The sequence below is a fragment of the Urocitellus parryii genome, chromosome 5, assembly GCF_045843805.1.
Source record: "Urocitellus parryii isolate mUroPar1 chromosome 5, mUroPar1.hap1, whole genome shotgun sequence".
Classification (NCBI taxonomy): domain Eukaryota; kingdom Metazoa; phylum Chordata; class Mammalia; order Rodentia; family Sciuridae; genus Urocitellus; species Urocitellus parryii.
This window is the reverse complement of record NC_135535.1, coordinates 179,320,723-179,427,616: the sequence shown is the minus strand read 5'-3', so window position 1 is coordinate 179,427,616 and position 106,894 is coordinate 179,320,723. Positions and strand designations below refer to the sequence as shown.

The window sequence follows — 106,894 nt, the reverse complement described above, 5'->3', positions numbered from 1 at the left end:
GGTGGACTGCAAATTGATGCAACCAATCTGGAAAACAGTATGGAGATTCCTTAAAAAAAAAAAAAAAAACTTAGAATGGAACCATCTTTTGATCTTTTTATACCACTCCTTGGTCTACACCCAAAGGGCTTAAAATCAGCATATTATAGTAACACAGCTCCACCAATATTTTTAGCAGCTCAATTCAGAGTAGCAAAACTGTGGAAGCAACCTAGATGCCCTTCAATAGATGAATGGATAAATAAACTGTGGTATATATACACAATGGAATATTACTCAGCATTAAAAGAAAAAAATCATGGCATTTGCAGGTAAATGGATGAATGGATGGAGTTGGAGAATATCGTGCTAAGCAAAGTAAGCTATACTAAAAAACCAAAGGCCAAATGCTCTTGCTGATAAATGAATGCTGATCCATAATGGGGCGGGGAGGGGGAAATGGGAAAAATGGAGGAAATTTGATGGGACGAAGGGGAGGGAGGAGTCTGGAGGGGGAATGGGGGGAGGAAGGATGGTGGAATGCGATGGACATAATTATCCTAGGTACATGTAAGACTGTACATGCGGTATGAGGGCATGTACAACCACAGAAATGAAAAGTTGTGGTGCAATTGTATACAATAAATTAAAATGCATTCTGAGGTCATATATACCTAATTAAAATTAATTCATTAATAAATAAAAACATTAAAGTAATTTACAAAAATTTAAAAAATAAAAGGGAGTTGAGGGCTACCTCAACAGCTTCAGTTTTAGGGCACTCCATCTGGTAGATCAGTAAGAAACACAAAAAGCAACACAAAAAATTCTCTCCCTTTCTCTCTACGTGGTCTGGAAGCCTAGAGCCCATCTCTCACCTCTTAGGACCAACTTTTAATATTCTCTGAGATTTTTCCCTTTGACCAACATACTATAGTATGTGCTTGCTTTCAGCTTCTCCTTTGTCTCGTTTTTCTCTCATGTTTATAAGAACACCCTTCTCAAAAAAATAAAGTGCAAAGGAAATGTAATTAACTTTAGACTTCCACTTGACTGGATTAAGTGATAACCAATAGCATAATTTCTGGGTATCTCTGTGAAGGTGTTTTCAAATGAGCATTAATACATGTTCAATGCCTAGCTGCTATGGCAAAGTCCTTTGTGAGGAGGCTCTGTGTTAGGATCTTATCAGCCTTGAGTTTAATCTCAGACATTCAGATCTGGGAATAAAGGAACTCTTTTAGACAACAGCAATGTGTCACTGTGCCTAAACCTGCCCATATAACAATAACTTTATACAATGAACAATATGTACTAATGATGCCAATGACCTAATGAAATCTATGGATACAAGTAAATCTGGCAGCTCATACAAACAGCCCTTTTACTTTGCCTCTGCACTGTAAATCTGTCTCTTCTTGCTTTTCTATAGATTTTGTCCCTCTTATTGCCTCTTCATCACTCTTTTCTCCCAATAACTGTTCAATTTTCCAGTTCCCTCTTCCTCTTTTCAATTTGTAAACTACTTACAGTTAAGTTTTTATTCCTCTTTCTTTAGAGTCTACATTTGTGATCTATCTTCTGCCTCTCCTGTCTTCAATTTTTAAAACATTTAAAACTTTCTCTTGCCTTTATACATTATTTTCTCTGCATATAAGAAATTGTAATTTCATTAAATAAAGAATAATGCAGTTTATGCAAATTGTACCTCATTCAGGTTGTAATGACTATTAACACAGCTGGCAATAGAGGCCCCTGCAGTCTAATAAGTGATTTGAACATTTGACTTAAGGCTGTACATCTGTTGATAACAATAGTGCTATTCCTGGCTCACCACTTCCTCAAAGTGTGGTTGGAAAGTGAGTGGATCACTTTAGGTTCACAGACATCTTGCTCCCAAGCAATACTCACAACAACTCAGTAACAGTGAATCTTGCCAAACACATATTGTAGCCCCACCTCATCCTTAATATTACTTCAACACATAGACTTCAGGAGACATGAACCTCAAACCAGCAACCAGGCTCCAAGGTGGATCAACCAGGGGGGGACCTCAGGTCATACTCCTGGACCTACTCATATATCAAAAAAACAGAGAGATCCCAAAACAAAGGAGATAACTACACACAAAAAGAGCATAGGTAAAAAACAGAAAGGGGAATCCATCTCAGTTGATGTGCAAGATAAAGACCTCTGAAAATGAGGAAACAAATCTTTCTCCCAAATTCACACTCCCCCAACAAAGAATCCCACTGATATGAAAGTGGGTGAAATTCCAGAGAAAAATTATTAAAAAATACTTTCGATTAAAATGTTCAATAAAGTTAAAGAGGACCTAAGAATGAATTAAGAGAGAAAACTGAGGTGTTAAAAGACTATTTCAATTAAGAATTAGCGATATTGAAAAGAAGCTAGTCAGAACTTCTAGAAATGAAAGACACACTGAAACAAACAAACAAAAATTCACTCAAAGCATCACAAACAGATTAGATTGTGCAGAAAACAGAAAATAAAAGCAAATTACCATGAAGCAATAAAGGGCAGGGGTACTCCAGATTTTTTTATTTTTTTTTTTTAAATTGTGACAAATATTAAACTTAAATATTTCTTTTATCCCAGGTGAATGTCTTGTTACACAACTTCTAACAATGAAAAACTATAAAATACAATAGAAACATCAAAATTCACCTATTTTCTGTTTAATAATCTTAATAATTTGCCTCATTCGTAAATTTAATTAAAAATTAATGATTAATATATTTAGCCTTACAAGCCACCATCAATTTATTAACCCTTAGCAAGCCATGAGCATTGACATACTCACATTAGTTAAGGATTTGCTGATGTTTTGAACATTTTCAAGAATTTTTGGAGAGGCATTGTGGAGTTTCCCTCTCCCAGATCTCTTTTCCCATAATAAGAGGAGAAATGTACAGGAGAGACTGATCACCAGGACCACAACTGGATCCACTGAAGCCTCTTTTTTTTTTTAATGAGATAACTATGAGCTTGGCAATCAATGAAAACTTTTATGGCATTCCCTGCTAGTTCAGAATGTGTCCTATCAATATTAAGTGCGAAGCCAATCAACTAGATAAATTCCAACAACCTTGAAGTGTACATTGGTCACCTGGTAAGGATAAAATTAAACTATGGTTTAGTGTTTTGCTCCTTTTCAAACCATTATCCATAACAATCTATTTCAGCCACTCTGGGATAGATTAAAGGAGTAGACATTCTAAAACAAATAAACAAACAAACAAATAAACAAGCATATGACCTCTAATGGTACTGAAGTGGCACCCCCTTTCTCCACAGAAAAGCCCTCTTCACCATGGCTGATTTTAGGACTGTCAGCAAAAGAGTCTTTGTGAAAGAGTCCAATGAAGATAAACTTTCTATTTTCGTGTTGCCCTGTTTACTTGGCCACTGGCCGAGAAGATACCAGCACTCCAGGTGCTGGACATCCCCTTACTAGTTTTTTACAAACCTATCCAGTATAGTACTTTGAAGAAATGTGCAAACAAGGCCTCTGGCCTAGAGCTGGGGCTTCACAGAGATGTCTACATTTTTAAGATAAGTTACATGGGGATGGATTAGTGCTGAGTCACAGCTGTTTGTCTGCGGGAAGCAGGTGAACGGGAGCTTGAATTCAGCCTATCCAGGCTCAGTGTGTGTTCTGAGAGGCCCAGACTGTTCGCCCCCAGATCCACATCAGCTCAGCATTGCCTAGTGATCCTGAGCAAACAGAATTTAGACTGTTTATGACTCCCTATGCCCGCACAGCTGAAGAGGTCAGAGACCCTAAGATACCATCTCACTCCAGTAAGATTGGCAGCCACTATGAAGTCAAACAACAACAAGTGCTGGCGAGGATGTGGGGAAAAGGGTACACTTGTACATTGCTGGTGGGACTGCAAATTGGTGCGGCCAATTTGGAAAGCAGTATGGAGATTCCTGGGAAAGCTGGGAATGGAACCACCATTTGACCCAGCTATTGCCTTCTTGGACTATTCCCTGAAGACCTTAAAAGAGCGTACTACAGGGATACTGCCACATCGATGTTCATAGCAGCACAATTCACAATTGCTAGACTGTGGAACCAACCCAGATGCCCTTCAATAGATGAATGGATAAAAAAATGTGGCATTTATACACCATGGAGTATTGCCCAGCACTAAAAAATGACAAAATCATCGAATTTGCAGGGAAATGGATGGCACTAGAGCAGATTATGCTTAGTGAAGCTAGCCAATCCCTAAAAAACAAATACCAAATGTCTTCTTTGATATAATGAGAGCAACTAAGAACAGAGCAGGGAGGAAGAGCAGGAAGAAAAGATTAACATTAAACAGAGACATTCGATGGGAGGGAAAGGGAGAGTAAAGGGAAATTGTATGGAAATGAAGGGAGACCCTCATTGCTATACAAAATTACATATAAGAGGTTGTGGGGGGAATGGGAAAATAAACAAGGAGAGAAATGAATTACAGTAGATGGGGTAGAGAGAGAAGATGGGAGGGAAGGGGAGGGGGATAGTAGAGGATAGGAAAGGTATCAGAATACAACAGTTAATAATAGGGCATTATGTAAAATTGTGGATGTGTAACCAACATGATTCTGCAATCTGCATTTGGGGTAAAAATTGGGAGTTCATAACCCACTTGAATCCAATGTATGAAATATGATATGTCAAGAGCTTTGTAATGTTGTGAACAACCAATAAAAAAAAAGATTCAAAAAAAATAAATAAATATAAGTTACAAATGGGCTCCATGGTAACAGCTGGCAGGGGGAGAAAAGAAAGGGGAGAAGAAGCTCTCCCCTTCTCAGGTGCTGTCCTTTAAGGGTTAAGTTGCACAGAACAGTGAAAGAAAAAGCTGCTTTTATGTGAACTTCTGCAGACTGTGAACTTCTGAGCCCCTCCCCTTACACGCTGGGTATACAACTCTGAAACTCCCTGAACTTGGGGTTCAGGGGATTAATTGATTACAGCAAAAGCTGTGCCCTCTGAACCTGGCTGCAGCCAAATAAAACTGTTTCCTTCTATCTTTGGTGCCTTGCCTCCTTTGTCCCTACAACAGTACCAGAGTGTAGTTAGAATTAAGAAAAAAATGAAGCCTTTGGTCCAAAACATTGTTCAACATGCTGGATTCTCAGATTGAGACTGGTTGGAAATTTATGAGTTGGGGGAAATCAGTGTATTTTGAGTTTTATATAAAAATATTGAACTTGTGATACTTCATCAAACAATAAAATAGTTTGTTTTTGAATATCAAAACTTTCAAATATTTTAAAATGCTGACCTAACATCACAAGTAGCTAAGCATAAACTAGGCAGTACAACTTTACAACTTAAACATTTCGAAATAAAAAACATACATCTTCATGTAACTAAGTAAATGTACATAGAATTTGCTACTTAGCACCCCAACCCCCAAATCCTGGAAAGTAGAGGGAAGAGATTCTTATTTTTTATTTGACAAATGGGAAACAGAGATTCTGTGAGCATGGGAGACCATCATTCACAGGAGTCAGAACTGGAATTTGAATGAGCTCCAATGCCCATAATGGTGTGCTATGGCTTACATCAGAGCTGCCTCCAAAGCCACCTTAGAAGAGTAAAGCAAACACCACACTGACTCTGTTCCTAGACCAACAAGCTTCTCCTCTAATCAGTACCCATTATTTCCCTGCAAGGATAACTAGGTCATAGATTCTTCAAAAGGAAGAGGCACAGAAGATCTTCTCCCTCTTCATTAGTACAGAAGTGAAACTTATTCAGCAGAACTGAGTAAGAGACAACTTCAGAATATTGAAGGAGGCTTGAGAAACAATGGCTCTACAAACCTCACACCTCTTCCAGATGGGACTTCTTCTTTTGCTGTTTAATATATCCTTGTCAGATGTAATAGAATGAAAAATATTGAACCACAAACAATGATATCATGGACAGAAACACAGGCCTGCACTTTAGGGGTAGTTGGGAGGCAGGGACTACACCAGAGTCCCAGCACAGAAGAAACAATATATGTCCAAATTGGAATATGAGACTTTATCTTTCACTCATGAATTAGAATGTCATTGGATTGATGTACACTAGTAGATCACTAAGGTAATGCTGTACAAAGACGTGCCCTGTAAAGATACCATTTTATTTATTATTAATTGGCAAGCATTGTTATTTGCAATCTATTTTGTGAGAAAATTACTGTCAAGACCACAGTTACATAATGTTTAATGCTCACGTGTACAGGTATTCTCAAAATCAACATGCAATTTCTCACATATTATATCATTTTTGATTTTCTTAATTACATTTAGCTAAAGTGAAATAATTCTCATTTTAGAAATGAGGAAGTTGGGTCTCAGAGGTCAAATGCCTTGTCCAAGAGCATACACACTGTACCTGGTAGAGGTGAGACTGGAAAACATATGCCCTAGTATCACAGAATTTCCTTAAAGTAGAAACACAGTTTAAACAAGTTCAGTGTTTCCTGAAGGTGCCCTATTTTGCAGTACTGCCTGATTACACTTATCATTGGTTTTTGAAACAGTCATTGACAATAATTGCAACATTCATTGCTTAAAAGGGGGTCAGAAGAGTTTGAGTTTTTTATCTTTAGAATTAGCCTTACCTCAGGTCTTGATGAACTTTTTATCCATGTGAAGGTGAAGCATTAATTTGCTGCATGACTAACAGAACTACGACCTCTAAACTAAACTTCTTGGGCCCTAAAAACTGAGAAAACCACATTTTAAAAATTTTTGATAAAATAAACTTGATGACTCTCTTTAGATCATTAGCTTCATTTTCTATGAGATCAGTTTCTCTCCTCTCCTTAATTCCATGAAACTCCTGCGTTACCCCTTCTCTTTTTATAGAGATAATTACATACCATATCAAAATTATGGGACATAGCAAAAGCAGTACTGAGAAGGAAGGTTATAGCAATGAGTGCCTCCATAAAGAAATCAGTTTCAAATATATAACTTAATGATGAATCTCAGGGACCTAATAAAGCAAGATGAAACTAAACTCAAAATTAATTGAAGGAAACAAACAACAAAGATCAGAGTAGAAATAAATGAAGTAGAGATACAAAAATACAAAAAGTTCAATGAAAAATGTTGAAGATAAAAATCAACAAACCCTTAGCTAGACGAATAATAAAAAGGAGAAGATATGAATAGATAAAGTTAAACATGAAAAATGTAGACATTACAATTTATATCATAGAAATACAAAGCTCATTCGAGAGTGTTATAAACAGTATAAGATGATAAATGGAAAACTCAATGGAAATGGTTAAATTTCTGAACATATATTGACTACACAAATTGAACTATGAGCCATTAAAAACACAAACAGATCAATAATTGGCAGTGAACTTCAAGTAATAAAACATTTCCCAATAAATAGAAGTCCAAGCTAAGTCTCCCATGCTCACAGTCTCTGTTTCACATTTGTGAAATAAAAATTTTCTTCAGAATTCTATTAGACTCTCACAGAAGAACTAAAAACTTTTTTTTTTGTCAAGCAATTTAAAGTGATGGTAATCATTAAAGTCATTCTACAAGGCCAAAATCATACTAGTTAAAATAGGGGTCAGAAAAGTTTGATTTTTTTAACCTTTAGAATTTGCATAAACAAGGACAGAATGAACTCTTTTTCCAGGACAAGCAGAAACTAACTTGCTTCCTGAATCACTGACATCTGAAGTTCAAATCAACCAAGTCAGGCTCTTATCTCTGATAGATCCACATTGACTTATTTTAAATTAAAAAAATCTGATTGATCTCTTTGCATCATTCGTTTTATTCTATATAAGATGAGTGTTTCTACTTCCCCTCCACTGAGGTCCTTGCCTGAACTTTTTTCTTTTTCTAGGAAGAAATAATCGCACAACCTATCAAAAGTTATGGAATAAAAGGTAACACTAAGAAGGAGTAACAATAAATGCTTGCCATCAAAAAATTAAAGAATCAATTAAATAACCTAAAGATGCATCTCAAAGACATAGTAAAGCATTAGAAAATTAATTTTTTTTCATTGGAAGAAGATGAAACAATAAGAAAAATCAATGAAACAAAGTTAATTTTTGAAAAAATAGTCAAAATTAACAAACCTTTAGCTAGACTAAGAAAAAAAGAAAGAAAACAAATAAGTAAAATTAGAGATAATACAAAATACATTACAACTGATACTAGAAGAGCAAAATAGAATGTTAGAAATTTTTAGAGAGACTATGTCTTAAAATAGGTGAAAACTTAGAAGAAATACATAAGTTTTGTACATATAAACTACCAAGATTGACATATATGAAGAAAAAAAATACAAACAGACCTTAGTGGATAGGAAAATTGAAAAAGTAATCAAATATTTCCCAACAAACAAAGGTCCAGGATAGAATGGCTTCACTGTTAAATTCTACTAAACGCACAGAAGAACTAACAATATTATGTTTTGTCAAACAATTCCAAACAATTGTAAGGGAGGAAACTCAGACTCATTCTTCCAAATCCAGCATCATTTTGATACAAAAACCATAGAAGAACACAACAAAAAACTATAGATCAATATCTGATATATAGCAAAAATTTTCCCGAAGTATAGCAAATAAAATCCAATACTACATCCATAAGATCATTCACCATGATGAAGTTGGATTTTTCCAAGGGATGGCTTGACGTAGGCAAATCAATTAACATAACACATCACATCAACACAGTGAAGGAGAAAGAAACATTTCATAAAATTCAACTTCACTTCATGATAAAAACCCTGAACAAAATCGCTATTGAAGGATTGTACCCTAACATAATTAAAGCTATGCATGGCAAAAACACACTCAACATAAAATAAAGGGGGGAAACCCTAAAACATTTCCCCTAAATCTAGAATAAGACAAAGGTAGACACTATCACAGCTTTTATTAAATATAGAAATAGAAGTCTTAGCCAGAGCAATAAATTAGAGAAAGAAATAAAAGTTGTAAATAGGAAAAAGAGACTTCACATTTCTCCAGTTTGCAGATTACATGATTCTCAAACTCAAAAAATTTAAAGACTCCTCCAAAAGACTACAAGAATTGATTAAGAAATTTGCAGAATACCCCATCAATGCTAAAATCAGGAGAAATTTACATACTAATAACAGGATTTCCGAGAAAGAAATCAGAAAATGAATCCCATTCATAAAAGTTAAACAACAAAAAATTAAATATCTAGGAAAAAAATTTAACCAAGAAAGTGAAAGATCTCTACATCTTTACAAAGCATTGATTAAAGAAATAAAGAACACACACACACATACACACACATACACACAAACACACACAGATGCCACAGAGAACAGTGTGTGTAAAAGAGAGAAAATGTAAAGATCCCTGTATCATGTTCATTCATTGGGAGAATTACTACTGTTTGAAGGGTTATACAATTCAAAGAAATTTACATATTAAATAATATCTCCATGAAAACACAATTTTTTATATTATGGAGAAGAATAGTCCTAAAATTTATATGGAAGCATAAAAAATACCAAATAGCCAATATCATCTTGAACAAAAAGAACAAAACTGAAAGCATCCTGATGCCTAATTTCCAGATACATGACAGAGGCATAGTGAGCACATTAGCATGGTGCTGGCATAAAAACAGACACATTGACCAATGGAAAAAATATTGGTCCCCAAAATGAACTAATGAATCTTTGGAAAATTGTTCTGAAAATGGAACCAAAAACATACATGGGAGGGAAATTGCATGAAAATGAAGGGAGACCCTCATTGCTATACAAAATTACATATAAGAGGTTGTGAGGGGAATGGGAAAATAAACAAGGAGAGAAATGAATTACAGTAGATGGGGTAGAGAGAGAAGATGGGAGGGGAGGGGAGGGGGGATAGTAGAGGATAGGAAAGGTAGCAGAATACAACAGTCACTAATATGGCAGTATGTAAAAATGTGGATGTGTAACCAACATGATTCTGCAATCTGCATTTGGGGTAAAAATTGGGAGTTCATAACCCACTTGAATCTAATGAATGAAATATGATATGTCAAGAGCTTTGTAATGTTGTGAACAACCAATAAAAAAATAAAAAAAAATGTAAACGGATAGCAATTATAAAACATAGTTTTATTGTAAAAGTGATTTATAAATTCTGTTTATGTTTTCTATATAATTTAAGAATCTTAAATATTAAAAATTAGTCAAAACCCAGTATTGTTTTAATTTTGGTTTATTATTCTACATTTTGTCTTTACATAATTTAGGAGACTAATGTTTTCTAAAAATTATTAGTTTATGTTGAACACATAATATGTAAAAATGTTATTTTGTGACATCAGTAACTGAAAGGAGGGGTACAAAACTGTTACAGGAGCAGAGTGTTGCATGTTTTTAAAATTAAACTGATATAAATTCCAATTTAAAAAAAACATACATGGGAGAAAGTCACCCTTTTTAGTACAGCTCTGAGAATTATAAATCCACATGCAAAGGATCGAAAGTTGACTCTCTCTCTCTTCTGCACAGAATTAATTCAATTTTTTTTTGTGTCAAAGATATAAAACTAAGACAGGAAGCTTAAAACTGCTGGAAGAAAATACAAGGAAAATTCTGCATGAAACTGATAGAGGCAATGCCATTTTTTTTTTTTGCATATGATCCCAAAGCACAGAAAAAAAGGCAAAAAAATCACAAATGTATTACATTATAATGATCTACACAGTAAAGGAAACAATCAATAGAGTGAAGAGTCAGCATATAGGTTGGGATAAAACATTTGTCATATATCCATGTGACAAAAGTTTAACATCCAAAATATATAAAACTCAAAAATAAAATTCTAAAAAGCAAAGTGATCCAATTAAAGAATGGTCAAATGATCTTTAAAATATTTTCTGATTTTTTTCATATTTTATTGGTGTTTTATAGTTGTACATAATGTGAAATTTGTTACATATGTGTACATGCACACAATAGAACAGTATAATTTTGCCAATATCATTCATTAGATTTTCCTCTTTCCACCATCTTCTCCTTCTCCCTAGTCCCTTTTCTCTACTGATCTACCTTTGATTTTCATGATATTCCTCCCAATTTCCTTTGCCTTTTTCCTCTCTGGCTTCCACATATGAGAGAAAACAGGTAATCATTGATCTTCTGAGTTTGGCTTAATTTACTAACATAGTGTTTTCAAGTTCCATCCATTTTCCTGCAAGTGACTTAATTTCACTTTTCTTTATGGCTGAATAAAACTCCATGTGTATATACAACATATATATTTTATTTATTGATTGATCCACCTATGCTTGGAAAAGTGTGTGATGAAGGGAAGATGCTCCTTTCATGGTAGCAATAAAGGAAGAGGGTGGGGGAGGGAGGATTAAATAGAGAGATGCCACAGAGAACAGATACCCTTCCAAGGCACACACCCAGTGAAGCATCTCCTCCATCCATGCCCCAGCTGCCTACACCTGCCTACAGTTACTACCCAGTTCATTTAAACTCGATGGACCAATTAAATTAAAACTCTTTTGATCTAATCATTTCACATGCTGATATTAATACAGGAACTTTTAGAGGGAGAACATCCCATATTCAAACCATAACAACAGGTATCGGTTCTCTCTCTATATATAGCCAAAGGAAATTATACCAGCATACCAAAAAAATTCCTGCATTCTCATGTTTATTATTCTCAACAGCTAGGATACGGAATCAATTTAGGTGCACATAAACAAATGAGTGGATAGAGACAATATGGTATATGTACACAATAGAATACTATTCATTCTTAAAGAGAAATGAAATTCTTTGATTACAGCAAAATGGATGTGACCACAAGACATTGTTTTAAGTGAAATAAGCCAAACACAGAAAAATAAGTACTATCATATGTTGAATCTAAAAAAAGTCAATTTGAATTTACAATAGTGACTACTAAAGGTTGAGTTACAGTGGGAAGGAAAAAATAGTAATAAATGAAAGTTAGATTTGATTAATATATGATATATACAAGTGATGAAATATCACCTGAGCCATGCTAATATGTAGAATGCATGCTAAAATTTATAAACAGAATTTAAACAGACACAGAACTAATTTCAGAGATCCACTGGACTAATATCTTAATTTATGATTAGTAATAGGATATTGGTAACATAGCAAAGTCAAATGTCACCAAGGATTCAGTACAAAATCTTTTTTAGAATCCAGGTCTCATGGATTTTAAAGTTCCACTTCAGTTATTCTCACATCAAAAGGACTTCTCATTGGGCTGGGGTTGTGGCTCAGTAGGAAAGTGCTTGCCTTGCACATATGAGGCACTGTGTTCAATCCTCAGCACCACATAAAATAAGTAAACAAAATAAATATATTGTGCCCATGTATAACTAAAAAATTTAAAAAAGCGATTTCTCATCACTGTCCAAATGAATGGATAGGAGGCTTTTACACGAAGCTCCTCACAGATATAGATGCATCTATCTCTATTGACTATAGCTGTTTCCTTTTATGTAAACATTTTCATTACATAACAATTTCAAAATAACTACTAGGAAAAGTCTAAATGTTTCCAACACATGGATGTAATAAGTGTTTGACAAAGAGGAAATGATAATCACTGTGATGATCATTATATATTTTACTTGTATTGAATTATCATAGTGCACCTTATAAATATTAAAATACATTATGTACCAATTCAAAATAAATTTAAAGAAAGAAAAAGGAAGCAGTGGGCATACTACTTCTCAGCAAGTTCAGGGACTGAAGGAATTCACTGAAATTTAATATTAGGCTTTTAGAGATTCCAAAATTCTGGTGTTTTGAATAGAGGAAAAGAAAGGGTACATTGGGCCCAAATTACTGGCAGTAGCAGTATTGGGTCACCACAGAGGGGAGAGTTTGCACAAACAGAAAGGAAGAAAAACACATGGAAAATTTTGGCACAAGAACATTGGTAAAACAGAAAGGAAGTCTGAACTTAGCTAAATCAGAGGTGGCATAGTGAGCTGGTGTTTGAAAGTGTTCATGTTTCTTTAAGCAGAGAGCTGTGGTGGGGAGCCCTCATTAACAGTTCACATTGAAGCTTGCTATTACAGGAACATGGGAGATCATAGTGAATATTGCCACATACTAGTGAGCACATACCATGTGTCCTAGGTACTCCTGACAGAACACAATTGAAATAGGCACAGAGAAAAAATTGTACCCAGGAGGATGAAGTCAGAGATATGGAGGTGAGTGGAACTCACTTTCCCTTTGTCTGCTGGCTCCTGTGACCAGCTGAAGAAGAGGAGTAAACCAAACAGAAAGGCATGATTGCATTTGGGGACTGTGCCTTGGAAGGCCATATCTGTGGATGGTGGAGTGTGTGAGACCTGCCATGCCCCATCCACTCAATGCTGTTGGTTACCTTGCCCTGGGAGTAGAATTCTCAAGAGACCCCTGAAAGTCAGATGCCCAGCAGAGATCAGTATATGCCTAACCCTACGGATGTGTTAATCTAATCTTTACAAAGTATATACCACCTGAATAAATTTCTGTGTTTAGATAATAACTAGACTCAGGCCACATTAACATTCAATTCACAACTCTGCATCATCCCTGCCCTGGGTGTGCATTAACCTTGTCTCTCTAAACAAAAGTTCAATACACAGTACTTTCCACTAGTTCCTACCTTGCACTGGTGAGCAGAGAAGTTGAAGACAATTTCAACCAGGTTTTTTTTTTTTTTTTTTTTTTTTTTTTCAGGCCTTTCCAGTAGGTAGTTTGGTAAGCAACACAAAAGGAGAGAGTTTAATAACCCCCAGCCCTTGGTCATTCCTATTGCCAGACTGTACTTTTTTCCATTTCTTTTTGGTATATGTACCCCTTCCAGTGGAGATAATTCTTTCATTTTTTATTAAGAAGTTTTGGTTGTTCTGGTTATATTTGCTAGTTGGTACCTGTATATACATATATCCATACATATTTGTTCCTTTTTTCTTTTTGTTTACTTTTTTCTTTAAATTATCATTCTGTTATTTTGCTTTGTTTTGTTTTTATAGGATTAGTGGGTTTATTGTTTTGTTTTTGTTTCTCTTGGTACACTCTGTCTTCTTTCTCACTCCTCTAATAAGCAGATTCTCTTGATGTTTTTATACCTTTCTACTTTGTTTCTTTAATGTATTTTTTTCTCATTCTTTATGGATTTCACTTGCTGTGTGGGCTCTCAGGTCTAGCAAGGAGGACCACGGAATAGGTTAGAGGAGAGTGTGGCAGCGGAGTTGCTAATCAAGACCTCCAGAGGTCAAGCAGGAAACAGGTCTGATTTTATTGCATAGTTACCATGTAACTATTGCATAGTTACTCAGGCAGTAGCTAAGCAGATTACAGGCAGCCACCAATACAATTTCTGCTAACTGTCCCTGCAGTGACTAATCAAGGAGTGGGCCGTGGTGCAAGCACAGGGACTGCTGCACATGGCCTCACTCCCAGGGCTATGCCTACAGGGTAAGCGGTTTGCCGCTCACATGTCTAGCACGAGGGGAGTGGCCTGCCACTCAGACGCCCTTAACATATGCCATGTATGCAGTACTCCATGCACTTGTTCCCACATTTTCCCCCTCTGACTGTGCTGCAAGGATTTCAGCCAGCATTGCCTTTTTTATTTTTTGTTCAGTGGCCTTTACATGGTTTCATAAGCATCTCACAACATAAGAAAATATTATCACTATTATAAACAGTAGGGCTAGGGTAATAGCATTATACAGATTAGTTAATTTGACTATCAGGTTTTTCCAACGTTCAGTCAATCCCTAGAAGAAAGAAGAGGTTGTCAAGATAGACATCTTTGTGTCCCTTATTTTGACAATTGCCTTAGTAAGATTATGCATAGTCATAACATAGTCAGCATCCCAAGCGCTCTTAATATAATGAGAAAAATTGGAGAAGGGTAAGTTTATATTTTCAGGTACAGCATATTGGGTGACACAAATACTATGAAATTCAGGGTCACAAGTGAGCCTCTGCAACATAAACAGAATATCTAGTTGTTCCTGGTGGAGGTGAAGTTCTTGCTGAATGACTAAAATAGTGGCTCAGGATAGTTTATTTAAGTCATTTTGAACAGCAAAGGCTTCTGCCATGGTGGTAGACAAATTGTTTACAGTCTGAGCAGTCTGTATACTCTGAATGAGCGAAGCAGCAGCAGTGACTGAGGCAGTGATGGTGGCTACTAGGGGAATAATTCCAGCGACAATGAGGCTAATTGCATGCCTTGTCTGGTGTAGGATCTCATTCAGAGATCCATGTCCCCTGGACTCTTCCACTCTCTGGACAGGTTCACTGGAAGCCAGATTGCTGGGAGCACTCTGAGGATAAATATAAGTTTAGCTTTCATAGCAGGGGTTAGAGAATTTGTGAGCCAGCAGGATGTGTTGACTGCACAAGGGATCTCTGTATGAGTGATATTTATGCCATCAGTATCATTGATTATTAGCATGGCAAAGGGTGGCATAACGCAAGCTTGTGCATAGTGGGTATGGGTCTAAGATGTCACAAAGGCAAAGCCACGGTCAGGGTCTGGATTCAATATAGACTCATTCATCCAGCTGGCTGCTGCCCATTTGATGGGTCTAGCAGCCAGCAATATTGGTGTGATATCCATCATGCCATACTGATTTCCTGCATAGGGGTTGGTAATGACTTGTCCCATGTAGCAGTTACTGCAGTAGTAGGTTTTGGGGCACATAAGTTACATTCCAGGGAGCTGTGCCCGTCCAGATGCATAGATGTTGTTCTTCCCCAGAGAATTTCCTCTCATCAAGGAGATAAGATATGGCAGTGACACCTTAATTCCATGGGATGCTATCATTTTCTGAGGGGGACTTGCCAAAAGCATTGCTGGGCATGTTGGCAGCAAAGGTTTCTTGCATTTGCCATGGGGGAGTCTATGGCTATAGGTAGCATTAACTATAACTCTAAGGTCGGTGAGAAATAGCCCAACATATGACTTATTATAGTTATCTACAATAGTTTCATTGGCAAGAGCAAAACAGAGAGGACTGCCTGGATTATGGGTTTCATTATCTACTATGGAGAAACAAATGGGCAGAGTAGGTATAGAAATGCTGGTATTCCAGGGTACGGTTACCTCCTGAATGGATAACTCAGGATCAATAAGGTTGGAATTATTGGAGAAGAGCTTGGGTAAAGCCCCTTCCCAATCAGCCACTGCCTAGTGACCAAAGCTCAATTTAACTCTTTGTAGGCTTCACTGTTAGCAGTGAGCACTGCACATACTAGGACCATTGTCATAGGCCCAAGGAAGGGATTGCCATGAGGCAAAGGAGCCAGTCTGGTGGCTCAATTAACAAGACCTTTAATATCATCCCAGGTTACTTTACATGAGGTCCATTTGTGTTGTTGAGTCCTTTGCTTGTGAGGTTTCTTCTCCAGAGTTAGTTCTTCATCTTCTTGGTGGTTTTGAATGTCCAGGGCTTGACTTTCAAACAGGCACCTAGATGGGGTGAAGCTCCTGTTAATGTATGTAAACCCTCGACCCATGGTTAGGAGGGGCTCTGGGGCCATCCCAAGCATTTGTTATGGGATCCTTTTATGAGACCACAGGTAGATGGAAGGGCCCTGAGAGGGGGCCCAATGCTTATGGGCTGCATTTATGTAGAAAATTTTGAAATGGAAAGACAAATGTAATGCAAATAAGATTCTTTGCAAGGCATCATGAGGGCACTTGGTATACTTTCCCCCCTCTGTTTTGTAGCATGGCCTTTAATTCCTTGTGTGCTCTTTCTATGATGTCTTGAGTCTAAGGGTTCTAGGGGATCCCAGTTAAGTGCTATATATGCCAATCATTGCAATCTGCTTAAAATGTCTTGTTAGTATAGGCTGGCCCATTGTCAGTTTTCATAGACATGGGGACATCCATAACTCCAAAACATTTAAGCAGATGGGAGATAGTTTTCTGTGGTTTCTCCTGTGGAGGCTGTGGCCAATACACAGCCTGAATAGACATCAATAATTACATGAATATATGTTAAATTTCCAAAAGGAGCAAAATGAATGACATCCATTTTTCATAAAGCATTACATCTTAACTCCTGGGGATTCACTTCAGCAGATTTTAAAGGGCCAATGGGAAGAAAAGGTGCACATTTTTTGCAGTCTCTGACTAGCTGTCTGCAAGCATCCTTAGGCCTGCTTTTTTGCAACTGCCCATGGCTGAGGCCAGCAGAGAGGCTTGAGCTGCTTGTGTCCCTGTATCCTGGGTGGCCAAAACCAGTCATCCAGTGTGCCATTTTGTACTGGCACCACTGCTGCTTTATGTTCCTTATTTAGTCCATCCCAGATCAATTCATTGATCAAGGCCGTCCTAGCTCCTTCATGAGACCCCTTCCCTTCTACTGCCTTGTTTACTCTGTAATAAATGTTGGCAAGCCCTCAGTGGCTTTCTAGAAACTGTGTCTCCCCCAGCTGGCACCTTCCTCCAGACCCTCAGAGCACAGAGTTGCTCGCACCTGATCAATTTGGTGGGCCTGTAGCCTGTACTGCAGGGGAACTGTAGATTTCCTCTCCCTGCAAGCATTCAGCTGGGAGGTTAACATTCATGATGTGGTTGTGCTCCCCCTGCTGTTCACATTCATCATAGAAGAATGCCTTCCACTTCAAAAATGTTGCAAGCTCCAGAGCTGCTCTGGCTAGGTCCTTCCAGTCTTGAGGGCAATTAAGTTCAAGACTGAGTGATTTGAGTATTTGCTCTGCAAATGCCCCCCCCCCCCCAGGGCCCATCCTCTTTTGCTGCCTTCTTTAACTCCTTCAGGGTACCCAATGCATGTGGATACCAAGTGGCAGGGCACTGTGGTGTGGGGCCCGTTTTGACTGGAAAGGCTTGTATTCCCTTAACCCACTTCTCATCTCTTATCTTATATAGATCTTCAAAAAGATCTCTGGCCTCCTGGAGTGGGTTTCTGGGAGACCATGGCTTGGGCCTGTCTGGTAGCCTGGTCATTTCCAAATTGTCATAGTCCTTTGCTGGCTTTGCATTGCCTCATAAGTAGGCAGTTGCCATTGACTCAATGAGGGTTATAATCTTTGCCTCTCAGTAGAAGGCACACCTGCACCATTTGTGGTCACCCCTTCCTGCACCATAAAGGCTAGAGGTACCATTTTCTGTCTGTCTCCCTCTTGCAGCTGTTGTGGTTGCTTGCTTTGAAGTAGGTAGATTCTCACCCCCACTTTCCTGTGCCTGCTGCAGTTGCTTGCTTTGAGGTAGGATGCTGCCCTTGCCTCCGCCATCCCCCCCCCCGTATGTCTTTCACAGCCTCATCTTCCCTCTGGGCCATCATTATGTGACAAGGGTCCATAGCAGGGCCCCCTATACTTTGCTGAATGGCTGTCACAATAGGAAAAAGAATGTAGTGGTAAAGTATACCCCTGTCTCACTTCAGCTTGTTGCGCATTTGCCATTATCTTGTCCCGTATCCTAGGATCAAAAACATCAGCAGCACTTATCCATGGACTGGTATCAATTGCCACGTCCCAGAACCTCTGGGCTTCTCTCTTATTCAGAGTTAAATAAATCTCTAGTTTCTAAGAGAGTGTGCAGCACTTGCAGCTGCCGAGTATTTGGTGGAACTTGATAGGTTCCCCATTTCCCCTTCCTCACTGCTCTGTGGGGGGGCTACACCCTGTATTATAGGCTTACCTCAGACCCCTGCTTGGGTGCCAGCTGCATGGGCTCTTTCCTGTCCAGCGAGGAGGTCCATGAAATAGGGTAGAGGAGGGTGTGGCTGTGAGTCGCTAATCAAGACCTCCAGAGACCAAGCAGGAAGCAGGTCTGATTTTATTGCACAGTTACCATGTATATATACTCAGGCAGTAGCTAAGCTGATTACAGGCAGCCACCAATACAATTTCTGGCCAACTATCCCTGCAGTGACCAATCGAGGAGTGGGCCCTGGAGTAAGCACAGGGACTGCAACACGCAGCCTCACACCCAAGGCTGTGCCTACAGGATAAGCGGTTTGCCGCTCACATGCTTTGCAAGGGGGAGTGGTTTGCCACTCAGATGCCCTTAATGTATGCCATGTATGCAGTACTCCATGAACTTGTCCCCACATTTTCCCCCTTTGAGTGTGCTGCCCAGTTTCTGTCTTCTTGTGGGAACAATATGCTGTGTAATTCTTTCTTTCTATGAAAGAGAAAAGTTCATGCAAGAGCCTCTACAAAAGGAGAGTAGAAACACTCATGTCATAAGGAATAAAGTTCATGATGCAAAGATTTCTTTTATTAGGGTTTCTTTTATTTGAAATAAGCCAGTGTGGTTCTCTCAGAGATTAGAGCCTGACTTGATTAATTTGGACTTCAGATCTCTGTGAGTCAGAAAACAAGTTAGTTTCTGCTTGCCCTGGAAAAAGAGTTCATTGTGTCCTGGGTTTATGCAAATTCTAAAGGTTAAAAAATCAAACTTTTCTGACCCGCATTTTAACCGCTATGATGCTGGTCTTTTAGAATGAGTTTGGAAAAGTACCTTCCCATTCAATTATTTGTAATTGTTTGTCCAAAAAATGTTGTCAGCTATTCTATGATAGTTTGACAGAACTCAGCTGTGAAGCCATTCTATACTTAGCATATTTATTTAAAAATTATTTTATTACTGATTTAATATTGCTACCCATTGTTCTGTTTATGGTTTTCATATCTCATAGATCCTTTTTGTATATTATATGTGTTCATAAACTTAACCATTTCTATTAGTTTTCCATTGATTGATTTATAATTTTTTTATAATATTAATAATCTTTGTATTTCTGTGATATCACTTACAATGTCTATTTTTATCTCTAATTTTATTTACTTGTGTTTTCTTTATTTTATTTATAGCCTAGCTAGTGATTTTTAAATTTCTTTTCTTAAAAATCTTTCATTTATCTTTGTAGTTTTTAAATCTTGGATTTATTTCTGCTCTGATCTTTGATATTTCTTTTTTCCTATTAATTTTGAGTCTATTTACCTATTGATTTTCTTGGTCCCTTAGGTAAATCATTAGATAGACATTTGAAATTGATTGTTTTTAGCATAGAAATTCATTGCTATGATCTTCATTCTTAGTATTGTTTTTGCTATATCCCATAATTTTGATATGTTGTGTGATTCTTTCTTTCTACAAAAATTGAAAAGGTCAGGCAGGAAAATTATGGAATGAAGAAAGAGAATAGAAAAGTTTATCTCATAGACAATAAAGCTAATGATCTGAAAAAACTCATCAAATTAACTTTGTCCAAAATAAGTAGGTGTGGTTCTATCAGTATTTAGAACCTGACAGCCATGTTGGATTACATGTCACATCACTGTGAGTCACACAATAAATTGCTGCTTCCCTTTTCCATGGATAATGAGTTCATCAAAACTTGAGTTAAAAAATAAAAAGTTTTATGACTGACTACTTTAGCCAATGAATGTTGCAATTATTAAGTCAGTCACTATTTCACATGTCACTGGTTAGTATAATCATGGAAGACTGTTAAATAATATACTCAAAAAATATTGCACTTGCTTGGACTGTATGTTTTGATTTAGGGAAAAATTTGAGACTCAATGCATATGAGTTTCAGCCGCAGTTTTACCTCATACCATCTGTGTGCCCTCGACTAAGGCATTGCCTCTCTAAGACCCAGATTCCTCATTTTTAAAATGGGAATAATTTTACTTTAACTAAAGATAATTAAAAAAATAAAAAGTAATATATGTAGGAAATTGCATGTTAATTTTAAGAATACCAGTACACATGAGCATTAAACATTTTGTAAGTGGGGTCTTGACAGCAATTTTCTTACTAAATTGATTGTAAACAACAATGCTTGCCAATTTAAAACAAATACAATGTATCTTTATAGGTTGCACCTTTGTACAGCACTACCATTAGTGAACATCAATCCAGTAATGTTCAATTCCATACTACCAAATAAAGTCTCATATTCCAATTTGCATATTGTTCTTCTGTGCTGGGAATCTGTTTGGTATACTTGCTGTGTTCTATTTACCTCTAAATCATATGCCTATTTTCTGTTACTAATATTATTGCTTAAGGTCCAATATTTTTCATTCCATTACCTCTGACAAGGACATGCTAAAGAGCAATAGATGTAGTCCCATCTAGAAGAGGTGAGAGATTGGCAGAGCCATAGTTTACAATTCTCTGAGATTGTCTCTTCCACAGTTCTGCTGAATAAGTTTCACCTCTATACTTGATGGAGTGGGGAGAAGGCCTTTTGTCCCTCTTCCTTTTGTAGAATCAATGAATGACCCAGTTATCCTTGCAGTGAAATAATGGGTATTGATTTGAGGGGAAATTTGATGGTCTATGAACCGAGACAGTGTAGTATTTGCTTTACTTTTCTAAGGTGGCTTCGGAGGCCTCTTTGTTATAATTCATAGCACACCGTTATGGGCATCAGAGCTCATTCAAGTTCCAGTTCTAATGAAGGTCTCCCATGCTCAGAGAATCTCTGTTTCCTCATTTTCAAATAAAAAATAACAATATCTGCCCTCTGCTCTGCAGGATTTGGGGATTTGGGGGTACTAAATAGCAAATGCTTTGTACATTTACTTAGTTACATGTTGATATATGTTTGGTATTTTAAAATGTTTAAGTTGTACTTCCTAATTTATGCATAGGCACTTGTGATGTTAGTCCAGCCCTTTAAAATGTTGAAAAGACTTGATTTTCAAAGACAAACTATCATATTTTTTAATGAAGTATTACATGTTCAATATTTCAATATAAAAGTCAGAGATACACTGATCAGTCTGAGAATCCAGCATGTTGAGTAATGTTGGGGATCAAATGCTTCATTTTTTTTTTCTTATTCTTAGCTGCACATTGGTACCAGCAGAGGATGTGTGCTTGTGTGTTTGTTTGTTTGCTTCTTTGTTTTAAAATATCTATTCCTGTGATCTCAGAGTGCCTGAACTAGATTGTCATGGACAGAGATTTGGAAAGGAGAGCAAGATTAAATAACAGTTTGTTTAACCTCATCAGGTGATTAAAGTACACTCAGAAGGAATTAGAACTTACCTAGTTGATTGGCTCGGCACTTTATGTCAATAGGACACAATCTGATAGTGCACTATAACAGAATGAACTATAAAAGCTTTACATTGATTGCAAGTTCACAGTTGACTAAGTAAAAGAGGAAGGCTTCAATGGATCCAGTTGTAGTCCTGGTGATCAGTCTCTCCTGTATTCTTCTCCTCTCACTATGGAGACAGAGATCTGGGAAGGGAAGACTCCCACCAGGACCCATGCCTCTCCCAATTCTTGGGAATATCCTGCAGATAGATGCTAAAAACATCAGCAAATCCTTAACTAATGTAAGTCTGTTGATGCTCCTCCAGTGGTGAATATATTAATCCTTTATTTTATTTTATTTATTTAGTGAATATATTAATCCTTTATTTTATTTAATTTATTTATATTAATTCTTTATTTTTAATTAAATATATGCACAAGGCAAATTATTAAAAGAGATTGTTTCACAGAAAATACTCTTTGGACATTGAGGTTTTCATTTTTTAATAGTCTTTCATTGTTACAGGTAGTGTAATGAAACAATGCATCTGGGATTAAAAAAATTATATTTAATATTTTGATGGCAATATTTAAATGGCAAAAGTCTGGAGTAGCCCTGCTCTTCATTTTTTCATCATTATTTGCTATGATTTTCTGTTTTCTGCACAATCTAATCTGCTTGTGATTCTTTGAGTGAAGTTTTATTACTTTCAGGGTGTCTTTCATTTCCAGCAGTTTTGACTAGTTTCTTTTCAATATTGCTATTTCTTTATCAAAATTGTCTCTTTTAATTCATTCCTTAGGTCTTCCTTTAGTTTACTGAACATTTTAATAATCAATTTTCTATCACTTTTCTCTAGAATTTCACACACTTTTCAATCTGTGAAATCTTTTACAGGGGCGATGGTGAATTACGAGGGAAGATTTATTCATTTGGTTTCTCAATTTTTCAGAATTCATGAAATTGCACTTCAATGGAAATGGATTCTACTTTCTATTTTACACCTACGTCCTTTTGTGTGTGTAGTTATCTCTTTTGTTTTGGGGTTATTTTTTCTGTTTTTGATATATGAGTAGGTCCAGAGGTGTGACCTGAGGTCCCCCTTTGGTTGATTCTCCTTTGACCTGGTTGTAAGTTTGAGATTTTTTCTCCTTAATTTTATGTTTTGAAGTAATGTTGAGACGGAGGTGGGACTACAAGTGTGGGGTGAGATCCATTGTTACGGGGCTGAGTTGTGTGTATTGCTTGGGAGCAGGATGTCTACTCTGTGAACCTGATATGACCCACTCACTTTTCAACCCCACTTAGAGGAAGTAGTCAGCCAGGAATTGCACTATTGTTACCAATAAATGTACAGCCTCAAGACGAATGTGCAGTATCTATTTTGATATCTGTAACACTAATTGCCACCTATAGAGGATTGGAGGGATCAACAATAAAAAGTGTGAACAAGGGTCTGGGGCTGGGGCTCAGTGGTAAAGCACTTGCAGCACATGTGTGAGGCACTGGGTTCAATTCTCAGGACCGCATAAAAATAAATATAGTGTCTGTTCATCTACAATTAAAAAATATATTTTTTTAAAAATGTGAACAACATCAGTCATTATCACTTTTCTCTGGAAAAATGTGTTGCCAGCTGTGTTGATAATCTTGACAAGATGCATGAGGTACAAACTACATTAACTATATAATTCTATATTTAATGAAATTACAATTTGTTATGTCAAGAGAAAATAGAGTAGAAAGGCAAGAAAAAGTTTGAAATGTTTTAAAAAGTGAAGACAGGAGATGCAGAAGATGGATCACAAGTGTTGATTATAAAGAAAGATAAATAAAAAAATTAAGTATAAGTAGTTTACAATTAAAAAAAGAGGAAGCTGGAATAGGAAATATTTTGGGAAAGGGCTTTTGGGAGAAAAGAGTGAAGAAGGGGCATTAAGAGGGACAAAAACTAAGGTATAGCAAACAAGCAAATGTAAGATCAAAACAGTTCAAACTCATGTAAGAATATATCCCTCCTATGTGAAACCAAGGCTATTTAATAAACAGATGCAGAAGAAAGCAGTTAAAGAGACAGCAAAATATATGAATATATACATATATTGAACCTATTTTTGCTGCGAGAACACACATGTCTACACAAACACACATACCCAAATTTTACAAAATGAAAAGAAGTAAAAAAAAATAATAAAATAAAATGAAATGAAATTTGAAAAAAAAATTTAAGTCCTTTTTTTTTAAATACACATGACTTTCTATATATACATGGAATGTATCCCATCATTCCAATTAGGATTCTATTTTTATGGTTGTACATTATGTGGAGTTACACTGATTGTGTATTAATTTTTAAAATTTTTTATTTATTTTATTCATTATTTTTATTGACACATTAAAATTATACACAACAGTTGAATTTGTTATAATATATTCATATGTGCACATAATAAAATGGTATTTTTTTAAAGAGAGAGAGAGAATTTTAACATTTAATTTTTAGTTTTCGGTGGACACAACATCTTTGTTTGTATGTGGTGCTGAGGATCGAACCTGGGCTGCACACATGCCAGGTGAGCACGCTACCACTTGGGCCACATCCCCAGCCCCAATAAAATGGTATTTTTGATTAATTTTATTCCAATTACCTCCCCTTTTCCTCCCCTCCCTACCCCTGATGCTTTTATTTTATTCCACTGGTCTCCCTTCCATTTTACAAAATTTGTTCTAATTAGTAATACACGACAGTAGAATGTATTTTGACATATTGTACACAGATGGAGCACAAATTCTCGTCTATCTGGTTATACATAGTGCACAGTCACACCAATAGCATAATCATGAATGTTTATAGGGTAATAATGTCTGTCTCATTCTACTATTCTTCCCATCCCCGAAGCCCCACTCACTCCTCTCTGTGCAATCCAAATTTCTTAATTTTTCCCTCCTCCTTAGCCCCCACTGTGGATCAGCATCTGCTTATCAGAGAAAACATTTGACCTTTGATAATTTGGGATTGGCTTACTTTGCTTAGCATGATGTTCTATACTTCCATCCCATTTACCTGCAAATGCCATAATTTCCTTTTTCTTTAAGGTAGAGTAATATTCTATTGTGTATATGTACCATATTTTTTTTTATCTATTCATCTGTTGGTGGGCATCAAGTCAGATCCTAAGCCGACATGAAGATTTGGGCCTGCTTTTTCTTCTATTAGGTGCAGGGTCTCTATTCTAGTGCCTAAGTTTTTGACCCATTTTGACTTGGTTTTTATTAGAGTGAGAATAAGAGGTTTAATTTTATTTTGCTACATATGCATTTCCAGGTTTCCAAGTACTGTTTGTTTATCTTTTCTCCAATGTATGTTTTTGGTGCCCTTGTCTAGTATGAGATAACTGAGTGTATATGGGTGTTTCTGTATGTTTTCTTTTTTGTGTCATTGGGTGGGTGAACGGCAAACCGCTTATATCGTAGGCACAGCCCTGGGCATGAGGCTGTGTGTTGCAGTCCCTGTGCTTGCTCCATGGCCCACTCCTCGATTGGTTGCTACAAGGACAGTTAGCAAGAAATTGTATTGGTGGCTGCCTGTAATCAGCTTAGCTACTGCCTGAGTATATATACATGGTAACTGTGCAATAAAATCAGACCTGCTTCCTGCTTGGTCTCCCGAGGCCTGGATCAGTGACTCCACAGCCACACTCTCCTCTACCTTGTTCCATGGACCTCCTCGCTGGAGCCCACGCACCAAGTCCACTTTGTCTGATATGAGGATGGAAATCCCTCCTTGTTTACGAAGTCCATGTGAGTTATATGTTTTTCCCATCCTGTCACCTTCAGTCTGATGTCTTTTCCTAGGAGGCGAGTCTCTTGAAGACAACATATTCTTTGGTCTTTTTAAAAAGCTCAATCTGCCAGTCTATGTCTTTTGATGGATAACTTTAGGCCATTAACATTCAGGGTTATTACTGAGATATGATTTGTAATCCATGTCATTTTGGCTTATTTTTGTTTTTAAAACTCGACCTAGTTTCTCCTTTGATCTTTCCTTTAGTGCAGCTCCTCCCTTTGCTGGTTTTCATTTCCTCTTTGTGCAATATTTTGCCAAGAATGTTCTATAGTGCAGGCTTTTTAGTTGTAAAGTGTTTTAACTTTTGCTTATCACGAAAGGTTTTTATTTCATCTTCAAGTCTGAAGTTTAATTTTGCTAGATATAAAATTCTTGGTTGGCATCATTTTATTTTAGAAATTGGTACATGTTATTCCAGGACCTTGCATTGAGGCTCTGGGTTGAGGAATCAGCTGAAATATGAATTGTTTCCCCCCATATGCAATTAAACCTTTTTTTCTCTTGCAGCCTTTAAAATTCTCTCCTTATTCTGTATGCTAGTCAGTCTCATTATAATGGGCCTTGGTGTGGGTCTATGTAATTTTGTACATTTGGGGTCCATTTCATTCTTTAGACTTGGAAAATTTTCTGATATTATGTCTTTGAATAAATTGTGCATTCCTTTTGTTTGTATCTCCATGTCTTCATCTATTGTGATAGATCTTAAATTTGATCTTTTCATTATTATCCCATATTTCTTGGAAGTTGTGTTTATGGTTTCTTACCATCTTCTCTGTGTGGTTGATTTTATTTTCAAGAGTGTATATTTTGTCTTTTTTTGCCTGAGGTTCTGTCTTCTAAGTGGTCTAGTCTGTCAGTAATACTTTTCATTGAAATATTAATTTGCTTTTTTTCTTTATTTTGAGGATTTCTGCTTTTTTTCCAATCTCTTTTGTTGAATGAATCTTTCACTTCCTGTGTTTTGTCTTTGATTTCACTTCTTATACTATCCTTTACTTCATTGATCAGCTTAACTATATACATTCTAAATTCCTTCTCGGAATTTTCTGTGTTGTCTACAGATTCTATTGTTGGAACATCTTGGTTTGTTTGTTTTCCATGTTGTTTGTGTGTCTTCCCACCTAGTTGTATACACCTGAGGCAGCACAGTTTTGTAGTCTTATAGTGCCCCTGAAGGTTTCCAGTACCTCACTTTACAGGGGGAGATGAATATTAACAACACCCAATGCAAATAAGATATACCTTTAAACCAAATAGCTCCTATTAAGGCATCTACATTTTGTCACAATAAGCAGAAATGATTTGTTAAATTATTGTCTACAATATAAACAGTAAGTTTTGTTTCTAATGATGGACAATGAGGGAACAGAAGTAGTGCAAGATGTGATATTTATGATGGAGAAGGAAAGAAGTTAAAAGCAAAAATTTATAGTAAGATTGAGGAAGGAATTAATAGTGATGGGCTGTTTGTATGAGAGAAGTGTGACAGAGAATCCAGGGAGACAGAGAGAAAAAATATATACAGATTTTCTAAAACTGTAAAAATATAAGGATCACAAAAAAACTGTAATATACAATTTAGATATCCCATTCCTCAATATATTGATGCATGAATAATATTTGGATTCAAAGATGGTAGAGATGTGAGAGAGGAGGCAAAAGGAAAAAAAAAGAGGTCTCAATAGAAAGTTGAACGATCGTTTCCATGGGCTTTCAAAAATTTTATCAGCTTCCCTCCTCTGCTGACACGTGGAGTTGTCTGAAGTTTGATGGTAGCTCCAGTCTGGTGAGTACCAGACTTGTTGGGTGGGTGAGCTGATAGCAAGATGCCCTCACATCCTCTTCCAGTCTTCCCACCCATTGTAGCTGACCCACTCTGTCCCCATGCACCTCAGGACTCCCGGAGATGTAGAGAGCCTTGTTGTCTCTAATTTCTTCAACCTGAGATTTCCCTGGGGCACTGCCCCTAGTCTCTGGCATTCCACAGGCTTGCTAGATCCAGCCTGACCCAAGCAAGCCCAGCTACAATTTGATAGACCTGGGCTTCAGTTTACCCAGGCCCAGATTGTTGCAGTCACAAGATCTCAATGCCATTTCAACCCGCAGGGAGACCACCAGGGAGGTAGCCACACAAAGGAGAAACCCCCGCAGAGAGGCAGCCAGATGGTGGCCACTAGCATTCCCAGCAGAAAGATCTCAGGTACAACCAGACCTGCAGATACCCTGACAATGTATCTCCAGGCCCTGTCTGGTGTCCCCATTCTGAGGTGGATGCGACCTGAGATGGCAACTTGTGTATACATTTATGAGCAAAGGAAAGTCATGTCTGATTCATTCTACAGTCTCTTCTACTTCCCTACCCCCTCCTTTCCCTTCATTCCTTTTTGTCTAATCCAGTGAACTTCTATTCTTCCCCTCCCTGCCTGTTTTAGTAAGCGTTTTCACTGCTGTGACTAAAGGATCTGACCAGAGCGACTGTATTTAGGAAGAGTTTATTTGAGGGCTCACGGCTTCAGAGGTCTTAGTCCATACAAGTCTGGCTCCTTTCCTCAGGGCATGAGGTGAAGCTGAACATCATGATGGGAGAGTGCAGCAGAGGGAAGCAGCTCATATTAAGAAGCAGAGAGAGAGACTCCAGCTCCATATACAAAGTATATACCCCATAGCTATACCCCGGATGAACACCTCCTCCAGCCACACCCCACCTGCCTCTAGTTATCACTCAGTTAATTCCATCAGGGATTAATCCACTCATTGGGTTAAATCATTATTAAATAATTTCTCCTCTGAACCTTCTTGCATTATTTCACTTGGGGGAGATGCCATATTCAAAGCATAACACTACCCTTTCTTGTTGTGGTTTAGCATCCACATAGCAGAGAGAACATTTGGCCTTTGGTTTTTTGGAACTGGCTGATTTCACTTAGCATGATATTTTCCAGTTCCAGCCATTTAGTGGCATATGCCATAATGTCATTCTTCTTTATGGATGATTAATATTCTAATCATTCTATATACATTGTGGTGAGCCGTTTCTGTGAACTGTGGCCGCCATTACAAGATGGCGCTGGTTTCCCCTGTAGTCTGTGACAAACAACTCCTTATCAGAATGAGTTGGCACGCTGTGACTTGGCACCCTGTGAGAAAAGTCCACGTGGCAGCTTCGCATTGGGGCTTGAGGTGATTTATTAAGGCTGGGAGGGGCATCCGGGGGAGAGAAGAAAAAGTATCAGGGACCTGAATAAACTGCTGAGAGAAGATTCCCGAGTTGCGTCTTCCTTGCGGGCAAGGGGTCGCGACAAGTGGTGCCGAGACCCGGGGACCAGAACTTTCAGTCAGTCAGGGGTGGTGCACCGGTTAGTCCCAGGTGAGTGGGATCTGCTATGAAAGCAGGGATAGTCCCAATACGTGGGATCCGCGTCCAAAGCGGGGTCAGCTCCTCTACAAAGAAAGAGAGAGCCTCATGTTTATTGCAGCTGCACTGTGTACTTTCACTTTTGTTTTCTGTGTTTCTTTTGTTGTGTCATCTCGTTTTTGTTTTTTGTGATATCGCTTGTTGTTTTTTGTGCGTCTTTTGTTGTTGTGTCATGGGTGCCGCGCCTTCAAGTCCGCTCCTCCTGGCCCTAGATGACCTGTTACGTTCCAAGGGCCTGGAAGTGAAACGTAGTACTTTAGAGAGATTTTTACAGAAGACAGATATTGCTGCGCCGTGGTTTGCATTCTCGGGCAGCCTTACTATACCTAGCTGGGATAAATTAGGCAAAGACCTTGACTTTGCTTCTGAGCAGGGCATGTTAGAGGGTGGGGTGATACCCCTTTGGAAGATGGTCCGTAGTTGCCTCACAGATGGCAGATGTCAGGACGCACTTACTAAAGGACAGGAAGTTTTAGAGCAATTACATGAGGAGAAGTCAGAAACGGCAGAAAGTGAGGTATTTCAGGAGGATGGGAGTGTGCGGAGTATGAAACAGGGGAGGAGGCGGCTGTCTCCGGCAAGAAGTGAGATATCTCAGAAGGATGGGAATGTACGGAATGTGAAACAGGGGAGGAGACGATTGTATCCAGATCTCAGTGCGCTGCGCACACCCCCATGCGAAAGTGGGTCAGAGAAAGAGGAGGATGAGGAGGAGGAGCTTGGGAGGCTGTCTTGTCAGCTAGGGAGTGTAGGCATGGGAGAAGGGAACAGAAATAAACAGGGGCTCAAGAAAAATGATCCTCCCGATCCACCGCCGTATGGTGGGGGTGTTTCGGGGAGAGCTTTCCATGCCCAAACATGGAGGGCAGTTAATGCTGAGATGGGTCTTGCTTATCCAGTTTTTCAGGATGACAATAGGGGAAGATTCCATGAACCCTTAGATTTCAAAATTGTGAAGACCCTGGCGGAGTCCGTGCGCACTTATGGGGTGGATGCCGCCTTCACACTAACTCAGGTGGAGGGTTTGTCTAGATACTGCATGACTCCCTCTGACTGGGCTAGCCTTGTTCGGGCTTGTGTTTCCCCGGGTAAATATTTGGACTGGAGAGCATTTATGCTAGAGGGCGCAATAGAGCAGGCCGCCCAAAACCATGCGGCGGGACACCCCGCTTGGGATAAGGACATGCTTTTGGGGCAGGGGAGATTTGCTAATCAACAGACAGGATTTCCTCTTGAGGTATATGACCAAATTAACAGCATTTGCATTCGGGCATGGAAATCACTTCCAAATAGAGGAGAGGTATCTGGTAATTTGACTAAGATTCTACAAGGCCCTACAGAACCCTTTTCAGATTTTGTTGCTAGGATGGTAGATGCCGCTGAAAAGATTTTTGGGGATCCTGATAGAGCCATGCCCCTTATCAAGCAATTGGTTTTTGAGCAATGCACCAAGGAATGTAAAGCAGCAATCACTCCTTATAAAAACAAGGGCATAGAAGCATGGATGAAGGTGTGTAGAGAGATTGGAGGACCTTTAACTAATTCAGGCCTTGCAGCTGCTATCCTTCGGATTGCCAAAGGGGGCGGTCCTGGTGCCAGAACATGCTTCCATTGTGGTCAATCTGGTCATTTCAGACGGGAATGTCCCAAAAAAGACAGTTTTACTGGACCTCCTTACGGTGGCCCTTCCAATGGCCTTCGTCTACCGGGGTTGTGTCCAAGATGCAAAAAGGGGAAACATTGGGCAAGAGAGTGTCAATCAGTGAGAGACATCCATGGACAGCCTGTTTCAGCTGGGCCAAAAAACGGCCAACGGGGCCCCCGACCCCAGGGCCCACAAATATATGGGGCAATGGAGAATGTCACACCCGCACCCGAGACATGGCCGTCTCTACGCCATCCCATGAAACGCGGAGAGCCACTACAGGCGCCGCAGGATTGGACCTCTGTTCCACCTCCAGACTCGTATTAACACCTAAGATGGGAGTCCAATTGGTGGAAACTGAGTTTAAAGGGCCTTTACCACCTGGCACTGTAGGTTTGCTAATTGGACGTGCATCCTCTATCTTGCAAGGTCTTCATGTTTTCCCTGGAGTCATCAGCCCTGATGCTGTAGGGACAGTAAAGGTTATGGTGGAAGCTCCAAGGGGCATTGTGTCTATCTCTCCAGGGGATCGGATTGCTCAATTACTAATTTTGCCTAGCTTGCATACCCACTTCCCTTCTGACTCAAGGTCACGGACGGGAGATGAGATTGGTGCCACCGGAGGAAATTGTGCCTATTTGTCACTGAATATGAGCAATCGCCCCACTTTGGAGTTAAGCATAGAAGGTAAATCTATTGTGGGATTGCTGGACACAGGGGCGGTACCATTCCGCTTTGGAAATTAGTGAGGGGGTGTATAATGGATGGTAAATGCCAGAAAGCTGTGAGCGAGGGCCAGGCTGTTCTTGAGCAATTGCATGAAGAAAAATCAGAGGGGTCACATAGCGAGGTAGCAGAAAGTCTTAGGAGTAAGAGTGGTGAACAGATAAGGGAGTCTAATGTTAAACAGAGGAGAAGGCTCTATCCGGACTTGACTGAGTTAAAAACTCCCAAGGACACAAGTAGCTCGGACAGTTCTGAGGAATTAGATCCACCCTAGCCGCTCTCAACCCCGCCTTCTCATCTTCCCCCTCCCTATCAGGCCCACAGAAAAATCTTAATTGACCTTCTCCAGAATATTCACCATGGCTTATTTTAGGACTTTCAGCAAAAGAATCTCTACAAAAAAGTTCAATATAGATAAAACTTCCTATTTTCATGTTGCCCTGTTTTATTTGGCTACTGTCTGAAAAAATCAGCATTCCAGGCACGGGACACTCCCTTACTAGTTTTTCACAAAAATATGTAACAAGGCCTCTGGCCTTGAGCTGGGCTTCACAGTGCTGACTACATTTCTAAGATAAGGGAGTTACTAACTGGGCTCCATGGTAACAGCTGGCAGGAGGAAGAATTGGAAAGGGAGATAGAGGAACTGGAGGGTCGATTGTAAAAGTCAAGATTTAAAGCACCTACAGCCCCGATCGCTGTCACGCTCCCTCCTTATAACCCCGATTGGGACAAGGACAACCCCAGAAGGCTGGGGGGTGTTCAGTGGCAGCCTAAGACGGCCCAAACTTCCCAGTAATTGAAAACTTGGATGCCGATGGACAGCCGGCCAGAATACATGTTCCTTTAGCCTTTAAGGATATTAAACAACTAAAGGAGGCAGTTACTAATTACAGACCCCTGCCAATCAGCCGACACCTAGTGACTGGCAACAGCTTTGCATGGCTGTGTTGTCCGGAGGGGATTTTTTGTTGTGGAAAAGTGAAAATCAAGAGAGGTGTCGCGAGCTAGCCCGAGTCAATCAGGACGCCGGCTTCCCACGGCATAACCTTGAAATGTTAACAGGCTTGGGACTATATGCTATCATAAATCAACAAATTAATTATAATCCTGGGGTCTATGCTCAGATAGCTACAGCAGCCATTCAGGCTCGGAAGGCTCTACCTATTTCAAATGCTAAAACAAAAATTTCAAAAATTGCTCAAGGACCCTCTGAGCCTTATTCTGACTTCCTTGCCTGATTGATACAGGTAGCAGAAAAAATATTCCCTAACTTGGAACAAGCCATGCCGGTCATTAAGCAATTGGCTCTTAAATATGCAAATTCCTATTGCCAAAATGCCATTAAATCTACCAGAGCAAAGAGTGTTGATGACATGATTCGAGCTTGTAAGGATATTGATGGAGCTCATATTACAGGACAGGTTCTGGCCGCTGCCCTCAAAACGGAAACAGGGGCCCGGCCCGGGCCCCAGAAGCCTAGGTGTATGGGGCAATCCAGGGACGGAATGGTACCCCGGGGAGTGGGCGACTTCGTCACCTCCCACGGACCAACCCCTTTCTATCTGTAGACTCCCTAGGGGAATGCCAGGAAGTACAGGATGTACAACTGCAACCGCAGGTCGCAGAGACAGAACAAGCTGCTACCGCAGTAAGATCTTGGCCAGGCGGGGGAAAACGCAGACAAAATCAAACAAAATACAATCGGCTAAGAAAACTTGGAGAACTTTTGCCCTGAAAATGGGCACCAGACTCCATGTTGTTTGCATCACCATGGTAACCATGGGGTGCCTGGCCGGCATAGCTGCTTCCTGGTCCCACCTCCCACACTTTTGCGGGCTTCTGATTGGTTCTTCCACAGTCACTCAGACAGGACTTCTGGTCCCGCTTTCCAGCCACTAACCTGTACTGCTGTGTTTCAGGTTTCTACCGGAGCTGCTCAGAGCCTGTATTTTTTTTTACAACAAAATGCCTACCTGTAAATGCTAATGAAAGATATCTTTTTCAGACAAAATTTAATTCCACAGGTTTCTATGTTACAGTCCTAAATTTAAGCTAGTTCTAAGTTAAATAACCTGACTTTTTCTCTATAGTTGTGTTACTAAATAATGATCTATTGATGAGAGATATCAAATATGCTTCTTTATATTTTACTTTTAATTTTGAAGGTTATGAGGATGCATTTGCTCGCCACAGGAACAAGCCGGCAAAGTTCCTGTGATGACCAAAAAATCCTTATTTTCATTGCTAACTATAAAAATAAAAATGTATACTCAAGGATCTTATTTCAGTTACATCAAGTGACGTCACATAGAAGAGTGCACTCCTAGCTAAAAATAAATTTAAATGGATCCAAATATTTTAAGACCACGTGGTTACATAAAGTTAATACAATTATAAGTTATGTTCTTATTCTTTATATATATATTTTAGATATTTAGATAACCTATATTTGTTAATCTATAAATTAATTAGCACATGCCTAATTGATTAGTTAATATATATTTGCCTAATTGTTTTTCTTCAACAGAAAACCTATAATTTAAGTTTTATATTTACATTTATCAGATACTCTGTTTTTTCAGTTACAGATATTTGAGATAAATGTGTTTAGTATAAATTTGCTTTTAAGTAAAAATACAATCAAGTAATTTCTAAATCTCAAAGTAGAATTAATCAACACATTTTATCTGGGATTTTGGCTGCTAATCAAAGGATAGATCTGCTTCAAGCTCAAGTTGAGGAATTGTCTGACCTAGTACATTTGGCTTGTATTGATCAACGAGCACATTTATGTATAACCTCTGTCAGATTTTATGATTCCAGAAATGCCTCATGCATCATCGGAGAGTATCTATCCAGAACCTGGTCCATGGAAGCAGAAAACTTGATCCAGTCTCAACTAACTCAGATAGCTGTTTTGAACAACACCCTTGTCGTACCAGTGACTTTGGGACAATTCACCTGTTGGATTTCTTCTGCTTTTTCCTTTTTTAAGGAGTGGGTGGGAATAGGCATTTTTGGTGCAATGTGTTGCTTTGGTATGTTTCTCTGTTTATGGTTTCTCTGTCGCCTCAAGGCCCGCAATGCTCACCATAAGGCTATGATCATACAAGCTCTTGCAGCTTTAGAAAATGGCAATTCACCTCAAGTCTGGCTTGCGCATCTTAAACAGTAAATCTTTGACATGGTCGTTGCACCCCAAGTTATTATAACATTGCACTGGGATCGACATGTCTTTCCTCGCTATTCTCTTAGTGTTGGAAAGCCCTTGCACTCTGCCGGTCTTGCTGCCATTGCACGCAGATGGGTTTCCACACTAGTGCTTCTCTATCGCTTTAAAGTCCGTGCCTTTCTTTCAGGGTGCTGTCAACTTGTTTGTCATTGTACACAGCCACAGTTCAGCCTCAGCTATCCCCCTCCATCCACCATCGTCACGGTACAGGATGCGAGGCAAGGCACTGCACTTGAGTGATCCTTGAAGTGGACCTCAAGGAGAGCATGTCCTATTGCATGCGGGTTTGACGTCCTTCCTTACCCCACCTTATCCACGCCCCGCCCCACGAAAAAAGGCGTCGGCTGATATGGCCTCGGATCTGGGGAAGGGCCCTCCTTAGGGCTGGGCCATACTATGCAGCCACTTCTGCACAGTGGGATAGGACCTCTACTCTCGCCTGTATTGTCATACAAAAACAAAAAAGGGGGAACTGTGGTGAGCCGTTTCTGTGAACTGTGGCCGCCATTACAAGATGGCGCTGGTTTCCCCTGTAGTCTGTGACAAACAACTCCTTATCAGAATGAGTTGGCACGCTGTGACTTGGCACCCTGTGAGAAAAGTCCACGTGGCAGCTTCGCATTGGGGCTTGAGGTGATTTATTAAGGCTGGGAGGGGCATCCGGGGGAGAGAAGAAAAAGTATCAGGGACCTGAATAAACTGCTGAGAGAAGATTCCCGAGTTGCGTCTTCCTTGCGGGCAAGGGGTCGCGACAATACATACCACATTTTCTTTATTTAGTGATCTGTTAAAGGACACCTAGGTTGGTTCCATAGCTTGACTATGTGAAGTGAGCTACTATAAACATTGATGTGGCTGTGTCACTACAGCATGTTTATTTTAAGTGTTTTAGGTATAAACTGAGGAGCAGGATACCTGGGTTAAATGGTGAATCCATTCCAAGTTTTCTAAGGAAAACTGCTTTCCAGAGTGGTTGTACCAATTTGCTGTACATACACCAACATATGAGGGAAACATTTCCCCCACATTCTCATCAACACTTATTGTTACTTGTGTTCTTACTAATTGCCATTCTGACTGGAGTGATAAGGAATATCAGTATAGTTTTAATTTGAATTTCTCTAATGGCTGGAGAGGTTGAATATTTTTTCACATGTTTGTTGAGCATTTGTATTTCTTCTGTGAAGTACCTGTCAGTTCCTTTGCACATTTATTAATGAGGTAATTGTTTTTTTTTTTTAGTGTTGAGTTTTCTAGAGTTCTTTAATTTTAAGAAAAAGCAAACAATATATTTTCAATGGGGTATACATGGAGTAAACAAAGGAAAAATACTCATGAGAAGTAAAGGTTTCCCCCCTCCCTAACTTCTCATGAGTATGGTCTAAATTGTTGGTAGGAACGGATTTTCATTTTTCATGTTTATGTTTTGCTTTGTAACCCTAGGGTCAAGGTTTGGGCATTGTGAAGCAAGCACATTTGCATTCCTCACTAGCTAGCTGCCAGATAATGTGGCTAGGAGCCCATTTGTTGTAGTAGTGCTCAGCTTCCATTCTTCCAGTATAGGGTGGGATCCTCTGAGGAGCGCTGACAGATTGTAAATTCTTGCCGTGGAAGTGGTGCAGAGTTCTAAATTCGAACTCCTACTACTGATAATATCCTGGAACGAGCCTGGAGGACTTTATGATGAGGGAAATAGCCACACAAAAAGACCTTCACTCCATGACCTCACTTACCTGTGGAATCTTACAAAGCAAAGCAAAAAGCCTCAAACTCATAGTAATAGAAACTAGAATGATGGCTATTGAGAGCTGTGATGTGAGAGAAAAGGTGAGATGTTGGTCCCAGGGTATAAACATTCAGTTACTTGGTGAATATTCACTGGAGACCTAAGACACAGCATGGTGATGAGAGTAAATAAAGTGTCTTACACCTGAAGTTTACTAATGTGTATTCATCACACACACATGACAATGTTAACACTGAGGTGATGTATATTAATGAACTTGGCTGTGGTAATCAATTTGCAATGTCTACATCAATCAAAATAGCACGTTTTATACTCTAAGTATATATATATATATATATATATATATATATATATATATATATATATATATTTATTATTTTTCAATTGTACCTCAATAAAGTATTTAATAAAAAGAAGACTATGGGCTGAGAACCAGCATAAGAAAATGAAGGAAAGAAATTAACCATTTAGGGTCCACTGGATGGTAACAGAATCCTTGTGGGTTTTGCATAAAACTTCAGTCTGTACCCTGTGAATTAATGCTGGTTGAGAGAAATTGTTCTTCCATGAGATGCTACATGGCCTGATGCTGCCTCCTCCCTGGTACTCACTCTTTTGCTGTGTTAGTGATATCTGTGGCCTCAACCTATGAGTGTTAAGATCATCTGGGGGCACTTTAAAAAATAAAGAAAAAATTTTCTGGGTGTTGGTGCAAAGGTGCATAAGCACTGGGTACTAACAAATTGTTCAAATTTGAGAAGTTAACAAAATAAAGGTTCACATTTGGGTCTTCTGTTTATTATACATGGTTCACTGCAAATGAGTTTGTAACTTTCTGACTTTGTTTCCTTTGAATGTAAAACAGAACAAGTAAGTCCCCTAAATTCATTGATATGAGAATTAATCATAACACAGATATCCATTGCCTGAGCCAGGTATAGCACATTGCAGCCCATCCATATGTGACAGCTTAATGGCCATCACATTATATGAGAAAAATTGAGAAATATTTGAAGATTCTATGGCACAATAAAATATAAAAAATACCCATAATCTGTAACAGTCTGAATCATTCCAAACATGTAGATCAAATGCTGATCTTCCTCAGCTAATTTTTGCATTTTTCTTTTCCATTTCCAGTTGTCAAAAGCCTATGGCCCTGTGTTCACTGTGTATTTGGGTACGAGGCCCACTGTGGTGTTGCATGGCTATGAAGCCGTGAAGGAAGCCCTGGTTGATCATGGAGAAGTATTTTCTGGAAGAGGCAGTTTCCCAGCGAGTGACAAAAGTAGGAAAGGGCTTGGTAAGTGGGCATGCATGTGAGGTAGGTGAGCAGTGGTCATGGGAAAGAGGAGCATGAAAAAGAGAAAGCCAGGTCAAGCTTGGCCATCTCTGTTGCTGCCAATCGTCAACTTCCTGTACCTTACCAGGGATATATATCCCTTCTAGATTCTGCTCCCTTTCATTTAGGACTCATTTTAACTACTGGAAACAGATGGAAAGTGATGAGACGCTTCTCAGTCATGACTCTGAGGAATTTTGGGATGGGGAAGAGGAGCATTGAGGACCGAGTTCAAGAAGAAGCCCGCTGCCTTGTGCAGGAGTTGAGGAAAACCAACTGTGAGTGTGTTGTGGTATCACTGTTCTTAACAGACTGCTCTTTTCTGGGTCTAGTGAATACATTTCAGCAACAGCCAGGCCTTTATAATCATAGGTTCTGTCAAGACTCATGTAGAGGAGTGATGGTATTAAGCAGAGAGTCAGAGTTTGTTTATCTTTGCTGGCCTGTGCACAGACATGAGTGGGCATGCATGGTAGATGTAAAAGGTCGTATAATCCTACTCTGACCAGCTTTATTGATGTTTTCAAATCATTGCATCATGAAGAGACAAAGTTTAGAGATGCATTTTTCTTAAAGAGTTAAAAAGCAGGGTTTCTCCATGGCACATTTGTGAGTTTCCCACTCCACAGCCTTCACTGTGGTCCATTGGACACAGCCATAGACCCTGTGGAGCTGAAGCAAAAGTGATATGTTCTTTCACTGAATTGGACAGTGGTTGTACAGTCACTTTCGATTTCTGACTTCTCTCAGGGTTTCTTTCAAGGCCAGTGCCTACAATATGCAGTGATTATATAATCAATGGGTTTACATTCATTTGCATATCTCCTGGAAATTCTCATTAATCTTGCATATGGTAATCACTTACCTCTCCTTGTCTTCTCTACTAACCCATGCAGTGTTTTTACGGTGTCTCTGATTTTCAGCTTGGATTTCAACTGCTCTGTTTTTCAATTTCTCTTCCAATTAATAAAAGAGGAAAGAGTGAGAATTAGACTTTACTAGTGAATGACACACACAAAGAAATTCACAGGCTTCCCTAATTACCTTCTAACTCCATAGCTAAAATATACCTTTGTTCTCAAAGCTTAGACCACTGGAACATTCACAGAGCCTGGTGAAGTGGATAATTTGAAAGCATTGCTCTTACCCAATGCTCTACACTTTCTTTGCATCATTTTTTCATTTGTTGATTTTACAATTTTTCTCTTGTATTTTTTATTGACATGTAATCAGTTCATATTAATGATGTCCTGTGAATGTCTAGAGCGTTCGGGTCCCTGGGTAAGGGTTGCGAAATAACCAGGACACAGAGGATGCAGAGCCAAGGCAGCAATTGCAACTGCATGTTGACGTTTATTTGCAAGTTCCTTTTACATTTTTCTTCTAACAAAGCAAGCAATTCTTCAGTAACACTTCACCCACGTTGCCCAAATATCATGCCTCAGCGGGTACACAGAGCTAAATTTAGATTGTTCCTGTTCATTTGATAAGTACCCTCCCAAAGTTCTTTGTAGACATTATCTAATCCCCTGAGGATGTATTTGCTTCTTTAGAATGTACTGTTCCCAGATCAAGTATGCAGGAAGCTTCTTCCTCTTGTCCAAACCATGCAGAACTTGTGACTTGCGATAAGGGGAAGAGAACTTTTCCTCCTCCTAGCTGAGGTTTGCCTCAGCTAACCTAAATCACAGCCACAGCTCTTGCAATATGTCAGGCCTGAGGGAGCTAAACTCTGCACACTCAAACCCCAACAATGTCCCTATGATATCTATACATATATGTGAAGCATATGCTGTTTAAAATTCATCTGCTGCATCTCTCTACCCTCTTCACCACCCTATCTCCAGTAATCACTCTTTTACCTTCAGGCTCGCATTCGTTTTGACGCCATGTAATACTTGACTTTCTGTTTCTGATATCTTACCATAAGTTCCCCCAGTTCTCTCTTCTTTGCAGCAAATGACAAGATTTCCTTTTTGTTATGACTAAATACAAATACATAATGTTGTATTTATAACAGATTTTCTTTATCCACTCATCTGATGATAAGCACATAAATATGATATCTTAGCTATTGTGAATAGTGTTGTAGTTATCCTGAACATGCAGGAATCTATGTTGTATGTTGATTTCATTTCTTTCATCTATGTGTCAAGAAACAGGACACTTAGATCATATGGAAGATCTCTTTATGTTTCAGGGAACTGCATACTTTTTTACATAATGACTATCTGAATGCACATTCCCACCAACAGTTATAAGGTGTACTTTTTTGTCACACCTCTCCAATATTTGTTAATTGTGGTGGTGGTAATATGTGTTTCTTATTTTTGTTTTCATGTTTTTATGATAGCCATTTTAACCTGAGCAAAATGATATCTCTTGGTCGTTTTGATTTGCATTTGCCTGATACCTAATGGTATTGAGAATTTTTAAAAAGTACTTATTGATCATTATATTTCTTCTTTTGAGAAGTACCTATTAAGATTATTTGCCCATTTTTAATTGTATTACTGTGGTTTGTTGTTAAGTTTTTAATTTTTTGTTCTTTATGTATTGTTGATTTTAATCCTCTGTGAGACGAATAATTGGCAAATATTATCGCTCCTTCTGTAGAATGTCTCTTCTATTGACTGTTGTGTAAGAGCTTTTCAACTCGATGTTATCTATTTGCCTATTTTTGCTTTTAGGGTCATATAGAAAAAAAATCATCACTGGTATTCATCTTGAGGTATTCCCCCTATGTTTTCTTCTGGTTCATTTAGTGTTTCACAACCTACCGTCAGGTCTCTGAGCCATTTTTGAGTTGGATTCTGTACAGGGTGAGAGAGGAGGTTCAAGTCACAATCTTCTGTCTGCTCCATTTATTGAAGAGGGTCTCCTTTTTCCACCATAAGTTTTAGTAACTTTGTTTAGAATCAGTGGACTGTAGATGCATTTTTCCCTCCTCCAGGATATTCTTTCTCTTTGATTATTATATTTTCCTGTTTTTATGCCAATGCCATGCTGTTTTGTTTACTGTGGCTGTGTTGTATGGCTTAAAGTCAGGAATTGTCTTGCCTCCAGCTTTGCCCTTTTGCTCAAGACTGTGTTGACTATATAAATATATTTTCAAGTCTCTCTCTATATGAAATACCTATGTTTCTTTCTCTCTCTCTCTCTCTCTCTGTGCTTCCACATGAATTTTAGGGTTTTTTTTATAGTTCTGTGAAGAATGTCTTTGGTGTTATCATGGGAATTAAATTGAGCCTAAAAATTGATTTGGATAGTATGATACTTTTAACAATGTTAATCCTCCATTTATTTGTATATTCTTCAATTTCTTTCATCAACATTTTGTAATTTTTATTGTAGATACCTTACCTTTTTGGTATTTTTTTTTATCAAGTAAAGTTTAATTAAATATAAAATCTACTTGTTTTATCAAGTAAACTGTAATTAAAAAATATAGTTGTGACTTTGGATACTTTTTTTTAACAAATGATATTTATTGATCACCTAATTGTTATTTCACTTTTATACATTCCTACAAAAGTGAAAACCTTATTGTATGTTAATTTATCTACCTACACTATGACAGTATTGACTATAGGGATGACCAGCATTTGTCGCCATCTGTCCTAGCTGGCGACCTAGTGCTGGGTTCAGAAAATCTGACTATTCCAATAATTCAAGAAAATGACAAAGAAAGCACACAATCACACAGAAATATCTTTTCAGCAATCCAGAGATGGCTCTGCAACCTTAAGTGTCCTTGTAAAGAGAAACAGCCATTGGACTTCTTTATTCTTATACAGGAAACACACAAGGAGTTTCCATGGAACATTCTATCCCCAAAGAAGAAAAGGGGTAGGATTACAAAGGAACAGGTGAGTGTAGCTGAACCCCCTTGGGTGATGCCTACACCTGGAGCCACACCTTGCTCCCCAGCTGGGACAACACCCAAGTCACTAGAAAATGTAGTCATTGGTCAGAGCCCCCAGGGCATGGGGACTTGAAGGCCTGTTCATTCAAAGCAGCTCCCAACAAGCATTCATATTTACTAAAATATACTTGTGACTACACGATTCAGAGAAATGTTCCAGAATTTCACAACAAGGCAGAATTGCCAAATAGATTAAATAATGAGGTATTTGAAGATGATGGGCTCTATTTCCTAAAGCAAAAAATTTTCCCTTAGTCAGTCTCTCTCTTCTCTCTCTTACTCTCTCTCTTTTTGTCTAATAAATAAACAGATTCCATTTATGAACTAAACCTTTGTGTTACCTTGAATTTACTTTAAAATAAATTTTTGTTACCTTTATTTTTGTCAACAAATGTCATTATTTATGTGTTTGCCTTTCTTCCTCATAAAACATGAATGTTTTCTGCTTATATTCATTTGTTCCACAAGTATACAAATCTGTACATAGTTACACTCAATTTATTCTTTACCTCTGCAGTTTTTACACACAAATATTTCAGTGATATAAAACGAATGTCCTTTAACTTTTTTCTCTTTCTACCTAATTCCTAATTTTCTACAGGTTTGATGACAACTATGATTCAGCATGGAAATTGAATTAACAAGTGTTTTTAAAGTGATCTTTTAAAATGTTTTCCAAAATAAATGTGACTTTCGGTTAGAATGGCTTAAAAAGGCAGTAGATTTGAATGGAGCAGTAGGAAAATCACTATGAAACTGGCTACAAGGTTAAACTCAATTTGAGTTTAAGGTAAAAGTGGTACTGATTTTTAGCATGCTGAACATTTTTCATGTGAAAGAAATTTCTAGATAGATATTGCTTAGAGTTTCTTTTTTTTATTTTTTTATTTTATTTTTATTTTTTTATTGTTGGTCGTTCAAAACATTACATAGTTCTTAATACATCATATTTCACAGTTTGATTCAGGTGGGTTATGAACTCCCAATTTTACCCCGTATACAGATTGCTGTATCACATCAGTTACCCTTCCATTGATAGACATATTGCCTTTCTCGTGTCTTATGTATTCTGCTGTCTGTCCTATTCTCTACTATCCCCCTCCCCTCCCCTCCCCTCCCCTCCCCTTTTCTCTCTCTACCCCTTCTACTGTAAATCATTTCTTCCCTTTGTATTATCTTGTCTTACCCCTCCATTCCTCTTATATGTCATTTTGTATAACCCTGAGGATTGCCTTCTATTTCCATGCGATTTCCCTTCTCACTCCCTTTCCCACCCACCTCTCATCCCTGTTTAATGTACATCTTCTTCTCAAGCTCTTTGTCCCTACCCTGTCCTTGTTTACTCCCCTTATATCAAAGGAGTCATTTGGTATTTGTTTTTTAAAGATTGACTAGCTTCACTTAGCATAATCTGCTCTAATGCCATCCATTTCCCTCCAAATTCTATGATTTTGTCATTTTTTACTGCAGAATAATAGTCCATTGTGTATAAATGCCACATTTTTTTTATCCACTCATCTATTGAAGCTGATTCCACAGTCTTGCTATGGTGAATTGTGCTGCTATGAACATCAATGTAGCAGTGTCCCTGTAGCATGCTCTTTTTAGGTCTTTTGGGAATAGACCGAGAAGGGGAATAGCTGGGTCGAATGGTGGATCCATTCCCAGCTTTCCAAGAAATCTCCATACTGCTTTCCAAATTGGCTGCACAAATTTGCAGTCCCACCAGCAATGAACAAGAGTGCCCTTTTCCCCGCATCCTCTCCAGCACTTATTGTTGTCTGACTTCCTACTGGCTGCCAATCTTACTGGAGTGAGATGGTATCTTAGGGTAGTTTTGATTTGCATTTCTCTGACTGCTAGTGATGGTGAGCATTTTTTCATGTACTTATTGATTGATTGTATGTCCTCCTCTGAGAAGTGTCTGTTCAGGTCCTTGGCCCATTTATTGATTGGGTTATTTGTTATCTTATTGTCTAATTTTTTGAGTTCTTTGTATATTCTGGTTATTAGGGCTCTATCTGAAGTGTGCGGAGTAAAGATTTGTTCCCAGGATGTAGGCTCCCTGTTTATCTCTCTTATTGTTTCTTTTGCTGAGAAAAAACTTTTTAGTTTGAGTAAGTCCCATTTGTTGATTCTAGTTGTTAACTCTTGCGCTATGGGTGTCCTATTGAGGAATTTGGAGCCTGATCCCACAGTATGTAGATCATAACCAACTTTTTCTTCTATCAGATGCCGTGTCTCTGATTTAATATCAAGCTCCTTGATCCATTTTGAGTTAACTTTTGTGGATGGTGAGAGATAGGGATTCAGATTCATTTTGATGCAAATGGATTTCCAGTTTTCCCAGCACCATTTGTTGAAGATGCTATCCTTCCTCCATTGCATGCTTTTAGCCCCTTTATCAAATATAAGATAGTTGTAGTTTTGTGGATTGGTTACTGTATCCTCTATTCTGTACCATTGGTCCACCCACCTGTTTTGGTACCAGTACCATGCTGTTTTTGTTACTATTGCTCTGTAGTATAGTTTGAAGTCTGGTATCGCTATACCGCCTGATTCACACTTCCTGCTTAGTATTGTTTTTGCTATTCTGGGTCTTTTATTATTCCATATGAATTTCATGATTCTGTTTTCTATTTCTGCAAGAAATGCTGTTGGGATTTTGATTGGCATTGCATTGAACTTATAGAGAACTTTTGGTAATATTGCCATTTTGATGATGTTAGTTCTGCCTATCCATGAGCAGGGTATATTTTTCCATCTTCTAAGGTCTTCTTCTATATCTTTCTTTAGGGTTCTGTAATTTTCATTGTATAAATCTTTCACCTCTTTTGTTAGGTTGATTCCCAAGTATTTTATTTTTTGGGGGGATATTGTGAATGGAGTAGTTGTCCTCATTTCCCTTTCAGAGGATTTGTCGCTGATATACAGGAATGCCTTTGATTTATGCGTGTTGATCTTATATCTGGCCACTTTGCTGAATTCATTTATTAGCTCTAATAGCTTCTTTGTAGACCCTTTTAGGTCTGCTAGATATAGAATCATATCATCTGCAAACAGTGATAATTTAAGTTCTTCTTTTCCTATTTTTATGCCTTTAATTTCTTTCGTCTGTCTAATTGCTCTGGCCAGTGTTTCAAGGACTATGTTGAACAGAAGTGGTGAGAGAGGGCATCCCTGTCTTGTACCCGATCTTAGTGGGAATGCCTTCAATTTTTCTCCATTCAGAGTGATGCTGGCCTGTGGCTTATCATAAATGGCTTTTACAATGTTGAGGTATGATCCAGTTATCCCTAATTTTTCTAGAGTTTTGAACATAAAGGGATGCTGTACTTTGTCGAATGCTTTTTCTGCATCTATCGAGATGATCATATGGTTCTTATTTTTAAGTCTATTGATGTGGTGAATAACATTTATTGATTTCCGTATATTGATCCAGCCTTGCCTCCCAGGGATGAATCCTACTTGATCATGGTGTATAATTTTTTTGATATGTATTTGAATCCGATTCGCCAGAATTTTGTTGAGGATTTTTGCGTCAAGGTTCATTAGAGATATTGGTCTGTAGTTTTCTTTCTTTGAAGTGTCTTTGTCTGGTTTCGGAATCAGGGTGATGTTGGCCTCGTAGAACGAATTTGGAAGTTCTCCCTCTTTTTCTATTTCCTGAAATAGCTTGAAAAGTATTGGTGTTAGTTCCTCTTTAAAGGTTTTGTAAAACTCTGCTGTATACCCATCCGGTCCTGGGCTTTTCTTAGTTGGTAATCTTTTGATGGTTTCTTCTATTTCCTCTATTGTTATTGGTCTGTTTAGGTTGTCTATGTCTTCCTGCCTCAATCTGGGCAGATCATAAGACTTAAGGAATTTATCTATGCCTTCACTATCTTCTATTTTATTGGAGTATAAGGATTCAAAATAATTTCTGATTATCTTCTGTATTTCTGAAGTGTCTGTTGTGATATTGCCTTTTTCATCCCATATGCTAGTAATTTGGGTTCTCTCTCTTCTTCTCTTCGTTAGCATGGCTAAGGGTCTGTCAATTTTATTTATTTTTTCAAAAAACCAACTTTTAGTTTTGTCGATTTTTTCAATTGTTTCTTTTGTTTCAGTTTCATTAATTTCAGCTCTGATTTTAATTATTTCTTGCCTTCTACTTCTTTTGCTGTTGTTTTGCTCTTCTTTTTCTAGGATTTTGAGATGAAGTATGAGATCATTTATTTGTTGGTTTTTTCTATTTTTGAGGAATGAACTCCAAGCAATGAATTTTCCTCTTAGAACTGCTTTCAATGTGTCCCATAGATTCCGATATGTTGTGTCTGTGTTTTCATTTGACTCTAGGAAGTTTTTAATTTCCTCCTTAATGTCTTCTAGAACCCATTGATCATTAAGCAACCTATTGTTCATTCTCCAGGTGATGCTTGATTTTTCCTTCCTTCTTTTATCATTGATTTTCAGTTTCATTCCATTATGATCAGATAAGATGCATGGTATTATCTCTACCCCTTTATATTGTCTAAGAGTTGCCCTGTGACATAATATATGGTCTATTTTTGAGAAGGTTCCATGTGCTGCTGAGAAAAAAGTGTAATTACTTGATGTTGGGTGGTATAGTCTATATATGTCAATTAAGTCTAGGTTATTAATTATGTTATTGAGTTCTATAGTTTCCTTATTTAACTTTTGTTTGGAAGATCTGTCCAGTGGTGAGAGAGGTGTATTAAAGTCTCCCATGATTATTGTATGGTGGTCTATTAGACTCTTGAACTTGAGGAGCGTTTGCTTGATGAACATAGCAGCACCGTTGTTTGGGGCATATATATTTATGATTGTTATGTCTTGTTGGTGTATGGTTCCCTTGAGCAGTATGAAGTGTCCTTCTTTATCCCTTTTGATTAACTTTGGCTTGAAATCTATTTTATTAGATATGAGTATGGACACTCCTGCTTGTTTCCGAAGTCCATATGAGTGGTATGATTTTTCCCACCCTTTCACCTTCAGTCTATGAATATCTTTTCCTATCAGATGCGTCTCCTGTAGGCAGCATATTGTTGGGTCTTGTATTGTGATCCATTCTACTAGCCTGTGTCTCTTAATTGGTGAGTTTAAGCCATTAACATTTAAGGTTATTATTGAGATATGATTTGTTCTTCCAGCCATATTTGTTTATTGATGTTACTAAACCTGATTTGTTATCCTCTTTGACTACTTTCCCCCCTTTACTGTCCTACCTCCCATTGTTGGTTTTCAATGTTATTTTCCATTTCCTCTTCCTGTATTGTTTTGCCAAGGATTTTTTGAAGAGATGGTTTTCTAGCTGCGAATTCTTTTAACTTTTGTTTATCATGGAAGGTTTTAATTTCATCTTCTATCCTGAAGCTTAATTTCGCCGGATACACGATTCTTGGTTGGAACCCATTTTCTTTCAGTGTTTGAAATATGTTATTCCAGGATCTTCTAGCTTTCAGAGTCTGTGTTGAGAGATCAGCTGTTATCCTGACTGGTTTACCCCTAAATGTAATCTGCTTTCTTTCTCTTGCAGCTTTTAAAATTCTCTCCTTATTCTGTATGTTGGACATCTTCATTATAATGTGTCTAGGTGTTGATCTCTTATGATTCTGCACCATCGGCGTCCTGTAGGCTTCTAGGATTTGGGATTCTGTCACATTCTTCATGTCTGGGAAGTTGTCTTGTATTATTTCACTGAATAGATTGCTTAATCCTTTGGTTTGGAGCTCTGTGCCTTCCTGTATCCCAATGACTCTTAAGTTTGGTCTTTTGATATTATCCCATAGCTCTTGAATGTTCTGCTCATGGTTTCTTAGTAGACTTGCTGAGCTATCTATGTTTTTTTCAAGTTGAAATACTCTGTCTTCATTGTCTGATGTTCTATCTTCTAAGTGATCCACTCTGCTGGTAGTATTCTCAATTGAGTTTTTAAGTTGGTTTATTGTTTCCTGCATTTCTAGTATTTCTATTTGTTTGTTTTTTATTACCTCTATCTCCCTGTGAAATTGATCTTTTACTTCCTGGATTTGTTTGTCAATGTGATCTTTCATTGTCTGATTTTGCTGTCTCATGTCTTCCTTGAGACTCCAGATCATCTGAAGCATATATATCCTGAACTCTTTATCTGATATTCCATCTGTTGCAGCTATTACCTCTTCTAAAGTTGAGTTGACCTGCATTGCTTGTGATCCTTTCTTTCCTTGTCTTTTCATACTGCACGCGCTTCTTTCTGCTTGGTGCAACTGTTGTGTTTTTGAAATTTACTAGCCTGAAATCACCTCTTCCGTAGCTGAATGAGCTGTGATCAGTAGAACATGGGGATGATTACATCATCTCTCTGAAATGGCGGCTGCTGTCCTCCTCTGTGGTCCGACCAGTGTCTGGAACCAAACTGGACCGCTTCTCTCCTCTGTCTCAAAGCTGAAACTCAGCCCTAAGCGCTGCCAAAGTCCTAGCGCCAAACCGCTAGAGGCCGTTCACAGACTCAGGCCTGTGGGGCCCAGTCCAGCCGCCTCCGTGGCTGGCGGGATTGTGTCCCTGATCCGCGTTGCTCCGAACCGGCTGGAGGGGGGTGGGGTGGTAGGAGTGTGGATCCTAGCACTGAACCGCCTGAGGCCGATCCCAGACTCAGCCCTGCAGGGCCCAGATCAGCCGTCGCCGTGACCGGTGGGATTGTGTCCCTGATCCGCGTTGCCGAGATTCAGTCGCCTGGGACAAACTGACCCCTCACACAGACTTACTAGTTATCGGCAGGTCTCTTTTCAGTGGAATATTGTTAGAAGATCTTCAGCAGGTCCCATGCATGTGTATTTATGTGTCTCTCTGATCCTGTTACTGCGGAGGTATAGAAAATGCTGCTTGCTCGCCGGCCGCCATGTTGGATCCCTGCTTAGAGTTTCTACAATTACCTTTTCCTGTTATCTCAAAGATAAGTACATTTGTATGAATTTTTAAATATTTAATGTGGATTTTTAATGTTTCTACTTCTTTAGCCTCACCCTGTGATCCTACTTTTCTCCTGGAATGTGCTCCCTGCAATGTGATCTGCTCTGTTATCTTCCATAATCGTTTTGATTATAAAGATCAGCATTTTCTATACTTTATGGGAAAATTGAATGAAAATGTGAAGATTCTGAGTTCCCCATGGATCCAGGTGAGACAAAAATCCCATCCCCCTTTCCTGAGAAAACACACCATCTTTACTATGACATGTAAGACCTTCTAGTGATCCAAGCAGTCCAGTGAGTCTAAACACCACAGTCTGGAAACTGGAAATCTGTATGTGATGGAATGAAATTGAACCCCTATCTCTCATCCTTCACAAAACTCAACTCAAGGTGGATCCAAGACCTAGGAATTAGACCAGAAAATATACCTGCTAGAAGAAAATGTAGGCCCACACTCCAACATATTAGCTCAGGAACTGACTTCTTCAACAAGACTCTTAAAATGCCAGTGAGAACATTAAAACTTATAATAACAAATGGGATGATATCTCGTTAAAAATCTTCTTCACAGCAAAGGAAACAGTCAAGAATGTAAAGAGAGAGCCTACAGAGTGGTAGAAAATCTTTGCCACTTGTTCTTCAGATAAGGCATCTATATTCAGGATATGCAAAGAACTCATAAAATTTAACACCCCAAACCCATATGACCCAATCAATAAATGGTAAAGGAACTAAGGAGACACTTCTCAAAGGAAAAAATACGAATGGCCAATAAATATGTGGAAGAAATGTTCAACATCTCTAGCATTTACAGAAAGGTAAATTGAAACTACATTGAGATTCCATCTCACTGCAGTCAGAATAGCAATTATCAAGAATACAAGTCACAATACATTTTAGTCAGAATGAGGGGAAAATGTGTACATTGTTTGTGGGACTGCAAATTAGTGCAATTACGTTGGAAAGCAGTATGGACATTCCTCAAAAACTATGAATGGAACCACAATTTGTCCCACTTATTTTACTCGTTAGTATACATCCAAAGGATTTAAAATCAGCATACTGCAATGATGCAGGCACTTCAACATTTATAACAGCACAAGTTACAATAATTAAGCTATGGAGACATACTAGGTGCCCTTCAAAGGATGAATGGATAAAGAAAGTATGACATATATACACAGTGGAGTATTACTCAGCCATAAAGAAGAATGACATTATGTCATTTTCCAGTAAATGGATGCATTTGAAGAATATCATGCTAAGTCAAATAAGCTAGTCCCACAAAATCAAAGTTTGAATGTTTTCTCTGATATGCAGAAACTAATCCAAAATAAGGTGGCACACATAAAAAAAAGAATAGAAGAAAGATCAGTGAAATAGTCAAAGCGGAATGAAGAAAAGTGAGGAGAGAAGGGATATTGAAAGACAATGGATTGAATCTGTCTGTTTGTTCAGGGTTGTACACACTGAAATGCAATCAGGGTTAGGCTAATGAAATGATTGCATTTCAGTGTGTACAACCCTGAACAGTTTTACCCTATGTTTAGCTGGCAGGTTCTGCATTCTTCATGAAAGTCAGATTTTCAGAAATCTCCTAACTATTTTTGTGCACAGTTACTTCTCCATAGAATGCCCAACTGCATTTCATGTACTTTGAAAATCTCCCCTGTAGTAACTTTTATCTATGAGGCTGCTTCTTGTAAGAAAAAGCAGCAAACAGCATTGTGCTCTTTTTTCAACTAAAAAATGTTATTAGTTATTTTTAGTTATACATAAAAATAAATTCATTTTGAAATAATTATACAAGCATGGAATATAATATGTTCTATTTCAGTCCCGACCACTCCCCCTTTCCCTCTCCTCTTTCCTCCTCCTCTTCCTTCTACTCTACTGAGCATAATTCACTATTACCAAGCATTGTACTCTTTCCCTGGTGACCCAAACTCCCTTAAACTCTGTTCTCATCTACAGAGCATCAGTCATGCTAATTCATACCAATCTGTATTTCCAGATTGTAGGGAAAAATTGGTTTGAAAAAGAAGAGAACTTAAATAAACTTATTTTTATCTCTAAAGATGACATATGAGTATAGAAAATGATTATCATTTCTGATAACCTCTGGTCATAATTCTCTCCCACAAATCTTTCTATAAGCTTGGGAATTATTATATATGTACAGTAAAAATTTCTCTATCAAGAGAAACATCAACTTTTTAAATTTTTACATCTCTATTTATCAGAAGGACTACACATAATATTCATGTCTTTATTATCTGTTTCTAGTTAATAAATATTTTTTATTTTGTAGATCTGCAACAATTTTCCTGCTCTCATTGATTATTTCCCAGGGAGTCATAAAAAACTTTTAAAGAATAATGCCTATATGAAACAGTATGTTTTGGAGAAAGTACAAGAACACCAAGAATCCTTGGATATGGACAATCCTCGGGACTTCATCGACTGCTTCCTGATCAAAATGAATGAGGTAGGATGTGACCAACAGCTCAGTTATCTGATTGCCTCTAGATTTTGTGATTCACTGGTTAGCTCTATGGTTCCTAGTGAGTCACTGATTAATCCTATGGTTCCTAGTGATGATTAAGTAGTCGGGCAAGAAATTTTTGACAGGCATTTCAAACACATCTTTTCTTTATGGATCTGTAAGAATTATCATAGAAGAAATAAAATCCAATTACTAAATAGACAGAATATCTGGATCCTTTTCTATAAATACTAATAATCTACCTGAGGAAAGACAAAATTCACACCTCAGATGTTTTATCTCATATGTAGTAGTGAGAGAGAAATGAAAAAATAAAGGGATCTCATCAAAATGGAAAAAAGACAAGAACAGTAGAGAAAGAGAAATGGGGGAAAAAGGAAAAGAAGGAAAGAGGAAGAACGGGAAAGAAATTGACAAATTTGTGCTATGTGCATATATAATTTGTGTCTCGTCTCTTAGTTTGGTTAAGGTTTACCAGTCTAGTTTAAACTTTTCAAAGAACAGAGTCTTTGTTTCACTGATCTTTAGTACTTTTTTATTCTCTCATTATTTTCAGCTTGCATCTTAATTATTTCCTTCTTTCTACAATATTTGGGATTGTTCCTAATTTTCTAAGGCCTGGAGATGCATTATTAAGGATTGTTATCTGGGATTGTTCTGAATTTTAAGGTATCCATTCCTAGCTTATAAACTCTTGTCTTAGAACTGCCTTCCTAGTATTTCAGAGATTCTGGCACATTGAATCTCTATTGTTTTTTTGATTCTAGAAATTTTAATTTAAAATTTTAATTAAAATTGTAATTAAAATTTCCTCCCCTCATTCCCTCAATGATCCAGTCATTGTTCAAAAGTGTATTATTGAATCTCTATGTCCTTATGTAATTTCTATGGTTATTTTGTTGCTGTTGACCTGATAAGATGTAAGCAAGGGGTTATACTAATTTTAAAAGAATATTTTCTAAGACTTACTACTTTGTGTCCTAAAATATAGTCAATTTGGAGACAGTTGAATGGTCAGCTGATAAGAAGTTGAATTTAGTTATTGTTCAATGAAATATTCTATTAATGCGTGCTAAGTCCATTTGATCTATAATACTTTAAAATCTGAAAAGTCTTTAGTGATTTTTTGTTTGGATGACCTGTCTCAAAGGGAAAGAGTTCTATTTAAACTAGCCAGTATTATTTTATTGTAGCCTATTTGAATCTCTACATTGAATAGCAGCTGCTTGATGTAATTAGGTGCACTGATGGTTAGGGATATAAACACTATCACTACTTTTTGGCCGAATTGTTTTCTACCAGTATGAATTGCCTTTTTCTTGCCTCTTCTGATTAATTTTGGCTTGAAATCAGCTTTGTTTGTTCTGAGAGGACCTACTCCTGCTTGTTTTGGTTCTCTATTTTCATGAAATATATTTTTCCATCCTTTCTCTTTTAGACATTTTATGAATGTCTTTACCTGTAAGATGAGTCTCTTGCAAACCGTATATAGTTTGTGTCTTTATTTTTAAATCCAATCTGCCAGCCTATGAATTTTAATGTGAGAGTTGAGACTATTTTCACTCATGTATTTTGGCCAGATATTTTTGTTGTTGTGATCAAAAACCTGATAAGAACAACATAGAAGAGGAAATGCCCATGTTGGCCCAAGGTTTTAGAGGGTTAGTCCATATGTGGTTGAATCCAAAGCTCTGGGCCCAAGATAAGGCAGAATATCATGGCAGAAGTGCATACTGGCAGAAACTAGATCAGGACATGTCAAGCAGGAAGCAGAGAGTGCTCTGCTCACCAAGGACAAAATATAAATCCCAAAAGCATGCCCCCAATAACCTATTTCCTCCAGCCATACCTTGCTGCCTAGTTATTGCTCAGTCAATCCACATCAGTGATTAATGAACTGATTATGTTATTCCTCTCATAATTGAATCATTTCATCTCTGAAAATTCTTGCATTGTCACATACATGACCTTTTGGGGAGTCCCTCAGCTGTAAATCAAAACATTCCAGTACTGTCCCCCCAAATCTCATGCCCTTTGACAGTACAAAATATGTAGACTTTAATTCCAAGAATTCCACAATTTTACAACTTAACTTCAGTATTGTCTAAAAGTCAAAGTCCAACATCTCTTCTGAGACTCAAGGGCCAACATGTGGAGTGAGCCCCTAAAAAATAAAAAGGAAGTTATATATATACAATATGTATTGGAACAGAATAAATATTTCCATTGCACAAGGCAGAAATAGAGGCGCAGAAACAGAGGCCCAGAAAGAAGGAACGGGATGAAAAGAAAACAAAATCCATCTGGGCAAATAAGTCCTATAGCTTCATGTCTAACTTCTAGGGCATGTGGCATCATGCTGTTATCTCTAAAGGGCTTTTGCAGCTTCACCCCTCTGGTTTTGCTGATTATAGTCCATATGGCTTCTCTCTTGGTTTGTTTCTGCTTAACTCCTATGGTGTTCCTTGGCAGATGTTTCATGTTATTAGCGTTTCTTAAGCCCTGGGCTTTCCACTATAACTTCAGCTTTCTGCTCACATTTTCATGCATTGCATTTTCAGGGGCTGTCTGCACAAAATCTGATTCTGCTCCACTTTGCCTGGCCTACAAGACCTTCCTTTAAAATCTTGGTGGAGGCCTCCATGACCCCCTAATTGTACCATCTGGCATTAATACAGTACCAGCACTAGATGGTGGACACCAAGATTTGCCACCATCTGGAGCAGCAACCAAGCCTCTATGGACTATGGTTGCAGCCATCTCTGTGTCTGTACTATCCTGTACATTGAAATATCTTCCAAGACCCTTGTGCAAGTAGGGTGTTCCCATGGTTCTTTCTCAAAGGAATTTTTACTTTTACACCCTTAAGCCCGAGAAGAGTGTAGTCTTGCCAATTACTGAGAAGCCCTCAAGCCAACTTTCTTATTGTCCTTTTTTAAAGGACTTAGCATCTATTTAGTGGCTGTAATCTGTCTAACAACCACAAATTCCGTAGCCCCAGTTTTACTTGGATTTTTCTGGTAAAAATTCAAATTTTCATATCTTTCTGCTTTCTGCTTCTGATTGTCACAGTGACCTTCACTAAAGGTCACTAGCAATATCCTTGACACAGCATGAATGCTGAATTGTCTTGAAATTTCTTCTGCCAGATTAATTAGTTTAGCACTGTTAAATTCGGCCTCACAGAAAATCTCAGGACATGGACAAAATGTAGAAAATTTCTTTGCTTAAAAATAACATGAACATCCTCCAGTTTAATTTCCAAAAGTTCCATCCTTCAAAACCTGATGAGCCCTGTATTAACTGTCCACAGTCCTATCAGCATTATAGTCTTCCAAGTTCCCACCAGAATCACCCATTAAGCTCCATTTACAACATTCTAAAGCTTTTTCATCTTGCACATCTAAACTTCAAAAATTTTCCTCCATCAAACCAATTCCAAAGACTTCTGAACCACATGGAATGGTTAGTCACATCAATGGCCCCACTTTCAATACCAATTTCTCTTTTAGTCAACTTTTTCTTTGTTGTGACCACAGACCTGACAAGAACATAGAGGAGAAAACATTTATTTTGGCTCATGGTTTCAGAGGTTCAGTCTATGGTTGGATGACTGCATACCTCTGGATCTGAGGTGAGGCAAAACATGGCAGAAGGGCAAGTTGGAGTAAAAGAGTTCAAAAGATGACAATTGGGAAGCAGAGAGAGAGTTCCACTCACCAAAACAAAATATAAACCCAATGGCACATTCCCTAGTAACCTACTTCATCCAGCCATAGCCTGCTTGCATACAGTTACTACCCATGTGAACCATATCAATGGATTAATTTATAGTCTAGTCTATATCTCTCATAATATAGTTATTTTACTTCTGAGAATTATTGCACTTTCTCACATGTGATCTTTGCGAGGACATCTCATATTTAAACTATAACAATTATTATAAATAAGTATTTATTAATTACTTTAATTTTTATTTGTTTCTAATATTTAATTTGTTCCTGTTTCTCATTTGGTGATCTAGTCTTTTAATGAGATTTATCTATTTGCTGGTTCTGAAGTTGGTTTTTAACTTCTGTATATAGAATTTTTTTTCTTTATTCTTTGTAGTTGATGACATAGTAGTCATGGATTCTTTTAGTTTCTGCTCATCTGGAAAGGTCTTTATTTCCCATCAATTATGAAGAATAGTTTTACTTGATATGGTAATCTTGATAGGCAATTATTTTCTTTCAAGGCTCTGAATACATCATTCCAATTCCTCCTATCTTTTAGAGTCTCAACTAAGAAATCAGATGTAATTCTGGCTGGATTACCAGTAAATGAGACATAGTGTTATCTCTTGAGGTCTTGAGGTCTCTAGAATTATTTTTTTTCTGTATGTTAGGTATTTAAGTATGATGTGTCCTGGATAGTTTTTTTAAAGATCCTGATTATTTGGAGTTCTGAATGTCTCCTATTGGGAGTCCTTTTCACTCCAAATGTGTGGAAATATCTCTGAAATATTTCACTGAAAAGGTTATCTATGCCTTTAGCTTTTATATCAATTCCCTCTTTAATCCCAATGATTCTTAAGTCTGATCTCTTAAAATTGTCTCAGATTTCTTTATATTTTGATTATGGTTTCTTCTTTTCTTTTCTTTATTGCTCACTGAGTTTTAATGTACACATACCTTGTCCTAAAGCCCTGGAATTCTGTCTTCTATGTGATTTAATTTATTGGTGAGACTTTTAACTGAATATTCATTTGATTTACTTAATCTTTCATTTTCATAATTTTTGTATATTCTTTTTTTCAGAATCTCTCTTTCTTGAAAATTACTTTCACTTCTTATATTTTTTCTCCCTTTTCATTCCTTAGATCTTCTTTTTAGTTCATTTATCATTTTAACCATTAAAGTTTTAATTCTTTGACATTCTACCTGCATCTAAATCTATGGATGCAGTTATTGGTAAGTTAAATATTTTTGTAGATGTTTGGTTGGACTGTTTGCTCATGTTATCTGAGGACCTGTTTTGTGTATCTGTTGAGATGGATTTCTGTTTTATATGTGGGGTCCTTTGTAAGTATTTCTCTCTTAGTAATAAAACCTTGACTAGGGATATACCTTAGTTTCAGCACATCCTATTAGAATTTAAAAACTTTAATTCAAATAGGGGAACCCCTTTGAAAAGATAGAGTACCAATCATACAAAAGTAATTGAAAAGCAAACTTATATTAACATAATATTTACAGAAGTTATTATTAGTGACCACTATGTCTCTATTGATCAAAGAGGATTGGTTTATAATATCTGAGAAGAATAAGTGTTAATAGTAGTATATTACATTTCATTGGAAAAGGGATAAAATAGAAAGATTATGAAGAAAGTAGAATAACAATGAAAAAGAAAAAAAGAGGATGGTAGAGAGAATGGAGACACAACTAAAATGAGGTGAATATAAAAAATGAAGGACATGGGATGGGAATGGACATCAAGGAGAAAAAAAATTAAGAGGTGATCCAATTAATTGAGAAAATACATAAAATTAGAGATAATTCTGAAAAAAACACAAAATTTTAGCAGACACTGGAAACAGTATCAAGTGGTTGATTCAATATCGGCCTTATTGAAAAAAAGTTTTCCATGCTTGGATTTTTGAAATAGAAACCATTTCCTCCCAGATGGAAATTCCAACATCTTCTAAGAGGAAGATTGTTTTTCCCATTCTGTTTTAGTGTCCATTCTATGTCCAGACTGATTCACAGGATGGGCACTAAACAACTGAGTTAAAATAAAATAGTGCAATAAGAAAGACATAGGTAAATTGCAGGGATTTCTAGTTTGAAACCTTTTAAGAAGTTCCAACAGCTTTTCTAAGCTTCATGGTTTATGGTTTCTCTACTTCAACTCTTTCCATTGGTGGATGCTTGGAATTTCTCCCATTCTAGTTCAGCTTGCTGATTTTTTTTTTTTGTGTGTGTGTGTATGTATAATGCTATGTCCATGTATTACACACTACATTGTGTCCTGCACATACATGTACAAATATATGCATATATGTATATATAGGCATAATTTGGTAGATTTTGAGCTCCAGTAATTCCCATGTGCCCTCCCCTCTTTTCTCCCTCTGATCACCTTCCTCCGTTATATGGTTTTCCCTCCTATTTCTTCTCTCTCTTTTCTCTACAAAAACACTCAACTTTTGACTTTCTGATTCTGGCTACTTTTAGCATGATGTTCTTCAGTTTCATCCACTGACCAGCAAGTGACAAAATCTCATTCTTCTTATGATAGATTGAAACTTTATTGTGTATATTCATCATATTTGCTTTCTCCATTGAGGGACATCTAGGATGTTTCCGTAACTTGGTAATTGTAAATTCATTGTTATAAACCTGGGTATGCATATATCACTACAGTATACTTTATTTTAGTTCTTTTGAGTAAATACCAAAGAGTGGAAGTGCTGTGTCATAGATGGTTGCATTCCTGGTTTTTGCAGATCTCCACATTGCTTTCCAAAGTGGTCGTACCAATTTTTACCTACCAAGAATGTATGAGTGTACTTTTCCCAGGATATCCTCCAAAGCAATTATTGTTATTTGTATTTTTGATGGGTGACATACTAACTGGAGTGTGATGATATTTCAGTTTAATTTTGGTGTGCTTGATCACAGGGGATACTGGACATGTTTTAATATATTTGTTGGCCATTTACATTTCTTCTTTTGATAAATGTCTGTTTAGTTTATTTGCCCATTTACTTATCGGGTTATTCATTTGTTTGGTGTTAAGATTGTATCTTCTAAGTTTTTATATTCTGGATATTAATTCCCTCTCAGAAGAGTACCTGGAAAAGGTTTTCTCCAATTCTGTGGGTTTTTCATGCTCCTGTTCTCTTTGTTGTGAAGAAGCTTTTTAATTTGCTGCCATCCCATTTATTGATTCTTGGTTGAGCTTTAGGTATTCAGGAAGTTGAAGCCTGTGCCAGTTTGTTAGATTCCTGACTTAGGTTTTCTTCTAGCCATTCTAGATTTTCTGATCTAATTCCTACATCATTGATCCACTTTGAGTTTACTTTTGTGGAGGGTGAGTGATAGCAATCAAGTTTCAGACTTCTATATATGGATATCCAGTTTTATCAGCATCATTTGTTAAAAATAATATATTTTCTCCAACATATGTTATTGGCAGTTTTGTCAAGTACCAGATGACTGCATCTATGTAGATGTCTCTGTGTCTTTTGTACTGTATCATTGGTCTTAATGTCTTCTTTTTAAACTTGTTATAGTTAGTTATACATGACAGCAGAATGCATTTTGGTTCATTGTACACAAATGGAGCACAATTTTTCATTTTTCTGGTTGTACATGATGTAGAGTCACATCACATGTGCAGTCATCATACATGTACCTAAGGTAACAATGTTCATCTAATTTCACCATCTTTCCTGCTCCCATGCCCCCTCCTCTTCCCTCCCCTTCCCCACTTTGCCCAATCACAGTTCCTCCATTTTCCCCATGCTCCCCCTCCATTATGGATCAGCATCCACTTATCAGAGAGAGCATTTGGCCTTTGATTTTTTTGAGATTGGTTTACTTTGCTTAGCATAATATTCTCCAACTCCATCCATTTATCTGCAAATGACATACTTTCATTCTCTTTTAATGCTGAGTAAAATTTCATTGTGTAAATATACCAACGTTTCTTTATTCATTCATCTGTTGAAGGGCATCTAGGTTAGTTCCACAGTTTAGCTATTGTGAATTGAGCTGCCATGATGTGGCCGTGTCACTATAGTATTCTGACTTTAAGTCCTTTATGTATAGAGCGAAGAGTGGGATAGCTGGGTCAAATGATGGTTCCATTCCAAGTTTTCTAAGGAATCTTTATACTGCTTTCCATAGTGGTTACACCAATTTGCAAAGCCAGCAGCAATGTATGAGTGTACCTTTTTCTTCACATCCTCGCCAACACTTATTATTGCTTGTATGTTTGATAATTGCTGTTCTGACTGGAGTGAGATGAAATCTTAGAATAGTTTTGATTTGCATTTCTCTAATTATGAGAGAAGTTGAACATTTTTTCCTATATTTGTTGATCAATTGTGTATCTTCTTTTGAGAAATGTCTATTCAGTTCCTTATCCCATTTATTGATTGGGTTATTATTATTATTATTATTATTATTTTGGTGTTAAGTTTTTTGAGATCTTTGTGTATCCTTGAGATTAGTGCTCTGTCTAAGGTGCATGAAGTAAAGATGTTCTCCCAATCTATGTGCACTCTCTTCACGTTCTTGATTGTTTCCTTTGCTGAGAAGAAGTTTTTTAGTTTAAATCCATCCCATTTATTAATTCTTGATATTATTTCTTGCACTTTAGAGGTCTGGTTAAGGAAGTCAGGACCTAATATGATGTGATCTGAGCTCATTTTCTGCTCACAATGTGACTTGTTGGACAATGATGTCTATCTTTCTTAAACTTGATAGGAAAGATTCATTTGTTTCATGGAAGGAGAGCTTCCTCTCCCTCCCTGAGTCACCACACACTGGATGCTGCTCATTTCTGTTGCTTTTATTAATTCCCTTTCTGCTGAAGAACCTGATGTTTTTGATATTCACCTCTCTGCTACCTCTGTGAAAAAATTTTACAGTTTTTTACCTCAGTTTATCTCTGTGGAACTAATGTTTTAATTCATGCTTGGGAGCTGCTACAATATTGTGGGTTCCTCTGGTCTTTCACTTTCCTTATTTTTAGTACTTCCATCTTAAGTTTACTAAATGTTTTCCTCTATATCATGGAATATGCTCCCATTTGGGTCTCTTTGAAATGCTGATTGGACAATCTTAGAAAACTGTCAGATCAGGCAAGGCAGGCAGCGACCAAAGGAGGCAGATTTATTGAGATATCACTCCCAGGTGGAACTTGATCAGACCCACCAAGTGGACAGGGGAAGGGCCTGAGGAGAAACCACGAGGAATCTTGACCCGACTGGACTTTTATGGGGCTTACAACAGGAAGGGAAGGGCTTGGGACAGGAAATGGTGTTTTTAGGGCCCTTTATCCCATTGGAGTTGGTCAGGGGAGTTGGCTGAACTCCAGGATTGGCCAGGGCGTCCTGCTGATTGACAGGTGTTAGTCAGGAGATCTCATTGATTGACAGGGGTTTCTGCTGGTGCTTGATTGATGTTCCTTTCCCCTGCGGGCTGCTTTGTCCTAAGTCGCCACCAAGTCGCCACCACCAACCTAACAAAAACTAGGTAAAGTCAATGTTGCTTTGTCCAGGAAATATGTCTATTGAGATAGCTGTGTCTAAATATTGATTACTTTTTATTGGCGAGCCTATAGTCCACCTGGAGATTATGCAAGCCCCATAAAATAAATTCTTGTTATGGATTAGTTATAAAATTACCTAATTTATATGTAATTCATGTGTTAGGTTTATTTTATATTTTCAAATCTTCTCTAGTCAATATTTAAAATTAACCTTTGTTGATGTCAAGTCTGTATCAAATAATTCCCTCAGTCCTAACACAACATTAGTTGTTTTTTTTTATCAAGTACCTTCTTAATTACCAATGTATGAAAGCTCTTTTGAGTCAGCCCCTTATCCTCAGAAGCTGCATTATCCCTACTCTGTCATTTAAATGAACAGTTAAGTCCTAAACCCTCTATCTTCATGTTTGCGGTGTCTTTTTCCATTTGTGTCTTAAGCAGGGTGAATTTCATGGTGAATTTATTCTTGTAATTTTTTCCTAAGTTATTTGTTGTCTCTCATCTGGAATACGTTCTGTCTTTACAATTCATTCACTTTTTGTTTACTCTATTTTAGACAGTGCTGTCCAGTTCCTAATGAGTATAGAAATACATAGGAAATCTTATGTCCAAGTAAATTCTTTATTGGAAGAAGAAAACTGCATATTCTTGATTTAAGTTTTTTTTATCTTCCATGATATGGTCCTATTTTACCCATTTTTTTTATCAGTTAAAACATATTTTTCTTCAAATAAGAGAAAAACCCAATGACCAGACCTTAAAATAATGGATTTAGTCATCTTACATACAAGGAAAACTTGTGGTGGGCTAGACTAGGTTTAGTACAATAACCCAGAAATATCAAAGACTCAGGTGCCTTCCATTTTCCTTTACCATATGTTATGGGTTGCATGCGGTGTGTCCCCTCAAAAATTTATGTTGAAAGTTCTCCAATGTAACAGTGTTGAGAGTTCCTGGGACAACTATTCTTTACGAATCTGGTTGTGGTGTTATAGCAACAGAAAATGAACTAAAAAAATTGTACTTAATATACTAGCTTTTATCTTCATGATTAAATTTTGCAACCTTAAAACAATTTCTGTCTTACCTACACTGTGTGTCTATATTTTGAGTAGACAGAAGGAAAGAGAAGTGGAACCAACAGACTTTCCCTTGTATTTTATTGATAAGTAATATATTCCTTGTCCTTTCTAGGTACAAAAAGGATGGTGAACACAAAATTTAGGTGACAAGGGCTAAGAAAGTAGGAAATGAAGATTTGATCAATTAATCTGTAGTTTACCATACCACACAATAACTATTTATGATACTATATTCTTTTATTTCTATGTTAGCTTAACTTTATAACCATCTGATTTCTTTTGAAATTATTATAATTAAATACTAAATTAATTGTGAAATAAGTACATTGATTTATTCCTAGGAAAAGGGCAATCAGCAGACTGAGTTTACCACAGAAGCCTTAATAAACATTGTGACTGATCTTTTTGGAGCTGGGACAGAGACAACAAGCACTACTCTGAGATATGGTCTCCTGCTCCTGTTGAAGCACCCTGAGGTCACAGGTATGACTTCAAATGGTGAGCGGGGTGAATTTCACAACAGAAACTTGGCAAGACACTGCTGGTGTCCTCCATCTTATTTCTCTTGAGGATAAACTTTATTGAAATTTCTGTGTTGCCAGTTATAATTTGTCCACAATAAATTAAGGAATAAAAATAAGGAAACTTTGCACAGTAGGGAACAGTGACTGAGAGAAGTGAAGGACAGAATGGGCAGGAGCAAAGCAGTAGAGCTCTGGTCATGTCTGGATTCTACTGGGAAGTGACTTGTAGCATGCAACAGCTAGCATGAGTTGGCCTAAGACTGCACGTTGCACTTCCTAAGGAGAAGATACTTGGATTATTTGGTGTTTTCTTGCAAGATTTCTGTGGAAATCTCTCCTTATTCTGAAAATTTCATGCTCTAATGCTAGATAGGAAAAATAAAAACTCTTAATTGGAGTGTAAATAAAAGCTTTAGAAATGTAATGAGGTGGCAGGGATATTACTAGCGTCTGAGAAGTTTTCTAAAAGGTTATAGTCAAAAGGAAGGTATTGCTACATAGAAGAATTGCCTAAAGGAATATTGTTATTCCAGAAGTATGTTTCCATTGATTTTATCTTTTATGAACAACTCTATTTAGAAATGTCCCTTTAAAGAGTTTCAGTAATGCAACTCTGATTAGAAGCAAACACCACCTTTTCCTGTTTCAGAACCCCTTCAAAACTATCATAAAGTAATCCCAAATGAGAATTATTTCTTTTGAACTCGGAGAATATGAGTACAGGAAACAGCCAACAAACTTTCAACAAATTTCAGAAACACAGAGAGCTGAAGGAAGGGACATAACTCAGCAGAGAGGATCAAGCTGTGGCTTATCTGAGCTTATATGTCAGAAGAAATATTAGTGTGAGAAAGCCAAAGTGTGTCCCTAAAAATATTCTAAATGGTCAGCATTTAGAAGCACCAAATGTCAAACAAGTTGGGGGAAACTGAGGCAAAAATAGGGGTCCCTCTATGCTCAGGTGCCCTCTACAACCTCTTTGAGCAGTTAAGTGTTTTCATCTCATAGGAAGAGAAGTTTACTCTCTAGACAAATTGAGAGGTGCTGTGATCAATTTTAAAACATCAAAGCAAAGTTAAAAATCACATAAACTTTCAGAAATAAACCAGGTCTTTTATAAAGAATTACGAAGCAGAAGGGCATCAGAATTCTATAGAGCAACTGTTATTGTGTGGGTGATAGAAAATGTAAGAGTCAGGTTGGTGGCATAAACCTATAATGCCAGCTATTCTGAGATTAAAGCAGGAAGTTCAGGCAAATTCAAGGCTAGCCTGCGCCAGCCTGTCTCAAAATAAAACAAAAGGGCTGTGGATGTGGCTCAGAGGTCGACTGTTTCTGGGTCAATCTCAGGACAAACAAAACAAAACAAAATAAAACAATAAAAACCACACCAAAAGCAAACAAAAAACAAACTCCAAACAACAACAACAATAAAACAAACAAAAAATCAATAAAATGAAACATGGTTTTAGATCCATGCTTTCTACAAAATTTATTCCCCCTTTTCACTTTCACAGAAAGATACTAGAGCATATGATGCATCCAAATATTTGAAATCAAGTCAGAGGCAGTCAGAGGTTCCAGGAATCAGAAGACCTTATGTATAAGGATGAGAATTTAAGGGAGGGTCCTGGGCACCAGGCCTAGGAAAGAAAATAATGGTCGTAAGTAGATAAAGCAGTTGTAATGGAACAAATGAAAAATGATAGAATCTAAAGTTTAAGCATTTAGAAAATTATTGCAAGGAGTTTGAGACATCAACCTAAGCATTTGGATACAATATAAGATAAGAAACTAGAGAGTTAGAAATTGGTATAAGTTGTTCAAATATAAGTTAAACATATGGAATGAAGGAAACATACACTTACCAGTGAACAGTAGTTATGTGGTCATAATGGCGTAAACAAAGCATATTGATATAATCAAAACTTGTGATCAAAATAAAAAGCAGTAGATAGGGGAAGTATGTGAGGGATGTGGGTGTGCATATTTATTTGTAGTGTGTAGTTTACATGAGTAAAGATGGATCTTAATCTTCCTTAAAAGAGTCATTAGAAATTTTCTAAAATAAATCAAGAAACCAAAATAGATCATTATTTAGAAATGTAAACATTTCAGAAGAAACTATTAGTATGATTCAAAAATTTTACATTTAAGGAATGAGAGATTGGAAAGGGTCACACTAAAAAACACATGCACACATTGGTACACTAACACACAGACACACAGACATGCATAGATTTATTAAAAGTTAATTTTCTAAAGTCATATTATTTCAATATAAAATTCCTGTTCATTCCTACTTTTCTTTCTACAATGATAATTCTTTAATTAATTATGTGACAACTTCTAAATTTGAAACATTTTATCATTTCTATTTATATTTGATATCATGTATGCTAGTATGTTAGACATATAAGTTTGTAGATACATTTTAATAACAAGCTTATAGGACAGTCATAAATGTATATGACTCATGGTATATCTATGTATGTATTTATATGTCTATCAATATTTGTTGGTAGATATTGATAAATAGATATAGATAGATATAAATAATATCATGCTGATCTTTTCATATGTTCAGCAGAACTTGTAGCATATAAGTCATGTCTCTAGTATCTTTTGTCTACACACACAATGCTTCATATAACCTTGAATTATTTCAAGAAATATACTGCTATTCTCTTTTCCATTGGTCCTTATTTGTACCTTATCAGCTAAAGTCCAGGAAGAGATTGACCGAGTGAGTCATTGGCAGACACCGCAGCCCCTGCATGCAAGATAAGAGCAGTATGCCTTATACAGAGGCTGTCCTGCACGAGATCCAGAGATACATTGACCTCGTTCCAACCAATCTTCCCCATGCAGTGACCTGTGACATTAAATTCAGAAACTACTTGATTCCCAAGGTAAGACTATTTTGCCCACATTGCCCTTCTGTTCTCTTGAAGTTCCTATATTCTCAGTATGGTTTCAATCTTCAGCCAAAATAAGATGAGAGAGTACAAAACTCATCCATGTAATACCTTGATGGACTCAGTGCTGGACCAGCCTAGGTCATGAAGCTCCATAATGCAGAATCAGGAACACAGTTACATACGTAGGGAAGAGGGTAAAAGAAGTGTCACTTGTGTGAAAGAGTATTCCCCTTTGTCTCTTCTAAATAAAGCACTGGCCTTAAACTCATGGATTTTATTGCTTGGTTGCCTACCTGGAAACATCAGTGGTCTTCTTTGGACAAGGGTTTCTTATCATAACATCTGTAGTCAGTAAATTCCAACATTTCCTCTAGCTCCATGACTTCTTTACAACTTGGTTTATCTGGGTCTGTTCATTGCAGGGCACAACCATAATTACATCACTGACATCTGTGCTGCATGACAGCAAAGAATTCCCCAACCCAGAGAAGTTTGACCCTGACCATTTCCTGGATAAGAGTGGCAAATTCAAGAAGAGTGACTACTTCATGCCTTTCTCGACAGGTAATAGTAATTTATTTCAATTGGTACTTTAGGAGAAGAAAAAAAAAACCAGCTTCATGGGATCACTTAAACTTGACAATGATTATTTGGGGGCTGGTAGGAATGTTCTTCCACATGTCAGGAGCCCATAAACTGTCCAAAATCAGGCCACAACATGGTTACTGGGTCTGATTACTGGGGCATTGGGGAAGTTGGCTTAGTTCTGGTAAAGTAAGAAAGCTACAGAGAGAGTAGAGTGAGTCATGCCTCAGAATACAACACTGCACTCCCAGAATGCTTCTTAGAAGATTAATTAATCTCCACTGTCCTCAAATGTCTGCAAAATTTATCTAACTCCACCACTTTGGTGAGTATCTTCCACATGCTGCCTCTCATTCCCCTGCTGAGCTCTGGGTATGGTAAGTATTCACAGCACAGAATGGGCCACCAAAAGGGTGTCACACCCAAGTTAGCCAAGCAGATGCATAGATTGTTATAATCCATTATGTCTAGTCCTGTAAGAGAGGGAAGAAAGGATTGGCTGTTCATGGTGGCAGAGGGAGAAAATGCCTCCTGCCTGTTCTCTCATACCACATGGTAAGGCATAAAATGGATTGAGTGACATTCAGATAGAAGAAAGGACATTAGCACCGCCTGGCAAAAGGCAAAGAGAAAGGACTGAAGAGAGGCAGGGCATTTTAAGAGACACAATGAACCATAGGAGCAGGATGTCTGTTTCTGATCAAGGATACCAGAGCCTTCTGACTGATCAATGAGGATTAGCAAAGCTTGGGAGTCATGCAGATTCCTTTAAGGACAACTGAGTGCCTTGATCTACCTATATCTAGTTCCCTCCTTGGGACAAGGTCCCTTTACACTGAAGTATTTACTGAGTCTCTGGCATATCATTGCCTAAATTTGTTCTTTGGCTCTTCAGGCTTGCTTTTAGGTCTTGCATTGTGGATACTAATTTGACAAGAACTGAACTCTGCCTTAATGGAACTATGTTTTAGCAGTCTAGAAAAATAGAGAATAAGGATTCAAATAATCTGAGCTTCATTGTTGATTAAAGTCAAAGAGGATGAGAATCTACAGCCTAGAAGAATCACAAAGGGGGTAACAGAGAAATGACATTTGATCTAGAATCTGAGAGAAGCACTAAGTGCATTCTCGTCAAAGGAACAGCATGAGATAAAGCTTGGAACTGCATTGTATGGTTTAGGCTGATGAGACTGAATGGATCTGATGAATGGGAGGAAATATCATGGCACATCAGACTGGGAACAGGGAACACAAGTAATCAGTGTGTGTTTCTGTGAAAAGATTGATGGAATCATGAAATGTCAAAAGAACAGTTTTAATGTGGACATCATTAATGAAGTTCTTGGCATAGAGCTGCTACTCAATAAATATTGATTGAATGATAAGTGCTGTTAAATTATTAGGTAGATAACAGGTGTGTCCATCCTTCTGTTTAATCAGCCATATTTTTTATTTACTCTTTTCAAAAACATTTTTAAATTATGGATGGACACAATACTTTCATTGTATCCATTTATTTATTTTTGTGCTTGGGATCAAACCCAGTGCCTCACACATGCTAGGCAAGCACTCTATCATTGAGATAGAATACCAGCTCCATATTTACTCTTGGTCTATCCATCCATCCATTCATCCGTCCAACATCTGTCCATTTATCCAACCATCCATCCAACCATCCATCCTTCCAATTATTCATCAAATAGCGACTCTGCATTTTTTTTGTGTTAGTCATAAATGCACACTGTTCAAGGAATATTTACCCTCTCTCTTGGTTATTTCAGGAAAACGAATTTGTGCAGGAGAAGCTCTGGCCCGCATGGAATTGTTCTTATTCCTGACCACCATTTTACAGAACTTTCATCTGAAATCTCTGGTTGACCCAAAGGATCTTGATACCACCCCAGTTTTCAATGGACTTGTTTCTGTGCCACCTGCATACCAAATCTGCTTCATTCCTATCTGAAGAAGAACAGTCTGTTTGGCTGCTGCTGTGCTATCATCTGGAATCTTCTCTTTGGGGCATGCTCCATCTCCTTCTCTGTCAGGCATGTCTTCTCTGACCTGCTTCTCACCATTCTATTTCTTTGAAATCCAGTGACCATCCAACCCCCATTAGAGAGAGTTTCCACAAATTCATGCTTCCTATTCATATACTGTAACGCTTGCATTAGCCATTCTGTATTTTAACACTGTTGTGAGATTTTATTATGGCATCACTGTAAAAATGACAAAAACCTGGGGGGTAATCATGGGAAGTGCAATAAATCAGGCAGAACAAGATCAATCCACATGGTTTTATTTTTATGTGAATATAAAAAGTCATGCTTTTAGAGTAGTGATAAATAATTGTTATCAGAACTTGGGATGGGGTGACTTGTGAGAACTTGTGAGTGAATGGGGAATGACAATTAGTAGTTAAAGATCCAAAGTTTTAGGTAGACAGGAGAAGTGAGTAGTGATGGTCTAGTGCAGAACATGGTTCCTCTTGTTAGCAATAATGTGTTGCATACTTGAAAATTCCTAAAAAGGGAGACATTAAATACCCTGCCCACATATAAAGGACAGGTATTTGAGATAATGACCATGTTAATTAAATCATCCTACCATGTATAGATATATCACAATGTACCCCACAAATACATATGATTACTACTTGTCAACCAAAAACATATGGAAGTAGATTAAAAATAAAAACTGCAAATGAAAACTACATAGTATCCATTTTTTAACAATCTTGGTTACTAAAGGAAGATATATTAATCAGGTATTGGCAAAAGGGAAGAACAACAGGCAGCCTTATATCCTGACAGAACAACAATTTCTCAATAATGCTGCTCTAAGTATCTTACCAAAATCTATAATCTTCCCTTCACCACCATCTTCCACATCATTCAACTTCTGATTCCTCTACCGTGCCTTTGTACTTTGCTACATTAATTATCTTATTATTTTGGGGTTTGAAGATCTAATGTCATCTCCCCTGGGCTAAGATGATTCTGTCGCCCAGGTTGGTTCCTTTTGGAGGCTCTAGGGAAGATCATTTTCCTAATTTTTTTTCATCTTCTAGAGGTTGCCAGCATCCCTGGGCTTCTGAGTCCTTTGTCACATCAATTCAACCTCATGATCACGTCTGCTCTCTCCTTATATCCTCTCATTTTTCTTTTACACAAACCTTACTGAATCCAGGTGTGGTGGTATACACCTGTGATTATTGCCTCAGGAGTTTGAGGTGGAATGATTACAAGTTCACAGCCAGCCTAGCAATTTAGGGAGGCCTTAAGCATCTTGTTTCAAAATAATAACTGAAAAGGGCTGAGGAAGTGGCTCAGTGGTTAAGGACACTTGGATTCAATATCTGGTATCAAAAAAACTCCCCCCAAATAAAGAAAGAAACACCTTGGTGATTACATTGGACACACCAGCATAATATAGTAGAATCTTTCCATTGACATAATCACATCTACAATCTCCCTTTTATCGTGTAAATTAACAGATTCATGCATTTATGAGTTTCAAGGGTTAAGATGTAGATGTTCTGGGGTGTGAAGTCATTATTATACAGCCTATGTTGTTATTATTATATTCTACTATGACCAAGATAATTCAGACAAGGCTTTGTTAAGTTCTTGTGCAGGCTCACAAGGAGGTGAATCCCAGGAACATCTGACTTTAAAATAAAGGTATCTAGTAAATTGATTTGAATTCTTTTTGGGCTCAGTATATTTTAGTTTTATAGCTTTGTTGGCAGGTTGATTGATATACAGTTATCATTTGTTAATATTTAATGGAGAGAGAAGGTAGTTTTACATTTCAAATAAAAAAGCCAACTTTGTACCAAGGATCAAGGTTCATAAAGGAATGTAATTTCTCAAAAGCGGCACAGTACACAAGAAATTTACTAGAAATAGACCTCGAGAATTTTTGTTTCTGTTTTTTGGTATTAAGAATTGAATCAAGGGGTACTTAAACACTAAGCTACATCCAGAGACCTTTTTTATATTTTTTTATTTAAAGACAGTTTTTTGATGAATTGTTTAGGGTCCCAGGAAGTTGCTCAAGCTATCTTTGAACTCATGATCCTCCCGCTTCAGCCTTCCAGGGTACTGGCATTGTAGGCATGCAACACTGTGCCCAGTTACCTTGAGGATTCTAAGAGAAACTATTTAAAATCTAGAAACCTAAGCTCAGACAACTTTCAACTAATTGATAATGAAATATCAGGAAATTGATTTTCTGTAATAGTCAGGGGTCTTCAGAGAGAGAGAGAGAGGAATAGAGGGTCAAACTGATAGAGATACATGATAAATAGATGACAAGGAATGTGTTATAGGAATTGGCTCGCATGGTTGAGGAGACTGAAAAGTCCCATGCTAGGTGATCTGCAGTCTGGAGAACAAAGAAAACCAGTGGTGTGTCTCAGTGCAAATCTAAGAGCATGAGCAGAGAAATGCTCTTTTGAAAACACCCTCACAGACGTAACCAGAAATTATGCTATTGGGTATCACTTAATCCAGTCAAGTGCAAATCTAAAATCAACAATTGCATCTCCCATGCATTTTTTGGGAGAGGATTGGAGTGCCATTATTCATAACAAGAGAACAGAAGAAGACAAAAGAGAAGCTGGATGCAGACATAGAAGGTCCAAGATGATGGTCAAAGGGAAAATCTCAGAGGATGTTAAATGTTGGTCCTAAGATAAAAGATGGGCTCTGGGGCTCCAGAGAAACTAGAGGGAGAGGAAGACAAAGTTAAAGGACTAGAAGTTGTTAACCCCTTCCTCTTTTTGTGTTGCTCACTGATCTGTCAGTTGGAGTGGCCTAAAACTGAAGCTGGTTGAGGTAGCTCTCAGCTTCCCTTCCCACCAGTACAAGGTAGGATGGAATGGGAAGTACTGTAGACTGAAGTTTTGTCTGGGCAGACAAGATTGAGGCATTCCAGAGGGGAGCTGCTGCAGAGTTTTATGAGGAGGAATCCAGCAGTTGGGGCTTAAGTCTAATAAGGCCTCAGGGGTCTTGTTGGGTGGTATCTGCTCTGGAGAGATCAGACCAACAAGCCCTGAGGACCTGGCAAATGCTGATTTGCGCTGGGAGTCTGGATGTCAGGGGGCTCCCAAGCATTCCACTTGTGCAGCAGAGGAGTCAATCCACACACTCTGCTATCCACAAACACAGACTTCTCAGGCTTAGTCCCTGAGTGTATACACCCTCCTGTTCAGTTTCCCATCTCTCTTCAACTGGTCACATGAGCTGCCAGATTTAAAGGGGAAAATGAGTTGGCTTCATATTTCTTTTTGACTTAAATTTCCCTGGGTGCAATCCTTGCATTTGTTTTACTCATTCTCTGCTAGGTACACTCTAGCCCACATATAGACACTTGTTGGAACAGTATGGCCTCAGCTTTCCAGGGCCAGTTAAGAAATACAGAGAATTTTCCAAACATCAGTTTACTGTGTAGCTTCTGGAACAGCAAAGTTTAATCTGCTTTTCTGATCTCCAGTATTTACCATGCCAATTCTGTCCACTGGGTTTCTCTCTGTGTTATCCATCCTTTTAATAGAGACCCCTGCTACTGCAGTACAATGTGATTTAGCTCCAACATACTCTTTCTTGTTCTAAATTCTACACATCTAAGTTTCTAAATGTCGAAGACAATCAGACCAATATTGAATTTTAGTGAAATCCCTCTGTTATGATTTAGATATTGGGTGTCCCCCCAAAACTCATGCGTGAGACAGTGCAAGAGGATTAAGAGGTGTAATGATTGGGTTATGAGAGCATTTCCTCCACCACACTCTTCCTCCATGATACTATGCCCCAATGTAGGCCCCTAGGAATGGAGTTGTCCATTTATGGACTGAGACCCTTGAAACCATGAGCCCCCAAAGAAATTTTTTCTCCTAGAAAATTATTCTTTTGGTGATGGAAAAGCTGACTAAAACACCCTCATGCACCCACTGAGAAGGAGTACTCCCGTTGCTTGAATCCTGACTCATAAAACAACTGGAAATGTAGCCTTGTTCTAGTCCACCACCTTGAATTTGGGCTGATTTTTATATTTTTATGTATCAGTTAAAATACAATGAAAATAAATATTTTCCTATATATTTAAGTCCCTTTTTAATAAAGATTAAATTAGAAATAACCCTGTGTATATTCTTTATCACTCTTCATTATATCCTGCATATCTGAACTATAATTTCATACTGCTTTCTTTCCTTATTATAAAGAATGGTGATATCTCTATGATTTTTTTCTTCTGAAAATGTCCTTGCTTTTAAATTTTTTATTTATCGCTTTAAAATAGAAAAAAAAAGTTTATTTTCACTCCACTTAAGAGGACAGAAATCTCAAATTCATTTCACTGAGCCAAAATAAAAATGTGGGAAGGGTTGTTCTCTCTCCTTTGGAGAATTTATTTCTTTCCTCTCTATTTTTCTGGTAATTGCTAGAACTCCTTGGCTTATGATTACATCACACACTAGTTCACATACCTTTCCTGATTGTGTTTATTATAGCTCATTGAATCATAAACAAAAACTTTTTGAGATTTACTTCCCACAAACCTTCTGTGACTTACTTCAACATTCACAACTTCTTTACATCCTTAGTTTTGTCCTCTTTTATCTCAGATTTTAGCACAAGAATATTACTTTACCAGATAAAATACTTTCTTATCCAGAAATGTTTCTTTTACTTTCTGATTTTTTGTACTAAAATATATTTCCATTCCTATAACTTTTTAAAAATCTTTTCTAGTTTTAGACCCTTTCTTAAATTCATATTCTGAAACAGACCTTATGAATATTGTCTATGCATTCATTTTACACAACAAATTTTATCCCAGGAAAAAAAAGTTGGACAACCCAACATATAGAAAAACTGGGCCTTAATCTTTTTTCTCCCAGGTTGCACTCAAGGGGTTGGAGCACAGGGTATTTTTGAGTCTGACCTGTATCTATTATCATTATCACAATGCCATCAACTTCAAGTTAGTTCCTTACTGTCAATTGTACCCACAAGCTCCTTTTGGGCCTTTTTTTCATACTAGGAATATTAATATGCAATGAAGGAGGCCCTTTCAATACCTTTCTTTAGGCTTCCTTGAAGATTCCTTTGTAGAGGCTGCCTAGAAAACACAAGTTGGCCTTAGTTTCTGTCTTTTTCTTTTCTAGGTGTAGTTGTTGATTCTTCTGGTCTCCTCAGGCATTTAGATGAGATACTATTAGACCAAGAATTTGCTTTGCCACGGTGATGTCTCCTAGCCAAATGGGGTGTCCTGTCAGATAGTAAAAGGGAATACTATTCCTTTCCATGGGTTATAAAATAACATGCTACAATCTACTGCCACATCCTCTGTAGCCAGCATCCTATACCACCCAGGGGCAAAAGGAGCTGGAAGGCAGAGAAGAGGCCAGTTTCTCTTTGTCCATTTTTCTACAGTCCACACAGATTTTCTGGGATTTCCCCCTTCAGTTTGGAGCTGGTGTCCTTGACCCACCATGAGATGATTTGCAGTGAGATGACCCACTGTGAGATGCCTAGAGCCAGGCTGAGAAAGAGTGCTGTGGGTTCTGGCACTGGGTTTAAAAGATTAAACCCAGTGCCAGAACCCATAGGCAATTCTACCTTGTACCCATAGGCAATTCCTTTTGGCACTTTCAGATTAGATCCTGATGTTTTAGACTCCTTATCATGCAAATGCATAAATGTCTGTACATACAGAATCTTTTTCATATACTTTACCCCTGATGGAATAACTTCAGTTTAAGAACTGTATAAGAACCTAGAATAGCCATTCCAAGGCCATATTGTGTTACAGTAACCCCTTTTTCTCTTAGACAGCCTTATACCTATAGGTGGCCTATGAAGCCAAGACGTCTCTGCATAAGAGACTACCAGTAAGATCAAATGTAGCATGACCCATGTCTTATTGGTCAAGGACCAGATTAAAAACAAACAAACAAAAAACAGACAAGAAAGGATCACTGAAACCCAGACTGACAGACAGGAACCTTTAAAAAAGACAGATCTGCATGTTCAAATTTCTTCCACTTACATCACCTTTGAGAGTCCAACACAAACTGCCAGATTATACAGTAATCAAGAAAGCTATTTAAAAGCCAGATTATTACAGTAAAACATTATCTTGGACAGACTTGTATCTATAGGTGACTTTTTCTTCAACTTACCTTATTTCTGACAGACCAACTTCAACTGTAAGATTATAAAACAAAGAAAGACAGAAAGAGACAACCAAAGAGAAGCCCCACAACGGTGGCTGACAGATGGGAACTTTTAAAGTGAACAGCTTAGATCTTTCCTGAGTGACTATCTATAGAATCAATGCAATACTGGCCAGGTCTTAAAAGGGGCAATAACAGATACAAACAAAACAGAAAACCATAAGTAATTCCCCAACCTAAGGCCAAAAAACAGTTGAGAACCTAGAACAGACCAAAAAGGAGTACATATCCCTAGGTTCTCCAGTCCCTCCTGACCATGATTCCTACACCAGTGGCACCACAGATATATCGCCAGAAGTATGCATCAGATGTTCCCACAAACAGGAATCAGATGTGTGGAATCAAGGGTCTTGGCATACACAAAAAGAGACTTACCAAATGAATAAGGTTGTTGAGATTTTAATGAGTTCTGTTTCTTTTTTCTCAAAATGGACTATGATGGACTATCCCATATCTTTCAGAAAGAGAAGGCTGGAGTCCTCTGAAGCAAAAGTGGTTTTGGCAGCTGCTCTTATTGTCCCACAGTCCTTCCCTTAACTCACAGGGAATAGCTCCTCTCATTTTGAGGAAAAGGAAAAAGAAGGTTTATTGCTTTGCTAACAAAAGACAAATCCTGTCTCAAAAGCTGTGATTCTGCCCATCAATAAGAAGAGAGGACATTTAAAGAGGGGATTCAAAGGCTGTATTCCATGTATTCTCTGTTGGAGTGGTAATTCATTTGTTAACTTGGGAGATAGTCATTTCTGACATGTTCTGGTACCATCCCCAATGTCTGGATTACTTTGTTCTTATGGTGGATGTGTAATCAGGGACAGATAATTCTGTCTATGATGGGAAAGAAAGGTAATCCTGCTTTCCCTGAGATTAGGAAGTGGCGGAGAATAGGGAAGAACAGGAAGAGAGGAAGAGAAAGAAACATGTCAATTTTAAAAATAAATTGCATTGGCAGAGCAGCAAGGGCTACATTCAGAGCATAAAGAGGACCACTGTTACACTACTAACATATAAATGATCCATAGATATTAATTTGTTGTAAATATAAAATAGTAAAACAATGATATGTGAAAGACATTTTGTGTTTGGGGTATTGAAACCAGGGTCTTACACAGACTTAAAAGACTCCACCACTGAACTATGCCTCAAGCCTTCCTCCCCCACCAAAAAAAAAATGTTTTGCACAAAGACTACCACATGAAAAGAGCTCTGTAAAGAGAAGTTGAGCTAGTGTTATGATTAATCATGTTTGAATATGTAAAGCTTGCTCCTTTTTCTTCCAGCTCTGAGATTCACTCTTCTGCATGGTCTATTCTATTAGAGAGACTTATAACAAACTTTTAAAAATTTTTGTGTATCTTTCATTTTCAGTATATCTCCTCAGATTCTTTTCAATATATCTCCCCCTTACTGAATTTTCCATTCACATCCTGTACTGACTTTTGTGATTAATTCTATTGTTTTCATATGTTCCTTTGTTTCTGGGTCATTTTTTTGTAATCATGTTTTTTAAATTGTCTATCTGCTGTTTCACCCACTGTAATACATTTGAAGTCAGTTACTGGTGAATTATGAACTTTAGGAGGCATCATGTTACCTTGATCTTTCATATTCTTGTATTATTCTGTTGTGTTCTATGCAACTGTTAGGATGAATTTCTCTACCATTCTTAGGCAATGGCTTCTTTAGGGATCAGCTGTCTCTTGGTAAAGTGTTCTGGGAATTTCAATATATTTCCAAGAGGGCTTTATACTATAGTTTCACACTAGTTCTTCAGTGATGACCAGTGTATTTTGGTACAGTGTATCTCAAATCTTGGAGATTTCACTTCCTATTTCATTCTCAAAAGAGCGGGTCATTCTTATAGATACAATAATTGTGTTGTATCCATTAGGTTATGTCAGTCACACCCTCTATGATAGCCCTTCTTCACTTCAAAGTGTATATTCTCAAGGTATAGGGGAGTGATCTAGATTGAGACACCTTTTCAGGTCTGATTTCCTCAGTCTATGTATAAATTTTTTTCTGTTTTTGTTTTGTTTTGTTTTTAGTAATGAATGTCCAATTTGTGATCTAGGGGTACTCTCTGTGGTTATTCCTTCTTGCTTTCTGGTCATTGATTGGTTTAGAGTTTTTTTTTGTCTCTGCTACACATAATAAGGTATCATTGGAGTTTGAAAATGGTTAGATTGCATGTGTGGAGCAAGGTATGATATCTCTTTGATGGGTTTATCCAGTAGCAGTCTTTACCATGTGAACACTTCAAATAAATTTGTTCAAAGCTCTGTTCCAGAACCGTGTCATAATTTGATTCATCTTGTGAAACTCTGGAAGATCCCACATGTAGAGCTATTTAGAATTTGGACTTTGAGCTTTCCCACTACCAAAGCCATATGTGGAAGACAATTTCAGGTAATTTTTGAGCATCATGGATGCCTGGAGTCATGAATAACAGTTGAAGAAATTAATAAGATAATTAAAAAACTTAAAAGAAAAAGATGGTAAATGAGATTGTCAGTATTTTCACTTCTGTGACTGAAAGACCTGACAAGAACAACTTTAGGAGAGGAGAAGTTTATTTGAAGGACAGTTTCTGAGGTCTCAGTCCATAGACACCCAGCTCCATTCCTTAAAGCTTGAGGTTAGGCTGAACATCAAGGTGGAAGAGTATGGTGGAGGGAAGCAGCTCACATGATGATCATGAAGCAGAGAGGGAGATATCTACTTGCTAGATACAAAAATGTACCATAGAGGTCTCTTCCTGTGCCCCACCTCTGCCAGACATACCTACTTGCCTTCAGTTACCACCCAGTTAATCCCATAAGGTGATTAATTTACCCAATCATTTTTTTTATAAACCTTCCTGCATTTTCTCACACATGATCTTTTGGGGGACTCCTCATATCCAAACCATAACAGAGCTGCTCATGAAAGACATCAAGGAAGTCTGACACACTCATAGGGTTTTAGAAGGCCATATATACTCAGGAAAGAACTCAGAAGATCCTAAGTCTTCACCTTTGGCCAAATTCATGTCTTTGTACAAACCAACCAAAAAAAAAAAGATTAAATATAACTTACCATATGATCCAGAACTCCAATTTGGGGATTATACTAAAACTAATTGAAACTAATTAAAATGGTTTAACAATGGCCAGTCCTTACTCATTCTAAGAGATACATACCTCACGAAGAAATGGATAGGTCATTCAGGCAAAAACAGTAAACATCCTTCCTTGTCAACAGTTTTGACCACCAGAGCGGAAAAATTTTTTTCATTCTTCATTGAGAATTTTTTCCTTTTTTTCCCTGTGATGATTGGTGTGTGTGTGTGTGTGTGTGTGTGTGTGTGAGAGAGAGAGAGAGAGAGAGAGAGAGAGAGAGAGAGAGAGAATGTGTGTGCATGTGTATGTGTGTAATTGTTTCTTTTTTCTTATTTTTTTCTATATTTTTTATGTTTCTCACTTTCCTTTATCTTGTCCCTTTGAGTTTTAGGGATTTTTATCTACGTTTGTTTTTCTTTGTGAGATAGTAACAAAGATCAGGCAATCAGCATAGATGATGCAGTCAGAAAGATGGGGCTTGATTCCAATGGTGAGGATATAAAATTCTTGGTTGGCTTTGGTTTTCTTTCAGAGCTCAAAATACATTATTATTCTAGGACCTCCTAGCTTTGAGGATTTGGGTTAAGAAATTGTTGAGATCTGAATTGGTTTCTCCATATATGTAATTTGATTTTTTTTCCTCTCACAGCCTTTAAGATTTTATCTTTATTCTATGTGTTAGTCATTCTCATTATAATGTGTGTTGGTGTGGGTCTGCTATAATTTTGTACATTTGGGGTTCTGTAAGCCTCCTGGATTTGATTTTCCCTTCCATTCTTTAGGTTTTGGAAATTTTTTGCTATTATATCATTGAAAAATTTGTACATTCCTCTAGTTTTTATCTATGCTCCTTCATCTATTTTGATAACTCTTAAATTTGTTTTTTTCATTATCCCACAATACTTGGATGTTCTGTTTATGGTTTCTTACCATCTTCTCCACATGTTCAACTCTACTTACTTTCAAGATTATATATTTTGTCTTCATTATCTGAGGTTCTGTCTTCCAAGTGATCTAGTCTGTTGATTATGCTTCTATTGAACTTATAATTCAGATTATTGATATCTTTATTTCAAGGATTTCTGCTTATTTTTTCCCCCACAATCTCTTAACTCTTTATTGAAATGATCTTTTGTTTCCTGTATTTTTCTTTGATTTTACTCCTTATACTATCATTTTCTTCACATATCAGTTTAACTATATACAATTTGAACTCTTCTTGGACATTTCTTTTACTGTGTTATCAGTGGCTTCTGTTGTTGAAGCATTTTGGTTCATTTGGGACACTTTATTCCCTTGTTTTTTTCATGTTGTTAGTGTGTTTTCTCATCTAAAATATGGATCTAAGGCAGGATAAATTCTACCCTGTAGGCCTATACTTTCTCAGAAGGTTTCCAGCACTTTGCCTTTACCAGTGAGACCAATATCAAACCGCACCCAGTGTACACAATAGATAGCCTTAAACCTAATAACTCCCACTAAGGCATCTACTGCTTTCTTGGATTAAACCACAATGATGAATTCAATAACTATCTATAGTGCAAACAGAATATTTTTTTTAAATGATTTACAATTTCAAATAGTAGATGAGAGAACACAGGTAGTGTAGTATGCAATATTCGTAAGGGAGAAAGAGAGAAGCTAGAAGTAAAAATTCACAGGAAGAGTGGAAGAAGAGTCAACAGAGATTGGCTGTTGGTTGGAGAAAGGTTGGAAAGAAAATCCAAGAAAATTGACAAGAGAGAGGACGAATTTGAACAAAGAGATAAAAATTAAAGACCTAAGAATACAACAAAAATGCAAAACACCATTCATATATCATTGTCTTCCATACATTGATGCACAAAAACCATCCTATTCCAAATATGGTAGAGAGATTAGTGAATCAAAAAATGAGATAAAATGTAGATTCAATCCAATGTTACACCAATTTTACTGTTATTGTAGATCCTATATTAGTACTATATGTTACATTTTCAGCACCCCCCAAAATGAGAATAATCTTCCAGCAACCTACCAAGGTAATGAGCTCTGAAATTTGTTCTCTAATGTTAGTTTGAAAGTATATGCCTAGGTTGTTAAGATACATTCCAACTAAATCTAAATTTATTTACCTGGGATTCAGTCATCATCTCGGGTTCACTTGATTGTCACTGCTGTTCTTTCTTATCTGATCACAACCAATTAAATCCCAAATACAATGTGCCAGAAAGCATTGTAAAGCTGTGAGTCCACAATTGTTCTCAGTAATGCAGTGACTGACAGGAGAATGTCAGAGAGATAATTTATTGCTACATTTTACATGTGACTGTGTTCATATCATTTTCCATTCTGAACCGGAGCCAGAAGTGTGACATCATTCTGAAATCGTTTTCCCAGGGAGAAGGAGCAATATTTTGTAAAAGGAGATAAACATTGACTGAAATTCTGCATTTGTTTCATGTGTAACATATGAAACTTAATAAAACAATATCTGAAATCTCATAGATATCCTGAAGTAGTCACAAGATTAAAGGAAATGTAATAAGACCCACATCAGGGAATATTTCTAACTTAATTTTAGGCAGTAAACATTATCTTAACATCAATAATCTGACAAGATGACTTTGTGGAAGAAGAGTTATAGAGCAAAATACTTTAGGATTCTAAATAGAATTGTCATGAACAATGTGGAATGGATGAAATTCAATTGTGTCTACATACTTAAAATACAAATATTTAGTGAGGAAAACCAGCCCATATATACAATTATAATAATAGATACAGAGAACATATTTGATAAAATTCTACACACACACACAGAGCCAAAAATAACATAAGGGAACAAACTCTCTTAATCTGATAAGAAATATCTACCACAATTTACTTAAAACATCATTTTCAACATTAATTTCTTAAACCTCCATGTATTTCTGCATATCAGAAGTGAAATAAGGATGCCTCTATCAACAATTCTATTCAGTGTTATGATATAAATCCTAACCAGTGAAACAATGCCATAAAGAGAAATTAAGAGATGAGAATTAGAAAATAATAAATGGAAATATACTTCTGATAGCAGGATATGCACCTTGAAGTTCCAAACATATCTATATATAATCAGTAAATTTCACAAGGGTTCTAAACATGATATCAACAGAATGATGAAATCAATCATATTTCCATATACCAGGTAAATATAATGGCAAGGCATTCTAAATGATAACAGAATTTTTATCATTCAGGTAAATCCTAACAGAAATCTTACAAGCCACCACACTGACAACCTAATTTTACAGAGAAAATAACAAATAACCAAAACCACTGGAAACCACTTTATTCATGAGTGGACAAAACCATTGGTTTAAGATATCATTTCTTTCCAAATGCATGGATGCATAAACTGATTTACCCTCACCATGAAAAAAAATGCCAGATTAGTCACTGGGGGAAATTTATAAGCTGAATGATAAACATTCATTTGGAAATGTAAACACCTAAGACCTAAAATAATATTGAAGTGGCAGAACAAACATGGAAGACTCACACTGCCAGATATCAGCTCCTCTTATAAAGATTTATAGCCCAATGTAGAAACAGCACAAAGTCCATTATGCAGAGAAAGGTAAGGTTGGTAAGATTTTAGCACTGTGATCTTGTGTGTTAGAGGTTTGGAAACATACTGTGAATTAGGGAACATTGACAGCACTGTAGTCCAGCATAGAAGAAGCCCACCTTAGGAATGTGGTCATTTCTGAGTTTAACATCAGAGGTCACTGCATGCCGTAGGCCATTGGAAATGAGGTCAATGTATCTCCGATCTCATGCAACACAGGATCTATGTAGGGCATGTAGCTGCCCTGAATGGAGGGAAACCAGTGTCTTCCAATCACATGAACAACCTCTTTCTACATGTTAATAGTAGGAGAAAAGTAAAAAATAATAGGACAGGCCAAATATGTCATCTTTGTCATAACATTGATGTGCTACATGGAGCATGATTAATGAAGCCAAACACTGTAAATGGAAATGATATGTCCAGAGGTACACTACTACATATAGAGTTACCAAAGTATAGATGGGTATTACTCTTCTATAAACTATGTATTGCAAATTATCAGCAAATACCTATACATCATCATCCATGAGGAATAATGTAAATAAAATAAAAGTTTAGAAAAATAAAAAAAAACATAATTATGTCAATAAGTTAGGGTCAAGCAGAAAGATAAACAAGAATTAAAGATATTAAATTTATATTAAAATCCATGGTGTTAAAAATTAAATTATAATGAATCAGTAGATATTTGATGGTTTGTTTGCATAAGCAATTTGTGGTGGTGCCCCATCACAGTCTCACATCCCAAATGTGGTAATGCTGAGCATTCTATCAGCTGATTCCACAACTTTCTGAAGTTTTATGTTCATATTTCAAAAACAATGAGTGTTTCTTATTTGTCAACTTTTAGATAATTTTTATTGATTTCCTGGTATGGAAGATAAGAATTTTCATCTCTTAATCCAAAAATACAAATACACATGTACAAATAGATTCAATCACACACACACACACACACACACACACACAGATACATACACACACACACGGAGAGACTTCCCCTCATCCATTTAACAGAATATATTAGACTATAATTTTGTTTATATACTGAGAGTTTAAACCATACTGACTACATAAATATTGTTTCTTAGTGAGAAAACTAAGATATTTTTTTCCATTTTTATTTCTTTAAACTTTCTATTTTAAAGATTACTGTGTGTTTACTATTTTTCTCTCCTCTTACCTTATATAGTCCTTATAGTCCTTATATTTTCATTTCACTGGAGTCCAGAGAGAGGATGGAAAGAATGTTTCATGTGTGCTGCACCACTGGACCTCTGTAAAAGTAAATTTATTAGGTAATATTTCCTCATAGAATATTAAAATTACTGATCCTTCTCTCTGGCATTCTTACTTTCTTGGTATAAACTTATGGAAACATACTTCTGCAGTAAAAAAATTCCTTCAGGTTCATCATCTGTCTAATGGGGAATAGCTTTATGATAATGGGGAATAGCTTTATGATGGATCTTAGTTTTTAGAAAACTTCTTAGAGTGAAAACCATCTTAGAAACCCTCACTAATTTCTCAGATTTTCACTTACACTTCAGTAAGGAGAGTTTCCTTTTTCCTACTCCAGAATTAGAATTATCATAAAGGGGAAAGACATCTGCAAGAATTCATCTGCTAAATAAAGTAGAACTTTCATAAGAAACCAGATATATAATCTCATGCTTATTTATGCTGTCTGTGCCAGCCACACACCATGTCCCTTGAAATCCAGACACTGCACCACAGCTCCATTGCCTCTCCTACTGCCATGCTCTCTTCACTTCTCAGTCATTCTCCTGATTATAGCTGGTGGCACAGAAGGGTAAATAGTGAAGCTTCCCTAAGACAAACAAGAGGAGCACAATAGCATCATCTTCCCCACGTCCCTGGGAAATTAATATCCCTCATCGTCTATGGTCAGACCTCTGATGTGTGTGCTTCATCAGGAGCAGAATATCTCTCTCTGTGGTGCTTATTGTCTCTGTCCCAGCACTAAACACATCATCCACAGCAATTTTAGGTTGATACTAAATAAACTTCAACTGTTGATTTTCTGCTTTTTCTTGGAATAATTTGTTTTATTTTGTCAAATTATCTGCCAACTTTTGTAATTATTACTGAATCCAAAATGACTCACAGTGATTTACAGTTGGCTAAAAAAACCCTGGAGATCCCAGGATAAGAAGAAACCTCTGTGTGGTATGGTAGACACTGTGATCATTGGCCAGACTTCATTTTCTTTAGCCTTACTCTTTGTTGGCTTAAGACTTTTATTTATGACACTCTTTACTGCTAGAAGCCCTTTGAGAACATTTATTACCCAAAAAACCCCATAAGCTAAAAACTATTAATGATCCTTCTGAATTTTTCCTTCTCATTGCAATCATGAATATGATGAGGACGTAGAATAGTCATTATCTTGAAACATGAGATTTTAATCATGAAAATGAAGGTCTACATTCTAAATATGGAAAGTACTCAATTTTCTAAGGCTTGGGGCTTCTGTAGTATCCCTAGAATTAACCACAGTGAGACTCCTTGTATTTGAGGTAAATTTTAAACCCAGTATTTGTTTAACAAATTAATCACTAGATTTTTGTCTTATTTTCAGAGAAACAGAAACTTAATTAATACAAAATAGAAATGAGAAACGTTTTAGGCTAGATGTTATAAGCCTGAATCAAGTGTCTGCAATTCTCCTCTTCTGTCAAAACTTTTAATGGGCTCAATCTTGTCTACAAACCTATTATGAAGTTGAAATTGAGAAAAAGCTACTAGGGCAGCAAAACCTACAAGGAATCACAGCGCACAATAATGGGGAAACCAACGCAGGATGTGCCAGCATTGTTGTGATCCAGGTGGGAGGCAACTGCTACTTGGTCCAGGGAACAAGCACAGGAATAAAGAGGAAGATACAAAATGAAGTGACACTCAAAGTGTCACTTGAAGACAGATAGTTGATGCATCAACTGCACAAATATGATAAAGGAAAGAGTAGGAGTGATTCCAATGTGAAAGTCAACTGAGAAGGAGATGTGACACAGTATTTTCAACAAGGCTGCTATTTTAAATACTGAGTACAGGGGATAATTAACACAAACACACACACACACACACAGATATACATATTATTTTGAAATAGATTCCTTGGCTAACATTAAATTAATAATGCTTTCATAACCTGGGATCTCAAGGGTCTATTTATCCAACTGTAAATCAGCACCCTTATCAAGAACTGAACCCTCTCAACATGTGTACTAACTAGAGAGAGTCAGTCCTCTCCCATGATAACGTCAACCTCAGGTAGTTTTCTGAGCTCAAGGAGTTATCCTGAAGATTTAAGTCAAGTTAAAATTACTTCAGGGAGTACATTTATAAGCCAAGGTTAATATTTTTATTTGTTGAGGTGAAGTTGGAGATTGGGCAGTTACAGACATGTAGTTTATCAGAGTTAAGTTAAATCAAATTTGCTGAAAAAAATAAACAAAAATATAATTATGTGGAAATGCATTCCATGCCAGATATTAAAATATTAATATCATTTGGTGATATTACTAGAGTAATGTCACAATGATGGTAGACCCAGATATTTAGGCATTTGTCTCTCCACCATATCAACCATTGACTTTGGGTAATTAATCTGAAGAAATTATATTAGGACTCTTGAATATGGGCAAGTATGTGCATCTTCCTCGAAATACCTGATGAAGAAAGTGTCTGGTGATGAATGTCAGTAATCAGGCAGTTCACAGAGAGGCTAACATTCCCCATACCCAGCTACATGGGAGGCAGAGTGGGGGATAGTGAACTGTGTTTTTGTGCAGCTTGATGGCCTCCAACTAGGCAATGGCAATTTTTTTTCCTTCACACAACAAGGTTGTGACTTCTTTTTCCTTTGCAGTACAAGGGATTGAACCCAGGGCATTCCACCACTGAGCTGTATCTCCAACACTTTTTACATTTTAATTTAATTTAGGGTCTTTCTAATCTTCCCTAGCTGCCCTCAAACTTGCAATCATCCTACCTTATTCTCCTGAGTCACTGAGATTGCAGGTGTGAGCCACCATGCCCTGATAAAATTGTGACTTTTGTTTGCTAACGGACTGGCACAGAGACATTACTCATTGTTTAAATATTTAATGTAAGGAAATCTCTTTCAGGATACTGACTGGCTACAGACATAAAGGGATGGAGATTTAGTTGATCACAGATGACAAGAAATACAGCGTTTGAAAATTATAATAATAGTACTGCTGGAAGGGTAAAAAATACTTTATTTCTTGAATTAACAGTTTGTAATATTTTAACTATTTAGTTCTCAATGATAGCAAAAACTATTTAGTGTAAAAATATCAGAAATAAATATCCCTTAATAGCTAAAATGAGGATTTGACAAAAACCACCTCTGGGGAGACCAGATATCAAACTTACTTGATAAAATCTTTTATCTTTTACAAGTTTATGAAATAATCAGAAAATCAATGTGTGGAAAAACCAAAAATCTCAATTTGGGGAAATGAGATTAAAAAAGGAAACCAATAGATATTCCAGAACTAAAAATACAACAGATTCAACAATAAATAGATTTAGCATAGAAGTTCAACAGCAGAATTCAAGGAATGAAAGAAAGAAATAGCAAACATGAGGACTGAACAACAGAAACATTTCAGTATGAATAGCATAAAAAAAGGAACAAAAGAAAATGAATAGAACCAAGAAGATTATGGAATTCCACCTATTATGACTTCCATCCTTGATGGAAGTCCCAGAAAGGGAAGAGAGACAAAAGAGGCATATAAGGGTTCTGACTGTGGAAATGTAAAAGACAGTGAATTTCTTCTGGTGAGCAAACTCCCGAAGAATAATAGGCATTTTGTTATCAACAGTTGGAATATTCTGCAGTTTCTCCCAGGAACTAGTAAGATAACTAATATATGCAGAGCATCAACCTTGATCTCAGACACTCCGCTCCTGGGAATAGAGGAACTCTCTTTCAGACAACCACAGTGTTTCACTGCATCTAAACTTGTCTACATAACAGTTACCTTATGCATTGAATATTCTTTTGTGAGGACAAAGTGCATGGAGTACTGCATACATGGTATAGGTTAAGGGCATCTAAGTGGCAGGCTACTCCCTCATGCTAAGCACCTGAGCAGCAGGCCACTTACCCCGTAGGCACAGCCCTAGGCATGAGGCCATGTGTTGCAGTCCCTGAGCTTGATCCACGGCCCACACCTTGATTGATCACTGCCAGGACAGTTAGCAGAAATTGCATTGGTGGCTGCCTATAATCTGCTTAGCTACTATTTGAGTATATATACATGGTAACTGTGCAATAAAATTAGATCTGTTTCCTGCTTGGTCTCTGAAGGTCTTGATTAGGGACTCCGCAGCAACACTGTCCTCTACCCTGTTCCGTGGACCTCCTTGGTGAGTAAGATCGATCCCACACAATTCTTTTTTTTTTTTAATTTCTTTTAGTTGTAGATGTACACAAACCTTTATTTTGTTTACTTATTCTTATGTGTTGCTGAGGATTGAACCCAGTGCCTCACATTTATTACACAAGAGCTCTACCACTGAGCCACAATCCCAGACCCTACAATGAACTTTCATGAGAGCTATACAAAACTCCTAAATTTGCACATTGCATCTTGGTATGTAGCTAAGGAATAAGGTGCATAATGTTGCCAACTCTGTAACCTGTGATAATGAACAATATGTACTAATGATGCCAATGACCTAATGTGACCTATTGATATAAAGAAATCTGGCAGCTTTGCCTCTGCACCTTGCTTCTGTCTCCATTTGCTTTCCTTGCAGAGGCATATCATCTCTGAAGAAATAAAGGCTGACAATTTTAACATTCAAGGAAAGTTGTGACTCTACCCATGCTGGAAACTAAACTCCAAGTGGGATAAAACCAGGGCATATTTTAAAAAACGTCAAAACCGTAGACAGAGACTGTTGAAAGAAGAAAGAGAGAAGTGATGCATCACATAAAGTATCTTTCATAAAAGTAACAGTTGGCTTTTCCTCAGAAATGCTGGAAGGCATTGATCTGTGGCAGTATGGATTTAAAGTGCTGATAGGAAATTTGTCAATGAAGAATTTTCTGCCTGACAACACTATCCTTTCACAATATGTGGGAAATTAAGACATTTCAACATATACCAAAAGATAAGGAGATTCTTCAGAGTACATCCATCATAAAAGAAGGGCCCAAACAACTCAGCATTCCGTTTCTTATGTAACATAGAAATATGCCAGAGCAAATTCCACCATCATGTAATCCACAAAGATAGGAGTGTGATTAGAAGAAGATGCATTTTATGTTTATACAATTATATTAAAATATATTCTACTCTTGTGTATAACTAAAGAGAACCACTAAAATGAGAAATAAAAGAAAAAAGGATATCGGAAAATAAATTTCTGCAAATTTAAGAAATAATTCTGATGAAGTATTAATTCTACCAAAATATAAATATCATTAGAATTCTGCTTTTGTATTTAACTCTCCTTTTGTTTCTATACTATTTTAAAGAAATAATAATAAATATATGCTATGGACATACAACATAGGAAGATATAATTTGTGACCAAAAAAGACAAAGGTGAATGTTTTTGGATCAGAGCAGAATTAGTTGTATGCAATTGAAAGCTAACTGAGAATCATTTCAAGTTAGATATTTGTAAATTTAGAATGCTAACAGCAATCCCCATGGTAACTACTAAAATTATAACTTAAAAATCAAAAGGGAATAAAAAAGCTCAATATAAACAATGATGATCAAATAAAACTTAAGTCAATAATAGAAGAAATGAGAAACCAAAAGTATATAGGGTATATAGCATTATAGTAGAACAAGGATTGTCAATATGATTCAGCTCTTGAACTGTAAAAGTATTAAGAACACCATTAAAAACACAGATATATAAGGAATGTACAATCTATAAGAGACAGATTTATATCAAATACAGTTACATTAAATGTTAAAAAATGGATAATTTAGGCAGGGGATGTGGCTCAAGTGGTAGTGTGCTCACCTGGCATGCGTGGGGCACTGGGTTCGATCCTCAACATCACATAAAAATAAAAAAATAAAAACTAAGAAATAACTATTAAAACTAAACACCGAAAACTAAAAAATAACTATTAAAAAATACAGATTTCTCTCTCTCTCTCTCTCTCGCTCTCTCTCGCTCTCTCTGTCCTCTCTTAAAAAAGTGGATAATTTCCCACGCAATTAGTAACCAAATATGGGGATGGTATACTGATATCACACAATAGATATCAATAAAAATTTTCTTAGGGGATGGGGTTGTGGCTCAGCAGTAGAGTGTTCACCTAGCACATGCAAGGCCCTGGGTTCGATTCTCTGCACCACAAAAAAATAAATAAAATAAAGGTATTGTGTCCAACTACAACCAAAAATTAAATATAAAAAATTTTGCTGAAAGGCTGAATGTTCTTTCTGATATGAAGGTGCTAACATACATAAGATGAGAGGGGCAGGGAATAGAAGTTCATAGGATTAGGGAGAGGAGAATAAATGGAAAAGAGGTGGAATGGGAATAGGAAAAACAGTGCAATGAATCAGACATAACTTTCCTGTGTTTGTATATGAATACATGACCAGTGTAACTCCACATCATATACAACCACAAGCTTGGGATCCTAATTAGAATAAGTTTTATTCCATGAATATAGAATGTCAAAATACACTCTACTGTCATCTATATCTAAAAAGAACAAAGTTTGAAATGAAATTAGACATTTTATATTAGAAATGAGAGTATTTTATATTAGAAAAGAGGTGAATTTATGTACAACATACATTATAAGTGTATATGTAACAATCAAGAGATCCTAAAATTGTAAAAAGCAAGCGTTGATAATTGAAGAGACAAATAGTTGTAAGATAGAAGCGGGGCATTCCAACACTCAACTTTCAATAAGAAATTGAGCATCCGGACAAACACCAAAGAGAAAATGGAAGATTTAAGGAGCATCAGATATCAACTATAGCTAACAAACACATAACAGGACAATTTTCTTAACAATTATAGAATCCACATTCTACTCAGATACACAAAGAATGTTCTCCAGGATAAACCATGTGTAGATCATGCATAATTCTCAATTGATTTTAAAATATTAAAGTCATACCTACCAAGTATCTTCTCTGATCACAATGGAATGAAAATACAAATCAACAACAGCAGGAAATGTGGATGTTAAAGGACATACTCTTGGACAACCAATAGGTTAAAAAAGAAATCACTAGAAAAATTAGAAAATATTCAGAGATAAATGAAAATAAAACACAACATAAGAGAATAATATTATGTAGGAAAACCCAGTTCACAGAAGAACATTGAGAGCAGTCACTCTATATTAAAAAGGAAGAGAATGTGCAAATTATATCTCTAAGTATTTGAAAAACCTAGAAATTGGAAATGCTCTCTACAAAGATGATGTTACAGTTTTTAAAGGAACATAGCAATAAGAGTGTATACTTACACTTTCTCATCTTGCTAGGAAATTGAAGGTTTTTCAAGAATACGGCCATTCAAGGAATTGAGGCTTGAAGAAATCCTCATACTTGAGTCTATAAAAAATATAAGTAAATTTTTTTAAAAAAATAAAAAATAATAAAGAAAATTAGCTGAATTTTTAGTGACATCAGCTCTGTGAGACAATATTGCAATTTGTTGGTCAAGAGCAATGCACTTCATAGAGCTTCCTTGATCTTCTGTACAGCAAGTGCTGCTGTCAGACTACACCCTGGTTAGGATGGCCTTGCAGGTAATGCAGTGTCCTGGACCAGGCATTACATGGTTTAAGACATATTTGGCTTCACTGTTAATTTGTTATGTGACATGGAGCAAATAAATTCTCTTTTGTGTGTGTGCTTCCCTCTCCTCTATTATAAAACAAGGAGATTAGGTGAGGGATGTCTAATTATTTTTAAGTTCCATGACTCCTTTATAAACTAGTTCATCTGTTTCTCCTTCTATCAGGTAACAGACACAATGACATTCAAGACTTCTGTCCTGCATGATGATAGAGAGTTTCCCAGCCTAGAGAAGTTTGACCCTGATCACTTTCTGGATGAAAGTGACAACTTTAAGAAGAGTGACTACTTCATGGCTTTCTCAGAAGGCAAGCAAGCTCCATTTTCATCTGTGCATCTGGGGACAAGTGAGATGAGGATGGACTTTGTGTGGAGGCTACTCTGGGCTGAACATAGTGCCATTGCACTACTCCCAATGTCCAGGTTGTAAGGTGTTTTTCTTACTGGTTTGGAAGATCTACCCACCAATTCTGCTTCCTGACCCTGAAAAGATTCTCAGGAGCAACTAGAAGTCCAGTTCTACCAAGAATTTTCTCAATTCCCTGAAAAGCCAGTTCAATCAATGGCATTACTGAGCACCTTATGTGTAGCAATCCCACACTGAGATCCAGGGATACAAATGTGAATAAGAAACAGATCTGTCTCCTAAGAGAGAGGAAGAAGAATTCACAGGCAATAAAACTGCAGTGTGACCAATGCTATGATAGAGGCTGTTGTGCAAGCCCAATGAGAGGAGCTCCTGCCTGGTCTTACTGGGGTAGAAGAAGAGCAGTTAGAGGGTAAGGGAAAAAAAATTTAAGGAAGTAACCTTTAAGTGTTTTCTCTTAATTTGTAAGGGTCTTTGAAAAAAACAGGTGGCACACACTCAAACATGTTAATTGAATATTTTAATGAGGAGGCTGTTTTTCAGAGGTGTACAAAGGACAAGGGAAGTGGGAAAGTGTAGTAAAGGATTAGGGACTAGCATCAACAAGAAGATGTTACCATCCCAGGTTGAAAGGTGCAAGGGACAGTGGGTGTCATTAGAAACCAAATAGATATTTAGCCAAGATACAGTGGATGCCTAAAATGCAAAGATGTGTATTGGTAGATGAATACAGTCACTGCTGCACTGCTGAAACTGTGGCCCAAGAGGTGGGACTGAAAGAATAATAAACTTTTTAATACCCAATTCTCTGAATTCAAAGGATCTGGTTCCTTGCTTAATGTAGTCCCTAGAAGTCAGTTTCCAGGAAAAAGGTAGACATTAGGAAGGAAGGAAACTAGATTCTATACATGAATACAATTCTATACATGAATGGTTAATCAGCCATTTATTAATATATTCATCAATTCCACCTTTCTTTAATCCTTCCCATGTGATAACTTGAAATATAATTAAATGTATAATCAATTCATCTGTCATTTTTGTAAACAGAGATTGTGCGGGAGAGGACTAGTCCTGCATGGAGTTGTATTTAATCCTGATCAATATTTTAGAGTATTTTACCTCGAAATCTCTGGTTGATCCAAAAGACACTGACATCACCCCACCTGCAGTTGGGCTAGGCTCTATACCACCCTTCTATGAGCTCTGTTTCATGCCAGTCTGAAGAAAGATTATCAGATTTCTGAAGGAGACCCTGCAGTCATCTGAACAAGTGCTTTTTGTTGTTGTTATCATCATTGTTGCTGGATTTTTCTTCTGACTAGTATGTCAATCATTCTGCACCCCTTAATGGCAAGAATTCCATCCATGAGCTCTTTGTCTATTAATTTTGCCCACAGTTTGAGACCCAGTTCAAATTTGTCTGCATGGAAGAAATCTTACTATTGTATATCGAATAAAATTCTTCTTGTAACATAGTCCTAAGGTCATAAACCACATATAACTTGCAGTGCCTACCAAACAGAAAGCATCTTATAAATTTAATATTTTGTTTTAGTCAAAATTAACAATCAGAGATTATTCTATGATTTTACAATTATTTAAAAAAATATGAAATTTGCCCAACTTGAAGTAGGCCAGACAAGGCCAGACATGGAAGAAGAGCAGGAAGCAGATTTATTGTCCACACCCAGATTCAAAAGGGGGGCATTTTTGCCTCTATCAAATCATCCCTCTTAACCCCAAGTTCAGAGAGGTTCAGAACTTTATACCCAGTGTGTTGGGGGAGGAACTCAGAGACTCTCAATAGGTAGAAGTCTGCACAAAAGCAACTTTTTTCAGAACAGTGGAACCCAGTCCTAGATATAAAATCAAGGACATTTCTCTGTTAGCTCCTCAGAATCTGATTATTTTTCTTTGAAATGAAAATGCCTCTGTGAAAGCCTTGGGTTACTTTCTTATAGCAATCTGGTGCTACAAGCATAAGCATACCCTCCCTCCTTCTGCCTGAAAACTCTGTTGCAGAAATTCTTGCTGATAGTCTAAGAACATTTATGGTGAGGTTCTCTAGAGAAGATTAATTAATTAATATTTTCTGTGGAGGAGGGTATGCCACTACAAACTCATATGTAATTTTCCTGGGAAATAATCACTTGAGAGTCATATGTACTTTTTGTCTTTTCCAATGGTTATTAGAATATAATTGTGAATGTGACATGCATTTATGTATTTATATGTAAATGTGTGTATATGTGTATGCATACAGAGAAAAACATGGAAATATCATTCCAGCTAGAGGGAATAGCATGAGGTACAATCTGAATTTCCAATTTGTCCAAATATACCCTTTCTTTATACCTCTACTGGTTAGACTGCCCCAACCCCCCACATAGAGACAAATAAATCTAAGACAAGTCAGAAAAGAGGGGAAAATATACATATGGTGATATTTGAACACAGACAAACAGGAATAAATACATATGTGTGTATACAAAACATCTGTAGTTTGAAAATGACATTTGTATAATTTCATGTCATAGATATTTTTACAAGTAGTATAAATTAATGTAATATATAATGCCCCATTGTTTGGCTATTTCATAATTGCCAAAAATACTTTCTTTTTTAATATAGGTATACCTCTTTGATGATATTTAGATTATTTTTGAATTGTTAATATAAAAAGATTATGTGCAGGGCTGGGGTTGTGGCTCAGGGGTAGAATACTCACCTAGCATGTTTGAGGCCCTGGGTTTGATCTTCAGCACCACATATAAATAAATAAAATAAAGGTATTGTGTCCAACTACAACTAAAAAAAAAGAAAACTGATATATATATATTTTACTTATGGACTTCTTCAGATGTTTTTCTAGATATAGAATGGGTGCACTATAGTGTATATGTGCTTTTATTTTCAGAGACAATGAAACATAGCACATTAAATACTACATAAATGTTTACTTTTTAACTGTCAGTATAACTAAGGACAGTTTGTCCAAGCCTTTGTAAATACTGAGGATTAAAATTCATGGGTTGACTTTCATGGATTTCTCAAGTAAAAAATCTTATTATCTGCAAAGAGTATTTCATTACAATGATCACAAAATTTTTGAAAAAAAGGTGTTTAATCTATGTTACGGATTGTGTACTTCCATGTCTTGCTCTTTCAGTGACTCTCTCTCTCTCTCTCTCTCTCTCTCTCTCTCTCTCTCTCTCTCTCTCACACACACACACACACACACACACACACACACACACAAATGAATATTTATTTATGATCATGAAACAATGTCAAATGTGGGAATAAGAAAACAGAGTGATTGGGAAATTCACATTGGAAAGCCTGATATTTTATGAGATTTGAAATGATTGTGGATTTGAAATCAGGAGGTAAGAGGCTGAAAGACTGACCATTTCATTTAGGAGATTTAGAATTGAAAAAACATTTTTGTCAGATTCTGAGCAATACAATAAAAATATGGAGTTGAGAGCCTATCAAATAGGAAAAAAACAAACTAAATACCTTGGTCTCAGTTGATGCATAAAGGTCACCATGAAAGTCTATATCCAAAGATAAAGATAGGTATGAAGTTGAAGACAAGCCTTAAGGCCAGAGTCCTGGATTGAATAATTATATTCACTAATTACATTGATCTACCCTTAAACGTGCTTCCTGAACACGTACTTCTGGCTGGAGACAGGTAAAGTCATCCTGAACCTCAGATTACCATTACACTAATTTAAAGTACAATGTGTAGCAATAATTGAAGAACATCTGACAAACATGTGACCACCTCAATAAATGTCAAAAATACCCTTTAGGTAATGTTCAAAACCTAGTTAAATTAAAAACTCTCAATAAACTAAGAAAAAGAGGGATCTCCATATTCTAAAAGAGGATAATTTCAAAATCTTACAAAATATATTTTTATTAACTATGAAATATTTTTTTTATTGTTGGTTGTTCGAAACATTACATAGTTCTTGATATATCATATTTCACACTTTGATTCAAGCAGGTTATGAACTCCCATTTTACCCCGTATATAGCTTGCAGAATCCCATCAGTTACACTTCCATTGATTTACATATTGACATACTCATGTCTGTTGTATTCTGCTGCCTTTCCTATCCTCCACTATCCCCCCTCCCCTCCCCTCCCCTCCCCTCTTCTCTCTCTACCCCTACTACTGTAATTCATTCCTCCCCCTTGTATTATTTTTCCCTTTCCCCTCACTTCCTCTTGTATGTAACCTTGTATAACCCTGAGGGTCTCCTTCCATCTCCATGCAATTTCCCTTCTCTCTCCCCTTCCCTCCCAGCTCTCATCCTTGTTTAATGTTGGTCTTCTTCTCGTGCTCTTCTTCCCTAGTCTGTTCTTAGTTACTCTCCTTATATCAAAGAAGACATTTGGCATTTGTTTTTTAGGGCTTGGCTAGCTTCACTTAGCATAATCTGCTCTAATGCCATCCATTTCCCACCAAATTCTATGATTTTGTCATTTTTTAATGTAGAGTAATACTCCATTGTGTATAAATGCCACATTTTTTTTATCCATTCGTCTATTGAAGGGCATCTAGGTTGGTTCCACAGTCTTGCTATTGTGAATTGTGCTGCTATGAACATCGATGTAGCAGTGTCCCTGTAGCATGCTCTTTTTAGGTCTTTAGGGAATAGACCAAGAAGGGGAATAGCTGGGTCAAATGGTGGTTCCATTCCCAGCTTTCCAAGAAATCTCCATACTGCTTTCCAAATTGGCTGCACCAATTTGCAGTCCCACCAGCAATGAACAAGTGTACCCTTTTCCCCACATCCTCGCCAACACTTATTGTTGTTTGACTTCATAATGGCTGCCAATCTTACTGGAGTGAGATGGTATCTTAGGGTGGTTTTGATTTGCATTTTTCTGACTGCTAGCGATGGTGAGCATTTTTTCATGTACTTGTTGATTGTTTGTATGTCCTCCTCTGAGAAGTGTCTGTTCAAGTCCTTGGCCCATTTGTTGATTGGGTTATTTGTTATCTTATTGTCTAATTTTATGAGTTCTTTATATACTCTGGATATTAGGGCTCTATCTGAAGTGTGAGGAGTAAAGATTTGTTCCCATGATGTAGGCTCCCTATTTACCTCTCTTATTGTTTCTTTTGATGAGAAAAAAACTTTTTAGTTTGAGTAAGTCCCATTTGTTGATTCTAGATGTTAACTCTTGTGCTATGGGTGTCCTATTGAGGAATTTGGAGCCCGACCCCACAGCATGTAGGTCCTAGAAAAAGAAGAGCAAAACAACAGCAAAAGAAGTAGAAGGCAAGAAATAATTAAAATCAGAGCTGAAATTAATGAAATCGAAACAAAAGAAACAATTGAAAAAATTGACAAAACTAAAAGTTGGTTCTTTGAAAAAATAAATAAAATTGACAGACCCTTAGCCATGCTAGCAAAGAGAAGAAGAGAGAGAACTCAAATTACTAGCATACGGGATGAAAAAGGCAAGATCACAACAGACACTTCAGAAATACACAAGATAATCAGAAATTATTTTGAATCCTTATACTCCAATAAAATAGAAGATAGTGAAGGCATCGATAAATTTCTTAAGTCATATAATCTGCCCAGATTGAGTCAGGAGGATACAGACAACCTAAACAGAAGAATATCAATTGAGGAAATAGAAGAAACCATCAAAAGATTACCATCTAAGAAAAGCCCAGGACCGGATGGGTATACAGCAGAGTTTTACAAAACCTTTAAAGAGGAACTAATACCAATACTTTTCAAGCTATTTCAGGAAATAGAAAAAGAGGGAGAACTTCCAAATTCATTCTACGAGGCCAACATCACCCTGATTCCGAAACCAGATAACTGTGAAATATTGAACTCTTTCCCCATAAAATTGAGATAAATAAGGTTATCCACTCTATTACTTCTATGTAATAGTATACTGGAGGATGTCAGTAAAAAAATGATAAAGACTCCTGAAAATTCCCTTCAACATGAAACAATGAGAGCACAATAAATTGAACTTTCTTTCAGACTTCTGGAAATTAGCCAAAGTTTTCAGAAATATTTCAAGAGTTTATTTAACAAAAGTGCATATATCTTAGTGAGAATAGTGATATTGTCTTGTTCTCTTGTTGTCTTGTTCCCTCTCTACATCTCCACATGTAGTGGAGCACTGAAAAGAGATAGCCCATGGTGAAAGCAGAGGTCTGACACTGGAGGCAGCAGCATGGAGTTGGAGCTCCCTCAAAGCTCTGTTCCAGAAACTTGTCATAATTTGACTCATCTTGTGGATCTCTGGAATATCCCACATGTAGAGCTGTTTGTATATTGCCAGGACTTTGAGCTTTCCTAGTACCAAAGCCATATGTGGAAGACAATTGGAGCAATTTTTGAGCATTGTGCATGACTGAAATCATGAATAACAGTTGAAGAAATTAATAGGTTAACTAAGAAGCTTAAAAGAAAAAGATGATGAATGAACTTGTTTTAGTCAGCATTTTCACTTCTGTGACTCAAAGAACAGAAAAGAGTAAAGTTAAAGGTGGAAAATTTTATTTGAAGGCTCATTATTTCAATGGTATCAGTCAATAGACAGCCAGTCCATTCCTTGAGTCTCAATGAAAAGTTGAACATCATGGCAGAAGAGTACGGTGGAGGGAAGCAGCTCACATGATTATCAGGAAGCAAAGAGAAATATCTACTTGCCAGATGCAAATATATACCCCAAAGGCAAACCCCAATGCCCTACTTCCTCCAGCCATAGCTACCTGCCTTCAGTTACAACTAAGTCAATCCATCAGGTGATTAATTCACTAGTTACAACTATTATAACTTAAACATTTTTACCTTTAAACCAACTTGCAGTGACCCACACATGAGCTATTGGGGGACACCTCACATACAAACCATAACAGAGCTGTTCATAAATGACATCAAGTATGTCTGACATACTCCTGGGGCATTAGAACACCATGAATGTTCAGGATAGATCTAAGAAGGTCCTAAGTTTTCACCTTAGTCCAACTTCAGGTTTCTGTACAACGTGGATCAAAAATAAAAAATTAAGCAGAACTTACCAAATGATCTAGAACTCCATTTAAGGGTATTTGCCTAAAACAATTGAAAGCATGCACTGGAATAGATAGATATTTGTACATCCATGTTTACCCAAAATAGCTGAAGGTAAGAAAACTCCAAAATATGCATCAATGGAAGAATGGTTACACAAAATGTGGCCAATACAGTCAATAGAATATTTCCCAGCCTTAAGTTATAATGACACATTTTACCAAATGGTTGAAGCTTGAACACAACCAAACCAATAAGATCCTATTTTTGTGAGATACCTGGGGTAGTCAAATTCATGGACTGAAAGTAAAATGGTAGTTTTCGGGGGAAAATGAAATAGGAGATGTTGTTTAATTGGTATAGACTTTTAGTTTAGGAGAATAAAAAAAAATCTCTGGAGATGATTCTTGGTGCTAGTTGCACAATAATGCAAAAATACATGTCATTCAATTTACATGTTATACATATTTACTACAGCAAATAATATATGGTTTGTACATGTGTGTGTGTGTGTGTGTGTGTGTGTGTATGAGAGAGAGAGAGAGAGAGAGAGAGAGAGAGAGAGAGAGAGAGAGAGAGAGAGACTCTCCTGAATATGAACAAAATATACAAAATATACACCCTAAAGCCTCACCCTCAGGGCCCACCTCCTCCAGTCACACCCTACCTACCTACAGTTATCACCCAGTTGATCCTTATCATGGTATTAATTGGCTGATTGGGTTAAGACTTTCATTACCCAATCTTTACACCTCTAAAACCTCTTGCAATGTGTCACACACCTGGGGGCACATCTATTATCTAAATCCTAAGAGAGGGATTTAACTAAAATTCAATATTGGTCAGAGTGTCTTAGAGACTTATGAGTTTAGGTGCATAGAACTTCAAATTACAAAGAGTACTTTGGAGCTGAGTCACATTATACTGCCGCAGCAGAAGTCACCACAAAGGAGAGGGGTTACAGAAAGAGAATCACAGTGTGAATTGGCATGGAAAATCCTGGGGATCAGAAAAGTTGACAAAACTTTGTTGCTCCAGAATCTTCACAGCGAACAGGTGTTTGAAAAGCCGTCTGTATTTCTTAACTGGCCATGGAAAGCTGAGGCTGGGAATCGCCCTGAAGAGGGCACACTGCAGCCCCCTGCTGCAGGAGCCTGGATTATCATGGCAAACATTGCCATACTGCTACCACAAGTGCCTGGGTGTGGGCTAGAGTGTACCTAGCAGAGCATGAGTGAAACAATCATAAGGATTTGCCCAAGGGGATTTAAGTCAGAAAAATAAAGGCAGATCTAACTCATCTTCCCTTTGAATCTGGCAACTCACATGACCAGCTGGAGAGAGATGGGACACTGAACAGGAGGATGCATTCACTCAGGGACTAAGCCTGACAAGTTTGCATTTGTGGGTAGCAGAGTGTGTGGACTGGCTCCTCTGCTGTCTGGGTAGAATTCTTGGGAGATCCCTGACATCCTGACTCTCAGTAGAACTCAGCATTTGCCAGGTCCTCAGGTGTGTTGGTCAAATCTCTCTCTCCAGAGCAGATACCATCCAACAAGACCCCTGAGGCCTTATTAGACTTAAGCCCCCACTGCTGGATTCCTCCTCATAAAACTCTGCAGCAGCTCCCCCCTGGAATGCCTCAATCTTGTCTGCCCAGACAAAACTTCAGTCTACAGTACTTCCCATTCCATCCTACCTTGTACTGGTGAGAAGGGAAGCTGAGAGCTACCTCAACCAGCTTCAGTTTTAGGCCACTCCAACTGACAGATCAGTGAGCAACACAAAAAGAGGAAGGGGTTAGCAACTTCCAGTCTTTTAACACTCTCTCTCTCTCTCTCTCTCTCTCTCTCTCTCTCTCTCTCTCTCTCTCTTTCTCTTATTGTTCTGGAACCCTAGAGCCCATCTCTTCTCTTAGGACTAATTTTTAAAACATCCTCTGAGATTTTCCCTTTGACCATCTTCTTGGACCTTCTGTTTTTGCATCCATCTTGTCTTTTGTTTTCTTTTGCTCTCATCTGGAAGAATATCCCTCCCCCTCACAAAAAGTGCATGAGAAATACAATGGTTAATTTTAGATATCCACTTGACTAGATTAAGTGATATTCCATAGCATAATTTTGGGGTGTTTTCAAGAGCATGACTCTGTCAATTCTCATGCCCTTAGACTCGTTCTCCAGGCTGCTGTCATCTATTTATCATCAATCTATCTATAAGTCTCATTTGATTCTCTCTCTTTCTCTGAAGACCTCTAATACAGGAATTCAATTTACTGATATATCTTTATTAATTAGTTGAAAATTGGCTGAACTTAGGTTTCTAGATTTTAAATAGTTTCTCTTAGAATCTTCAAGGCAGCGGGTGTACTGCTCCATGCCTGTAATCCCAACAACCTCCAATACCTTAAAAAAAAATCACCAAGGCCTATCTCTAAAAAATTCTAGTATACTGTGATGTTTTTGAGAAATTGCAATCCTTCCTGAATCTTGATCCTTGGTGTGAAATTGGGTTTTGTTTTGTTTTCTTTGAAATCTGAAAACTTCTTTGCACTTTTTATTTATTTTTATTTTTGAGAGAGAGAGAGAGAGAGAGAGAATTTTTTAATATTTATTTTTTAGTTTTTGGCAGACACACAACATCATTATTTTTTTTTAATGTGGTGCTGAGGATTGAACCCAGCACCCCGAGCATGCCAGGTGAGCATGTTACCGCTTGAGCCACATCCCCAGCCCCTGCACTTTTTATTTTTAAAATACCTTTCCATTAAATATTAACAATTATTAACTGTATATCAATTACCTACCAATAAAGACATAAAACTAAAAGATGCTGAGTCCAATAAGAATTAAAATCAACTGATTAGAAAATATTATTTTAAAGCCAGATTGTCCTGGGGTTCACCTCCTTGTTCTGATGTGTGAACCAGAACAAGATACTTAAGAAAGCCTTGTCTGAATTATCTTCATAGTTGTAGGATATAATATGATATCTTAGGCTTTGTTATAACCTCACACCCCCAAAATATCTACATCTTAAACCTTGAAACCTGTGAACCCATAAATTTCTTACTTTACATGATAAAAGGGACATTGTAGGTGTGATTATGTCAAGGGTCATGACATGGATAGATTCTACTGTATTATGTAGGTGTGTCCAATGCAATCATCAAGGTTTTTGTTTGTTTGCAGGGGGTTAGTTACCAGAGATTGAACTCAAATGTGCTTAACCACTGAACCACATCCTCAGCACTTTTTATGTATTATTTGATACAGGATCTCTCTAAGATGCTTGGGTACTCTCTAAATTTCTGAGGCTGGCTGTGAACTTGCAATCATTCCACATCAGACTCCCAAGCCAATAGGACCACAGGAGTGTACCACCACAACTAGGTTCAGCAAGATTTGTATAAAAGAAAAATGAGAGGATATAAGGAGAGAGCAGATGTGTTGACTGATGTTCAATTGATGTGACAAAGGACTCAGAAGCCAAGGGATGCTGGCAGAATGTACAGGAGGAAAACAAATAGGGTAATGGATCTCCCCTAGCGCCTTCAAAAGGAACCATCTCAGCTGACAGAATCATTTAGCCCAGAGGAGATGGCATTGGATCTTTGAACTTCAGAACTGTAAGATAGTTAATGCATGTTTCTCACTCATTATATTTGTGGTAATTTATTCAGGCAGTAATAGTGCATAACACAAATACTATTTATCTCATATGTTTATGAGAAAGAGTAATTTTAAAAAAGAGCAAATGGCAAAAGCAGGGTAGGGGAAATAGAAGTTCAATGATGGGGAAGGTGGTGGTGAAGGAAAAATTATAAGTTTTGGTAAGATACTAAGAGTAGCATCATTGAGAATTATCAGATATAAGGCTACCTCTTGTTCCTTCTGTCAATACCTGATTGATATATTTTCTTTTGCCAATCAAGAATGTTAAAAATGGATACAATGTAGTTTTCGATTGCACTTTTTATTTTTAACCTATTTCGATATGTTTTTTTGTTGACATGTACTGATCACATGCATTATGGAGGTATATTGTGAAACTGTGATACATGCATACCTGGTATCATGATTAAATCAGGATTATTAACACAATCATCATCTCAACTATTTTTCCTTTATTTATGGGCTGGATATTTAATATCTCCCCTTTAGGAATTTTGAAGTATGCAACTTTATTGTGAACATAGTCACCATGTTCTGCACTAGATTATTAGAACCCATTCCTCCTCTCTGCCTAAAACATTGCACCTTTAACTAACTTCTCCTCTTTACCCATCCATTCACACTGTCACCCCTTCCCAAGTGGTAACCATTACTTATCACTACTCTAAGAGTCTGACTTCTTTATATTACACACAAAAGTGAAACCATGTGCCTTTATCTTCCTATGCCTGACTTATTTTACTTTACATAATTTCCCAAAGGTTTTCCTTGGTTTAATAGTGATATACCACAGTAATAATACACAAGAGTATTGAAATACAGAGTGGCTCATTTAAGTCTTATAATAAATAAGTGAATAGGAAGCATGCCCTTGTGACAACTGAGGAAACTCTCTCCAATGGGGGTTGGATGATCACTGGATTTCAAAGAAATAGAATGGTGAGAAGCAGGTCAGAGAAGACATGCCTGAGAGAGAAGGAGATGGAGCATGCCCCAAAGAGAAGATTCCAGATGAGAGCACAGCAGCAGACAGATTGTTCTTCATCAGACAGGAATGAAGCAGATTTGGTATGCAGGTGGAACAGAAACAAATCCATTGAAAACTGGGGTGGTATCAATATCTTTTGGGTCAACCACAGATTTCAGGTGAAAGTTCTGTAAAATGGTGGTCAGGATTAAGAACAGTTCCATGCGGGCCAGACCTTCTCCTACACAAATCCGTTTTCCTGAAAATAACCAAGATAGAAAGAGTTAATACTCCTTGAACAGCATATTTTTGACTGGCACAAGAAAAATGCAGATTCGTTATTGGATGGATGGATGGATGTAAGAAGAGTAAATATGGGGCTGGGATTGTAGTGGAGTGGACGAGCATTTGCCTAGCACATGTGAAGCACAGTTTGATCCTCAGCACCACATAAAAATATATTAATAAAATAAAGTTATTGTGTCCATTTACAAATAAAAATTTAAAAAGACTAAATATAAAGAATGGCTGATTAGAAGAATGAACACATCTGTTATCCACCAAATAATTTATCAGCACTCTTCATTCAATCAGTATTCATTGAGCATCAGCTCTATGGCAAGAAATTTATTAACCATGTGGACATTAAAACTGTTCTTTTGACAGTTCATGCTTCGGTCAATCTTTTCCCAGAAACACAAGCTCAGTATGTTCCCTGTTTCACTCTGATGTTCCATGGTCTTTCCTCCCTTTCATCAGATCTGAATATTCTTATCAGCCTTAAACATACAATGCAATTTCATGCTATATCTCATGCTGTTTCTTTTTGACTAGGATGCACTTCATACATCTCTCAGATCCTAGATCAACTGCTCTTTTTCTTTTGCACTTTTTGTGATTCCTCCAGGTTGTAGATTCTCATCTTCTTTGGCTTTACTCAGCAATGAAGCCTAGATTATTTGAATCATTACTTTCTATTTTTCTAGTGTTCTGAAATAAGAGTTCCATTAAGGCAGGGCTCAATCTTTGTCATATTCGTATCTACATTGCCAGACCTAAAAGCAAGATGAAGAGCCAAAGAATGAATTTAGGCAATGATATGCCAGAAACTCAGTATTACACTCATAAGGTGTGAAAGGCACCATATCCAAAGGAGGAACTAGATGCAGGGAGATCAAGTGGTACTGGTGTCCTTAAAGAATAATCAGCACATGACCAGGAATGAAACTCGCACTGTTCATGCACTGTGTAAAATCAGGCTACAGCATCATTACTGGGTTGGACTAGGGGATTTGGGAAAATTGACGTAGTTCATAGAATAATAATCCCAAGGTTTGCTGACCTTCATTTTCCAGTCACAAAATTCTGGCATCCTTCTTCAAGAGCAAATATCCTAGTACTATGATTCATTGTCTCCCTTAAAGTGCTGTGTCTCTCTTCAGTCTATTTTCTTTGCCTCTTACAAGGCAGCTCTAATGTCCTTTCTTTTATGTGAATGTCACTCAATCTATTTTATGCCCCACTGTGTGCTATGAGTAAACAGGAAAGAGGCATTTTCTCCCTCTGCCATCATGAACAACCAATCCTTTTTTGCTCTCTCCCACGGGATTAGTCATATTGTATTACAATAATCTATTTATTCATATGCTTGGCTAACTGGAGTGTGGTTCCCTTTTGGTGGCCCATGGCATGCTGTGGATACTTATCATACCTAGAGCTCAGGGGGAAAATGAGAGGCACCACATGAAATATACTTACCAAAGTTGTGAAGTTAGGTTCTTTTTACAGGGAAGATGAGGATAGTGGAGGTGAATTTAATCTTCTAAGAAGAGTTCTGGGAGTGCAGTGTTGTATTTTGAGGCATGATTCAATCTACCCTCATTGTAGCTTTCTTACTTTGGAAGATCTAGTCAATTTTCCCAAAGCCCCAGTAGTCCAACCCAGTAGTGATGTTGTAGCTTGATCTTGCACAGTGCATGGTACTAGGAGTTTTATTCCTGATCAAAGAACATTTCTACCAGCCCTCAAAATAAGCATTGTGTGAGTTTAACTGATCCCATGAAGGTGTTTTTTCCCCCTGAAGCACCAATGCAAATACATTTCTATTACCTGTTAAGAAAGGTATGAAGTAATCACTCTTCTTGAATTTGCTTCTCTCATCCAGGAAATGACCAGGGTCAAACTTCTCTGGGTTGGGGAATTCTTTGTTGTCATGCAGCACAGATGTCAGTGATGTTATTATGGTTGTACCCTGCAATAAACAGTCACGGATAAACCAAGTTTTAAAGAAGTCATGGAGCTAGAGGAAATGTTGGACTTTACTTAGTCCAAATGTTATGATAAGAAACCCTTGTCCAAAGAAGACCACTGATATTTCTTAGTTAGGCATCAAATAATAAAATGCATGAGTTTAAGGACAGTGCCTATGACCTTGCTAAATTGTCCCCAATGGCATTTGAAGTACTTGAGCACCAAACCTTTTGTTCTCCTTAACATCAAACTTGGATGCTGGTGTCTGCTCCTACTCAATACTCTATTTTATCACTTTAGTTTTCACACATATTGAGTAGGATTATGCTTTAAAATAGGTCACTTTTGGCTCTTAAAATATCCAGGATATTGTTTATAAGATGATTCTGAGATAATAAAAAGTATGGCAAAAAACAACTCAATGTTTGACATGGTCACAATGTTTGGTTCTCCTTAGAAATGTGGGGGTGTCCTTTTTTCACATAAATCCTAGGTTTACACCCCCCAATGCAAAAGCAATACTAAATTTAAAGTAAGCATCATTTTCAACAATTTGGTGAAGATTATCAATTAAGGCTAAAATTTTTTAAGTATTCCATTTTTGTTTTAGTTAGTATGTGAGGATGTTTATTTTTCCCCATTTTTTGGTACATTACAATTATACATACAGTGGGATTTTTTATTTTACATTTAGACTTGCACATGATTTAACAGTATAATTTGGTCAGTATCCTTTCCTAGTACTTCTCCTTTTCCCCCCCTCTAAACTCCCCCTCGGTTCCCTTTGTCTTCTCCACTGATTTTCATCAATTGTAATGAGATCTCCTATAGATTTTTTCCTATTCGTTTTTTTCTAACTTCTACAGATAGCAGGAGACAATGTCCCTTGACTTTCTGAGTTTCATATTTTGCTTAACATAATGCTTTCAGCTTCTGTGTGTTTTCCTGAAAATGACATAATTACATTTTTTATGGATAAATAAAACTCTACTGTGCATATGTATCACATATTCTTTATTCATTCATCTGTTGATGGATATTCAACCTGGATCTTATGTTGACTATTGTGGATAATGCTGCTACATAAATGGTGCATGTTTCACTTTAGTATGCTGACTTTAAGTCTTTAGAAAAAATGCCGAGGAGGGGTGTACCAGATCATGTGGTGGTTCCTGAAGATACAAATGTTTCCTGAGGATATAAAGACAGATATGTCTTCAAAAAGTTGTGTTAGAAGAACTGGGCACTTTTCCTAGAGAAACTGATAGGCTGGGCATGGTGGCATGTGCTTGTAGCCCCAGCTGTTATGAAGGCTAAGGAATTAAGATTGCTTGAACCCAGGAGTTTGGAGCCAGACTGGGAAACATAGAGAAATCTTCTCTCAAGAAAATGAGAAGAAAACAAAGGAACATGTTTCATAAGCATTATTTGATATTACCAATAATTAACCTAAAATAAATCAACAACTTAATTGCAGGAGCTAGGATTATCAAAATTAATAAAAGAAGAATAAATTGTGCAATCCTGTGCCAGGAAATACCCTTTTTAATGTATGAAATAAAGCACAAGTTATAAAAGAAAAAAATGATTCTATCAGTTTAGCATAAAGTTAAAAATTATGCAATAATCTCAGTCTTAGGTATTTACTCAATAGAAAAGGAAATATATTCCACCTCAACATTTTTACACAAATGTTCATATTGATTATATTTAAAAAACAAAGCTAGAAACAACCAAAATTTTCCATCTCCTTATGTGTGAAAAAAAAAACATTCATGGTATTCATTGTAATGGAACAGAGATCAGTAATAAAATAGAATGAACTATTAATACATGAAAATGAAAATGAATCTAAAACAGGTTCCATTACATTAAAAAAACACAGGGATACATGAAAATATTTGAGAGACCAGCAGTGTATAAGGAAGGGATCGGGGTAGGAGGAGGGGAGGGCACAGGAAGGTACTGGGGAGTGAAATTGATGTTATTGTTATGTGCATGCATGAATCAGCCACAATGAAATACTCTATTCTGTAAAATTATCATACGTCAATAAAAAAATTTTAAAAGAAGCTTGGTTCTATATAAGAAGAGTACTGGAGAAAGAATAAATGAAGGCAAAACTGCCAGAGATAAAAAAATTTGATTCTGTATTGTTCTGTCATATTCTATCATATGACTTTTGTGATAAATCCAACCATAGGTACAGAAAGCAGATCTGTGATCACCAGGGCCTGGAAGTGAGGAAGTATGATTGATTGTAGTAGGAGGATGAAGAAACTTTATGTGGTAATGGACATATTACATAGACACAGTGTCTCACTATGCTGTCTAGGCTGATTTCAAACTTGTGGGCACAAGCAATCTTCTTGCCACAGCCTCCTGAGTAGCAGACGTTATAGTTATACACCATCATGCCCAGCAATATATTATAACTTAATTGTTGTGGGGTTACATCACCGCATGTATTTGTCATAACTCAGTGGACTGTACCCATAGGAGAGTCAGTTATAGACTGGGGATATAGCTCAATAGCAGAATGCTTGCTTAGCATGCCCAAGGTCCTGGGTTTGATCACCAGCACCAACAAAACTAAAAGAGAGAGGGAATTTTATATTACATCACATTACTTAGATCTCCATTAAAAATAAAATAGACTGAGTAATATTCCATTGTGTGTATATATATCACATTTTCTTTATCCACTCTTGTGTTGTTGGGCACCCAAAATACAACCTACTGTCATGTATAACTAAAAAACACAAATAAAGAAATAAAAATAGAATAAGGCATTGTATCAAAATGAATATATAGTGAAAAATAAGTCTCCCTCTCACTTTACCACAGAACATAATTTGGACTTTTCAGAAACAACTGTTGCCACCAATTAGTAATATATTTCTTCATAATTAATCTATGCATGTAAAGCAAGTAGATCTCTATGTAACAGGATTATGCAACTTCTTACTTTGCTATTTTTCATCCAACTAGCAG

The 106,894-nt window shown here is 37.2% G+C and overlaps 2 protein-coding genes across 2 annotated transcripts in view; one reads left to right on the top strand and one right to left on the bottom strand.

Moving 5' to 3' along the window:
* The first annotated feature begins 22,192 nt into the window (after nt 1-22,192).
* Nucleotides 22,193-67,745, top strand: LOC113177714 (cytochrome P450 2C18-like). The gene is given in 10 exon segments (XM_077798771.1): nt 22,193-22,366; nt 37,821-37,983; nt 38,151-38,300; nt 48,946-49,106; nt 51,212-51,388; nt 62,094-62,235; nt 64,997-65,025; nt 65,027-65,188; nt 65,620-65,761; nt 67,564-67,745. Coding segments are annotated over 10 exon segments (1,476 nt in total). The 5' UTR covers nt 22,193-22,198.
* Nucleotides 67,746-100,318: 32,573 nt separating this feature from the next.
* The window catches only part of LOC144254909 (cytochrome P450 2C19-like), a 26,480-nt gene continuing 19,904 nt past the window's right edge, over nt 100,319-106,894 (bottom strand). The window contains exons 7-8 of the mRNA XM_077798770.1: nt 103,760-103,901; nt 100,319-101,909 (exon numbers count right to left, since the gene is read on the bottom strand). Coding sequence (XP_077654896.1) covers nt 101,728-101,909; nt 103,760-103,901 — 324 coding nt within the window. The 3' untranslated portion in view covers nt 100,319-101,727. The remainder of the gene's footprint in view (nt 101,910-103,759; nt 103,902-106,894) is intronic.